The sequence below is a fragment of the Mus musculus genome, chromosome 16 (assembly GCF_000001635.26).
Source record: "Mus musculus strain C57BL/6J chromosome 16, GRCm38.p6 C57BL/6J".
In the NCBI taxonomy this organism is placed as follows: domain Eukaryota; kingdom Metazoa; phylum Chordata; class Mammalia; order Rodentia; family Muridae; genus Mus; species Mus musculus.
Genome location: NC_000082.6, coordinates 22,364,784 through 22,508,526, shown reverse-complemented (window position 1 = coordinate 22,508,526; position 143,743 = coordinate 22,364,784). Strand labels below are relative to the sequence as shown.

The 143,743-nt window shown below is 45.9% G+C and overlaps 2 protein-coding genes across 9 annotated transcripts in view; both read left to right on the top strand.

The window, feature by feature from the left end:
- Dgkg (diacylglycerol kinase, gamma) overlaps positions 1-41,959 on the top strand; it is a 190,735-nt gene extending 148,776 nt beyond the window's left edge. For 6 of the 7 annotated variants that reach the window (XM_017316851.2, XM_017316850.2, XM_030248917.1 and 3 more), the window contains 4 exons: positions 8,126-8,303; positions 26,506-26,626; positions 29,101-29,161; positions 39,180-41,959. In XM_017316851.2, the coding sequence (XP_017172340.1) occupies positions 8,126-8,303; positions 26,506-26,626; positions 29,101-29,161; positions 39,180-39,278 (459 nt within the window). In that variant the 3' untranslated portion in view covers positions 39,279-41,959. Of the gene's footprint in view, positions 1-8,125; positions 8,304-11,209; positions 22,332-26,505; positions 26,627-29,100; positions 29,162-39,179 lie in introns of those variants that run through there. The other variant, XM_017316852.2, reaches the window with a different exon arrangement.
- A 26,997-nt stretch (positions 41,960-68,956) lies between these two features.
- Etv5 (ets variant 5) lies at positions 68,957-127,214 on the top strand. 2 transcript variants are annotated; one of them, NM_023794.2, is made up of 13 exons: positions 68,957-69,010; positions 71,967-72,089; positions 72,239-72,326; positions 72,460-72,507; positions 72,600-72,650; positions 95,553-95,682; positions 96,607-96,894; positions 106,596-106,855; positions 109,148-109,207; positions 115,472-115,540; positions 115,703-115,872; positions 121,669-121,770; positions 124,836-127,214. In NM_023794.2, the coding sequence occupies exons 2-13, from the start codon at positions 72,045-72,047 to the stop codon at positions 125,055-125,057; spliced, it is 1,533 nt and encodes a 510-aa protein (NP_076283.2). In that variant the 5' UTR covers positions 68,957-69,010; positions 71,967-72,044; the 3' UTR covers positions 125,058-127,214. The 2 variants fall into 2 exon arrangements, with proteins under 2 accessions (NP_076283.2, NP_001345357.1); NM_001358428.1 differs by lacking the exon at positions 68,957-69,010 and adding an exon at positions 70,159-71,255.
- Positions 127,215-143,743: the final 16,529 nt, after the last annotated feature.

Here is a 143,743-nt window from a genome sequence, read left to right as displayed (position 1 = left end):
GTATATGTGCCATATGTGTGCAGTATTCCTGGAAGCCAGAAGAGGGTGTCAGTTCCCAGGAACTGAAGTTTCAGACAGTTGTGGGTACAGGGAACCCAATCCAGGTCCTCTGTAAGAACAGTGAGTGCTCTTAGGCACAGAGCTCTCTCCCCACCCCTCCTGACTATCTTGTCTCCTAGGTAACTAAGCACAGCACTAACAGACCTCATGGATTGGCTCTTTACATTGGTCTGGCTTCTTGCCTCTCATACAGGAGACCAGGAGGCTGAGGGAAGACAAGCACTAAACAGAAGATTGGACAAGAAAGACCCTCCTTAACTTCACCAAGTCAGTGATCTCTCGTCTGCATAACAAGCATATGCGCACTGACACTGCAGAGCCAAAAGGATTAGATTTTAAATATATGATGAGCCTGTTTCATAAGTCGCTGAAAATGATGCTTCATCTTACTGCCCACTATAGACAACAGCTCCTGTAATCATATGCAATAGCCTCTCTGAACACAGAGCAAGCCATTGCCTGTACCATTTACCTACATGCCAGACCCATCTTTGTATGGAGACAGACTGCCTTCCGAAGACTGCTCTCTTCATATCAGACATTACCTCTGGAAGCAATCGCTCTTGTTCCTCTCCAGGGAAACAAGGATAGTGATTTCCCTGGCTACTTTTCTTACACTCACAGTACACGCTCTAATTCTGCAGATAGAAAAGTCTGAGCTTCCTTTTCGGCCTTGTTGCCTTTAGCCAGCAGTGCAGGGAAGCCAGCCTGCTCGCTGGCCCATCTCTTCCCAGCTCTCCTCTCTGCTGAGGTTGTATCTTGCAATTGGCTGTAAGTTGGGAGTGTTTATGCCTTAGAATACAACAATTGCTCTTTGGTTTTTGTTTTCCTGGAGACCTTGCTGGTAAGCAGTTAGCAGCACCTGCCTTAGCACTGACCTGAGAAAGCATCTGAGGACTGGGTTCTGTCTTATTTCACCTCCATCCCTGCATCTAGCAGAGAGTAAGTTCTGGCTTGTTCTTGTTGGATGAATGAGTGTCTCTGTCTTCTCTGTCTCCTTGAAGGAGCCTCCCATGTCTCATCCTGTTGGGGTGTAGGCTACTTCCTGCAGGCTAGGGTTAACATTCACATCTCTTCCTGCCCTGGACATTTGAGTCTACTTTACCTGGTCATCCATCATGATATTCATGTAGAGAGGTTAGGCAGATTCATCTGGGATGGAGATTTTTGTGGGTGTTCTTCATGGAACAGCTTGTGTTCCCTCTTAGGGATTTCTCCACAAGTGCTTTGGTTTTGATTCATAGGTAGTTACATTGAACACCCAGTATGGCGTAGACATGCCTGGTTCTGTGGAGAACACAGAGCTGTGTGGAACACTGTCCTTACCTTCTACTGAGCTTCATGTCTCCTGGGGGACATGTAGCAGAATATACACCACATCCAAGGGGGAATTGAACCAATGGAGTGCAGAGGAGGGGAGCATTGTTTACCTGCTAGCTGCCTGGAACAGTTTTGAGGAGCTGCTGTATCTCCAGCAGGTGGGGATTTAGCAGGCACCAAAGGGGCAGTTTGGACCACATGCAGCAGAAACAAAAGTCAACAGGCCCCAACTCTTTGCCCACACAGAGCAATTCAGTCTCTCTAACAGGCAGTTACTAGGGCCCAACTAATTATCAACCTTAGCAGCTCTCTTCTTTCCAAACCAAAGAGGTCAGGCCAGACAGGGGCCAGCCTTCCCCAGAGCCCTAATGTACCATCTAGGCTGCCAAGCCACTTTCATCCCTACCTGCCCCTCCCTGTCTTCTCCTGGGTTCTGGGTTCTGTAAGACTTGAAACTACCAAGCGAGGTTTGATGGATCTTCTTTCTTTCTTTCTCTCTCTCTCCCTCCCTCCCTCCTTCCCTCCCTCCCTCCCCCCCCCTCTCTCCCCCCCATCTCTGCCTGATGCTTGCTGGTGTCCCATTTCCTCAAAACAGAGGCAAAGAGGGGCGGGTTACCCAGGCTCCTTCAGTCTCCTACAAGCTTGGTTTGATACTCTGACATGGAGTTCAGGCATCAAAGGCCACCACCTACCCGCAGCCATCAGAGCCAGTCAAAGGTCAGGATGTGGTCCATCTCACTGTACATTATAACCGAAAGACCTTTCCTAGGGATGCAGCCCAGTATTTCTCCCTTAGCAAGAGAGCTACACCCTGCATTTTGTCACTCACTGGGGAAATCATCCTCAGACTGTTTCCAAAAGAGAAAAAGTACAAGAAATTTATAGTTCAAAAGGAACCCTAGAGATGTATCAATAAAACATGGCAGTGCTTTCAGACAACCAGTAATTTTTAAAAAGGGGGGGGGCTGTTAAGAAGGTTAAGGAATTATGATTGCCATTGAAGGGTGGTGATGATGGATTTAATCTGTAAGCCTTTATTGTTTAAAGGTAAACGCCATTTACATGTAAGAGAAAAATCTAGGTTTGCTGCGGGACAGTTCGAAGTGTGTGGGGAGCCTTGAACAAGTTTGGTTGCCAGAAGTAACTGCTATGCTGGGTCTTTATCTCTCCACTTTTCTGTACTTTTAGAAATAACCATTTAAAAAGATTAAAACAATGGAAGAAAGGGGAGGGGCGCATCAGAATAATGCAATGACAGACAGAGTCTGAGGCAGGGAGCTCAGATGGTGACCCAGCCTAGTGATGGGTGGAGCTTCGATACAAAACAATCTTCCTCCAAGCCAGAGAAAATCTGTCTGCAGGTGGTGTGGAGAATCCAGGTTAGGGATAACGCAGTCTAAAAACTGAAACAGGTCGTCAAATAAATAGACTCTTTCCCGGAGGACCTGCAGAAAAGGGCCAGTAGGGCTGCAATCCAGAGTCCTCCCTTCCCCACCTTTTCAGGTTAGAGGGGAGGGCCTGCTGCAAGGTGCCTCCCTCCCCTCTGATGCTGTCGACCCCCTCAGTGAAGACAGAGAGCTGGGAGAGTCTAGGTTCTGCCTAGAAATGCAGAGATCCAAAGTTTCTGGCTAGGGAGGAGGTGAACACAGGGCGCTTAGCATTTGCTTACAAAGGCCTGTGGTCTTTTAACCTAGTCTCTAGTTACCTACACAACAATTCTCCAGCCAAAAACAAAACAACAACAACAACAAAACTATCCTCTCTCTGAATATGGGTGCTGGGGCCCAAATGCTGTGGACTGCAGCCAACAACTGTAGCCTAAATGCGCACAGGGGAGAGAGTGGGGCTGGCTTCGGTGACCCCTGTCACACCTGCACCTGGCAGCAACACCCACGAAGGACAATCTGGAGTGCTTGCGTGCCCATAGGCTCCAGCTCTGAGTCCCATGCCTGGCTGTAAACGCCTAGGTGAGTGCAGCATAACCGCCTTTCACAGCAGGGCCTGCAAGCCCTCCTGCCAGCCCCAGCATAGCTCAGGGCTGCAGGCTCTCCCTGGAGCCATCCTGAAGGGGGGCCAGATGACGTCATGGAACACTTGGAGGATTTATCTCAGGAACAGGCTGTTGCCAGTGTTCCAGTTAGGCCTACAGTGCTCCATTCCTGGATTCCACTTTTCCGAGAGACTCAGTACAGCAAGCCTCAGGTCTTAGGACGTTCCAAAGGAAATAAGAAACAGTGGCTAGGAGGCAGGTGTGTAGAGAGGAACGCTAAAATGCTCTAGCCAAACTGGGCGAGCAGGTTCATGACCTGGAGTGGGGGGGGGGTCTTCCTGGCACAGGAAATGGGGGGGACTCAAATCATGTAGGAGTTAGGAATTGCCTTTGCCTCACACCAAAATTTGCTTACCTCCACCCCCATTTTCTGTCTACTTAAAGCACAGAGAGATTAAGGACCAACCCAGAATCACACATCTGACTCACCAGGAGTATCCTTTTTAAGGGTAGACCTCAGGGTCCTCCCCCCTCGACTATTTGCCCCAGTTTACACTGGAGGGATGGAGAGAAGAGTCTATCAAGGGCAGACAGAGGGCTGTTTACTAGGGAGGAAGCAACAGTTATGCCTACAGAAAGACAGCAGACACTTAAAACTGCAGGCAAGGAAGAAAGGTGACTGAGTGAAATACAGTTTGCCAGGGAGAATGCTGGTGGTACATTTCTTTGGTTTTGTGGGTGGTTGTTTTTAAAACAACTCTGGCCTAGAGACAGGATTTAATTATGTCTAAGCCCTTTATAAGATAGAATGGCAGTGGAAGATTCAATTATTCAAACAACAGCTGCAAGCTGAGTTTTGCTGTAAACCCAGCATCAGCTTCACTGCCTCGTCTCTAGAGTGGAATCTGGCATCCAGGGCCTGCTTTGGCAACCAACATCTGCATCTGTGCAGAGCCATGTTCTGTGACCCTGAGCCAGGGCCGTCCGTCGCCATCCACTGGGGTAGCAATGGTGTCTCCCTCAGCACTAGGCTCCTCAGAGACAAGGTAGACAGCGGCAGTCTGGTGCCCAAGGCAGTCTGGCCAGGGGAAGCTGTGACTATCATTATTTTTCAGAAAGAAAGAGATATTTCAATCAACAATGAATAAATTGCGGTGCTGTGAAAGTTACTCCAACCAGCAAGGAAAGTAGCCATCTGGTCTAGGAAGAGATAAGAGATAAGGAAAGGGGACAATTCCAGGCTCAGAGCAGAGGAAAACTCATTTTGAAAAATGTTTGGCACAGTGACCCAGAGCCTAAATTCCTAATTAGTAGTTGCATAAGAAGGATGGGCCAGTAAAAAGACATTCCAAAATAAAGTCCTAACAGATCATGAAATGTGTTGAGGAGGAAAGGGAGTCTTGTCTCTGTGACAGCAACACGGAGGCCAGGAGCAGCCCGGGTGATAAGGGAACTGTGCATAGACGCAAAGGCAGCATGTAGCCACACCCAGGAGTAACTGCTTAAAGCACACCTCAGACCTCTGAGCCTGGCTCTGGGAAGGCTGCTGCTGAGGGGGATGCTAGATGATGTTTGAAGCAAAACAACAAAAAAGCAGAAAAGGAAACCTGGAAAGTGTAGTTCAGCAGGGCTCTGCCATCTGAGAAACGGTCTTCTTTTCTGTACTTCTAGTGGTTCTCTGCTGGTTAGTCTTATGTACTTGACACAAATTTGAGGCACCTGGGAAGAAGAGCCCTCAACAGAGAGATTGCCTCCAATAGATTGGCCCGTGGGCATGTCTGTGGGGTATTGTCTGGGCTGATGGTCAATGTAGGAGGACCCAGCACTTTGTGGGTGATACCACCCCTGTGCAGATGGTCTGAGCTATATAAGAAGACAGTCTGAACAAGCCATGGGGAGCAAGCCAGTAACCAGCACCTCTCTGTGGCCTCCGATTCAGTTCCTACTTCCAGGTTCCTGACTTGAGTTCCTGCCCTGAATTCCCTCTGAGATGTGTAAGCTAAGTAAACCAAGTCCTCCCTGGCTCAGTTTTGGTCAGTGTTCATCACATGGGGCGAGTCCCAAATTAAAAATGGGGAAACAGATGCTAAAGTGGCCTCCCTGTCTAAGGAGGGACAATGGACAACTTGCAGGCCTTGGAAAATTCACACTTGGTTGAGCCCAAGTTGTTGGAAGATTTTAGGTATCATTCAGAAGTCACTTTGATAAATCTAGAATGCAGGAGATTCTATCAAATGAGAGGCAAAGAGATAAATATCACCGAGTGTCTCAAAAATAAAAGGGCATACCATGAAAACTACATATTGAGGTACTTCTGTCTAATCCCTGGAAACTAGAGTTGATGGTTGGCACCCATGCATGGGTGATATAGTTTACTAAAGATAGAATCTTTTATTACTTTTATTACTTTTGTGGTAAAGGTTGTCAGGGAAAGTCTGACGTGACACTTAGCAGACTCTCTTCTGTTTCAGCAGGAAGAACACAGGATTGAGGTCTGTAGACCTGCTTTTCTATCCTGTTCCACCATTCATAGATCAGATGCTCACAGGGCAGTTGTTTTGCTTCATGGATCTTCCTTTATGATTCCATCTCAATCCATATGCACTGATAGGAACAGGGTCCTGAAGACATACTGCATCAATAAAACACCTCACGCTAAGGTTACTACTGCATGACATGTGGTGTGTTAAAGTGACCAAGGAGAGACTTGATCCCTGGTTTTGCCATTATATGACTTAACCCCCCAAATGATGAGCAAGCTGCAACTAAGGGCACAGAATATCGGTCTGAACAGACTAGAGGAGGTTTGAACCAAGAACTAGATTAAATAAATGTAAAGTCCTGCATCTAAGCTATATTTTTCAATCCTACTACATAAGGTCAAGAGAGATAAACACATAGTAAGATGAAGGTCAAGGTGACTGAGGTGACTTTTTTACCCACTTCAAATAAAAGAGCTAATGAAGATCTTACCACATCAGCGATAAGGACAGTGGCAGGTAACTTGTGACACTTTTATGGGTGCTTTGTACACATCTTGTTTTATGACCATGATGATGTGATAAGAGCTCCAGCCCCAAGAAATACCGGTGTGATTGCCATCTGTCCCACCAAACAGGTCAGCGCTGATGCTTCCGATGTCAGGGACAGTACCAATTAGGTAGGGAATAAATTGTGGTGTGTACAAAACAGAACACTCAATATAGGAAAGGTCTGATAAGGAGGTCCGAGCAGTGACCACACTCAGCCCAGAGGAGTGGGAGAAAGAGAAAGCCCTTACGTCTGAGACTGTTACTGCTTACCTTAAAATCTGTATGCTTCCATCTGTACACTGTGTGAACAGCATACCCACTAAAGAGGACTTTGAAAAGCTCCAGTCTCCCCAGTAGAGAAATGAGTTCCCAGTTATCAGAAACACTCACTGTATTCTTGTTCTGTGGTTGGAAAACAAGGCAGAGGTGCCAACATTGATTAGAACTTCAACGAAATCAGGCGGCGGGTGAGTCACTGTGAACCAACAGAGCCCCAACTCTTTCTCATCCTTCTCTGGGGAAGATTCTCAAAGTTTGATTTCTGGGTACTCTAGGCCATTTTCTGTCGTTCCTGAATACCACAAGCTGGGTGAACAGTAAATAGCAAATGTTTAGTCCTCACAATTCAGGATCAGGGTCAAGGCGGCTGTATGTGATGGATCCTTCTCCTCCTGAGAGTCCTGCAGTCTGCAGGCAACAGGAACACACATGGTTTCCTTCCCCCTCAGACAAGGCTAATGAGATCTGGGGCTCCAGTTCTAGAGACCTCATCTAATCCTAATTAGCCCCCCCCTTCATACTGTGTCAATTGAATTAACTCCCACCAAGAATCTGATGGAGGCATCTAGACCATAGCAGTAGACAACACAGGTGACAAGTAGATTGCTACCATATGCTTTGGACTGTCTTCCTTTTTTAAAAGAAGCAAATTTAAAAAGCAAAAACAAAAAAGCATGGTCTTTATGGTCAAATTCCACAAACGTGGAGTTTCCCTGGGCATCCTTGGACACTAAAGCTCATCTCCATGGGTCCCATTTGTTTTTCTGTACATGAAATAAATCACCAGCAATCCCGAGGGACAAGGATCAAAGCTAGTGCATTTTTTTTTTTAATTTTTTGCTGCATTGGTAAGCCTTGTGCCAAAACGGGATAGCTTTCCAGCTAGGTGAAGCCTTCCAGTCTCTCAGACCTCACGGGGGGTGGGGGTGGAGGGGGTAGAAAGCAGAGAAAGAGTCTCTGCTACCTCAGCAAGCACACGTGCCAGAGCCACACTTAGTGCAGCTATGAGAGACAGGCAGATTGGAAGGCCTCCCAGACCCAAAGTCTTGCACTTCTTACCAGGCAGAGATCAGGAATAAAATAAAGGAATAAGATGAAAATTGTCATTTGTTGAGAATATACCTAATACTGGTTTCTGGACCCAGCAACACCACGAATCTTCACAGTGATTAGCAAGGGTCCACACTGGGGGTATTGGGATGGACTGAAGGACAGTTTGGCAACCACCTTGTCTAAAATACATCCGTAAGTATTTCTAGCCCTTGGAAGTTCGTACTGGATGACTCTGTCTCACCATGGCGGCCAATGCCTTGAGTCTGAGAAGCTGCCAGATGTTTAGTTTCTGACTGACAGTGATTAGGTGACTTAGGACCTGTCACTCTCTTTTAGAGACCCGGTGACCACGCATGGCCCCACCATGATCTGCCTTTTCTCTGCTTTGCAGTGTGACGGAGTTGAGGTGGATCTGAGCAACATCTTCCTGGAAGGCATCGCCATTCTTAATATTCCCAGCATGTACGGAGGCACCAATCTCTGGGGAGAAACCAAGAAGAACCGGGCTGTGATCCGGGAAAGCAGGAAGAGCGTCACAGACCCAAAGGAGCTGAAATGCTGTGTCCAAGGTAAGCAAGCATGAGGATAATTGCTCCAGCCATTGCCTGGGTGACAGAGTGAGTTGGCAAGCCACAACAGAACCTACATCAGGCTTGATAAGGCCCCACAGCTGCCAAGGACTGGTGCTCCGGGAACAGGCTGACTCATTGGTCCTGGTGATACAAAGCTTACAATCTCATTAAGAAGGCAAGATTCACAATGAAGGAACCCTAAACAATAGTCTGTAGTCAACCCAGGCTCTAAGAGGTCAGGTGTCAAGTACTGTTCCTGCCTTGGGTACCAATGTCTTCCAGTGTCTACAACCAATAGTTCTCAACATGTTCTCAGCTCCCAGAGCAATATCAGACACCACCCATCACTCTTGCCCCTGGAAGCCCTTCATCCAAATGGCTTCTAGAACTCTCTTGCTCCCAAGTTTTCTTGGTCATCCTCCTGCTTCTCTTTTCTCTAGCCTCTTGATACTACAGGGTTCCCACACAGGTCGTTGGCCTTCTCTAGTCTGTCTGTACCTCACTGGTGGCCTCCTCCAGTTGCAAGCCTATCTTTCTCTCTGGATTCTAGTGGTGCTATATGTAACGTGTACTCACCAAGTGTGGTAGTGTGTGTCGTAATAGCAGGACTCAAGAGGCAGGACCTGATGGTAGCCTAGACTTTATACCTGGAATGACCCTCCAAAGCAATCTGGTCTTACAACCACAGAAAGACCCCTGAGGAAAAGGTCAGTTTATGACATGGACCAAATCCAGTACTGACTCCAAGTAAAACACCAAATGTTCAATGTGGCCTGGAGCCTCATGGGGTCTATCTAGCCTTCAGCTAGCCTTCAGTAGCTCCCAGACCCCATCTTCTACATGGACTCTCCCCATTATGCACACTACTTCTGTCAATCATGCAGGCTGCTTGTGTAAGTCAACTAGTCCTTTCCAGAATAGCTGGCAGTATGTCTCAGAGGCCCTCAGCTTGAATCACACAAGGATACAGGAGAGCTTTCTGAGATGCCCTTAAATGACGTTCATCCCTTTCTCAACCAAGGACTCCGTCTAAGCTCCTGGCTACTGATACTGATTGGTCACACCCTTCTTGGTATCTCAGTTACCAGGAGAGTAGAGAGGTGAGAAGCTGGGCTGAGGACATTGCCATGGGTACTATACCAGCAGGAGAGGACTAAATTCTGGTACTGGTATTGCTAATAGCCCATTTATTGACACCTCAGTTTTTATTGCTGTAAAACCAGCTTTTTAGGTAAAATCTTGTTAGCTGGATAGATGGGGCCAAACAAGATTGAGTCCTAAACTAGACTTGTTTTGTAAAAAGATTCCTGGACTCTAAGGACTCCCTACCATTGAAGGGAGAGACCCATCTACCATTGAAGGGAAGGGTCTACCTACCATTGAAGGGAGAGACCCATCTACCACTGAAGGAAGGGCCCATCTACCACTGAAGGGAATGGTTACTCTCTTAGTTCATGTGGATCTATATTCTAGAGAAAGATAATCAAGAAACATCATCTTCATACCTTTGTCCTTTTAAAGCTGACTCAGGAATATTTCTCTTTTGCCCTCTTAAGGCCCCTTCATTTCTCACAGTAAACTTTGCAATTTGTATGAATTATTAAAATGAATAATGTATTCCTCTTTCCTCCCTTAGCAGGGGAAGTTGTGGGTGCTAACAGAGTGAGGGAAATAGTGGAGGTTATAGAAAGTTCCTGACACCCCACCCCACCAAGCTCCCACCCTGCCCCACCCACTCTCACCTCCCTGGCATCCAGCTCTATCAGAACAGAGAAGGAACTGGCAAAAATGAGGCCTCCCCCATATTCACCCTGGGGGTTGAGGAAGCTCTTCCTGGGATCACATTCTGCCTTGGGGCTCAATGTCAGCTTGCATCTTTTCCTAAAATGTCTGATCTTACATTTTGTGTTCTTTAAGCAAGAATAAACTGTTGATCACTCTTAGCTCTTTTCTACAAGCCCCTTTTCCTGTCCCCAAAACGCACTGTCAGAGATGAAAGAGGAAGCACTTCCTGTTCTTCAACAGGAAGTGAGAGGACTGAAGCAGAGAGAGGGCCCAGGAGGGGTCCTGGCTTCTGGGCTTTACAGAGCTCTCAACTTGGAGTCTTTCTCCTGAAAGAGCCAACATCCCATAAGAGTGAAGTTGGCAGCAGGAAAGCTAAAGAGACACGTTTGTTCATTTAGTGCCTGGCTCCAGCCCAGACTCTGCCTGTCACTAGATTGCGGCCTGGGGTGTGTCCTCTCAAGTTCTTGGCACTCCGTTTTTCTTACCTATAAAACAAGCAATCAGGAAATCCTATCTTGAGTCTCCCAAAAATGACAGTCCTGATTTGGTCTATGTGACCTCCTTGAGCAGAGTTATCTGTCCATGTTTCCTTCTGTGTGTTCTGTCACAGGATTTCTGGGTCTGTAGCTAAGGGTAGGGGGCTCTCTCTGCAGGCACTTCATCTCTGGAGACCCTTGACTCCTTGGCCTTTCCCTGGGACTGGGCTGGGGGTAGGGAGAAGTCAGGGCAGAGTACAGGGAGAAGGACCCCATCATAGGAAGGACAGGAGAAGGTTTACTGTTCAATCTCTCACCAGACATCAACCTTCCTCCTCAGAAGACGGACCCAAGGATTACCACGGAGTGGGTTCTATCAGAACAAAGGCCACTGAGGGAGCAATGGGGATGGGTGCAGGGGATCTCGCAGGTGGACAGCCCAGACTTACATTTGGGCTTTATATTTCTCAGCTTCATAACAACTTGAAAATGACTCAACCCCTCGGCTTCCTCATATATAAATTCGGCATAATAATACCTAGGGCCCTTACTGCGTCAAGAAGATGGTGGGTGGAAAAGTACCTGGACTCAGTATGAACTCAGACTTAAAAATAACCTCCCTCTGTCCTCTTCTACACCTAGCATGCAAGTAGGGGTCTGGTTTGGACACTTCTGTCTTCAGCATGCACCCACAATGAGAAAGAGCAAAGTGAGCTACTGCAGACGTCAGCCTTGACCCAACACAGAAAGCTGAACAAGCAACTGGACCTACTACCAGCTTCCTCCCTAGGCTTCTCGGATCCCAGAGACAGAGTTAGGGATTATGAGTTCTGAAGCCCTGCTATCTGTCCCCAAGTATCAGAGTCTAAGAAATAAGGGGCTGGACAGGTGGCTCAGAAATTAAGAGTAGATAATGATGCTCTCTCAGAGGACCCGAGTTCAATTCCCAGGACTCATATCAAGTCGGAACCACCTGTAACTCCAGTTCCAGGAGACTTGACGCCTCTAGCCTCTGCAGGCTCCAGTACTCATCCCCACACAGATACAGACACAGACTTTAAAATAATAAGAAAATAAAATTTATAAAAAATGAAAAACATTCGATAAATGAGAAGCACCTAGCATCAGTTTTCATTAATATTGGTAATAAGAATGGTCAGAAGTAACCTCTATTTTTTCTTACATTCTATTGTAGCTTGCAAGTGATTCTATATGAACTAATATAATCCTAACCCAAAACCCACGAAAAAAAGATTATGTACCTAGCCAAATGAGCCTACTTCATAGTTGGGGTGGGGGAACCCAATGAGTTTATGCCCAGAAGTAGCGTCGGAACCAAAACTTGTGTCTATGATTACAAATGAGTCCCTCGAGGATAGTGTCCATCTAGAAAATATACTGGAGAGACTTCTGTGCATGTTGTTCAAGCCAGGCTGTCACAACGTGGGCGACATGTAGGTATAGTCCAAGCAGAGGATCCAATCCACTTGATAACACTCTGCTCATCCATCCCTGCTAATGATACCAGCCTCTAGAGCCCCCAACAGAGAGAGCAGCTTTGAACTCCCTGGGCACTGGGCTCTCCATCTCAGCAGAACACTGGCTGTAGATTGCCCTGAATCGTGGGTTGCTCACCCTTATCATCTCTTTCCCTGTCTCTCCTGGAAAGCAAGGGTGGGGGCATAAGTTCCACAGTGAGCCTTTCTTTACTGCTCTGGTGTCAAGCTGTGTGAGCCTGGAAGAGTGAGGCGTAAAATGTGAGGTGGGCTGAACTCTCCTGAAACAGCCAACCTTAGAGCCTCAGACAGTTCTTACCCTGAGGGTGAAGAAAGGTCACCTGAGTAAAGCCCTCAGGGGTTCAAGCTGTACATAACCACAAGGACAAACTGCAGAAACCTGTTTTCCCATAGAGGAACACAAGTAACAACAGCTGGGGTGAACTCACTCCTGTCCACTGCGCCTGGGAAAGAGCAGGAAAACACATTCCAAGAGCAGTTGTGTTTCGAAGAACCTGTCACCAGACTCTGGTTGTCTTGGAGTGTTCTCCCAAACGATCAGACTTCTCACACAACTCCGATAGTGGACTGTGTTCTGACAACCTTTCTGTCCCTTTCACAGCCCACTACCCAGGAGGGTGTGGAGTGTTCTACAGAAAGGGTTTCTGTAAGGAGAGAAGAGAAATCCTGCCTTCAGTGGACACAGCAGATAATAGATTCTGCGGGACAGGATCAGGCACAAGTAAAATTGATAAGAGAAAAAGTCTTAGAAAGTGTTATATGAGAACATGGGAACTGTTGAACGTTCATTTGAGAAGAGAGACGTGCTGGCCATCTTTAAATAAGTCATCCAGATGCCGCTTAGAGAACTTGTAGCTGAGAGTCTGTGTGGAGTGAAGAGATACCCCAAAGGAGAATTAAAAAACAACTCAGGCAGGCCTTGTCGTCACCACCTATGTGTCCTTAGTAACTGTCTCCAAGCCTCTATTTCAGCACCTCACCAAACAGAAGAGTGATAGGCTCCTTCCCTCAGGACTATTGTGAGAGTTGAACGTCATCCTTGTGGGCACATAGCTGCCTGCACTTAGAGCTTGATAAGGCCTTGATTAATAGTCACCATAATAACTGCTTGGTGTTAAATAATATGAAAGGGACAATTTCGAACCCTTTCTCTTTACTGCTCCTTCAGATTTTTTTGGCCAAGGTTTCCTTTAAATCTCCCATGGCTCTAACAGTCAGAACTTCTTGGGTTATCATTGTGACTATCCTTAAAGTGCATCTGGCTGTTGCTGTGGGCATAGGAGGAGCAGACTGTCATCTAGAGATGCAGGGGGAAGGACAGGGGTCTGGTCACCAAGTGAAGCAGAAACATGGGTGCGTGAGTGAGGCTGGAAAGCAGAGTCCTTGGAGGTCTGCCATTCCGTCTGGCACCAGCCCAAGATATAAGTGAGAGACTTCCTACGCACTCTCTCTAACCCTCAATCCAGTCTTCGGCCTGGAATCAGTTACCCCCACTGGACCCTCTGGTTATCTCACACGTGGTTTCTCTATCAGTCCCCCTTGAACCACAAATAGAGTGTTCTAGAAAGTTCCAACCCCAAATCTCTCTAGACTCTCACCAGATAATAATTTCTGCCATTTTGGGTAAACAGAACAAGGGTCAGACATTTCTGGTAAGAGAGTTTTGAGTTGTTCTTATAGCATTACAGATAGGTTTTGTCAGATCATCTAACATACATGCAAATGTTCCTACCAGGAAAGACTTCCCCAGTCACGAGGGGACTAGCACAGCATGGCCTCAAGAAGATAAACCCACAAAGAGACATAGGAACTGTGATTAGTGCTAAGAAGAGTCCATGGCTCCTGGGTCCAGATGAGGCCAGCCAGCCAGCCAGTGTGACTAACACAGGTACACCCAAGGCCTCGATAGCCAGGTGCTCGAGCCTGGTGACAGAAGCACTCCCCGTGCCCAAGCGCATCATCCTGCTCTCCCAGATTCCAAGGCTCTCTAGGAAAGGGAAGCAAACCACAGTGCAAACCCCCTGGCATGCAAGATCCTGGGGCCCTCGGCTCCTGACTCTGCTGCTCTGCAAGCACAGATGGATCGCTCATCTGATTGCTCATGGTGCCTTGTGGGTTTTCACCAATCATAGGAACTGTGTGTGCCCTGAATTCTAAAACCAGGACACAGATACTCTCCAGCCATCTCAAAGTTTCATACTCCCAACTGGAAAACCACAGCTCAGTTGAGACTCAAAAATGATGGTGAGCATAGATTTATAGTTTCTTGTGGCTTTCTTTCCAGTTTTGTATAAAGTCATAGCAGGTAGGGCCTGATAGCTTCAATTTTGGCCAAGGCTTTTCTTAATTATCCTAAAGATTGTACATTTAGTAGGGGTATGGTACGTACTTTATGTTTCTGTGATAAAATGCTAACCAAAAACCAACTTAGGGAGGAAAGGAGTCACCTGACTGACAGGTCAGTCCCAAATGAAGCCACAGCAGGAACCTAGAGGCAGGAACTGTGGAGGAGAGCTGCTTGCTGGCTTGCTCTCCATGTCTTGTTCAGTTTGCTTTATCATAAAACCCAGCACCACCTGCCACGGCTGTGGGGTAGGGGGGACATCATCATAACGGTCTCTCCACATTAATCCTTAATCAAGAAAATGCCCGGCAGGTGTGCCAACGGCCTGGTCTAATGAAGGAGGTTCCTCAGCTGAGATTATCTCTCCCCAGGTGTCTCTAGTTTGTGTCTAGTTGACAAAAACTAACTAGCATAAAGGTCTCTCCTGTGGGTTGTTGGCACAGAAGGAGGCATGTGAACTCTGAAGGGCCTCAGGAGTTCTAGGTGTGTGCAGAGGGACTCTTCTCGGCACTGGAAAGTTACCATGGCAACATGTGTCATCTTGGTAAATGTTTGCAGGCCTACTGAAAGCCTTTCCTTTGCTGTGCACAGGAAATCACAGCTCTGCCATTCAGTCTTTCAACAGCCCACGCTGGCATCAACAAGCCCCAAACTAGTCATTATCTCTCCCTTCTACCCATCTCCTGTTCCTCTCCCAGAGCCCACTGCCTCTCCACACGCACATGTTCCCTGCCTGGTTAGTGTCTTACCTGCTTTCCAAGCCAGGTACCAGAGTCCTGCATTTCCCCCTTCAAGCTACCTAGGAGAACTCTCCTGTGAGTCCCTCACCAGACTGGGAGCTCCCTAGGGAGCTCCAGATGCCATTGTCTCTGTGCCTGGCAGAGTCTCTGAGGCCTCAGATGGGCTTCTGAGTACTGGTTGGTCACATGAGCGGGGACACATGGAGTCATGGTGTGCTAGGGGGCTGTTTTTAAGTTGGACTATCAGGAAAATGGAGTTCTTGTGAAGAATGATGGCAGCACTCAGGATCCCAGGACCTCTCTGACAGTGACAGCCTGTGTTGCAGCTTGGGAAAGCCTGCCTCTGGCCTCCCCCTCTAAGCTCCTCTCTATTCCCAATTGACTCTGTCAGAAAGGAACTGTGGTCTATGAAGTGACCAGCAGGATTCTGCAGGTAAGGCCAATCCTCCCGCCCCACCCCCATTTTTTGTAGTGTCCAGATGAAGGCTGCACAATGTGGGTTTTAGATGCCTGCTTCAGTAGAAACACACTTTTCTACGTAGTTCTGAAACCGGAACCATAGGTCTCTTAAATTTTTAGTGATAATTTTATCCTCTAGATGAGGAGAAAGAGACAGCAAGGTAGAGCGGCTTGCCCTTGGTCAAACTTGGATTGAAATATAGGTCTTCTAGTCCACAGAGAACAATCTTCACTCCTCTTCAGTCTCCTAGGGGGCAGAAAATATTTTCTATATTAAGATATGTAACTAGGCTTTGTGTGCCAGAGTCTCCAATGCAACTTCCCAACTCAGTTGACTTAGCCGTAAAAGTAGCCCTGGAGAATAATTGAATGAGTGTATGGGTCTGAGTTTCAATAAAGCTTTATTAACAAAAACAAATAGCGGGCTGTATTTGGCCTTCATGCCATGGCCAGCTAGTCTGTGCTCTAGAACTTCAAATGGTCCATGACCCAAGAGGATGGGCATCACTTGAGTGCAGTGCAGACTGTCAAGGCCCACACAGACATGCTGGATCAGAATCTGCATTCCCAGCACCCTCTCCAGTCATGGGGAGGACTTTGCTGGTTGGCCTGGCTCCTCCCTCAACCCCCCAAAAATGTCATGATAAAGTTTTATATACTAGAAAAATGACGTGTGGAGAAGTTACACAGCTCAATTGCTGGGTCTGGATCTAGAGTCTAAGTTCTAGCTTTCCAAACATGGAATTCTTTCTACACCCATCAAAGAACCTACCCTAGCTCCAGCCTCATGGCTTTGGGTTGGCCCATGATCCAGTCAAATTCGCTGGAAATCCGAAGGGAAGCAACCAGTCTTGCTGCCTTGGCTGACTTTGGAGCAGAGGACGCCAGCTGGGTCTCCTCCTCCCCACCCCCTACCTCCTGAAACCCAGGAGAGGCTGGTGAGATGGAAATGTGCCAGGGAGACGCCTTACCATCTGCAGAGGGAAACCTGCTCTCATGGCAGCAAGCTGGAGCTAAACTCTAGCTTCATTCCTACCTCCAGAGGTCTGCTGCTCCAAATAGAAGAGAAGCCAGGCAAACTTCATTTTCTACATGCAAAAGGAACAGCTAGTCCAGGCTAGAACTAAACACTTTGTTTTGTGTCAACTGTTGTTGTTCTACGGCTTGCACCATTTTGGTTCTCAAACCTGTCCCTGTTGTCCGCTGCAGCTTTTAAGGCATTCAATACCGGACGGGCGCTTCCTAAGATCCATCCCCACAGCAAAGCACCCTACTGGCCATATGCCCAGACACTGTTGTTCAGAAATCTTGGCCAGTTTCTGTTTTGTGCAAGGATAGTATGTCTTAGTCAGTTGGGGCTGCTGTAATAGAAGACCACAGGCTGAGTGGATTAGACAGCAAAAATTTCATTCTCATACTTCTGGATGCTGGGAAGTTCAGCATCAGGATGCCAGGCAGTTTGGTTCCTGGCAAGGGCCACATCCTGGCCTGCAGAACTTCTTGCTACATTGTCATTTGTGGGCAAAGTTCCTCTGTTATGCCTCTTTAAGGAAAAAAAAAAGGTTACCCTCATGATGTCCCCAGTGCCTGCTATCAAACTGAGTGTTGGGGCTTCAACATATGAATGGGGGGTGGAGGGTAGACACAAACATTTAATCCATAGCAGTATTTGAGCTTTATTGGGGTTTTGCTTGTTTGTCTCACTGTATAGCCCAGGCTGGCCCAGGATTCTCTAAATGCTAGGATTACTGTCATGAGCTCTCAGCCCTCGGTGTTAAATCATAATCAATTAATAAATGACATGTTAGTCTGCCATTTAGTGACTACTTATTGAGGAGACGAAAGGTTGTATATTTTACTACTTAATTTTATGTCTGAGGAGGCTGAGACCTGGTGGGGTTAAAACAGTAGGCTGAAATCATGTCAACAGTGAATAATCAAGCTGGACTCACACCTGGTTTCAAGTACTTAAGGAGGTCCAGTCACTGCAGAGACTGCAATAAAAAGACAGCGTGGTCCAGCCCTTAATCCACAATGTCACCAGCATGACATTTTGCCATAGGATGGGTCAAGAGGTAACCTAGCAACCATGTCAACATTAGCATAACAGGCAAGCATCATGGAGTCCCAGAGTCGTGGGGGACCACAAGAGTGTGAGACACAAGAGAGAGAAGGTTTCCTCTTCAGAATTTGATCCTTGGCTCTTCAGCACTATGCCACGTGCCTAGCAGGTGATCGATCTAATGAATAAATAAACAAACAAGATAGAACATATGTGTGCGGGTCCTAGACTCTAGCAAGGAGACTGAGAGAAAGAGAACTTGAGCTAAGACAGAATGTGGGGTTGCAACTATAAAGCCTTAATTTGGGAGACAGTTGATGCAGAGAAGTAATGGGCGGAGCCAGGAGTAGCGGTGAACACACAAAGAATGCTACCATGCAGGTGAGTCCTCCCCACAGAAGACCCCAGTTCCTGTACTTCCATGCACAAGCTCAGCCTTCCCCTGCCTTCTCTCCTCCCCATCCCAGCCTCTTCCTGAGCAAACACTTCTGTTGGCAAACTGGGCACTTTAAGCAGAGACCTGCAACTTCTTCCAGCACACTGCCAGCTCAGCCTTCTTCCCATGTTCAGGTCAATTCACCCACCATTTGTTAAGCACCTAGTTATATTTAGCACCATATGCTAAAAATATTTTCCACTCGTCATCTCATGTTAGCTCCCTATAGCGTTCCTGCCTTGGTCCATTTTCTTCAACTATGACACATTGCCACAGCTCACGATATCCAAGATGGAAGGATAAGTTCTTCCTGCCCAGCTTCTCCTTAGCGGCCTGGTGATGCCAGATCTTGAAATCTTTTCCAGGACTTTCTTGCTTCCTGAGAAATCTCCCCAGCTCTGTTCTTCCCAACTCCTGCTGATACATGGCTCCTCTCCGGCTAAAGCGCACACTTTCTAAAACACAGAGGTTTACAGCCCTCCCTCTCCCATGCAGCACCATCGAAGCCCGGCTAACCCCCAAGGCACAGTCACAGAATGAAGGGAGCCATTTTCTCACCCTGCTCCTTACACAGGCAGGCCTGCAGGCCCTAGAAGCAGACATGGCGTCCCTGTTTCTATGATTCTTTTGCATTGACAATGCTCATACTGAATGTTCTGTCTTCTGCATGGTGGTGACAGGCCAAGGCCTCTCTGCTTTTGACCAGTCAAGAAACTGTTCTTCATCTTAGCTGGAGAGCTCAAACAGGATTAGGGATAGGGTGCATCGCCCTAATTGAGGGAAACTGGGGCCCTGGCATGGGATGTGATTTGCCTATGGTCATGTTACATGGCAGAGCCCAAACCAAACAACAGTCCATCTGGCACCTGTCAGACCAGTATCTTCCCTCCCTGACAGCTTACCATTCCTTTCTTCTCAGAGCCTAGCTTCTTCCTACCCCTCTCTTGGCTCAGCCAGCCTCAAAACTAACTTGCTGCCTTTGTGCCTTGATGAAGCTTGACAGGTGTAAGACTTGAAATCTGGGAACCAATGTGACAGGCACACAGCACAAAAGAAGGGGTTCCCTGCAGGGATGGATGTCAGGTCTATGTCTCTATGCTTGTAGAGCTCCAGGAACAATAGAAAACAAGGTAGATTGCCCTCTTGTTTGCTCTGTCTGTCTCTCTGTCTCTCTTTCTCACGTGCATGTGCACACACAAGACACTGCAGTTGTAGCTTGGATACCTGAGGGTCCATTGGCCCATTTTAGTCTCTTTTTTTAGCATAAAGAAAACAAACATGGGGACACATCTCTTGCCAAGAGCAAATCCTTTCTAAGGAAACATAACAACACTGACGGCTCTGCTTCCTGAGGGCTTCCTTCCAGTGAGATGGGAATTGTACAGAGCACTCGCTACCCCACCAGGAGGATATCATGTCTGCCTTCCAGAGGGTTGTACTCAAAGTCCCCAAGAGAAGTGCGAAACAGGATTCAGACCCAAGAATGTGGCACTCGTGCTCTGCATAGGGCTGAGAGGAAGAGAGACAGACTGTGAAGGCTTTCTGTAGGCAGCAGTGTCTCCATGGCTTTCTCCAGGTTGTACCCCACCTTTCAGGCTGGGGTACTTGTACACTTGCTTTGAAATGCCTTTGCCAGGAGCTTTGTTGCATCTGTACTCAATCCAGCTGGGGCTCAGGTGAGCTCAGTGCCCAGCTTTAGCACTGAGCTACCAAGAGCACGCAGACCATCTCTATGGAGATGTGGAAGCAAGAGAGGAAGGAGCACAAGGTAATGCCTGTCTCAGCCTCAGTGATCGAGTCTGTAGGAAAGCCTACTGGCTTCCACTGAGCTGGTCCCACTGCCAAGCAGAGCTAGGGTGTGTCTTTCCTTTTGGAAGAGGTAAGAAGGGCCCATGTTCCTATCAGCACACATTAGCTTTTGTGGAGCACAGGGACAATGGGTGTTACTATTTATAGAATACCTTTGTATTCACTCAGTACATCAAGGTGTGGTTTATTATTTCCCCACTCATGGGTACGACTGATCATCTAAATTTGTAAGTTGAAACTCTAAACTGTGATACCTAAGAATATAATTAAAATTTGATGCAGGCTCTTTTTTTATATTCTTAAAAATTTTTTTTGAAAGTTAGTATATAAGTTAATAGGTCTTGTTTGTTTCATCTCCTATCAGCCTGCCCCTTTTTTACTGGCCTTAAATTGTCCCTTTCCTCCTTCCATGTCACATGTAATCATTACTCTTTTCCTTCCCTTCCCTCCTTAACTTCCCTTCCCCTCCTTTCTACTTTTATGACCTGTGTATAAATACATGCACACACACACACACACACACATACATACACACACACTCAGACACACACACGCACACACAAACCTGGAGTCCATGTGGATGGACAAGAAGCATGTGTGATTTGTCTTCCCACATCTGGCTTATTTCCCTTAGCAAAATGGCCTCCAGTTTCATCCATTCTCCTGCAAATGGCATAAATTCATTCATATGTAAAGCTAAATAAATTGCATTGTGTGTATGGACTATGTAGACATCTATAGTAAAGAGCTTCTATATCATGGGTGTGCCTTATATCTCTGTAGCATGTTGACATAGCATCCTTTGGGTATACATACCTACGAGTACTATCGTTGGGTCATGGGTAGTTTTAGATTTTATTTTTCAAGGCACCTCAAACATGCATGGGTTTACATTCTAGATACATTAAGTGTTAAGTAAACACGAGGCTGTTAAGATGAGCCATGATCTAATCTCATTGCTGTCCTTATATGATATAAATTTTGGAGCCATGGAGCTAACAGGGACGTGTGTACACAGAAGTTTATCTGTGTGGTCAAGACGGCAGTGGCCTGTAAGCCAAGGAAAGGCCTCAAAGAAAGCCAACCTTGCTGGCACCTTGGCTTTAGACATGGGTGTGGTCCCTCTGGCTTCCAGAGCTACTGGCAGGTCTAAAGTTGTGTCCCCTAGGATACCAGGGTTCTGTCATTGTTGTGTTCTGGCCCCTCCTCCTGATAGTTGTTAGGACTAAGTAAAGAAAAGCAAAATGGTGTTGAGATAAAATGTGGGGAGAGAGTAGAGGCACAAAAGACGGAGTGGGATGCTCTCTTTGTCCAAAGCGTACCTTGGTTTCTGGCCTCTGCATGGAGGTAAGAGACAGTGGGGAACACAGTCTGATATGCTATTCTGAGGTCTCATGTTGTGGTTTGTGGGCTATGTGAACAGCACTAAGAAGCCAGACAGGTAACCGCTTAGGAGTAGTGGGGAGGAGAGAACACCGTAGCACCGGTGCTCAGCCTGGCACTTTCACACACTTCAGGGGGAGCATTACAATCCCTAATTTTCACTTGAGAAAGTTGTAGATCAAAGCAGTCAGGAAGAAACTTGCTTCTGTTCTTTCCCTGAACTCCCGTGGGCACTTTTATTACCTCAGGCTCAACTTCTCAAACTTGAATGTGTCTAGGAATCTTCCAAAGGGCTTGTTAGAACACAGTCTGCTAGGCGCAACCTCCGGGATGTCTGATTCCACAGCTCTGAGGTGGGGCCCGAGGATTTGCATTTCTCACAAGTTCCCAAGTAGTGAAAAGACTGCTGGTCCAAAGACTACACTCTGGGAAGCACTGGCCAATGGCAACAAAAGCTTAGCTAACTGGCTAGCAAACTGTAGTGCACTTTGGAATCATTGAGGACCGTTCTAGAATAAATGTGATGCCTGGCTTGCATGTCTGTGCATTTTAACTGATAGAAGCCACAACCTGGCCCCCCAGGTAAGGCTAGCATAGAGCAAAGTTTGGCAACCACCGGCATTGCCACACTCTTAATTTTTTCTTACCGTTGTTCCTCAGTTGCCTATTCCTGGGGCCACAGGTCATCGGCCACTGATCAGTTCCGCTCACAGTATCTACCTGCCCACATTTTACTCTAGTGTCTCAGAACACCTCTGCTCTAACGTCCCACATCTCTTGTTTGCCTCCTTCCTGTCATCCCTTTATCTCTTTCTACATCCATCCCAGACATAGCAGTACAGCAGTCACAGTTACAGTCTGCCAACAGTAGACACCACCCCATCCTTTCTCTGGTTGACTGTGTGCCGAAGACCTTGAGGACCCTATAAATCAAACTGAAGGCAGAACACCCCAGAGAACCTTCTGGAGCTATTGTTTGGTATTTGTTACCATGAGCAGCATCTAATGGATTTTTAAAATATTACCTTTTGGTTTTAGTACAACTATATATTTAAAGAAACACTTAGAAAAGCATAAAGAAGAAAGAGAATTAATGTCAACATAATTATCCAGGGTTCACCATTGTTAAGATTTTACTAAGATTTTTCCTTTTCTTATATGCATTGTCTTACCTCATTGAGAGCATGCTACCTAAGTAAACTCATCTATTGACATCATAATTAATCATCATATAAATATATTTATGATGATTAAATATGCATGTTGCCATTTTAAAACAAGGTCTCACATAGTAGCTCAGGCTTTCCTGGATCCCACTTTGTAGTCCAGGCTGGTCTTCCCTTCCTCCCCCAGCCTCTTAGGTGCTGGGATTATGAGCATGAACTACCATACCTGGCTTGTAAATATTTTAATGGAATCAGAATTTTCCATCATTGCAGATACCATAACTGATTGTTTGACTGTTCCTGTGCAGGAAGAAATGTGGTAGTGGGGTTATTTTTTATAAGTGATACTACAGTACGTGTCTTTTCAGGGACTTGGGTTCTGTCCATGATTTCTCATCCAATCCCAAAAGAGTAGCAAAAGAAGCAATGTAAAACTTTCAGACTTATTACACTAGGCAAATTATTTTCAAAACCTATTCTCCTTGTAACATCTTGATTGTGAAGACCATATACTGCATCTTCTTTTACCAAGCCCTTGGTGGTTTGCTTGATTCCACAGAGGACTGAATGTCTGTCGATGACATGATCATGACAAATAGGCATTTATAAAACCAAATGCCAGAGGCTGAACAGGTTGGAACTGATGTTGTCATGGCTACCCTATCCAATGCTCCCACATTCTCCCCTCTTCATTTTCCAACACCATGTCTTTTCCTCCATTCCTAGAATGCAAGCAAATGTTGTGCACAAGCCTTGTTACCAAGGAATAGTAAGGACAGTGTTGGAGGCCTGACTTGAGGGCTATACAATCTCATGCATCGTTTTAGACACTAGTCTCTAATTAATAAGTCTCTTTAGGGAAAAAGACTTCTGTCCTGGGTCTTCCCCTTCCTTCTTTCCCTCTGTCCTGGGTCTGTCAACCCCATATATGACCATCTCTGTCCCTGGTATATTCTCCTCCCAAACCAGAAAAACAGCTTGACATTCAGCTATCTTTGAAACGTTCTCGATACCAATCTCCTTCAACTTAACCACTCAGCACTAGCTTCCCACACACCCCTGACCTCACAGTTCAATCTCAGCATTTTCTTCACCCCATTTTGTTTCTCCTTCTTAGACAAGACTCCTTCAGCAATAGAATACTTTGTATTGCCGGTTCCTAACACAGTGCCTAGAACTTTGCTGCTAACTCAATTTTGTGAATGGGTGAATGAATCCTGCTTAACTAAGGTGCATAGACATTCTATCTTAAACATTAATGGGTGGAGGAGTATAAAAGAAAATATGAACATGACACAATTGCCAAACGTTCTCTGAATCATTGGTACCCAAGGTAAAACAGACACCTGGTATACCAGATGTCCCAATTCTGGATTCTGTGTTCTAAACACAGAACCTAAATATTCACTGTTGTTTGTGCCTAGACACTGCCTTACATTCTGTTCTCTTTCATCTTAGTACCAGACTCAATGTATACATAAGTATCTCTGTGGTGGAAAAAGAAAAGAGGAGTTGGGTGATGACAGATTTTTTTTTAAGTATGACACAAAGAAAACTAAAACCTTGGGCTATTTATAGTTATCACACAAGAGAAGGGCCTTTATGCTTAGTTACTTTAGGAAAGAATGTAGAGTAGATATCTTTAAGACTTTCTCAGTAGGTATTCTAGAAAGTTGACAGAAAGATAATTAGGCAATGGTAGAAAGGACCAAGAGTAGCTAAATCCTGCAGCCAGGGTCAGGCTTAGGGCTAGGGTGACAGACAGGAGCCACCTTTGTTACACCTGAGACGGTAGAGTACATATGCAAAAGTAAGATGACAATAATATAATAAGCCCCTTCCCCAACATGTGTGCCAGCCCCTCCCCCACCTGCCCACTCCTGCTGGTGAGATCAGCCTTCATTACAGCTCTTCCAGAGCCAGGAAGCAAGGTACTGTGTGGGAAGTGATGGCTGTGAGGTGCTGTGTGGGAAGTGATAACAACTTTAAAGCCATTCAACAGGAAAATTTGTTAAAAGACCAAGACATTGTAAAGCTGAAACACTTGAGTCTATTAAGTCCCCTGTTCCTTGGAACATTTTGTTACCAGGGCATGTTTCAAGGAGGGAAAACACTGAGCCATTGAGCTCTGTCAGATACCAAAGCCTGGTATAAAGTGCAACATTTTCTAAGGCATCTGCTTCTGCCACTGTGCTGAATAACTTCTAAAAAGTTTTGCCTCCTCTTCTCGTCTTGTCTTGTCTCATCTCGTCTTGTCTTGTCTCATCTCGTCTTGTCTCTCCTCTGCTCTGCTCTCCTCCCTTCCCTTTCCCTCCGCTCCCCTCTCTCCCCCTCCTCCACTCCCTTTCCTCCCGTCCTCTTTCCTCCCTTTCATCCCCTCCTTTCCTCTCCTATCACAGCACAATGCCCTTGGCCTCCCTACCCCTAGAAGCAGTCTATTACATTTCTCTTCCTCCTCCTCCCTCATTATCTGCATCTTCTTCTCTTGCTTTCTCCCACCTTGCCTCCCGCCCCTCCCATAGCCTATGCCATTTTCATAGACATTATTAGACCAGCACTAGAAGCTGAGGCTTTGCGGTGATTATTCAACCCTCTATAGTAAGGGAGCTAATTAAGTGCCTAGAGATTTAGACATTCATTGTCGATTAGCTCCAAACTCCTTCAGAGAGTCTCCAGCATTGTCCTAAAGAAGCCTTACCCTTTTATGTCTTCTTGTCCCAAGTCCAAGCGAAATGGAGAGCTTGGGGAGGCAGGGTGCCTTCAGGAGTGTGGAGAGAGGTGAACTTGAGGAGAATGGAGTGTGAATGGGTGTGGAGGGGAAAGCTGTGGGCTTTTCACAGATGACCCAGCTTGTATGTCCCTTGGCAGCAAATGACTCTCAGTGCTCATCAGTTTAGACTCCAGGGTTGACATGTTCACAGTCAGTCCAGTGCTTTGGTTTATTGTCTTCATTAGGTATAAAGACATCAATGGAGTGTTTTTTAAACAGTCGTCTTCTGAACAAAGAATTTCCTCACTACTCTTAAACAGCATATCTTTAGGGGACAAGAAGCTATTTGATAAAGAAAAAGTCTTGACGGAGTTTTTTCACTGGTGTCTATGAATGGAATCTGAGAAAATGCACTCTTCCATTGGCAAAGGGACTAGACTTTTTTTGGTTGTGAGCCTAGCCTTTAACGGCTGAGCCATCTCTCCAGCCCCTAGACTTTTTTTTTAAACTCTGCATCTTAATTTTGCTTCTGCTCTAATTACACAAACAGTGACATTTTAAGGTGAGTATTGGACCCAGCACCCAACATTACTCCTGCCATCATTCTCACAATGGAAAATGGAGGCAGAAACCCAAGCAAGATGGATCACTCCTCCCAGGCTGGAGATCAAAAGCTCTGGCCACCACTGTAGGCAATTGATCCTGTAGCATGGAGCCTGGGATTTGGGTTTCCTACCTGCTTTTCTACTGTGATCCGCAATGGCTTGAGGGAGGTGATATATGCTTCTCCTTTGCTTGGCTTATGATGGGGTATCCTGAAAGAGGCCCTTAAACCTCCTGAGGAGGTCCATGGAGGGTGGCTCACAAGCAGCTAAGCACGGGCCAAATTTGAGGTTACTTATCAGTCATCATTGGCAGAGTTAAAATGTTGCTCTGACGTTAAGGATTACAGACTCTTCAACATTCATTCCTATCCTATTCTCAACTCCATATGTCTCTAACTGCTCTGTTGGTAGATTTCAGGAATAGCTGATTTGCCATTTATAATAGTCTAGATTTGAAGGGGCTTCTTGATGTCAGCCTATTCATTAGATACATATTAATCTTCTAAATCAAAGCTTTTATATATTAAAAAAAACCTATAACTTGGGGTCTGCTTACAAGAAGATCCACCTTTTTTTTTTTTTTTTTTTTTGATGAAAGTGTCTGACTTAGTAGATGAGAGGGTTGGCCATCCAGGGACCAGACCTTCTAGACAGACTATCCTGAGTAAGAGAGATGACTGTCATGGTCTTTGTTGTTCACTCTGCAGACCTCAGCGATCAGCTCCTTGAAGTGGTGGGTCTAGAGGGAGCCATGGAGATGGGACAGATCTACACTGGCCTGAAGAGTGCGGGCAGGAGACTGGCCCAGTGCTCCTCTGTCACCATTAGGTAAGTCTCCTTGTGACACAGCATCTTCTGGGGCTTCCTTACCTCCATAAACATTCAGGCAGATAACAAAATAACTAGAAAGCTACCTTTGGATTTCAGGCTAAGGAAAATTGGGAAAAGAAGCTTGGTGGTAGTTACAAAGAGTGCTTTGATGATATTTTTTCACTGTTGTTGTATATGTATTTCCCCCAAATATCTGCTCAGCCCATGTGTTTATTTGAGTGTCTATGATTTCAGGGATAAACATTTGGTGTTGGATAAGCAATTGGTGTGCTCTTCCCCAGGGGAGTCTATTTCTCCTGCTCTCAGGATTCCTTAGTTGCCTGTAGCTCTTAGTAGGGTTGATGCCCCAGGAATTTCCCTCTACCCCCACCCCACCCCCATCCACATCAGCATGCCCATTGGTGTCCTCCTTGTTGAAGGAGTGGCTCTCCTGTCATTTCCAAGAGATATGATATCCACAGCAGATGCCTGTTCCTCTGGCTCTTGCGATCATTGTACCCCCTCTTCTGCCATGACCCCTGAGCCTCAGGTGGAGGAGTTGGGTTGGCATTATTTAAACAGGACACAATACTAGCATCAACAAGAGGGTCCAGCATAGCCTCTCCTCTAAACATTACCTGGTGAGATAACCAGTGCATACTGTAAAGTTCAGGGCCCCAGAAGTCCACTTCTTTGTCCTTTTCTCTTTATAGTTTTAAAATATTCGATGTATTCCAGGGGTCACAGCTGCTCTTCTGTGTGTGGATGATAGACCCTGCATGCCTTCATATGCTAAACCATTAACATCAACAAACTTCTTGTACTGACCAAGAGGGTTACAGGCTTTTGGGACATGGATGACCTGGCCAGCCAAGGCAGTTCTGGACTCTGTGGGGTCTGGTGGGGGTTTTTCTAACTTTAGTTCCCTCTAGTTACCTGTTTTGGTTTTTCTCCACTTCTTACCTAACCTGGCTGTTTGAGAAGTCTTTATTCCTTTGCTTCTCTCCCTTGTTACAGATCATATCTGTTGGGTTGCCTGGGGGATCTCCTAGAGGGGATGCTGGGGTAAAGGGATTCCCAGAGGCACTTGACTAAAGAATCTTTTCTCCCAGAAACTCTGAGCAGGAGTCAGCAGGAGCACAGTTGAGGAACCTGTTCTTGGTCCATCCATCATCATTAGGCCAGATCTCTCCTGAGGTCCCCGAGGGTCTGTCCCACAGTCCCCTTGTCAGAGATCCTATCTCTCTGGATTATCTGTCTCTTGTATTCCCAACACCGTATTCCCCTTTCTTTCAGAGCCGTTGCTGTGGTAGGACCCTTGTTTTCCAGATTGACCCCAGCAGCCCTTGTCCAGAATTCTAAAAATGACAAGGCCAGTTTGTCTGTAGAATATCACAGCCCTAGCTTTTATAGATTACAGAGAACACAGTGTCCTAGCTGCCAAGGAATTTAAAAAGTTAGGTATCCAGGGGGGTTTTCCAAGCAGCCAACAGATCTATTGCCAGATGGAAACAGGGGGATGAGCTAAAAGCCCCATCCTGCTAGCATACTTCAGATACTTCTCTATTCATAAGTATGCAAAGGCCTCCTTTTGCTCATTTTTTGTTTTATTATTAAATGTCTTGCTTTTATTATGAAATATAGTCAAAGTTCACCAGAGAATTATTGTATTGAAATAGTGTCTTCCCCTCTCGTTTTGTAATTTTCAAAATAGGGAAGCTATCTAACTCAGGTAAGGGCTTCCTGTCCAGTAGCTGGTGACTATTCACATGCCCTTGACCAGAGGCCTCTAAAGGACTGACCTCCTTACAAGGCATCGAAAGACAAGTTCTACAGAGTTCTACAGAGCCCACATGCCAGAGGAGCCTTTCCCAAGCAAGAGAGCAATATTTTCTCCTCAACCTCTCCCTTTACACTTGGAGTCACTATTCCTATGTCACTTTCCAAGCAAAGCACAGTGCATACAAACCCGGAGTAGCCTGCTTCTGGGAGTTGAGTGCCTATGATGATATCTTCTACAGCTTAGAGACGTTAACACTTAGATATGTTTCGACCACTCATTCAATGGGGGAGGGCAGGCCTTTTCCTACTCCAGAGTGGAGCTCAGCATGAGGGCTTTCCCTCTGGCTGGTCTCTGGGCTGAGGAGGACTGCTCAGCAGTGGGGCTGCCATGTTTACTGGCCAGTTTTCCAGGTGGTTTTGGCTCTCAGTATGTCCACAGCATTTCTCAAAGTGAGGTCTGAAGACGGAAGCCAGAGAAATAAATGCCTATGGTAACTATGAATGCACAGGTCCCTAGGCCTGGCCCCAGACCAGCCACGTCCAGTTCCTGAGATGGGTTAAAGATTATATTTTTAGAAGTTCCCGTAGTCTCTGTGAACCCCTCTAAGTGAGCAAGTGATGTCTGCCCACTTCTTCTTCTGTGGTGGGAGTGATGATGGTTCTCCGGCGCTGAGGATCTCACTGTGGTTTCTTTGGTTTGGGGGTTCTAGGACTAACAAGCTTCTGCCGATGCAAGTAGACGGAGAGCCCTGGATGCAGCCACAATGCACGGTAAGTGAGCCAGTCTTGGGGGAGAGAGTGAGAAGAATGGTAATGTTTTACCCCTTGAACACACTGACTTGATATAAAAATCGCTGCGTCTCAACGTCAAAAACCAATAACCGCTGTAATCAGGCAGGATGGAGGGAATCTCTACTGCTTATGACTCTGATGAACCTGGGCTGAGAAAAACACATCCAGTCTTGTCCTGTGTCTGAAATCAGATGGCCAGAACATGACAGCAATGGCTCAGCATCCACAAGCACCACTGCTCTTGCAGAGTACTCTTGAGTTAGGTTCCCACCCACCCTCATCGTGTGGCTCAGGACTGTCTACAATTGCAACTTCCAGGAAATTCAACAACTTCCTTGGACACGTGCACGCATGTGCACACACTCACACATACCTTTAAATAATTAAAGCAAGTCATTTTTTTAAATGGAAGAGATCACATAGCTTTCCCATGTGGCTCGGTGATATCCGAAGACAGGGCCTTCCATATTCATTTAAATGCAAACACTGATTTTTGACTATACAAATCCTTCCCACATCCTCAGCACACCCACCCTCAAGGTTACTCTTCAAAAACTACTGCTCACTCTGAAAAATACTGTGAACTCCAAAAACTGGTAAGTAAGGAGGTATTAGCCTGTGTGGGTGTAGCAGGCATCACAGGTCTGCCAGCTAGGAGGGGATGGTTTGCCTTGGCTTGGTTTCCCTCTGAGGACTGAGCTCTGGGTGCAGGGCACCCTACCACTGAATGACGCTCAGCCTTTGAGGTTTTTTTGAAACAAGGTCTTGCCATGTAGCTTAGGTTGACCATGAGCTCATAGTTTGCCTCTGCCTCTGCCTCTGCCTCTGCCTCTGCCTCTGCCTCTGCCTCTCTGCCTCTCTGCCTCTCTGCCTCTCTGCCTCTCTGCCTCTCTGCCTCTCTGCCTCTCTGCCTCTCTGCCTCTCTGCCTCTCTGCCTCTCTGCCTCTCTGCCTCTCTGCCTCTCTGCCTCTCTGCCTCTCTGCCTCTCTGCCTCTCTGCCTCTCTGCCTCTCTGCCTCTCTGCCTCTCTGCCTCTCTGCCTCTCTGCCTCTCTGCCTCTCTGCCTCTCTGCCTCTCTGCCTCTCTGCCTCTCTGCCTCTCTGCCTCTCTGCCTCTCTGCCTCTCTGCCTCTCTGCCTCTCCTCTGCCTCTGCCTCTCTGCCTCTGCCTCTGCCTCTGCCTCTCTGCCTCTCTGCCTCTGCCTCTCTGCCTCTGTCTCTCTGCCTCTGTCTCTCTGCCTGTGCCTCTCTGCCTCTGTCTCTCTGCCTCTGTCTCTCTGCCTCTGTCTCTCTGCCTCTGCCTCTCTGCCTCTCTGCCTCTGCCTCTCTGCCTCTCTGCCTCTCTGCCTCTCTGCCTCTCTGCCTCTGCCTCTCTGCCTCTCTGCCTCTCTGCCTCTCTGCCTCTCTGCCTCTCTGCCTCTCTGCCTCTCTGCCTCTCTGCCTCTCTGCCTCTCTGCCTCTGTCTCTCTGCCTCTGCCTCTGCCTCTCTGCCTCTGCCTCTGCCTCTGCCTCTCTGCCTCTCTGCCTCTCTGCCTCTGCCTCTCTGCCTCTGCCTCTCTGCCTCTGCCTCTCTGCCTCTGCCTCTCTGCCTCTCTGCCTCTCTGCCTCTCTGCCTCTCTGCCTCTGTCTCTCTGCCTCTGTCTCTCTGCCTCTCTCTGCCTCTCTCTGCCTCTCTGCCTCTCTCTCTGCCTCTCTCTGCCTCTCTGCCTCTCTGCCTCTCTGCCTCTCTGCCTCTCTGCCTCTCTCTGCCTCTCTCTGCCTCTGCCTCTCTCTGCCTCTGCCTCTGCCTCTGCCTCTGCCTCTCTGCCTCTCTGCCTCTGCCTCTCTGCCTCTGTCTCTCTGCCTCTCTCTGCCTCTCTCTGCCTCTCTGCCTCTCTGCCACTCTGCCTCTCTGCCTCTCTGCCTCTCTGCCTCTCTGCCTCTCTGCCTCTCTGCCTCTCTGCCTCTCTGCCTCCAGCCTGCTGGGGCTCTAGGCATGAGCCGCCAATGCCACCACACCATGAGTCCACACTGGTGATTTAAACGTCTGAAGTATATCTTTTAGCCCTTCTGGAGGCTAAAATCCCAAATCAACGTCTTAGCGAGGCTGGTTTCTGGTGTGGTCTGAATCCACCGAAACTAGTGTCCTTAGACATAGAGCAGGAGCCACAGAGCACACATATACAGAGGGACAATCTTGTGAAAGTACAATGGGAAGATATCAGGTTGGCTGCAAGTTAGAAGATGATTCTTAAAACACACACCTAAACCGGGCAGTGGTGGTGCATGTCTTTAATCCCAGCACTCGGGAGACAGAGGCAGGCAGATATCTGAGTTTGAGGCCAGCCTGGTCTACAGAGTAAGTTCCAGGACAGCCAGGGCTATACAGAGAAACCCTGTCTCGAAAACCCCAAAAAACCAAAAACAAACAAACAAAAACCCCAAAACCCACACACCTAACATATATTAAGTATGTTATATGTTATACACATATATATGTTATAGTTTATATGTTATAATGCTATGTATTATATTCATATATATGTTGTGTGTTATATATGCATTGTATATAATTTTATTATACATTGGTGATAAATACTATCCTTTACCAAGCATAAGAAATTGAATAAATAATAATAATGCTAATAATAATAATAATGCTAAACACAGTAAAATCTTGGACTGGTTCTTTCAACCAGGCAAATCTCATTTTAGAAGGAAAAAGCTGGTATAAGGAATATTAAGGTGTAAAAAATTCTAACTAGTATAATATAAAACTTTAAGGTATATGGGTAATGGTATTATTTAATTATAAAATAATGTGTGATTTTTATTCTAATCACTGGACAAAAATTGAAAAAAAATCCAACCATTAATGAAATAGAAAATGCTTACAAAGACTTATATACAAAATGATCTCAAAACAAATGAACTTATCAGGAAACGGGGCTCAGGAGACTCTACCCCTCCCTGAGGATCAATATACAGGTAGTGGTTTCTGGTGGAAGGCAAAACATTGTGCATAGTCAATGGAAAGTTGCCTGTGCACTGTAGATAACTCCTCACTATGCCCTGTAAGAAGTCCTCATTAGACTTGGCGGTCCACACAAACAAAAGGCACGGAAGGAGAAGGGAAACTAGCTGGAAGAAGATCTGTGGAACTGAGAGAGGACAAGAGAGCATTGTGGGGTGAATATAATTAAAGTATATTACACACATGTATGGACATATCATAATGAGGGCTGCAGACAGCATTCAGTAAAGTGCATGCCACACAGCATCGCAACCCGAGTTTGGATCCCGGGCACCTATAACAGCCTGCTATTAAAACGCATGTCTGTAACCTGACTGCTGGGGAATCAGAGACAAGAATCCCTGGAACTCTCCAGCCAGCCCAGCCAGCCAAACGGTAAGCCGTGGACTCAGTGACAGACTCTGTCTCAAAAAGATAGGATAGAGAGTGACAGAAAATACTGATAGCAACCCTGGACCTCCACAGGCATGAGTACACACACACACACACATTACAAGCATATGTCCACATATGTATACTTTATCTCTTGCATACCCCACGAACACAAAAGAGCGAAAGTGACTGAAAAATTATACCTAAAAATAGAACACTATGAAGTAATATGACTGGAAAAGAATATGTTGTAAAAAGTCAAGCCAAAATATAGGTAGGTCAGTAAAATATATCAAAAGGATCATTCAACCCTGAGGACACATTATGGGAATGAAAAAGGAAACCTGCTTTCATTGATTTAGAGATAGAATTTACATGGTAATGTAAATAATGTAAATAGATGACTAAAATCATTCAATCACATTTCTTTTTTTGTTTGTTTGTTTTTTGTTTTTTGTTTTGTTTTGTTTTTCGAGACAGGGCTTCTCTGTGTAGCCCTGGCTGTTCTGGAACTCACTCTGTAGACCAGACTGGCCTCGAACTCAGAAATCCACCTGCCTCTGCCTCCCAAGTGCTGGGATTAAAGGTGTGTGCCACCACGCCCGGCTTCACATTTCTTTTCTTTTTTGAAAGATTAATTTTAACTTTAAATATGTTTGTGTGTGTATGGTATGTACAGGTGTGTGTGTGTGTGTGTGTGTGTGTGTGTGTGTGTGTGTGCATGTGAGTGCAGGTGTCCACACAGGCCAGAAGAGGGCAGTGGATCCCCTTGAGGCTGGAGTTACAGGTGGTTGTGAGCTGTGTATGGATGCTGGGCACTGAACTAGGGTCCTTTGTAGGAACAATAAGGCATCTCTTCAGCCCAGCATTTCTTTTATTTGTTAGTTAGTTAGTTAGTTAGTTAGTTAGTTAGTTAGTTTAGTTAGTTTTGTCTTAAAGCAAGGTCTCCCTGTGTAGCCATAGATGGCCCAGAACTGCTATGTATACCAGGCTGGCCTCAAACTCACTGAAATCTACCTGCCTCCTAAATACAGGGATTAAAGGAGTGAGTTGCCATATTTGGCAACATTTTTTTTTTAAATAGAGATTCATAGAATACTAGGACTAGCTAAATGGTGGTGGCCATTTAATCCTAGCACTCCAGAGGCAGAGGCCAGAGGATCTCTGAGTTTGGGGCCAGCTTGGTCTATAGAACGAGTTCCACGACAAACAGGGCTATACAGGCAAACTCTGTCTCAAAATACTTACATACACACATTCATACATACACACATGCTAGAACTAGAAAGAAACCCCTTCAAAATAATAAAAACTTTCTGTCAAACCAATAATAAATATTTTTCTAAATACAAAAACTTCAGAAAAATTCCCATTAAACCCATTAGACAAGAAAAAAATGTAATCTATACAAAATATAACATAAATGTACATATTTGGGAAACAATCAAAACTGTCATTATTGCTAGGGATTGGGACCACAGAAAGCTCAAGAAACCAGTGGGAAACCTCATAACATAAATTATTTCAGCAAAGTCTTCCAGGAAAGTAGACAAAAGTGAAAGCTTTCCTATATCCCAGCAGCAACCAATCCAATGAATCTACTAGAAAAAAATATTATAGCAACAAGTTATAAGATAGACAGCTGAACTGTGGGCAATGAATGAAGAGACATATAAGATTTAAACAGTTTTAGAAATTGAATATGTAAACCTTCCTAGTTTCTTTTCCTGTTTTGGTGATAAAACACCCTGACAAGAGCAACTTAGGGAGAAAGTTAATTCAGTTCGCAGTTCCAGGTTACAGTCTATCCTAGTGGGGAAGTCACCGAGGCAGGAGCAGATGGCATGCAGACTAGTGCTCAGATGACCAAGACCCGGCCTGAGAAATGGTACCACCAGAATGGCCAGAGTGGGCAGGGCTTCCAAGCTCTGTTTATCAAGACAACCCTCCACATGTCAACCCGATCCAGACAACCTGTCAGCTTTTCTGGAATGCATCTTGAACCACGTATTAGGAAGAACTGAGGCTGGCTCAGCAGTTAAGAGTGCTTGCTGTTATGCAGTGGACTCAGGTTTGGTTCCCAGCACCCACATGGTGGCTTCCAACCATCTATAACTCCAGTTCCTAGAGATGCAGTGCCTTCTATGTGGTTTTGTGGGTACTACATGCACATAGTGTGCAGACACAGAGGCAAAACACTCATAAACATACAATTAAATCAATCTTAAAAATAGAGACACAAATGTCTAAGAGTAGCAATTTCTACTTCATGCAGCATAACAAAAAGTAGATTTTTCATGAAAGTCCAACCTTTAATGAGGAGGTTGAAAACTGACTTCATGAGTTTCAGTGTTTCACCTGCATGTACGCATGTGCACTGTGTGCATGCCTGGTGTCTTCAGAGGGCAGGAAATGATACCTGATCACCTGGAACTGGAGTTACAGGGAGTGGTAACCCCATGTGGGTGTAGAAAACAGAACCCATGTCCTCTGCAAGAGCAGCAACTGTTCATACCACTGGACCATGTCTTGAAAAGTTTTAAATATGCTACATGACATTCACCAAATGGAATAATTTTTAGATATTGGAAATATAATTTCATAAAATGTTATGGGCTGGGAGTGTAGTACAGTGGGCAGATGTTGTTCTAACATATGCAAGGCCCAGGCTCACGCTCCAGCACTAAGATAAATTAATTAATTAAAAAGGCAAATTTTAATTCTAAATTAAATATTGACATTAAAGCACTGACAAAATAATATCAAAACACAGTAGATTTAGTGGCTGATTTTAATTTTAGTCAAAACATGCAAGTGTAAAAATAAACTAAAGAAGTGCACCAAGAAAATAAGTTATCTGTGTGATTTTTAAACTTTTGTTTTATAAATTCTTAAAAATGAACAGGTATCTGTTTATATATAGAAACATTGTCTTAGAATTCTGTTGTTGTGAAGAGACACCATGACCAAGGCAACTCTTACAAGGATATCATTTAATTGGGTTGGCTTACAGTTTCAGAGGTTCAGTCCATCATCAACATGGCAGCATCCGGGCAGACATCATGCTGGTGAAGGAGCTGAGTTCTTCATCTTGATCCCAAGGCAGCAGCAAGAGAGTCTCCTTTGCAGGCAGCCAGGAGGAGGGTTGCATCCACACTGGGTGGAACCTGAGCATACGAGGAGATCTCAAAGTCTATCTACACAGTGACACACTTCCTCCAGCAAGGCCACATCTCCTAATACTGCTACTTCCCATGGGCCAAGCATATTCAAAACACCACAATCATATACCCATACATAAAATATGTATTTATTAAGAATGTTAGCCTTACTCTGTGCTGTAAAATAGCATCTTGTGCTTCACTACCAGTTAGGTGGTTTCATTGCTCACACTATAATCCCAGCATTGAGGATGTGGAGGCAGGAGGATCACAAGTTCAAGGTAATTGTCAGCTACATAATGGGTTTGAGGCTAGCCTGGGATGCATGGGACTCCCTCTCAAAAAGCAAAATTTTAAAAGATTCTCCTTTTAAAGCTGAATAAGAGCTAAATCATTAAGTTAAAATGATCACACTTCTTCAACCCAGTAGCTTCCAAACTTGAGTGCATGTGTGAATTACTGAGATGGGGGCTAAAATTCATGTGACTGGAACATCTCTCAGAGTTCTAACCGAGTAGGTTTTCCTGACAAATTCCAGGGAGATGGTGTTTACTGCAGGATCAGGGACCAAAGCTTGAGAACTACGATGAAATTCAACTTCCCACACATCAGTAAGCCTCACTTGGAGTAGCATGGCTTGCCCTTACTACATCTGAAGCCTATCTTAGCTCCTTTTTTGTTACTATGAAATGTTTTAAGGAAATCATCTTCAGGGAGAGTGGGTTTATTCTGGTTCAAAGTTTAAGAGTACAGTCAGGGCAACAGGAACTTGAAACGACTGTTCACCTGGCATCTACAGTCAGGAGAAAAAGATGAACCACACTGCCCTGCTTAGCTTCCTTCTCCATTTACACAGTCTAGGATCCCAGCCAGGCTATGGTGCCCTGCCCCCCACACATGATGTGCAGGGCTTGCCTCCTTAATTAACATAATCAGGAAACTTGATTCTAGATTCTGCCAAGTTGATCATTGACTGTCCCTATTTCAAAGGCCTCTCATGCTAGGAAACTCTTCTGAAAGAGGATTTCAAGATCTTGGAGAACTGAGAAAAATCCAAAGTTTTAAAAATGATCGTACAAACTCTGACAGCCCAGCCCCCTTCTATGATTACTTTAAGAAGGAAAATTATCTTAACTTTTCGAATATCGCAGAAACCATTTCAGATCTTTCAGGTCCATGCCCTTCTGCCCTCCAGCTGACCAGGACAGGCCTGGAGTGCCTCCCTTGTGATTTACAGTGGATTCACACTCCATTTGCTCTTAGATGGAAATATCCAGAATGGATTCCCAAGGCTCTTTGTTTCTTTTGAAGTCATAAAATGTGATGATTTTTCAGGAACTGGGTCTGTAAAGCCAATCTCTTACACAAGTGAGACTTAGAATTTTGCTCCATTAAAGGAGAAATCACAAGTTGTGGTAGTCTTGTGAACTTCGAACTATGACACAGGAATACTGGATCAACAGAACACTTCACAGTGGAGCCCATCTCTGTCTGTCTTGTTGTGAATCTCAGAGACTGAATTTCCAGGCCAGTTACTAAGTGAGTTTAGTCTGAGCTTTAGCTACAGAAATGTAGTTAAAGTCAGGGTTGAAAAGGTGGGTGTAACTACATCAAACTCTCTCCTCATCAGACTCTTGACTGCTTTAACCATATACCCTCCTAACTTAAGGATAAAAGTCTGATACCATTTTTACTCAAAATGAGGATATGATTTCATATGTCTCTTAGTTACCTGTAGTAATAAAATCCTCAAACATGACCAAATTATCACGTAAAAGAGGCATTCCAGCCGGGCGTGGTGGCGCACGCCTTTAATCCCAGCACTTGGGAGGCAGAGGCAGGTGGATTTCTGAGTTCGAGGCCAGCCTGGTCTACAGAGTGAGTTCCAGGACAGCCAGGGCTACACAGAGAAACCCTGTCTTGAAAAACCAAAAAAAAAAAAAAAAAAGAAAAAGAAAAAGAAAAAGAAAAAGAAAAAAGTTAGCCTCATCCCTTTTCTTCTCTTGTTCGTCAGCCGTGTTCTGAGCTTCTGACTACCTCCCAGGAGCCCAGTCTCATCATTCCCTTTGAAAGCCCTGTGTCAGCCAGCCGTCCAGTCTCCCTCATCCCACGTCCTGTGCTCTCAGCTCAGCCTGCTCCTACAAGGTTCTTCTGCCCCATGCGTTCTTTCTCTCCTTTACCTCACCTACAGATCGTAAGGGCCTCCCTGTTCCCCTCAGGCCTTCCTTGCTTCGTACTTATATGTTTTAGACACCATGGCTAATCCTACATTCATTTATAATAGATGATGGGTTTTCTCTTCAGTGATTCTTCTTCTTCCTCTATGGTCACGCAGTCACTTTCAATCGTATGGCAAAAACTACAGAAATTAGGTTCTTAGAGAGACAGACTTCCGGATTCTGTTTCCTTTGGCATCTGCTCTCTTTCTCTCCGGTATAAACCTAGTCGTTTCCTTCTGTGTTACTGTTTACAGTGGGGTTTCATTGACAGTCATCTGTCACGTGATCTCTGTGTAAAGAAATTGTATCAATGTTACCCTCACTTTGAAGTCTGACAAGCACTGTTCTCTCAATGATGAATTATTTGTCCACAGTTCTGAACCAAAGAAACAGAAGTACCCGGCCTCACTCACACCCAAGTCTTTGAATCCTAAGTACTTCCTGTTCTCCTACAGACCGCCCACTCTGAAATCTATCATACTTGATAAATGTCGGCGGAATGATCATGCAGGTCATTGGTGTGGGTGCATCACCAGGCTGCATTCAAGTAGGAATTAAGCATTTTGAAACCATGTATATAATTAACAGAATGTTTACAGGATAAAGTCAAAATCATATATATATATATATGTATAATAAAAGCTTATCTAAGAAAATAGGGTTGACCTAGAGTCTAAGACGAGGGAATACATCTAAGGGCCTCATTTGGGAACTGTCTAATGAGGGTTCTTGGCCAGAGGTTAAACTGAAGCCTCCAGGTCAGCTGGTTGACATACGTCTGCTGCCTGGACTGAAATCGGGCCTGGGAGCATGGCGAGCTATGTCCCCACCCCACCATGTGACCTTCGACTAAGATAAGTCTCTGCCGGAGTTCTGGGCTCCTCTTCCTTATCCATCCTACAGAGTGGTGAACGAGAAGGTTCCTGAGGTCTCCTCTGACTGTGACATTCTGACAGTCTATGAATAGCAAGGACACAGGACAGGTGCGAGCTGATTGCCACGTGGGAAGCTCACACCTGTCTCTCCCCGGTGTTTCCGCCCCTCACTTCCAGCCGTGCCAAACTCCAGGCTCTGTCAGGGTCAAGTTGCCAATTTTGAAACTGTTCAAGGACAGTTGTCCTTCTGCGTGAGGCTCCTTTGAGCCCAAACTGGCCTTCTCTCTACTCTGCAACTCACTCTGCCCGAAGTTACTAGACTGTACGTTACCACTAATTGATCTCTGTTTCCTCTTTCAGATTAAAATCACTCACAAAAACCAGGCACCTATGATGATGGGGCCTCCCCAGAAGAGCAGCTTTTTTTCTCTGAGGAGGAAAAGCCGTTCAAAAGACTAAACAATATGCCAAACACCAGCTCTACTGAGAAAGGAAAGAAGAATCTACACACACACACACACACACACACACACACACACACACACACACCTGTAACCAGAGGAAGCCAAGCCACCTTCCAGAGGAAAGTGCAATCCTGCCATGCAGTCTACCTGTTTTGAAAATGGATCCACTCTTAACAGAGCCAATACCCATGAAATATTCCAAATGGACTCAGGGCCCACGAAGATGGGTTGGCTCATGCAGCAACTTTCACATTCCCACAGGCTTTGGGTAGACTTTGAGCCTGCAGGAGAAATCTCCCTTTTTCTGTGCCACACTCCTGTAAGGCTCCAGGTTGTAGGTTTCCTGCCTACAGCAAGATCGGATGTGGTCAAGGGAAAGAGCTCCAACCCAGAAACCTTGCACAAAAGTCCTTCTGTATAAAAACAAAACAGCCCACAGCTCTGCAAGCAGAAGCCTTGGCAGGGCTCGGCGAGCACAGGATGGTTGCTTTGCTGTCCTTCAAGTAACAGCTCCCCCCTTAACTTGCAGGGGAAAGCCAAGAAGCTGTGGAAAGCCGTTTCCATTCTTGGTTCCCTCTGCTGTCCATGGGTACTTGTTCGCTTCCTGAAGCATCTCTTGGTGGCTGTTTTGCTTAGAGAGCAAACAAGGCTGCCCGGGCAGCGTGCTTTAGATGTGGTATTTATTTTCATAGTTCCTATGAACACTTGGGAGGAAGAGCTGAGAAAGTGGACTTTATTTTTCAAATTTGATGTCATAATATTGTGTAAAAAGGAAAGAAACAGAAAAAAAAAAAAAAAAACACTCCCAGTATTCCCCACTCCTCACTACCATACAAGCCAAAGTGTGTCACTTTGAATCCCAAGCCCTGGTGGCAGAGACGATGGGGGTATGGGTTTGGGGGGACTTTGCTGGGAAAACCAGGAGACTGTTACGGGACTCCCTGTTTGCACATCTCACTCTCACAGTGTGGCAGAGGGGCCTTCTGATGGTCTTCTCTACATACCTATGTAGCGTATTTGTTTATATATAATATATAAATATTTATTTACTGCTGGACTTTTCCTGATTAGAAATAAACATAGTGTGGGAACAGGACATGGGAAAGAAAAAAGAAGAAGGCCCTTACTCTTCCACTGTCGTTTGCTTGTAGAGACACATTTCTCTGGCTGGTTTCAAGGTTTATGAGAATTATCTACATCCGGGGAGCAACTATGAACACGTGCTGTTCAAGCCTCATTCCCCCCCCCCCATTGGTTGATAAGGAAACTGAGTTGTGGAAAAGTTAAAGACTTCTCCATTTTATTGTGGATAAGGAGGTTTGACTGTAAATGTTACTAAGAAGGTCACTAACAAACAGAAGAACCTGCATCTGGGGAAAGGGTTATTTCTTGTCACTGAGGATTGGTCGATGTTGGATCTAGGTTCCCAGCAAGGAACCATCTTATAGCCTGTGTGTGGATGGAGCAAGCCCACACAAGAAAATGGGAGGTGGAGAATTGAGCTAACTTCCAAGTGCTTTATGGCTTGTCCTACATGGAGAGAAGTTGGCCTGATGTTAAAGGCACCAGACAGATCAATTGATTGAACTACTATGTCATCTCATCATGTCACCGATCTTCTTGCTTTGGATACCTTCCTGGGTACATCTGTGACTTCTGTAAGATGTTGCCAACCAGAACAGAAGAGTTTTGGCCCTGCTCAGTGGGCTTCAGTCAGCTGGTGCCAGCATCTTCCTCCTCTCTGGAGGGCAACTCTATACAGCATCACTGGTAGAAAGCAACAGTTGCCTCAGGCCCCTGGCTCCCCTGGACCTTCATTTCTGTCTCAAATTTCTTAAGAGGAAATCCAGGCCCAGTTTGACATCACTCCACTGAGCTGCCTCCAGTCTTGCCATAGCCAAGGAAGGGAATATGAAGAATCTGTACAAGTTGAGCCCACCTCGGAAGGAAGCACTCTCAACTAGAATCCAGGGCTGAGACTTGGAACCCTCCTGCTCAGCAAACATGCTTCTACTGAGCAAGGGAGACACCAGGCCACATAAAGAGCATACTGGTGGGATGCCTAGAGATGTGACCAGCCAGCTCCGGAGTAATAGCAAGCACTACTTTGGAAGACAATTGATTCAGAAACTGAGGCAGATTCAACTTCAAGGTCACGGATTCTAAAAATTTCACAGAAGTGTTTGTATATGTTTCAGCTCTGACCCCCACGAGGTCACAGATGTTGAGACAATACTATCAGTAGGTAAAACGGACTCACGAGTCTCTCGATGGGGCCCTGCAGAGGTTAAATGTTTCTTGAGAAACACAGCCCAGTTCTTTTCAAAGGCACAGAGTATAAAATGTGGCATTGCACTTCTAATTTGTTGTTGTTTAATCTTACCTTACAAATCATCTTTTAAACACCATGGCTGTGGTTTCTTATTGTGTAGTGCATCATCCAAGTGACTCCCACACCAAGCTCTACGGCTAGCCAGCAAAGTATTATTATTTCCACCTTGCAGAGGAGAGGGGGGGGGGCTTACTGGTGTTTAGTAGCTTCTTCAAGCTCCGTGGTCAAGGGAGAGCCTAGTCTCTCCTCTCTTCTCCTGCTCATATTCTTCTCACGCTGCAGACTTGTTCTCACCTGCCTTCCTGCTTCCGCCCCACTAGCAATAAAAACAATGAAACCGGAAACGTTTGGTGCACCTTGTCGCTGGGCTGGTGGGTTAGGAGCCGTGGTTCAGTGTGGTGTGGTTTTCATGGGGTTTCCCCGGTGAGTTGGGAACGGAGAGAGAATTTGTAGAAAGATTATATTCAGGTCACAGACCAACTCCTCTCAAGAGAGTTCATTCTACAGATGGAAAAAATACGTTAAATTCCCAAATAAATTAGGAAATACTTGGCAGAACCTTACAGAGCCTCCAGACTGGCATTATATAACATGCATATATATATATATATATATATATATATACACACATATGCACATTATATAAGGTGACATAGTACTTAATGTGCTGTATATATTATGTAAATTACATATTTGTGAGTAATCATGGTAAATATAGAGACCTACTAATCACTTTTTTACACATATTCAGTGACAGATTAGAAAGTTGCTTTGCCAGAGAGTCTTAAAACTTACTCTCTCCTGCTGCTTTGGTTCCAACTCCTGCCAAAAATAATTACATCAACCTTCCCCATCTCTAGCCCCCTCTTCTCTTAGCCAAAACCCTCAGTTACTTTCTGTCCCAGCTAGGCTGTGCCTTCCTTAATACTACCACAATCAGAAGACATAAAAATACAGAGTCCTGTGGATAAGCAGGATCTAGACTGATTCCCTGTGTCAAAGGCTTATACCTCAGCATTCCAAAGCAGGTGGGTGTCTGATGTCAACATTAAAGGAAGGGAGAGGGAACAGGAAGGGAAGGAGGAAGGCGCCTGCCAGCCCTCTGAGGAGGGAAACCATACAGTCAACGCTCAGTTACTAGTTCTAGGCTCCAACAGGAATCAGTGAGAACATAGCTCCAAGTGTTTAGTTAAAATTAAAATGATCTCACATATCTAGTCTAAGACGTTACACCCTATCTAAAGCTATAACTTTCTAGAATATTACTCACAAAACACTAGTATTCCTAAAATGTTGCATGAAAGGGCTGAGGAGATTGCTCAGTGGGAATGAAACCATTTGCTGTGTAAGCCTGGGCCCCAGTTAGATCCCTGGAACCCACCTAAGGTAAGAGAAGAGGGTTGACTCTGCAGGGTTGACCTCTGAACAACCCCCCCCCCCCGCCAGTGAACATTATAGCATGCATACACACACACATCACACAAATATACATAATAGTAATAATTATTTTAATGTTCCATGAAAAAATAAAAGAGTTCTTTGTTCAAACACTAGATGCCTTCTAAGAACATGAAGAGGCTTAGAGAAATTACACGGAGGTTGCGGGGAGGATGTGGAGGGCTGGAGAGATGACTCCGCAGTTAAAAATACTTGCCACTCCTACAGAGGACCCAGGTTCAGTTCCCAGCAGCTAAGCAAGTATCCATACCCCAGGTTCTAAGGGGTCCTGCTCCCTCTGCTGCCCCTGAGGACACTAATGGCAAATGTGGCACTCATGCAGGCAGAACACTGGTCTTGGTTACTTTTCTAGTCCTGTGAAGAGACACCATGATGAAGGCAAGTTACAGAGCATTTCACTGGGGGCTTGCTTACAGTTTCAGAGGGAAAGTCTGTAAGCTAATGGCAGGAACATGACGAGAGACAGATGTGGTATTGGAGCAATAGCTGAGAGCGTACAAGAGATCTGCAAGTTGGAGGCAGAGTGACTGACTGAGACAGACACATAGATTGGGGTTGGTGTGGGCTTTTGAAACCTCAAAGCCCACCCCAAGTAACACACTTCCTCTAACAAGACCGCACCTCCTAATTATTTTCAAACAATTCTATCAACTGGGGACTGAGCATCCAAACATGTGAGCCTAGGGAAGGCCATTCTCATTCAATCCACCACATATAATTATATATAATTAATATATGTAATATTTTTATGTTATATATTTTATATATTATGTTCATATATTAATACATATTTATAGTATATCCATATGTTATAAACATATTTATGTTATATAATACATATATATAAATAAACAAGCAAACAATAAACCATGGAGTTTTCTGTCCCCCTAAGAAACCAGTTTTTAATTGTTCTCAAGTGAACATGGAAGTAACCACTCTCTGAAATAACAGCCCTAAAAATGCTTTTCTAGGAAAAGAAGCTCTGTCTTTAAAACGGTTCTTCATATGTGTGTTTGCTTATAATCATTTTTTGCTTTCCTACATGGGAACATGCATAGGACGATTCTTTCCATATTGCCCAGACTGGCCTTGAACCTGGCTCAAGTGAACCTCCTGACTCAGTCTCCTGAGGAACTAGGAAGACAGAACACCGAGTAGGAATCCCTTGTTTCTTTTATGATAGTATTCATCTTTCCTGTTGTTATCTACACATCTTTGAGCAAGAATCAAGAATCCACACTCTGCCTCTCGAGTGTAGAAGGGACTAGGAAAGAGATTTAAAGAGGGGACAAGTCAAAAGGAGACTCCACAATTGCTGGCACCTGTGTGCCCTGGAGAACAAAAGCATCTCTAAGGACTAGCTCTAGAAAGAGAAACCTACACCAGAAAGGGCTGCCTGGGGGGCAGGGGTAGCATACGAGAAAGAACCCTGGCCCTGGTTGAGTGAGAAGCAAACTATAATCCCTTTACCTCCCCCTCCACAAGGCTGCTGGAGCTATGTGATAGGCAGCAATGCTAAATCAGCTCTAGGCAGGGTGGAGGAGAGAGTAGGAGGGCAAAGAAAAGGGGGGAGGGGGAAGGCAGTAGATCTATTAAGCCCTTCTGAGAAAAAGTTCTTGGAATCTCTTATTTTCTAAAATAATAAAAAATGATCCCAAGAGATATTTCTAGATCCATGGGCACTAACCAGTCAGACCAGACTTATATGTGACAAACTGATCTAATCCATGTCCCAACTCGAGGACAGCTGGCGATGACTGTGAATATTCCCTAGCAACTCTGATAGTCCATTAGGAGTGGACTGGATCATGAAGGCCAAAGGAGACTGCCAAGTGTGGTAGGGACACACAGACGCAACACATCTCTGTGAGTTCAAGGCCAGCCAAGGCTATGCAATGAGACCCTGTTTCAAAAAAAAAAAAAAAAAAAAAAAAACCAGAGAAAGACAGACAGACGGACGGACGAACAGATGGACAGACAGATAGACAGGACTAATGAAGAATCCCTGTCACATTCTCATTGGACCCAATTCAGTAGTTTGAAAGTATCCTGGTAAGACCCATGTCAGACTGTAATAACAGGAAAAGCTGCTATTCTGTTCTTTGTATGGTAGGGGCAAATCACATGAAGCTTTCAGAAGTCCATTCTCTGCCTCCATCTTGGGATCGAGGGATTGAACTCATATTGCAGGGCTTACATGGCAAAGACCTTTACCCACTGAACCATCTTACTGGGTGTTTGTTTGTTTGTTTGCTTTACTTTGCTTTTGCTTGATGTCCCACCATACTGGAGTACATATTTCCGTACTCTGTACAGAGGGGGAAGAGAGAGTGATTTTATAGAAAAGGAAATTCATATTTGTGTCCTACTTACTTGCTGCCCATAACACCATCAAGGTTTTCTTTGATGCTCCTTTTAATCCTCAAAGTAGTCTAAAATGTAGACATTGGACTTATTTCACAGACTAGACAGCTAGTGTGTAGGAAGGAAAAATTCGTCCCACACACAAAGAGTTGACATATATCTGTCTCCATCAAAACCTCTGCTTCCCCACAGATTTCTGTGCGCCATCATTCTTCCTGAAGTGTTTTCACTAGTGTTCTGAGTCAAGTAATATGATGTTGAAAAACTGACATCCTAGCTAGTCAACCTTTGTATAGCCATGTAATCACACGTGACTGACTCATTTCACCTATAAACCTAACAGCCTCCGTGGACAGCTAGATCCTCCAAACCTCATCCTTGCTATCTAACTGGAAGTCATCCCTTAATCCTCAATGTCTTCAGGTTCTCCAGAGTGGGACCCTTTTGTTCTGCTCTGTGAGTGGAGAACATCAGAGTCTTTTTTAGACTCCAAGTGTCACTGTCAACAGTGACCAGCCAGCATGGGAAATAATTCTTGGGTTGTTAAGGGAGCTTTAAAAAATAAAGAGGCTCTGCATGTGCTCCTCACTAGTGGTAGGTGTGTGCTGTGCCATCTGTGTTCCATGGAAATGGGATGGCAGGCTGCCTTTCAGATGCCAAGAGATCTGACGGAAGATCCAAAGTGATAAGAGAGCAGAGAAAACTCTTTCCTCATGGGCATCTCTAAAGGAAGAAAGGATCCAGAAAGCCAAGGGGGTTGGGGAAATGTCCTATTTAACTTACTGGGCATTTTACTATTGCTACCACCTCCTTCTTCATATGTTGTACAGGACGACAGAGCCTCGTCTGCCAGCCTGAGTCACTTAGACAGAGCTGTGGTGAACCTGTTTTTCTCTGAACTGCTTGCCAGTACGACTCCAAGTCTCAAGGGGGGTCCAAGAAGAGTGTAGCTAGGAGCTCTGGAGGCAATGAGAGTTGTAATTCTAGCGGAGTCATCAGAATGTAGAGTATGTGAGTGTGTCAAGGGATGAAATCTGGAAGCAAAGAGAAACTCATTCAGCATCAAGCTTGCAGTCGGTAACAAGTGGATAGTTTTCAATGTCTAAGTGACCAGCTAACGTGGGTATTTGTCCTTTGGTTCTGGAGTGGATGGGGAGGGGGGCAGGAGGATGAAAGCTTTCTAACCAACAGCTCAGGAACTTGAAACCACAGGATGTAGAGCGAGCTCATGGGGCTTTTACCCAGACATCTGTTGAGTGATGGATACAGCTAAATATGGATCATCAAAGGGCTTTCTGGGTCACACGGAGGGCAGCTTTGTGATTCAGAAAATATGAAATTCAGCGTGTGCAGAAGGGCATAAATACTTGTGATCTACTTCTTGGAGATCGAATTGGAAATGATAGAGGGCAAAAGACAACGGAGAGGTAAATTCACAATGCAGGGAGAGATCAGTAGACTAAAATACAGATTCGACGTGAAGAGGGAAAGATAACGCAGAGGTAAACTTACAAAGCGGGAAGAGATCAGTAGACTAAAATACAGATTCATGATACAAAGAGAGAAAGAACTAGACTTTTCAGACAATCGGCCTGGGTAATGTCTCCAAAACTGGAGGGACGGACTGAAGTCCTGAAGCTAGGGAGGGAGGGATGGAGAGAGGGTCGGTTGATAGAAGTGTCTAGGTATTCATGAAATTGTTACTAGACAACCTTTTCTATTTAGTCCAAAGTCTATTCCTTGTGAACTTCCTGAGGCCCTTACAAGGTGAGTCTATCTCTTGACAATGAGGAAACTAGGAGCAGCAAATGTCACAGTAGTAAGTCCAGGACTCCAATTTCTCAGAAACTACCCTCAAAACCTGCTGACTGCACCACTGAGAGCTCCTTAGGGCTTCTCTGTGATGGTGACTCACTACCCCACATCAGCTCTGTGTGTTGCATCCTTCCTTTCTGACGTGAACACATGACCCTCTCTCCTTCCTCTTCTGTAGATCTAGAGTATGTGGGCACAGGACAGTCTGGGCAGGAGAGCCCACACTCACCTTCTCCTCCTCCCTCTTAGGCCCATCCTCCTAGGCACCTGTGGACTTTGTGCTAAGAATCTAATCCAGGAAAGGAAACAGCCAAGAATGGTAAGGAACTCAACCAGATCAGAGTGCTCATGCCACACTGAAGGTCAGTATAAAAGATGCAGAGACCGAGGTAAAGACAAAGACAGGAGAAACAAGGAGATCAATAGTTCTGGAGATCAATAATTAAAAGAACAGAGAATCAAAGTGTCATTTTAAAAACCTATTGGGGGTGCTGGAGAGATGCCTCCGTGGTTAAGAGCACTGACTGCTCTTCCAGAGGTCCTGAGTTCAAATCCCAGCAACCACATGGTGGCTCATAACCATCTGTAAAGGGATCTGGTGTTTCTGAAGACAGCTACAGTGTACTAATACAAATAAAATAAAATAATTAAAAAAAAAACCTATTGGGTAAATCATAATTTAGATGATGGACGAGACGGAGCATTTTCCTTTCTGTAACATAAAATTATTTTTAAAATGGAATTTTAGGAAGAATTACAAGGTGAAAGATAACTAAAGATGGAACTTCTTTTTACCTTTGACAGCAGAAGAGAAAGGAATTTTACAACTCTGCCATGTAAGTGGGGATCAATAAAGGTCCATGAAGCCCACGCTTTCTGTTGTAGAAGCACACAGAAGCACTGTTAATAAGAACTGAACTTGCTTTGCTTTCCTCTTTTTTGTTTCCTTTTTGAAAGAAAATAATAGATGATAGATATGATAGATAAATTGATAGATGATAGATGGATGATAGAGAGATGATAGATAAATTATAGAAGATAGAGATAGATAGATACATAGATACATAGCTAGATACATAGATGCATACATAGATACATAGATAGATACATAGATACACAGATGCATACATAGATACATAGATAGATACATAGATACATAGATGCATAGATACATACATAGATACATAGATAGATACATAGATGCATACATAGATACATACATAGATACATAGATAGATATAGCAGTTAGAAGCCACAAAACTTCAGGATCTTTAGGAACGGAATAGTAGCTTGGCTTCCTGGCACATGCCCATAGTCCTGCCTTACCAGGCTAAGCAGGGGGAACACAAGTTCAAAGCCATCCTGGGTAGCAAGGTGAGGTTTTTGTCTCAAGAAAACAAAATAAAGACAGTTTCCCCAGTATTTCCTCTCTCCTCAGCATCCCTGAGGTTAAGGAGATGGGACATTAGATCTCAATTGAGGAAGTGTTAACACAGATAATGGTGAGCCATGGACCTGTGGATCAGCGCATCCTCTTGGCACCTGGTATGAGGTAAAGAGGATGGTAAATGGCATTTTTGTTTGTTTTTGGCTTTGGGGGAGGGGGGTAGGCAAAAGCCAGGCAATGGTGGCACACGCCTTTAATCCCAGCACTCAGAGGCAGAGGCAGAGGAACTCTGAGTTCGAGGCCAGCCTGCTCTACAGAGCAAGTTCCAGGACAGCCAGGGCCACACAGAGAAAGCCTGTTCCTAAAAAAACCAAATCAAAAAGGAGACTTAGGCAAGTCCTCTCCACCTGCCCTCTCTGCCTCCTAAAGGCCTCACAAGTTGATCACACTTCTTAGAACTAGACCATCAGAGAATCATTTCACGCTCTATGAAAATGTTCAAATACACTGTAGCCACAAGTGCAGCATGCAAGCGTGGGCCTATCATCTAGGCTTAATAATGTTAATATTTTGCCATAGCCATATGCAGGGTCTGAAATCTCTTAAGGTTGTAGGTGTTGCAACATCATAAAGCCAAACACGTAAGCACATATCATTGGGGGAGGGGTCTTTCCTCAGAACAGATTGTGGGTGTCATCCTTTGGGCCAGAAGATTCGGGACACCCCACATACAAATGAATGGCATTGTTTTTCAGATGAATAAATCCAGTTACTCTCCAGATAAAAATTAATGAGACTTCACTGCTATCACCCACAAAGAGAAATTTTTTACTGAAACCAAAGGCCTTTGCTATATTCAAAACATTTTTGGTCAACCTGGAAAGAGGGATGCAAAACAGTATTCTCAGATGACATTAAATTGGGGGTGTTACATGCACCAGTGATACAAAGAAAAAAAAAAAGCAAAATCCTGGGAAGAATTAGAAATCTGTCTCAAAAAAAAAAGTCATGTTCTTATTTTCTAAACTAACAAAAAATGTTTAAAGAACTAGTTATAGAGAAACTGAGAATATTATTATTATTATTTTGAAGAGGTAAAAATAATAGAGCACTGTGTTTGAAGAATTACACATTCACATAAAAACAGTTATTGCCCCATCTCATGAAGAATATGAAAGCAGACTTGGGGAGGGGACAGGCTACTGAGATACACAGACAGCGCCTCCCCCTCCACCCAGACACAGCTAACCTGGAAGTGTGTCAGCCCCTGAGAGAACGTCTGGGAGGCCAACTGAGGAGTGGTAGCTCACTTCTGTGCGGTAAGAGATTGGTTTTCAAAGATTAAAATAGGAGCGGGGCTGGGGGTGTGGCAGGGGCTGACCACCGGCGCTGGCACAGGGGCTGACCTCAGGGGCTGACCGCAGGTGCGGTATATGACCGGTACAATGGTTTACTTGCGAATCTACTAGTCTACTGGTGTGAGTCGCACAAAGAGCAAACAGATGAAGTGAATGAGAGAAGGATCCGGGAGATCTCACGTGCCACAGTCGATAAGCATGAGGAGTCTCCCATTTGGCTCAACTTACTTCGTGATAACTCGAAATCAAGTCCGGCTTCCTGGCCTGCACCTAGTGGACCTAACTCAGCACCTGTGTAGCTGCTCAGACATCATGAGGAAAGATTCCCAGTCCACACTCTGAGTGCACAAAAGCATCGCTTTGATTCATTAAACACCAGTCACCCCTCCTCCACACCACAGGGTTCCCCAGACAAAGCATCACCTTTTCCTTACTGGCTCCTGAGGGATGCGGGTCTTTGATGACTACCATACGAAAGAAATTTGCTTTCAGCATTCTTAATTTAGGTGCATATCTTCCTCCAGGATCGCCCTTTCTGGAAGAAAACATCTCTTCTAAGTACCCTCCTCCAGCCTCACCAGGTCCCTGAAAACGGAGCACACTGGATCTTATGCAAGTGACCTTGGCAGTTCTTGCGGGCTCTGATGGTAGTCTGGGTCTCTGCATGCTTGCATCTGCCTTGTCTTGGTCATGCGATTCTTTCCTCTTTCCCTCCAGCAAGAGGGTAGAATGCTGGGAACTTGTTCTATAATGGACTCTGTGTGTGTTTGTGTGTGTGTGTGTGTGTGTGTGTGTGTGTCCTGACTCTGTAGTTTATTGCAAATAAAAATGGCAGCAGGTGACTAAAGCATGACTTTCTGGTAGTTTCTTTATATGTCACTACTGAAGAGTTTGGGTGGTCTGTAGCCATGTAGCACTGGGGACTGTGTAGTCTCCATTAGAATCTTCTGGAACCTTTTTGAAGTTACCTACTGCTGGGTAGGTACCTGATACAAGGGGCTGGGAGGAATTGAAATTCTGTTTTTCCAGTTGCCTGATATTGAAAGAGAGGAATGGAAATCGAAAAACCCTATTTATTACGCCCAGCCAAACATATTATACACATTATTTACTTGATTCTGAAAGCAGTAAGCATTTTATAGACAATTAAACAGATGGCTCAAAAATAGTGATTAATCAAAAAGTAACACAGGAAGTAAGCCAGTCCTATCTCTCATTCTTCCAATTCTTTTCTTTAAACTAATATTTTTTTCCAAGCATGATCCATGTGCTGTTTATGTCCAAAATACCTAGACTCCATATCCTGGCCCCCACAGAGACCTCCTGGTTCACGGTCTTCAAGAGCCCAACTCTGAAATCTGATAGTTTACAAACTGCAGCTGCAGATGGACTACCATGCTCCTGGAAGCGGGGAGACCTACTACACTGCCCAAGCCTGGAGGGCAGGGCCCTGGGGCAGACCAGAGCCCAGGAGGGCTTCAGAGTGGCTCCACCCAGAGCCTGTAGATGAGCTCGCTGAGGTAAAGAGCTGGGATGGAAGCAGAGAGAGGAGGGGCAAAGCTGTGGGCTTCTCTTCAGAGTTGGTTGGTCCCTCGCCCCAGAATCCAGACCTGGGAATAAATCTATTCAATCTCTAGGTGGAGGCTGGCCTGAGCAAAAGGTTCAGATTCATACATGCATGGGGTCATACAGGAGGTGTAAATATAGGAACAGTCCATCGGTGGAGCAACAGTTTGATGGGTGTTGCGGGGGCGGGGCATGGATGCTCCGTAGCTGCCGCCCCACCTCCCTGGCCTAACTAACCAGTCCTGTAGGATCTGCTGAGCCACAGTAGTTGTCTCTCCAAGCTCTGGATGCTGCAACTGAGCAGCAAAGGTCCGTAGCCCAGAAGTCATGTCTACATTCTCAGGCTACTCCATGTCCCCTCTGTCATCCTCAGACAGAGCGAGGACACTGACCAAGATAGGATTCTGTGACACCCATTCCTGTCCTCTTCCTCCTGAAGCAGCCCATTTCTATTTTGTGCCTCGAAGTCTAGGTGTCTAAGGTGGCTCACCGTGAGACAGGTACACAATTACTACTCAACGGCGGAAACCGGAGGCTAGAATTAACTAGGCAGCCCACTCCAATAGAGGCTTAGCTACCGTCTTCTCTAGGGACAACACTACCTATGCGTGAAAAATATTCTCCTGCAGAAAATGGCTTTTTGAAGTCAAATCCCTGGACAGAATTTAACATAAACTCACCAAATTGCTTCAATTAGGGTTCTGAAAACTTGCTCTCAAAATAAAAAAGTTAAAGTGGGAATTTTCTTCACTCCTTGTAGCTACCCAAAACCTGTGCAAACATGGGAAACAATGGTCCGTTGAAGAACAAAGGCTTGTTAGCTATTGTGCTTGCGTTTTCAACTAGAGCCAAGAACAAATGGTGCCTGTCCACCGGCTAAGCCTTTAAGGGTCTAACACAGACAACCACATTCCCGTCCCTCCCCCCTCTGAACAGGTTACTGTGTGCCCTTCTAAGCAACAAAATAGCCTTTGTTTTCAAACTCCCCTCCCTCCTACTTTCCATTAAGTCAAACTATCAATTATTACGGAAATAATTCTGCATCTAAAAACCCTACAGCCATTTGTAGAAGGAAGGGAAAGTCAACAAAGGAGCCAAAGAGAGAGGCAGATCAGAGGGAGCTCATTGTAGCCACGGAAATGAAGTACTGACCCAACCTCTCACCCAAAGGGAGGCTTCCTTAAACAGCCACCCATGGGTGGCTGCCCCTGCTTGGTTATACCTGCTGATGGACAGCTCACCACCTTCTCAGGCAATCCCCCTGAAAACATTCCTCTAAACCTTAGATAGGACCCAGTAGCACCCAAAACCTCCCAGGAACTCTCACCATTGGAACATAGACTAAATCTCCCTTCCCTTATGCAGGGCAGCTTTCAGATGTTTGGAAAGTACTATTCTTCATAGCTAACTACGTATGTGTACATGTATGTATGCATGCATGCATGCATGTATTTTGCCTCTGTGAAACATCCCCCAGATTCTTAAATCCGGCCTCATATGTTATGAATCTCAATCTCTATTGTTCTTGCAACGTCTTCTGAAACAGCAATAGTTGGTCAAAGTCCTTCTTGCAGTAACCTCAGAACTAAGGACCATATGGTACCCTAGAAACATGTGAGCAAGCACAGAGTCGCACCCTTTGCCTGGATTACTGCGTTAGCTTTTTGGAGCAATCACATGACCTGATTCGTCTTGATCCCACGATGACAAAATCTCTTAGCCTCTTATGAACAGCAACAACTGTCACTGATGTCCTAATCCATTTTCCATGGCTGTGATAAAATTCAAACTGACTACTTAAAAGAAAATACATGGTCTTTGATGTCGAACAGTTCTGGATAGCCAACAGTGTGCCACCGGCTTCTCTTTGGATCTCACAGACAATGGCATTGCAATGGTAGGACATCACCTAGTGACACAGATTTCAGAGAAAAATTCCAGGTTCAAGGTCCCTCTAGTATAAACAACCCTCTCAGGAACAAACCAGCCCCAGATTTTTCTTAATTTCTTCTTGGGAGTCACAGTGTATGATTTCTTTTACATTGAAGCTCTCCTTCCTAGAGGGAAGAGAGAAGCAACCAAAACTCCAAGAGCTCATGTCATTGAGGAGGTTAGGGAAACTCACAAAACGTACAAGGCTCTGCGGTTCCCCCTTTTCAATAATCAGGAAGGAGAAGACTCCTCTGTAGAGGATCCTGCAAATGTGATCGATTGATTGATTGGCAGCAAGTCCAGCACTCTAACCACCCTCCACTGGGCCCTACCTCTGAAACCACAGCCTTATCACTACTACACTAAGGACAAAATCTCCTAATGTAAGCTGGGGCAAGACAGTAAGGACCTTTCAGTAGGCCTGAGCATAGGGCTCTACAGATACCATTGGGCTCTAGTGATACCATCTCTACTGTATCAAAGCTGGAGCTCACTCAGTCTTCTCAACGGTAACCATTTAAATGATGTGTGTAGTGAAAGGAACGCGCAGCCTTTCTTTCTTTTTCTTTTCTTTCTTTCTTTTTGAAAACGGAAACAAGTTTTTTTTTTTAAGGACATTAAGTATTTCTTGTGTATTTTCCTGTGGAGGTCATAGAATCAACGGTCTTTGGTCTGTGCACCACAGAACATCGCACCATGTTTACATTGTTCAGGATCAGCACTGTCTAATGGAAACATAATATGATCCACTGTGTAAATCTAAAAATGTCTGATAATCATGTACAAAGAGTAAACTGGAACAGATAAAATCAATGTTTATAAGGAATGTTGAGGCAACATATCTTAAATATTGTCATTTCAATATGTAACCAATATAAAATGTTAGTGAGATGTGGCATTATTGGGTTTGTAGTAGGTCTTTTAAACCTAGCATGAATTGATGCTTGCATTGCTAGCCCATGGTTGGAATGAGGTCACCTAGAGGGGATGCCCTGGCATCAGGGGGGTTCCTCATCGAAGCACTTTGCAGCACCCTGTGATCCCCATCTGCATGATCCATCACACTGTCCCTGAAGGACAGGAACTATGTACTGGACTGTTAGAGGCTCTAGGTTCTCAAGGCAAGAGGCTGTGTCCCATGACACCCTTAGCCAGCACAGAGCAGAGTTTGGTTTGAGCCTCAGCCTGACTGATGATAAAAATCCATTCTTTTCCTGTACTGAATTACCCACAGCCTTATGGAAAGAAAGGGCAAGATCTTTAGGACAAACAGAGTTGGGTTCATATTTCAGTCAGTGACCAGTGATAGAGAATTTGCTGGAAGGGTTATTAAAGAGGTTTGACTACATTATCTCTCTTAGCCTGAATACCTGTATTTATAAAGTTAAGATAATATGTTTCCTAAAGGAAACTACAAAGCTGGACATGAAATGGAGGAACCATGTCAGTGCCTTGCAAACATACCAGCTATAAATGTAGTTTCCTATCTCTGTCTAATAAACCAAATAAATAATTCTTATATGCCCAAGGTTTGATTGTGAGACAGTTTTGGGCCGATCTAGTCATATAAAGCAAACCAAAATGGGAGACAGAGAGCTATCCTGACAGCTGCTTTCATATTCCATGGCATGCCGATGGACCCAGGGCAGCCATGCCTAGCACCTAAGCCAGGTAGAGAGAGGCATACTGGAGCTGCTTCTGACCTCTGCCTCTACGATTTTGCCACGTGAATGTCTCTGCCCCATGTCTAATGGAGTCTGTGATGTTCTGAGAGCTTTATAGGCTGGAAGCTCTCCACACTAAGCCAGGTGGAGAAGCCTGGGTTGAGAAAGGTCTAGTAAATGTACAAACATTCAGTCCATTCCACACTGGGCTTTGATCTCGAGAGAAAGAGACGAATCCGGTTAACCGAGGTCCTCTCACGAGCCTGAGAAACAGGAGGGTGGAGCATTGTCCTCCTCAGAAAGGACCTGCCAAAATAAAATCCCTTCTCTGCCTCACTGCCTCCCTTGGACATTCCCACTAGAGTTTTCCTTTGCCCATGGGCCTTAGCTGCCATAGCTCCTCTGCCTGCTGGGTCCTCCTCCCATCCTGCCAGCACTATACCTACCTGTCACCAACAGCAAGGTTTTCATACCTCGTTCCCACACCACCGTGTTAGTGTGTGTGCAGATGCACATGTGCGCACGTGCACATACACACATACACACACACACAAATACACATGCACACACCACAATCATCACTACACGCTCTCACCATCAAGACTTACTGTTTTTAGGAACATATTACCACACCCCCCTACATAGAGTCAAACTCACCCCATATTACATCTCATACTATGCCCACAAACACCAACTGAATTATTACCCATCTCAGAACACCTTTTTCTCCTGAGTTTTGTAGACTCTGCTGCCTTGGTTAGAGTCATTAACACCAAACATGCTTATCCCTACTTGCCCTGCACAGTGTTCTGTATCTACATACCGAACAGTATCTATTTCTATGAATGAATGGCTGTTTATCAATCCATCCGTGTCTACAAGACTCAATGAAGTGATCCAGGAGAATGGCTCCATGAGGCCTTGGGGGCCGTGAGGCCATCCTGGAAGTCTGGCCTTGTCTGGTCCTGTTCTGCTACCTCGGCCTCATTCCAAGGGAAATATTTGCTCTGTGAGCAAACAAAATGTGAATATGTTCTAATCTGTTGCAAAGATACACAGCACTGCTTTCAGGCCGCCGCTTAGATCTCGAGGGCACTTCAAAGAACTGTGGAAATAGAAAGTCCGCAGTGGGGAAGGCAAATGTGCCTCTCTCCTTCTCAGAGAGAAGGGCAAACGAAGACTGGATGATAAGCATCCCGTTGGCCAATTGTAACTAATGCCTGCCGTAAGCCTGTTGGGACCTGGGCCACCACAGGCTCCCCCTCTCCTATCATTCTACATACTCAGAAATGTCAAAGCTGCAATTTGATCACACACACACACACACACACACACACACACACACACACACACACACACACACAGAGCTATGCGTACTGAACCCTTTCTTGTTGCAGGCTGACCAGAAACTACCTGTTCCCACAGGGCATCTGTCTATCTTGTACCCTCATCCTGTGTCTGCTCATTAGCAAACATGAACAAAGCCTGCAGAAATCAGGAAGAAGAAACGATTCCCAGGCACAGTCAGCTAGGAAAATCTTTGGTTTTTGCTTGTTCCCTAGCAGAGAATTCTACAGTGCTACTAATCTGGGCAATTCAACAAGCTTTTGAGGGCTCGTGAGGTGGTTCATCAGGAAGGGACACTTGATGCCAAACCTGCTGACCTGAGTTCCATCCCCACAGCCTCCAGAAAACTGGAAGGAAAGCATCCACTCCTGAACATTGCCCTTTGACCTCCACATTTGCACTGGTATATCTCTCTCTCTCTCTCTCCCATTATAAATACATAGATAAACAATAAATAAGTGGTCTGGAAAGCATATTTCTCTGAAGACAGAGGGTCTCCTAGATTCTGTCATTACAACATAGGATTGTAAGACTCCTCTAATGGATCCCAGTATTCCTATTCCCTGTGCTATCCCCACTCCCAAAGCCACAGGGAAAGTTCCTAGTGCAGTCTTCTCTTTGGCAGCGTCTATTCACAATGGGTGAGAAGGCAAGCCAAGCTCGCCTTCATTGAAAATGGGCAACAAGGTCTGGCCAGATCTGCCCCGGCCGTGTTTAGACTAATATACGTGAACATGTGCAGAGAGAGGAGGGAGAGGGAGGTCCGTGGAAGCAAAGCTAACCCTCCACACTGAAGAACAGTTAAGAAAAATATAACCAGCTGGACGGTGGTGAAGCACTCCTTTAATCCCAGCACATGAAGCAGAGGCAGGGGCAGGGGCAGGGGCAGAGAGGCAGGGGCAGAGAGGCAGAGGCAGAGAGGCAGAGGCAGGGGCAGGGGCAGAGGCAGAGGCAGAGGCAGAGGCAGAGGCAGAGAGGCAGGGGCAGGGGCAGGGGCAGGGGCAGGGGCAGGGGCAGGGGCAGGGGCAGGGGCAGGGGCAGGGGCAGGGGCAGAGGCAGAGGCAGAGAGGCAGAGGCAGGGGCAGAGAGGCAGAGGCAGAGGCAGAGGCAGAGGCAGAGGCAGAGGCAGAGGCAGAGGCAGAGGCAGAGGCAGAGGCAGAGGCAGAGGCAGAGGCAGAGGCAGAGGCAGAGGCAGAGGCAGAGGCAGAGAGGCAGAGGCAGAGGCAGAGAGGCAGAGGCAGAGGCAGAGGCAGAGAGGCAGAGGCAGGGGCAGAGAGGCAGGGGCAGGGGCAGGGGCAGGGGCAGGGGCAGGGGCAGGGGCAGGGGCAGGGGCAGAGGCAGGCAGATCTCTGTGAGTTCAAGTCCAGCCTGGTCTACAAAGTGAGTTCCAGGACAGCCAGGGCTACACAGAGAAACCCTGTCTGAAAACAAACAAAGAAACAAACAAAAAAACAAAAGGAGGTGGATGAGGAAGAAAAGGAGGAGGAGGACAAATAATCAATAGAAGACATATTAGGTAAATCTCTAAAATGAAGTTTATAAATAATGTTTAACATCCTGGAGATGTGCCTGATAAAATGTGAGGCAAAATGCAAAGATATACATTAAAAAATGTCTCCATTATGTAAAGCTGCATTGAAAAAAAGGGAGGAAATATGTTCAAATGTTAACTGTATTCATTTCTAAGATGATGGATGCTTGCTGATTTATTTTTAATCTTTTTAAGAAGTCTTCCTAATTGTATACAATACATACGTATTTTGTAATTACCATTGTATTATAATTTGTATTTATATTGCAAATCGTGTTTTGTACTATGAACTTTTAAAGCTTTTCAAAGACAGATGCCCTGACTGGGTTAAGAAGATTGGGTAAATAAAATAACACGGTCTGGGCTTGCCTACCACACCCATGGCCCTTCGTCCAAGATCCAGCACTGCAAAGTAAATATATAAATCTGACAAGAACAAATAGTCTTGGAATTATCTCCCCATCTTAAAAAGTGAGATTTGGGATTAAGCCATGAATTAACACAAATTATAGTGTCCTCATCGATAAGTAGGACGCCAGCTGAAGGAATATTCTTTGCTTCAGCTCTCACACCCGTGCAAGATACACATCAGAGCTTGTTAAATAGCCAACAGCCTGCAGGACTCAGTTACTAGTCTGTGTGGACTTGGATTCAGGCTTGGGCTCAGAATGACTTGAATGGGTGTCTGCCATTCACAACTAGTCCTAATAAAGGACTCTTCAAGAATCCCTACTGGGGACCATGGGAGGAGCAACTCTGGGCTCTGCCCACCCCCACCCCACCCCTCTGGAACTGCCCCTAGGTTCACCAGGCATTTGAAAGTCCTATTGTCTCTGTCCTAGAGAACTAGCAAAGAGGCATGGATGGAATCTGCTGGACCAGTTTCACTCCCTACCAGGCCTAGACAGGCCCCTCTGTTCCTCTTTTGGGCCCAGTCCTGGCCTAGGTCTAGGAGGCCACTTAAGAGTGGTTCCTCTGTTGTTGACACCCTGGCTGTAACAATGTCTTTAATCTCATCGCTCAGGAGGCAGAGGCAGGCAGATCTCTGAGTTTGAAACCAGCCTGGTTTACAGAATGAGTTCTGGGACAGAGTGGTTTCTCTGTCTGCCCACGTCGCCGTCCAAGTCAAATTCTGTGCTCCTGGCTCCTCACTCTGCTCTGAGGTACTGAACGCCCTTCACAGTCAGTGGACCTGTCTTCTCCAGTGTGGCAGAATCTCCTCTCACTTGTCACTGCTCCAGAACTTCCTGAGACTCTTTGCTCAGAGGGATCTCAGTCTTGCAGCTCTTCAGCACACGGTTCCTGTCCAGCACCCCTTCCTGCCCGGCACCCCTTCCCCTGCCTGTCCTACTATCCCAGCCTACCTCTGTTACCCAGCAGCAGCCAATCCAGCTCTCCGGTCCAGCAGATAGTTCTTGAGTGGCCCTTACAAGTCCCCTAGGCTGGAAAGAAAAGTTCCTTCCCTAAAATAGAATAACGATGGAATCTAGTCCAATCTGTGCACAAAAATACAATTTTCTCAATGTTAAAGTCTTTTCCCCAATAATTTTTGTTAAATTTTTGTTACCAGCAGCTTTGCCTATCTCCTGGGCGAACTCACAGGTGAGACGTGAACGAGTCCTGAGTGGCTAATCTCGGAAAGCCTTAGGGACAGCCCAGCACATGCCCCTCCACAGCTCATGCATTTCATAAACATGTGTGCGTGGTTGCGGCCTTTTAGGCCCATACACCTTCCCATTTTCTACTAATTCAGTTGTCTTGGTTCATGTAATACATGCCACATACTTTCAGGATAGTCTTTTATTTCTTTTTAGAATATCTAACTTTACTTGCATGTATGTGTGTGTGAGAGAGAGTACAGCATGTGTGCTTAGCTGCCTGCCTGCAGAGGCCAGAGGAGGTTATCAGATCCCTGCCTGGAGCTGGAAGTATAGGCAGTGAAGCTGACTGATGTGGATGCTGGGAACTGAACTCCTCTGGAAGAACAGCAAATGCTCTTAAGTCATCTCTCCAGCCCTCAGTGATACTCTTAAAAAACAAACAAACAAACAAACAAACAAACAAGCAAACACCATGGTGCTCTGCTCAGAAAAGCACGATTGCTGTGAGCCAAAGCCGTGACAACAATTGTGTCAGACCCTTTCCCCACATCATGTCACACACACTAACGCACAGTTGTGCCCTTTATCACACATTCTGCCCCTGTCACCATGCTCCCTCCTGCCAAGAACACTCCAGCATCCAGCAGGATTCCATCGCCCTGAGAGTCTTTTGCTTCTGTGTGGATCCTACGGGACTCTTTGCATTTCTTTGGCAGTCTGTGAGGATGAAGAAGGCACAAAGCATTAGGAGGGAAAGACACTGAGATAACACTTTCTACAGGAAGTGTCTCATCGCACTGAGAAGGACAGCACGCAACGCAGGCACCTTCCTCCCGTCTGGAGCTATCACCACACTGCCATATGGATTACCTAGTTACCATTCACATTTACAAGGTGTACACATGGGTGTTAGCGAACGCTACCCACGTTCTAGTCAGGAATGCGTGGGCCAGAACAGGTAAAACATGGATCTTGTAATGAAAAACTACATCTCATCATTAAAAGCAGTGTAAGATGTACGGAGGAAGGGGAAGCCATATTTAGCATTTATATCCTATCATGACACAGGCAGGCTCTGTCAGAGCAGGCCCTGAGGTCAGCCTCCGCATTCAAGGTAAACATACCTAAGAGGAAAAGTCAAGATAAAACTCAGATAAATATACAGAACAATTAGGTTATGGAAGGAACATGGAGGAAGAGCCAGAGGGAGCTCCAGGCAGAGTGTGTGTAGAATTCTCCCAACCAAGATGTAACTTGATGGATGGGTGAGATGGAATATCTTGGGATGCTCATCTGAAGGAAACCAGAGACATGGGTGAAGACCAGGCAAGCCAGGGGCCCCACAGCCTCCTACTCTCTCCAGGTTAGAACACTGGAGAGTGGTTGTCCTACATTTTCACTTTTGCCAGGCCCTGGATGGGGAGCAGCTCTGTAGGAGGAGCTGGGTGACACAGGTTGGGTGAGTCCACCAGGAAACTGCACCAGTCCTTTGGAACAGCACTCAGGTGTGATGCGGATTCTCCTATGTGACTAAAGGCTGAGGGGAGGCCTTATAGTCTTACCAAGCTCCATGTCACCTAAGTTGTGACCAAAATGAATTACACTTTCTCAGGACCCAGATCTTGCTGCTAGGAAGTAAAGTGGTTCCCTGGGTACAAATATTGAGCTTTTGAAAGGCCCCGTTACCAGTATCTTGATCCTTCCTTTTCCACTATGTGGGCAGGACAGAAAGGCACATGCCAAACGCAGGTCCTCCAAGGGCGGCCGCTGTCTCCTTTCTTGGGGACAGTGCTTTGTTGTAGTAGAAATCACTTGGCCATTCATAAAGTCAGTCTTTTGTGACCACCCGCCAAGTACTGCATGATGGAGTTGCGAGGTTCAGACAAAATTTTAAGAGGGTCCCTATTGGAGGAATGTGTGCCACAAGCACCATGGCTGTGTGGATGCTGTGATCGATAGTTTAATCAGAAGCATGACAGAGGATGTATTTAGAGCCATTTCTGGGTTTTGGTGACTGTTTTTACCTATGAGATGTAACCCATTATTTAAAAATGTGAACGATTGTCCTGCCAATGACCATCCAAGACATCTGATGACTGTCATCCTCTCCCATCTAGCCCTGTCTCAGCTGTGGCTCCTTCTAGTCCTACTATCTTACTAGTTAGACATGTAAGAGCAATCAGTTGGCAGTCTGGGACATAGCGACTATTGGCAAGCCTACGTGTGCTCAGCCCGTCCCTCTTTCCTGTCCCCTGGCTGTGTCTCATGGCAGGAACCATGTGCTTGCTGCCTCCTGAGGATCCGTAGCTATCCCAGCCCCCACAGCTGCGAGGCTAAATGGTTGGCATCTGACTCCCAGCTGGGATTTTCAGATCAGGTTTGGACATTTCAGAGGTGGCCTGTTTGACCTATATACTTTTTTTATTATGTAGAGCATGTACAGGAAAGTGCATGGATTGTTAAGTGTGGACGGCGTACGTTTTCACAAAGTAGGGACCTCTGTGTCTGCATTCTCCACACGTCTTAGTTAGGTTGGTTTCTATTACTGAGATAAAACTCCATGGCCCCAGTCAACACAGGGAGGGAAACACTTGTTTGACTTACAAATCCTGAGTCATATTGCACTGAGGGAAGCCAGGGTAGGAACTCAAGGCAGGAACAGAAGCAGGGGCCACAAAAGAACCGTCCTTACTGACTTGCTCAGCCAACTTTCTTAGACCACCTAGGACCTCCTTCCGAGGGGCGGTACCACCCAGTGAACCTTCTCACATCAATGGTTAATCAAGAACACGTCCTACAGACCTGCCTACAGGCCAGTCTGATGGAGGCATTTTCTCAGTTGAGGTTCCTCTTCCCAGATGACTTAGATTGCATCATGTTAACCAACAAAACAAAACAAAACAAAACAAAACAAAACAAAACAAAACAAAATCTAACTGAGACAGCAGACTATGAAACAAAACTTTACTGACTTACCTCTCCGCCCTAGCAGGGCTGGCCCAGGTGGATTTTTCTAATGTTTTGAGTCTTTAGGCCTGGGCTGGCCTCAGACTCACAGAGATCTGCCTGTCCTTGCTTGCCAAATGCAGGGTCTAGAGGTGTGAGCCACACCAGGCCTGGTGTAACTTCTTGATGGGAATGGATGCCTAGGAGGGGCAGGAGCAAAAAGAAAGGAGACCTTGGGATGGTCCCCGTCTTAATCAATGCTACCTTCTCCCCAGAGCCAAAGCACACCAGACAGGAAGTTAGCAAGAGACAGTGGGGGAAGATGTTCATTTGTTTCTAATATTTACTATGGTGGTTTGCTCTCACGTGGCAATAGATAGGGAGCCTGGCTCAGGCTAAAATGTCAGGCTGGATGTGCCATGTCAGGTCAAGTAGTCAAATCCACTGATGGAGTATCTCACCCACTACCAGTCACCATTGTTTATTTCTCCATTGTTCAACTCAAAATACACACACCCCACTCAGTAGATCCCGTAGAACCTCAGTGTAGGTGAGTGCCTACAGACCAAGCCAAAAGCCCAAGGACAGCCAGTCTTGCCATCTGTGCTTCAGCTGCAACAATGAAGCAGGCCAGCTCCTTTATCCCTTAGCTCCAGTCTTCCAGTAGTGCTGTTGGGAGATGCTAAAGCAAGACCGTTCATAGCGCCAGGCAGACAAAAAACCAACCAACCAACCAACCAACCAACAAGCATGAGATTCCCTGCTCTTGAGTTGGGAATGAATGAAGTCTGAAAAGGTCACAGCAAGGCCCAACTTCTGCTCATATGAAACTCACCACCAAGGGCATAAAAGGAAGCAAAAAGCAGACTCTAGTCAGTCAAAATAGAATCTGCCGAGTCCACACATCAAGTTCCTCTACAGAATCACTGGGGCAGGCACATCAGGCCTTGCTCTGAACCCACGGAGCCCTTCTCCACGCCCACTTCAAACTCGTTTGTTTTGAAGGTTTCCAAAAGGCTGGCAAAGGGCCGGGGGTTGCAAGCATGAGCTACCATGCCTGGCTTGGTTTGGGGTTTCTAGGCTGCCAGATCAGAGGAAAAAGACTAAGATGAACATAAGGCACCAAGGGACTGCAGACTTCCCGCTTTTAACTACAAGTTCTGGTTGTCAGAGGAGGTGGAGAAGAAGCAGCGAAACAGAGCAGACACAGGTTCCCTTCAAAGCCCCGTAGCCCGAGGGTCTCTCATGTGGGGCAGGCAATTCTACTGGGGGGAGAGGGGGAGGAAGGAGGGAAAAGGAGCTAGCGTGAGAGAAAGGGGGGAGGAAGGAGGGAGAAGGAGCAAGCTTGAGAGAGGGGGGGGTGGGGAGGGAGCTTGGCATGTGACTGGTTCCACAAGCAGTCATGTCTGTAGCTAGAGGTGGGGGATGGGCTCAAAAGAAACTCATGGAATTACTGATCTGCCAGAGCTGTTTCAGAGTGGGACCTGGTTATGAAAGGCAATGTGAAGCCATTTATGTTTTTATGTATGTATGTGTGTGGGTATGTATGTATGTATGTATTGGTAGAGGGGTGGGGCTTAAGGAAGACATCCTCCCCCTATCAGAAGTCTTAATTTCTCATGTTCCTTCAGATTTCCCTGAGAGCGATTGTTTGGTAACATCTAGACTGGAGTTTTAGCAGAGGACAGGAGGGAGACTATGTCAGGAAATAAAGCCAGGAGAGGGATATGGGCTCCTCCCAGCCTTCCAGTCATAGCATAGCATCAGGAACAGTGCATTCCAGCTGGCATGCTGCTTCACATGAGACATCACAGACATGCATGTGTGCGTGTTCCAGTGTGGGTACAATTGTGTGTGCATGTGTGTGTACACGTGTGTGTGCATGTGTAGAGACTAGAAGACATCACTGAATCTTAGTTTTCCAGCAGCAAATTGTGTTTTAGTGCTGCTTGTGAGAGGGGTTGGGGACACTGAGTGAGGCACTGCATGTGGAGTGTCTAAGACATGGAAGATGCTCAGGAAATACAATTTCTTTTTCTGATGTGGGTTTCATGAAGGTGTATCCTTGCTGGCCCAGGATAATGCCAACGAAGCCTAGGTGGGATTTCTGGAGCAAGTTTCCTGGGAACTACTCTTGTGAGAGCGGCACACGAAGAGTTGGAACCTCAGATGGGAACTAATGCAGGAGAGTGCCAGAGAGCAAGGCCTTGTTTAAGATCTACATTCCTACATTCAGCTCACGAGTCTCTCTCTTACTAGTTACATGCCCTTGAAAAAAAATTTCCCAACCTTTGTGCCTTACTTACCACATCTAGCAAACAGGAGCCTGATGGGATACAGATCATAGGGTTGATAGAAGGATCAAGCGAGTTAATTTAGGCAAAGTCTCCAAATAGAGTCTGGCTCTTCCAAAGCAGGCTTTTTGTGTTCAATCGTACAGCTTCTAACGGACTGGGCTGCCCAGCCTTGTGATTAAATAGCAGGCTCTGGGGAAACCCTGTGTGATACACTCTCTGTATTAGTTAATTTTGGAGTCACTGTGACCAGATTACCTCAACTGAAACAATTGAACGCAGGGAAGATTTATTTTGGCCTTTGGCTTAGTGAGTTCTGGTCTGGCTGAGCAGGAAGGGCAGCTCTGACCATGGCTGAGGAGGAACTTCTTACCGAGAAGTGGCAAGGATGCTCTGAAGCCAGGGTCTGCTCTGCAACCTTTAAAAGTCTGTCCCCCAGGACCCAATTCTACCACCTCCTAAACATTTTGCTGCCCTCAAAATAGAACCACTAGCTGAGACCCTTGTTAAGACACATGGCACTTGGACCATAACCCTCTCCCGCTCTGTGATATCTCCGTGCCTCAGTTTCTTCACCTATAGAGGTGATCGTTATGGTGCATGCGCAGAGGGTTACAGGCTGAAATAATGCTGTTTATGTGGAACTGAACAGAGGAAGTTTCTAGTAACGGTGGGACCTCACTATCCCCTGGCTGGAAGGAGCAACAGGACACCGATTTGTTTAAAGAGACACAGACGGTGGAATATTTTCTTTTTTTCTTTCAGGCCTCAGGGCACTTCTTCCTAAATCTTAGAAAATAAGACTGAATTCTTGACCTTTCCCTTGAAGAAAACATCTCTGTCCCATTTAGTGTTTGTCTTCACATCCTTGGTTATGTCCCCGCACCCCAGGGCCACACTTGCCATAGTGAAACAGGAGGCACAAGGCGATATAGGGACAACCGGAGCACGTCCATCAGTTTGGATACCAGCTTAAAGGTGGGTTGTGGGCCTTACACTCTAGCTTGCTTTGGCATTTTGTAGGGGCCATGTAGAAAGCAGACCTGTAAAAGGAGGCAAGCAGCCAGGCTTGGGGCCTCCTTTCCTCCCTTCCCCTCGCCCTCATTGCCTCCTCTAACTGACGCTGCAAACTGAACTTGGTGAAGAACAGGCGTCTAGTTTCTCATTGTGACCGAGTTTTGCTACTGCCCAAGGACAAAGGCTAGATTGACACAAGAAGAATGTCCCAGGGGGTGGGCCTCTTTTTGTTTCCTTTTCCAAAACTGTTTCTCTCCTGGAGGGGAAGGAATGATAATTAGAGCACTTGTTCTACAAATCCCCTATGTAAATATGTTCTTAGGAGCGGAGATCCAGCGCATTAGACTAGAAACTTCTCGTATTACCCTTAACTCTCCTATCTGGCAGAGATAACAAGAGAAAGACAGTGGGATGTGAATGGGGATAGAGAAGCAAGAGAGGAGTGGAAGCCATTTTGGCCTCTGGACTCTGTTCGGATGTCCTTGCTGGGTGGGACTCCTGTCGCACCTCAGTTTCTCATTTGTAGAATGGAGATATTAATAGTGATGAATGTCTTCTCACTGCCTCACTGTGGGGACATAGCTAGACTGTGGAGGGCTGTGTGACTACGGGCTGCCCAAGGCAACCCCTGGAGATCATTCATCTCTATGTTATTTATTTATTATTTATTTATTTATAGCCCAGCACAGGATCTGGCTGAATATCTGGTACATCCTAAATGTTTGCTGGATGACTAAGTTATTAGTTACCAATAGCTTTAATGAAGCATAATTCCCCACATATGATACTGTGGCTATCAACTTCTCTCTTTTCTGTGGTGCTGGGTCTATAACCCAGGACTTTGTGCCTTCTAGGCAAGTTCTCAATGATCTTCCCAAACTACCATAACTACCCAGGACTCCTGGGCACATGACTGCCTTCTCAACACCTAGGAGGAGGGGAAGAATAGACAACTAGCTGGAGGTGAGTTTGGGTTACATAGTGAGTTCCAGGCCAAACCGGCTGCGTATCAAGGTCCTGTCTCAAAGAGTAACAAATACATAAATCAAGTATGACACACAATACTTTCCCTCATTCCAGTTAGCCCCTGTTTATTGCTACACACTTTCAAATTTCTCTTCTCAAGGAGGAATGGAGAGCTTCGGTCTGAGGCAAAGGTCACAACAGCCACACTCCAGGCGTGGAGTGTAAGGAATGTGAAGGAACCACTGTGAAGAGGCCTGCACTGGAGCTGATACAGCAAGCCACAGAACTTTTAGAGGACTGGGATCTGAGACAATTAAGCAAAGGGGAGTAGGAAATTCTTGAAGAAATTTCAACCAGGCAGGAGGTTGGCCTGGGATGAGAACAGGGAGGGATGGCGGTGATGGGACCAAGCCGGTGAGAGAGGATCTGGAACTAGTGTGGGCCTTGCTGAATTGAAAGCCTTCAGGACGTCAGAAACAAGCTGGGAACACGGGTACAAGAGGACAAACTCTATAGCCACCAACTAGAATAGGAGCTAAGGGAAGCACTGTGCTCAGGCAGGAAATTAAATATCAAGGAACTGCTCGTTAAAAGTTCAAAGCACCTGCCCACACTTCAACTGGTGCCCTTCCCAGTCTCCGGCAAAACCGATAACTCAGCCCACTGAACCTGGGTGCAGGTCTCATCCCAGCATTCAAACTGGTCAAGGACTGTAATCAACACACCAAGTACCAGCTCTGATCCACAAGCTTAGGGGGGAAAGGCCGCGGACTAGAAATCCACACCACGTGTTTCACTGTGGGGCACTGGGCACCCTTAGGGTAACAACTTGGGACCCGCTTTGCTGAGGCTCAACTCTCCAAACGCTGACACCTTGCTGCCCGGTTAGTAGAGAACAGAACTCGTTCACAAGCACCCTAGCGTCCTTGGGAAAAGAAGAGAACGGCCATTGTCGGTGGCAGGAGCAGGACGAGGAGTTGGAAGGGGCAGAGGATTGTTTTATTTGTTTCCTGGAACACCCTGTTAAGAATCTCAACAACTGCAGTCAATGCCCGATCCTTTGGCAAGCAACACTGCTTCTCCCGGTTCCCAGCTGCACGGGATCTAATTCGCAAACACACCATCTTGCATTCAACACTTAAATGGAAAACAAGCAGCCCGGGAGAGAAGCAAGCGGTCTAACTGCACGCACGTTTCAAAGGGATTTGTGCTTCCAAGGCCCTCTACCGGCCCGGTGCGATCCACGAACCGGGTTTCTGGCTGTAGCCTCTTGCCTGTAGAGCTCAGAGGCAATTATTAGCCCGAGAAGACGCGATCGGGTCGGGCCTTAGGCTTTGGCAACATGGGTACATCACTAAGATCTGGAAAAGCTCAGGTTTTTAAAGGAAGGTAACTACTTTTTTTTCCCACTGGAAACCTGGTTTAAAAAAAAAATTAAGGCTTCTCTTCAAGGTAGCTAAGATTAGAGGGCTCGGTTTCCGTTTTTTGTGTTTCTATGGGCCGAACGCCCAGGCAGGGTCAGCGAGTTTCTGTGTGTGGAATGACGAATTCCTCTCGCCTGAGTTCTAAAATGATAACTTAGCTCGCTGCTGCAGCTGCGAACGCCTGGCGCCAAGCGGCCCCGCGCGGGGGTGGCGGGAGGAGCGGTGCAGGCCGAGGCCAGGGGGAACTTCGCGAGTGGCCCCTTTAAGAGCTTCACTGACTCAGCTAAGCTTCCCCCTCAGGTCGCGTTTTTTATGAATGAAAAACGTCCTTACATTCATTATATAAACAAGCCGGTGCTGATTGGTCAATGGCGCCCAGCGCATAAATTATGTAAAACAGACCTCTGAGGGCGTTGAGGGAGGCCGACCGTTAGCCAATGGGCGCCGCAGATGATGGGGCGGCCCAGCTGGATTTGCCTGAAGACAGGGTAAACAAGAGGTGATGGGCAGCCGCGGGGATGGCCGCCGACCAATGGGGACGTGTGTGCTCTGGGCTGCGGGCCAATGGCGGCGGGCGGAGCCGGCGGGGGCCGGGCCAGTGCTGCAGCGGGTTGCAGGGCGGCGCAGAGTCCGGAGGCCGGCGCGCAGAGCGGTCTTCATCCCCGATCGCTGCGGCCCAGCCCGCCACGGAGGCGCGCAGGCGGGCGCGCGGAGTGGCCGCTCAGGTGCGGACTGGTTCTGGGTCCTCAGTTGGGCGTGCTTGGGGTGACTCCCGGAGCTAGCCGCCCCCTCCCCCCGAGGCCCGGTTCGGTTCGGTTCCTGGGAGGCTTCGGGCGGGGGCGGCTAGCGGTTCCGGAGCGAGCGGAGAACGGGTTTCCGCACGCCGCGGAGGAGGCACCCGGGGTGCTGGAGCGGGTGCAGGGAGCGGGGTGCCCGGCTCAGGCTACAGAAGCGGGGTGCAAGAACGGGGTGCGGGGCGCGAAGTTGTGGGCCCCCGAGGGCCCTGGGAGGCTCGCGAGAAGAAACGCTCCGCGACTCTTAATATGGGGGGTGGGGGGAGGCGAGCAGCAGTTTCAGGGGTTCTGCTTCAGAACCCCGAGAGTTAAATGACACCGACATGTGCAGCCTGAGGGTGCAGGATCTGCCCGAACTTCTGCAGGCCTGGCAAGTTGGAGACTGGGCAGCGGGCCCGCAGCCCCCCACTCCCTCCTCTTAGGGCTGAGGGTATTGGGGCCGCCTGAGCCACGGCCTGGGGGAAGAGAGAACCGGTTCCGAGGCTGCCGAGAGTGTGCTGGAACCTCGTGAATGATTCGGGGTCTCCCCCGCAAAGGGGGTACTGATTAAGTAGGGGGTGATGAGGGGAGGCGGCATGTGTGATCAGGAGCAAATGAGGCTGCTGGTATCGGCCAGCGCTGCACCTCGTTTTCTGAATGTGGGTGACTTTATGAATGAAGCAGGTTTCTTTCTTGGGCTCTGAGCTCTGAGGCTTTTTTTTTTTTCTCCCTTTTTTTTTTTTTTTTTTGTGAATGAAGCATTGAGCTTTCTTCCTAAAACGCTGGGGTGAGGGGCCTGCGTCGGAGGCTAAGCGTGCGTTGGGAGTGGGGGCGGGGGCGCAGCTGAAGGAGTTTTCATGAATGGGAAGGCTGGGAATTGGGTGGAAGTGTGTCTTGTTTTGTGAATGGGGCCGGGCGCGAGGGATCCAGTTACAGCCTCTACCTGCGGTGGCGGCCGCGGCTCCATCTCCCATTCATAAAACCAGGCTCGCTGCGCGCCACGGGGAGGGGCCTCGATCCGGTCGCTGCGCCCAGTTAAAGTTTTCCTGGGGGCACCCTGGATTTGGGGGCTGGGGGGGGGGAGCGACTACGACGACACAAAGGAAGTGGTTTAAACTCCAGGATGAACCGAAGCCTTCCCTGCAGGCTTTTAAAAGATACTTTGAACACGACGTTTCCAGCTCTTGAACTCGAAGGGCTGCTTAGAAGATCCTTGCTGCTGCTTTTGGAATCTCTTAGGGAAGTTTCTTTTTACCGATTTTTTTCAAAGGATATTTTTTTGCGCATCATGAGCTTCTAAAAATATTTTATCCTCTGGTTTTCCTACACGTTGTTCTCTTAACCCACAACAGACATTTAAGAATTTCTGAGGCCACAACTTAGTCAAAATTTTTAAAAATACAGCACAGAATTCTTTCTTCTCCACAGTCTACTAAAGATTCTCAGATTTGGGTCCTGGTTGGTGACATTCAAGAGAGGCCTCATTCTGAACGATGTTTGCACTGTGTGGAAGGAAGGCAAGCTGGCAGAAGTGTTTTTCTAGGAAGTTGCGAACTCTCTTTCCTTTGACTTTGAAAATATCTGATTACTTGGGCCAAGTGCTGGCTGTGAAGGGTTTTCTTGTATCCTGCTCACTTATGAAAATTTGATATGGTGCTCACAGCGTGAAAAACAAGTCAGATGGAAATGGTTACTGTGAAAAGTGTTCCCTAGTTTGTGTACAACTTAAAAGAAAATGCTAGTTAGGCCTGTCTGTTATTCAGACCTGAGGTGAATAAATACTTGTTATGCCCCCATTATTTTGACCTGAGTTTTTATTTGGAAAATTAAGTGTTTAGGAAGGTAACACCTAAACTTGCTAGCTAATTCCTCCCACGCTAGAAAAGTGTCTCCCCTCTTGATTTAGTTCCAAGCCCAGCTCTTACCAGTGGTTGACTGATTTTGTTGAAGATTTGAGGTCATTGTAGAACAGGGAGTTTTCTTTTCATGGATATTTTTGCATTGAAAGATTTCAATGACGGTGTTTTGTTTTTCTGTTTCTTTTCCTTTTTTTTTGGCCTTTTGGTAGAAATGTTTAAATATGTGCAGTGGAACTGAATTTCCTTTATCTCTCATTTTTATAGATGTTTTATTTTAGAAATTGAGTAGATGGCAGCTAATCTTTGTAGGTTGCCATGGAGATGCTGTGTCATTTCAGGTATACACACCTGTTTGGACAGACGGTTTGGGTTTAAATAAAGAATTGTGTGTGTGTGTGTGAAGAAAGTATACTTTTGATCAGTTTGTTCCTGGAACTGTACTTAGTATTTTTACCATATACCTACAAAATGCATTTGAGACACACCATGCATTTGGAACATGGAACACCCAATTTCTCTAGTTCCTATCATAAAGTGGCAAATCTTAATTAAAAACTTATCTTAAAAAATAAAACAAAGCCGGGCGTGGTGCTGCACGCCTTTTATCCCAGCACTCGGGAGGCAGAGGCAGGCGATTTCTGAGTTCGAGGCCAGCCTGGTCTACAGAGTGAGTTCCAGGACAGCCAGAGCTACACAGAGAAACCCTGTCTCAAACAAAAGAAAACAAAAACAAAACAAAAACTCTGCAACAAATGTCCTAGAAGGTCATTTTTCAGTGCAAGTAAGGGAGGGTTTGATTTTTTTTTTGGTTGGTTTTGGCTTTTGTGGTAGACAGGCAGGCAATACTAAAGTGTGTGTGTGTGTGTGTGTGTGTGTGTGTGTGTGTGTGTGTGTGTGTGTGAGAGAGAGAGAGAGAGAGAGAGAGAGAGAGAGAGAGAGAGGGAGGGAGGGGGGGGTAAGGTGGCTACACAGGCAAGAGGGAAAGACTTGTATAAACTTAAGCCACCCCACCTCCGCCAGAGTTTAAATCTTCCCAATCCATGTTACAGGAGTATCTCTTTACCACCCCCAAGAAACTACTCAATGCTGAAGCCCTTCAAAGTGATAGCGGAGACTTTGGAAGCACCATGGATGGGTTTTGTGATCAGCAAGTCCCTTTTATGGTCCCAGGGGTGAGTTGGTTCTGTTCTGTTTTGTCCTTGACCTCTGTGGTGTGTCTTCTCCCTGGAGGCGTGGGTGGACTCTCTCTGCACCTCTTTCCTGCATTTGAATCTTCCTCTTTTTTTTTTTTTTTTTTTTTTTTTTTCTTGGCCTCTTTCAGAAATCTCGATCAGAGGACTGTCGAGGGCGACCTTTGATTGACAGAAAGAGGAAGTTTGTGGACACAGATCTGGCTCACGATTCTGAAGGTAGTGCAGCTGTCCCTGTGTGCTGTGGCTTCCTCAGGTCACACAGACACTGGTGTGCAGACTCCTGGATGCTCCTTAGCACAAGAAATAGCCCCATTTTGAGTCTTTTGTTTGTTTGTTTGTTTGTTTCCAGAGTTGTTTCAGGATCTTAGCCAGCTGCAGGAGGCTTGGTTAGCTGAAGGCAAGTTTCTTGACTGTCCTGTTTTCTGTGTAAAACATTTCACTGTGCCTTTTAGTAAAATGCAAAGATCTAAAACACAACTCTCTTTCCAGCACAAGTTCCTGATGATGAGCAGTTTGTCCCAGATTTTCAGTCTGATAACTGTAAGTACCTTTGTGTTGGTGACACATTTGTTCTGAAATTGTTTGGCCTTGGATGATTTCCATCTAGAATATGTTCATTCTACAGCGATAGCCAGAACATTTGGACAGTGGTATACCTGCATTTTAATAATTCAGGGTTAGTCCAGAAGACTTGTCTCATTTTTTTATTGATATAATTTCTTGCTCTCATGAATGCATGACTTATTCAATATAATTTCAGTGAAATTTCTTTTTACCTTAACAGCTTGACCTCCGGAATTTTAAATTAGGATACTAGATAAGATTTCTGTGTCAAACATCTGCTTGTTTTTAGATATGTCTGAGTTGAGGGGACACACACACACACACACACACACACACAAAACCAGTACTGGTGGGGGTTCTTGCAGAGCTCAGAAGAGGCTGTTCGGTCCCCAGGAACAACTAGAGTGACAGGAGATGTTGAGCAGCCTTTTATGGGTGCTGGAAACTGAACTCGGATCCTCTAGAACCAGAGCAGCAAGTATTCTCAACTGCTGAGCCATCTTCAGCCCCCAGTGCTTATAAACCAACATTTTCTTCAAATCCTTTTCTCGTTTTTGTTTTCTAAATTTAAGTCTTTGGGCTGAGGTTATAGCTCCGTGGTATAGAACCGCCTAGCATGCCCCGCTAGCACTCCAGGCCCAGCCCACTAGCACTGCAAATGGAGAGTTAGACATTAGGCAGAGCCAGTGATGAATCTGTGTTTTTGGTCTCCTTTGAACGGTACAGCACGTACTTCCTGGAGGATTTGTGTTAATTGTGGTTCTACCTAACGTGTCGTATTGTGTCTTCTATGCTAATAACGGGTGGGCACTGAGTGCCTTGATTTGCTCTCATTTTCCATGTGGTTGTTGGGACCTTCCTGTTGAGTAAAGCCTTTTTATTATTCGCCTTTGGGTGCTCATTCCTTAAGACAGGTAATGTGTGCATCGAGGAGTCCCACGAATGGCTTGTGAGGCTGGCAGGGCATAGTTAGCTCTGCTCTGCTCTTTCTGGGCTCTCCTCAACACATTCAGGAGCTTTATGGTCCAGGCACAGCTACCAAGGACAAAGCTGGCTGATGAAATTGGAGCAGCACAGAGCTGCTCTAGAGAGCATTAGTCACTGGCGAATGAACAGGTTTAAGAGCGGCCTGGAGAACGCTGCCTCTCTTGAGAGTTGCATCATAGAGAAATTCATGTCTCTTAGTCATAGTTTATAATAGCAAGCACCTGAGCCAGGCTAAGATTTGATTTCTCATTTTGCACCAACAGATTCTTGTCATCTTTGTTTTATCTCTGGGGTGGATATGTGCATGTGTGGAGAGGGGAGTATCTGGGTCTGTTTAAAAGCAGGGTAATCTAAATCTATTAGCTAAAAGAACAGAGGTACCAGCCTAGCGTTCTGTAATGACAGCCCTCCTGTTCGAGTAGGAATGCCATGAAACTTGAAAAATGGAATGAGCTGAAACCTTGGCTTGCTGTAGAGATTGTCTGGACAAAAGGAAATTCTTATTGTTGCCCTCTGATTGCTTTGAAGGGATTGGCTTGCCATTGAAAGGCAAAATAGTGATAACCCGCGTGGCCGAGGCCGGTGAGGGTGGCCGAGGGTGGCCGGGGGTTTGGATGATGACCGAATCTGGACTCCAGCTTGTTTTTGTCTTGGCAGTTCTGCCTTTCTCCAGAGCCTCAGTAAGCTGCAGCCTGCTGGGGAGGTGGCTTTTGTGGCAGAACTTCTTTGAAAGGCTTTTATTGCACTGTTTGTTTCTCTGTGGCCCGCAAGGGTTAAAGGGGGAGGTGAGACAGCTGGGCTGAGATTGATTGCACACTTGCCTGTTCTTCGAGGGGGGGGGGTGGGGGGGTGGGGGGTGGGATGTCAGCGGGCAGAGTTTCTATCTGCAGAGATTCTTATCTGTGAGAATAGGCGAGAGCGAAGAAATCAATAAATGTGTCTTGGTGCTCTAGAAATAATTCCTGCTCAGCGCATAGAATGTGCTAGGCTCTTTAATTAAAATGCTGTACCTTAAACGCAGGCGCTCTGGGAGCGTTCCCTGCCTACCAAACCTGGTGGGGTTGCTTGGCTTGTTTTGTTTGTTTTGTTGTTTGTTTTATTTGCTTGCCTTTTTTTTTTTTTTTTTTTTTTGGCGTAACAGCTTAAGGTTGAGCTGTCTCTATTTAAAGGATAAAGTGGGTGGTTGAGTAGCCTTAAAATGCCTCTTAGTAATTCCCTCCCCTGGCTGTTCTTGAGGTAGACCTTGGGGAGGGTGGGGTCACATAGACTGGAGATTTGAGGCAGGAGGCCCCCACCCCCCTGGATGGCCCTGGTGGCCTGGAGCCCTTCGTTCAGGCTGCTGAGTTTGATTATAGTTGAGGTTCAGACTGATGCAGGACCCCTGGATGAACTGGTAGAGCCCACAGGTGTCAAACTACATACCTTGCCTCCCTGTGAACACACTCCATGTTCCTGTTGGGGTAGGCTACATGTCTAAGAAGTGATATTAACGCTTCCAGATTTGGGTCACATGCCTGTAGACTTGTACCTGTAAATGTGATTTAAAGAAATAAATCCGAGCCTGGCGGTGGTGGCGCACGACTTTAATCCCAGCACTCGGGAGGCAGAGGCAGCCGGATTTCTGAGTTCGAGGCCAGCCTGGTCTACAGAGTGAGTTCTGGGACAGCCAGGACTATACTGAGAAACCCTGTCTGGAAAAAAACCAAAAAAGAAAAAGAAAAAAGAGAAATATATCCATTGTAAGTTTACAGAAAAGCTCAGCTTACCTCTAGCTATGCCGAATTTACCTCTGTCTCATGAGTACACACTCAGTAAAGGAAGCCTTACCTAGAAAGGCATCCCAATATTTTATTTATTGGTTTGCTGAATGTGTGAGCATGTGGCGTGTTCACGTGGTAAGCTTTCTTATGGTGGTTAGAGGATAATTTGTAGGGCTTGGTTCTCTCTTTCCATCCTCTGTGTTGGGGTGGGGGTATTTGGTCATCAGGCTTGATGCAAGAACTTTTATCCTCTGAGCCATCTTGCCAGCTCCTTGTTGGAAAATTTAAAAATTAAATCAAGAGGACAAAAAGCACATTTTGTAGCAGTTTCTCCCTCATGTTATGGTGAACATCCCCCCCCCCCATCATTTTGTTGCTACTTCGTAACTGTAATTTTACTACTGTCTTGAACTGTGATGTAATATCTGATATGGAGGCTATGTGGTATGTGACCTCCCCCTAAAAGGGGTTGTGACCCACAGGTTGAGAACGGCTGCTCTAGAGCCTGGGAGTTCTGGCAGTGCCACCACCCCATAATAATCCATTGTTCCTAAGGTGTTACTTGAAGATCCGAGATTGAGCTGAAAATCCCTTGAAGGGATTATTTGAAAATACCAACATGTAGTTTGGGTGAAAATGGAAGAATTCGGTGACGCAAACAGTAAAGGTTTTTATAATAATAATCTAGTCTTCAAGGCAAGCTAGGAGTCGTGTTTAGTTTCAGGTCTAGGAGGTGGGTTTCCGGGAAGCACTGGGGAGACCACTGGCCATCCTGCTCTCACTCCAGAGAAAGGCTGTTGCCCAGATGACAGCGGCTTTTTTCTATTCAGGGCTTGGAAGAGATACAAAACAGAAACATTGTTACAACTGACACAGTTCCTTAAAGGTGCCTTAGTATATGGAAAGGTAGGTGTGTGTGTGTGTGTGTGTGTGTGTGTGTGTGTGTGTGTGTGTGCGCGGGCGCGCGCGCGCGGCTCGTGCAGTATGTGACAGACCACATGTTACACCACCCCATGAGCTCTGGAGTCTCTGTAGATCTCTCCACCCGTTCCCTACATACTTTCACAGGATCCAGTCAAAGCTGCAGATAGATAGGCTTGACACCCGGAGTCCTTTGGTTTTCTACTGTGGAGATCAGGAAGCTGATAACGGTTACTTCTCTGAGCTGACTTCCTGGGTACTAATGAGTGCTTTTTTTTTTTTCAATGCAGGTTTCAAGTCTGATTTTTTTTTTTCTTTAAACCATCTCATTTGTTTCAGTAGCATTTGTAATAACAACCAGCATCTTGAGTAACTGAAATAGTTTATGCTAAGGAGAGGGAGTGTTAAATCTCATTGTAGAGTCATAGCTCTGTACCAAATTCACAAACTTTGTATTAAAATTCAGATGACCCCATTTTCCCCTTGGATTAAAAAAGGGGGGCAGGGATATGACTTCGGAAGTACAAGTAATTTCCTAAGGACCAGCTAATTAACTGTTAAACATCAGCTTTCCAGAAGTACAGTGCTGTGGGTGGCTGGAAAGTAGAGTTAACCCTTATGCTAGCCCTAGGGCCTCAACAGCAGATAGGGAAGTCACACTGGAGCTCTTACCACAGTCATGGCCTGTGGGGATGGGTGCTGGTGGCAGCTCTTGCTGTGTGGAATAAGGCCGTTTGGAGCTAAAAGGAATCTTTTTTTTTTTTTTTTTTGTTTTGTTTTTTTTTGTTTTTTGAGACAGGGTTTCTCTGTGTAGCCCTGGCTGTCTGGGAACTCACTTTGTAGACCAGGCTGGCCTCGAACTCAGAAATCCGCCTGCCTCTGCCTCCCGAGTGCTGGGATTAAAGGCATGCGCCACCACGCCCGGCTTAAAAGGAATCTTATATGTGTTGTTAGAAGGTTTAAGAAAGGAAACTGGGTGCCCTAGGCAGAGGCCGCTTGGCAGAGTCAAGACTGGTGTGTTTTTCAGGAGGCAGTGGTACTGAAGCGGGTGGGGGTGGGGGGTAGGAGGGGTGGGAGGGAAGAGGAAACTGATGGGACAAGAATAAGGGAAAGCATAAAACATGGAGGAGAGATGACTGACCCCCAGGCTTCGCACAGAGGCTTCGCCAGCTAGACCTTGCTGCCAGCAGGACCCTAAAATGATGAGTGGTCATTGCTAGTTTCCTAGCCTTTAGCATTGGGAGAACTGTTAAGTGACCTAAGACCACCGATCTAAAGGAGGGCCAGATGGTATTTAAGACCATGCTTTTTTTCTTACTCTTGTCCAGTAGCACCCGGAAGCCTTTGCAATCCTTTGTATCTGGTGAAAAAGCCCTGAGAGGGGGGGAAATGAATCTGCCCGACAGGCAGATCAGCCCTGTAGGTGCCAGGAGTAACAAAATCCTGGCATCCATCAAGAAATGGCCATTTAGCCCCTGTTCTCCAGCATCCTCCCGCTTTACAAGATGAAGAGGCAGGGACTATAAAGCCGAGAGAGACCTCATGCTATCTATCTGCTACTGCTTCTGGCTCATACTATCGTTATTATGATGTTACCGGCCCCAGTAAAGAATATCCCTCCCGGTGAGGTAGGTTTGGGTGTGTGAGAGATTGTTCCTCATGCATTTCTCGAGTTTTAATGGTAGTGAAGGAGCAAGACTGATATCCCCCCTCTTGGGCATACGCTGCCCTTGAGCAGCTTGGGCCCCATCTGTGCCCTGGCACTCATTGCTTCTCCATTTGGAATCCGGGGAGCTCAGAGTCTCGTCATGTTGCGGCTCCCAGCTCTTGGATGGACGCCAGGCCTGCTGATGCCATTACCGGATTAGGTTGCTTTTTAAAAAATTCATTCTGTGAACCTCATCAAGCTCACTTAACAGAGGCTTTGGTCGTCAGTTCCTATATTGTCCTTTCTCCAGGCTTCTTTGGAAAGAATGGCAAACACTACACAGCCCTTGGTGTAGGCACATCCTAACTTCAAGTCCATTTCGGGGCCAGGCACCTAGGGTGGATTGGGGGTCAGGCTTTACCCCCCCACACACACCCCAAAGGCCCTGCCCACCAAATAACGATTGCTCTTTCTGCTTAAAAGGAGGATTGATTGCTACACAGGGAAAAGGCTCTCCAGCTAGGCTAAGAACGAGACCAGGAGTTCCAGCCTCCTCCCAAAACGGGCCAGGGGTGGTTTGTGAATTTGATACCCAGAAAGATCTCAAAAGAAGTTAGGACAGGGAGTGAAAAGCAGTAAACATGAGATGTATACATTTGCTTTGAAGAAAAACAGTCTACAAGCTCAAAATTATCTTACTCAAATTTCCTGAAATATACTTTTCCTTGAAATCAAGTTTGGTTGTCAGACAGGTTCCGTTCACTCACCCTCAGGGTAATTACTGAGTGTTTGGGGGGAAAAAGCCAAAGACACCAAACCAGTTTTTAGCCTTGTACCCTGTGAAGTCTGGAGAGATTTTATCCTCTAGGTCAGAGCTGCACGTTCTTCCCTTGGGCTGCCTGAATGTCCAGGAGGGTATGCTAAGCGCTTCGGGGCTGCTCAGAAGTCAAGAAATTGTTGACATTCCTAGTGTCTCCTAAGTCCCTCTGCCCTGCGGAAGAAACCACTGGGCTCTCCTCGTGTTGGTTACCAGGAATAAATGGCGGGGTAGAAGTCTTGGCAGGGCCAGCTCTCAGACAGAGAGAGCTGCCCCTTAATCCAAACCAGTTTACCAGGGCAGCAGAAATAGGAGTTATCCCCTGGAAGCTACCGCGATTCAGCTCAGTAGTCCATTTATTCCTTTACTCTTTTGCCTGATGGCACTTCCCTGCGCCTCTTCTCTCACAGATTCGCCCAACCTTGCATGTTGCAGCAATAATCCTAGCTGTTTGGGTTCCAGGAAGGGTGCAGACCCAGCCAGCGCCCCCTACTGCGTCTGAATTTTTTTACATAAATACAACATACTGGGCGAGCCAGCTTCTCCGTGGCCCCAGCTGAGCCCTGGGCACCAGTAGTAGGTCTGTCCCAGTTAGCTGGGCTGCAGACTGACTCCCCCTCTTGCCTGAATGGTGCATTCCAAATTGGTTGTGAATGGAGGGCGGGGCCCACTGGCAGACTTTTTCAATGAATAACCAGACCCCATTGTGCAGCCTGTGGAAAAACAACCAACTCCAACAAGGCTGTGACTGTTAGAAATCTGCGTGTGATTGGCAGCTTGGAGAGCCTCCAGAATTAGTTTCCTTTGGCTTCCTAACTGCTCCGTGCTCTCCAAGCCTGAGCCTAATGGGGTATGAGTTTTCTTTTAAGGGCTGGATTTTAACTCTCTCCCTACCAGGCTGATAACCTGGGCTGAGAGTACTGAGGTTACAGTGGGTCCTCTCCCTCCTTGCTTTGCCTGCCATTTTCTGGTTTAGCTGTGGTGGTAGAGTCAAGGGCAGGCTAGCATCTCCAGAGAGACTCGATTTGAGGATTTCATCTTTTTATTTCCTCTGGTGCTGTTACTTTAGCTGTGTAGTCAGTGTCGCCATCCCGTGCCTCCCCCCTATCCACCCTGCCTCCACTCCATTCCAAAATGGCTGCCAGCTAGTTCTTCCAGACTCAATTCTTTATTCCAGGTGTGAAGGGTAGGTGTTGGTGAGCCACAAGCAGGTATATCTTGCTAAGTCTTTTCCCAGGAGCCAATAAAAATGTACTTCTTTCTACCCTTTGGCCTCTCTCATCCTTGTCTATGCTTTAAAATGTTGTCTCCCACACTTCAGCACCCTACAGGCTACCCTCACTGTGGCCTCCCCGCTTCCCAAACACCACCACAGAGAGGAATGGCTTCCCCAGATGAGTACCCAGGAAGTACCAGGAAGAACTCAGTCGTGGAAAAACTGAAGCCAGAGGAGCCTCCTCGTGTAGGAAGTACTCAGGGCTTTAGGTCAATACTGTGCACCCTTAAATATCGTCCAGCATCTTGGCTAACAGCCGGCTCCTAGGACACCGCCAAAGCGTAAGCTTAGCATTGTAGAACACACAGTTAAAGGGCAACACCTCACTAGTGATGATCAAGGTAGTCTCCTCAGGATTTTAAAATGCTCAGCTAAGCATTTGACTTTTTGTCCTCAAAACCAAAATAAAGTCCTTTGTGTTTTGTTAGGGCTCTTTACCCCAGGTGTTTCCCTGGCAGTGGCCCTGGAGGGTATCTCCTTTCTCCCAGAAGAATACACTTGGGTAGATTGTTGTTGCTAGATGGATAGAGTTGAAACCTTTCAGAAGGTGACTGACTCCCTGCAGGCTGAGCAGGCTGCTGTGGACATCAACAATTCAGCTGCAGGCCTGGGAATACATCCTGATGATCCCAAAGGATGGAGATATATATATGTGTGTGTGTATGTATGTATATGTATGTGTATATGTGTGTATATATGTATAAATGTATATATATCCACAAACATATATACACATTTATATATTAATTATATATTATATATAACAGTGATAAATATAAGTACACACATATAGTCATATATAAGTACAAATATATACTATATGCAGTATATGTATGTGTGTGTGTGTATGTATATAACACATATAGCAAAGAGAGGATGGGTGTCTCTGGTACTAAGTCCCCCTGTATTGAAGACCAGATTCTGGAGCCTGCCCAGCTTTCCTGATCTGAATCTTAATGGAAGGCAGTTGAGTGGCAATAATGACCCCTGTGTTACCTGGATATCCTGACATTTTCCCATTGTCCTCAGGCCCTTTGTCATCCCTTTCCTCCCTCACCAGCCGTAGAATTTTAATTTTAGTTCTTTAGAGATGTTGGGAAAACAGTGTGTGGGTAGGGGGTTAACTTGTCCTTTAATTTTATGAATATTAATCTCAGTCCCTGCTTCCCATTTTCCATTCCTGTTTGAACTGGAATTCCCTCTAGTCTTCGTGCCTCCCACAGCAGAGACGTACTGTAGTGTTTCTTGATTTGTTCTGCGGCCACAGACTGCAGACCCGTACTCTGCATGGTCAGTGGTACCTGGTCAAGCACTTGGCACTCAAGCAAGAATCTTCACTCCATTCCCTCCTGGCCCCTCCTTCCAGTGTGGCCTCCTCACAGAGGAAGTAACTAGACACTCCCAAAATCTGCATTCCGGGGATGACCTTAGGAAGATAGGAATGAAGTCTCTTTCTTACTTTGTCTCCTCTTTTGGATTCAGGCCGTGAGATGTAGCTTGAGGGGCTGATTTCTGTGCCTCGCAGAAAATCTGCATCTGTTGGTGAGGCAGGTCTTGCATGGTGCCTAGATGCCCTCCCTGCCTGGGGGAGAAAGTGCCAGTTGACACAAAGGAGCGGCTCTGGGGAGAGACCACTTTCCTAATGGTGAATTTAAATACAAAGTCAAAGACTTTACACAGGTCTTAGTTAATGCATTTCAAATACTTTTAGGTTTTTTTTTTTTTTTTTTGTTTTTTTTTGGTTTATCGAGACAAGGTTTCTCCACATAGCCTAATTTTAATATTTCTGACACTTCACTTTATGTCAATTTAGGTAAGAACTATATAAATTGAGAGAAAATGATTGAGACAGTTAAGCTTAAGTTTCAAGCTAAAGGTCCCCTTTGAGCCTCCGACTCGATGCCTTGACCCTGCTGGGGCGAAAGTGAGGCAGGCTTGCTGTGGTCAGTGCAGCCACACTCTCTGCACAGACTCTGACGCAGCCACATCAGGGCCTGAAGAACAGGCTGCTCCTTAGGCCTCTTTTTCTGTCGTCTCTCATACTGGTAGAGGTTGAGTATGAAAATGCAGAGCATAGTTGCTGAGGGAAAGTAGTCTGAAGGCCACTCAGCTCCACCTTAGATGATGAAACCCAGGTCACATTGATGCACTACGAATGCTCTAAGTGGGTGCCAGGGCCGTGCCCTAGACCCAGTCGCTTTACGACAAAACCTTTGCTTGCCTTTCCTTCACTGTCCGAGTGCTTTGGGGTTGTTTGTTTGTTTGTTTTTTGGCCAATACATTCTAATAGATAATATTTAGCTGCACAAAATATTTCCTAAAGTATTTTTTAGTTTGTGTGGGGGGTGTGGTTGTGCGCGTCCTGACTTAGGTGAACAGCTAAGCTTTCTTAACCACTGAGCCATCTCTCCAGCCTACAGAGTAAGAACTGGGTATCTCCCTCATGTGTGGTCCCTGCCTCAATCCAAGTCTCTGGCCTGCTCCCTTCCCTTCCTTCAAGTGTGGCTTTCAGATTTGAGGTCCTGGGGTTCCCACTTTTAGACCACGAGAGCTCGAGTTCTACATCATTGGCGTCAACACATCCTTTGAAGAAGAGGAACCTCACAGGTCCATGCTATCCTGAGAGTGATGCTGAACCCTGCTGATAGAGGACAGAATCCACAACTAGTTCATCTGGGTCCAGCTATCCCTGGCTTGGACAATTGTAGCCGTTGTCATTCAGTTCCTTCCTTATTTGATCACAGGTTCTCTTGGAGTTATAAATGATGCAATTTGATAACCAAGATCCAGAGGCAGCCGTTTGGTGTTGACCGCTCTGGCCTATGAGTCAAGAGGTTCGTGATTTGGTGCCTGTACCCAAGGTGGGCTCCTCTCACTTCTGAGACCAACTGAGAGGAAGAGAAGAGAGGAAACATTAATACGATGGGCTTTCTTGGAAAATCTGTGTTGTTGTTAGCTCTGATCAAGTCAAAGAGAGGACAGAGCCAGTGTTCCCTGATCCACAGCAACTACTAGACGGCCAGGTTCTCTACCACGGCTGCTGCACTACTGAACCAGCATCTCACACATGCTAAGTCCTGTATCCCTGAGCTATAGCTTAGTCCCTAATTCAAGACCCCCCTCACCCCCATCAGATGGAGTCTCCAGGCTGATCTGGAGCTAGTAAACTCATGCGATCCTCCTGTCTCAATCTCCTTTGTTGTGGGACCATAGGTGCATGCCATCAAACCCTTCCCTTTGAAGACTTTTGCTTTGAACGAAGGTCTAAGATAGGCCAGTCTGTGCTTCCCTATAACATGGCACATTTACTCCAATTCTTCTCTGAGCCATCCTCACCCCTTGGAGGGATCGTCTCATGCAGTAGATGAGGCAGATAGCTCTGAGGACCATTGTCATCATTCCTAACTGCCCTTTTCCTTGTGTGTTCTTCAGAACATGGGAGTTGCTGTCCTTGGCCACATTTCCTTTTTTAAAAAAAATATTTTTATTTAATGTATGAGAGCTCTGCTGCATAGACATTAGCCTGCCTGAAGAGGACATCAGTTCCGCCAGTGCTCTTAACTGCTGAGCCATCTCTCCAGCCTGGCCACGTTTCTCCTCATGCACGCTCCCTCCCCCTCCTTCCCTCCCCTCCCCCCCACCTCTCTCTCTCTCTGAATAAAGGGGTTGGGGAAAGCCTGGAGCCACCACGTTTTCCCTGGTCAGCCTGCACACTACTGTCCCTTCTAATGGGTTACACATCATTACAGTGGCCTCCCAAGTTTACTTTCATGGACAGCATTTTGTTTCTACCTTCTGAGTTGATTTAGTTACAGTAAGTTAAGTGCCACCATGGCTGGAGATGAGGGAGAGGTGGGAGAATTTCCTGCTAGATATTAAATTGTTGAGCTGAGCCTACCAGAAACAAACCTCTAAGCTGTTCCTCCCCCCCCCCATTTATATGTAGTCATGAGCTAAAATTAAAGGTCCTGGAAGGTACCAGTACCCATCTAATGCCCTTGTCTGCCAGTGACTGAAAAGCCCCCATTTGTATCTCTCCTGCCTTCATCATAGCCAGAAAGTTGTTCTGGGAGCCAGATGCCAGCCCCAACTCAGAGCACCTTGGCTTCCGTGCGCTTCTGCATCTTCACACTGGACATCTCTGTTGAGTCTGTCTGTGCCTGTGTAATTGTCCATACTTCAGGAGGCAGTAAGACCACAGAATAGTATATAACATGAGGTCCTTAAAAACCAAAATTAGAAAAGCTGTCCCAGGGCTGGAGAGATGGTGTCTCATGACTGATCTGATGCCCTCTTCTTGTGTGTCTGAGGAGAACAATGGTGTACTCATAGACATAAAATAAATCTTTTTTTAAAAAAGAAAGAGAGAAAGAAAGAAAAGCGAAGCTATCCCTGGCCCATGCACATGCTACAGCCTTTTGTCACTGAAGTTTAACTCCATACCCATCCAGTGCGTCCCCAGAGAAAGCATGTCCGGTGAGCCTAACACATCAATGCATGTTACAGCTTAGGACCACTGGGCTGTTTCCTGGAGTCCATGGCCTAAATCAAAGGTTGTCAGAGATAAGCAGACAATGAGAGGAAGGTTTATGCAGCCTAATGTCTTGCTCTTAACCTACCTATGGTATTGGTTGACTTATCAGCCAGGGGGAGGAAGGTCTATTAGCTGTCAATTCCTGTATCTTGGAAGAGAGCCCCCAGGCAGCTTCATGGGACTGTTTGAGACTCTTCTGCTGACTCAATGGGGCTGGCTCAGCTCTTTTATCAGCTCAGTTTTTTTCTTCATCAGAGTTCAAACTCATGTATCAGGAGACATCAGGTGTCCATTTCAGAATGCTAAAGCAGTCTCGCACTGTCCAAACACTTGGTGTGTTTCTGGCATCCCACTTATAATCAGAGTAACTTCTCTATGCCACTCCCACATCTCCCCAGAATCTTTGAAGGTGCCCAGTAATTTTAGGTAGTGCACCAAGATTCCTAGGGTTTTATCCCCAAAATGCTGCCCCAAAAGGCCCTGGTTCTTAAATTTCCAAAAATGTGGTCTAGCCCCACATGCTCTTATGGACAGAGACTGTGTTCTCATTCCATTCCTCCTGTAGCAGGATCTGGCTCTAGAGGCTCTGGGTATTTCCCTCTGGCTGACCTCCTCAGTCTTAGCTGGGTCCTGTTCCTGTACCATGCATGTAGCCTAGGCTCTATTTGTTGCCTTTTTATGCTTTTACATTCAAAGCCTTTCTTTAGCTGATTTTTATTACCTGGTTTCCAGGTCTGAATCCTGACATTTTTTTGGTCTTCCACTGTTTTATCTTGTTCCAGGATAGGGTTTCTCTGTGTAGCCCTGGCTGTCCTGGAACTTGCTCTGTAGACCAGGCTACCCTTGAACTCAGAGATCTGCCTGCCTCTGCCCCCAACCCCATCCTCAGTGCTGGGATAAAGACACGTGCCACCAACCACCCCGCAGCATCATTTGTTTTCTCTCCGTACACTAATTCCTGAAGCTGCTTCTGCTGACTTCAGTGTGTTCTCTGCAGCAGAGAAATCTGACTTGCAAAGTCCATCAAACGCTCCAGGTTCTTGATTTGGCTATTAGGTTATTTATTGGACAGAGGGTCCATATTACAGGCTCTTCTGCAGCTATTCATTGATGAACTGTGCTTCCTTGTGATTAATCCTATATCATGAGATCCTGAACCATAGCAGGAGGTGGTAGTGAGTCCTGTGGTCCTTGCTGAAATGACAGACAGGACAAATAACCCATTAGTAATGCTCTTGACTAGAGCCTCCTCCCTGCTCTTCTCCTGGTCCTGGCCCTGTTTAGCCTTTATGAGCAGAAAGGGCCAAACCAGCTATTTGGAAAGCGTTGAGGAGAACTTCAAGGAAGAGAGTCTGAGTTTTTGAAGTCTTTTTAATTATCACAGGCTGGCTGGTGGTGGCTGCTTTGCGCTCTCTTGGACTGTGGGCATGAAATCTAATGAGCTGTCCAGCTGGTCTGGCGGTGGTGGGAATCTGTTGTCTGTATATCTTCACAAGGAGAGGCGGGGATGCTTGTGAATGCTTGTGCTTCTGAGTTGGACATATGCTTTAGTTCTTGCTCTCTGTGGTTCCATATGTGTATGAAATTACCGATAGGTTTATTTCAGTCATTCTATACTTTGCACCAGGGCAGCAGAGAGTAGTGGTGACAGTGGCAGTTTTCATCTTGTCCTCCCTAGGATATCTTACTCTTTTTCTAAGTAGGTCGAAGCCGACAAAATAATTGAGAACCACAGTCTTAAGCATTAGACAACGATCAACATTTGTTCTTGTATGATTTTTAGATTCCTAAGGTTTACCCTATGCTTCTAATTTGGTAACACACCAAGGTTCGTCTTCTTCACGTGTAAATGCGTGGGCTTCAAGGTTTTTGTTTGTTTGTTTGTTTCCTCTCTGTGTGGACGTGGTTGTGGATCTGTGTTGTGCATGCAGATGTGGACGTCCAAACATAACATCAGTGGAAAAACAGACTTCCGCACGGGCTGGGCTGTCATGCTCTATTGCTTGGCACCGTATATATTTATTTTTCTTGAGACAGGCTCTCTGTCTGACGAAGCTGGACCTCACCGGTTGGCTAGAGCCGGGACTGCAGGTGCGTACTGCCACGCCTGGCTTTTGACGTGGGTGCTGGGGAATCTCAACTCAGGTCCTCACAGTGGCACAGCAAGCATCTTTACCTAGTGAGTTTCTCCCTGGCTCCAGCTTTGAAGTTCTTAACTCTTAGCCGGTTAGTCAACCGCAGATAAGGTTGGCTCTGTCCCTTTCTTTGGGGGAAAAGAAAGATAACTTGTTTTCTTGGTTTATTTTTAAAGGCAGATCACTCCATTTTTACAGTTGTCTAATTGCATGCGTTTGCTCTCTCCCTTTCTCTCCCCCCTCATTTTGAATTGTTTAGAAGCAGTTTGTAAAAACTGACATTTCCCCTCCAACTACTTTAGTCATTTCCAAAAGTTAGGGAAATTCTTCCCTATAATCCAAGGAAAGCAATGACCTGTTCCAAACTCCCCAGTTGTCCCCAAGGTTGACACTGCTTCTGATGTAGGATTCGGAGATTAAGCCCCACCCACCGTGGTTTAAGTTGCGTTAGAATTGCTGACCCGGTTACGGGTATATTTAAAAAGAGTGTATAGAACTGAAAGCAGCCTGTGGAAATGCTCATCTTGGGTCCGGAAATCTCCTATGCTGTTGATCCGTTCCCTCGCACTCTGGTTACCGTGGTGAACTTCGAAGAATAGCATTAGATGTTGGTAGTCCCATGAGAAAGAGCTTGTGCATGCTTGAGGAGAGGGCTTTTGGGAAACTCATGACAGATTTCAGCACAAGACTGAGGACATTGCCCAGCTTGCTGTGGGAGGAGCATGAGGACCTGAAGTCAAATCTCCAGCTCCCATGTAAAAAGCCAGGTGTGACCACGCGTGCCTGTAACCCCAGCGTTGAGAACGAGGACGGCTGGGCTTGTTGGCTGGGTTCCAGACAGTGAGAGTCTGTCTCAAAGGAATAAGGTGAAGAGTAACAGAGCAGGACCCCTGTGTCCATCTCTAGCTTCCCTGTTACTGATTCTGTATATTCACGTGCATAGATATCACACATAAATAAGAAATCAACAAAATCAGGACTGGAGAGATGGCTCAGTGGTTAAGAGCACTGACTGCTCTTACAGAGGTCCTGAATTCAAATCCCAGCAACCACTTGGTGGTTCACAACCATTCGTAATGAGATCTGATGCCCTGTTCTGGGATGTCTGAAGACAGCTACAGTATACTTACATATAATAAATAAATAAATCTTTAAAAAGAAAAAGCAAAAGCAATTTTTAAAAGTTTAAGTTTAGCATAGCTCACCCAGTAACTGACTTCACTATGTTAAAGTTGAGGGTTTGTGCTTACAGAACTTAGCTAGATTAGATATGGAAATGATATACTCCCCTATATGTCCTCCAGTTCTACTCTTGGGACTTTGTGCTCCCTAACTGTAATTGATAATGCCCCTGGCTTTTATTTTTTTCAGACAGTTGCCAGATAAAATGGGTATCAGCCACTCTGCTCATCTGAAAATCCCTTTTACTGGATTTGAGACTCTTAGGTGCCTCCTTTTCCAAATATCCTCTTCAAGTAACAGAACCTGTCTCCTTAGCTCATCTTCCAATGCAAGGTGTGGTCCACTGTCTCTACCACCCACTGGTGCTGCTGTAGCCAACACAAAGTGTGTAAAAGTGATGCTAGTGTGTGTTACGGATAGCCATTGTACTCTGGACCTCACAACAGCTTTGGATGTGTACCTAAGCCAGGCAGTAAGTAGTTCTGGCCTGGATAAGGGAGGGAGAGGCTCATGAGGCCTCTGCTACCCGGGGATCTTTGGCAGGGGGAGAGATTTCCCTTGGAGGTGGAGCTGCTGATAGGGTACAGACCCTCCCACAGGAAGCAGTAACAGGATTTCATGGGTCATTAGAAAGCAAAACATGAAGATGTGAGAGGCATACGTTGAGAGGGGGCTGGGATGGTGGCAGGGGAGTTAGAGGTGTGCTTACAATGCCTGTAAACATGGAGGCTACATGGGTTAGCATTGTCTTCTAACATTATTTGTATGTAGATTGACAGTGTGTCTGCCTTTATGCCAGGGTTATTTTGTTAGCGTATTTGCGAGATTCATCTCTGTCAATAAATGTAATTGTTATTTATTCATTCTAATCTCTGTACATAGCTAAGGTTTTGCCTAGGGTTACATTGAATGCATAGATAAATTTGAGAATTGATGTCTTTATAATATTAAGCTTTTCAGTCCATGATACATCCTTTCATTTATTCTTTAATTTTTGCTAGCGGCTTATGAAAATCTTTCATTAGACTGTATTTAAGTAATTGATATTTCTGTTGCTATTGAAATTTTCACTGCATCTTAATTGTCTGTGGGGAGGGCACATGTGCTATAACACACATGTGACAATTTGGGGAGTCAGGTCTCTCCTATCATATGGCTTTTAGGGATCAAATTTCAGACTAGTTGGCTGGCAACTTTGCCCAGTGAGCTTTTTCTTTTTCTTTCTTTTTTTTTTTTATTATATGTAAGTACACTGTAGCTGTCTTCAGACACTCCAGAAGAGGGAGTCAGATCTTGTTATGGATGGTTGTGAGCCACCATGTGGTTGCTGGGATTTGAACTCTGGACCTTTGGAAGAGCAGTCGGGTGCTCTTACCCACTGAGCCATCTCACCAGCGCCCCCCCCCCTTTTTTTTTTTTTTTTTTTTTGGTTTTTTGAGACAGGGTTTCTCTGTATAGCCCTAGCTGTCCTGGAACTCACTCTATAGACCAGGCTGGTCTCGAACTCAGAAATCCACCTGCCTCTGCCTTCCAAGTGCTGGGATTAAAGGTGTGCGCCACCACTGTCCGGCCCAGTGAGCTTTTTCATTGGCCCAAAATATATTTTCTTTACTTTTTAAATTAATTTTATTCCTTTTTGTGTACATTTTACTTGCCTGTATATATGCATACCACATGTGTGCTTGGTGCCCTCGAAGGGCAGAAGAGGGTCTGAGATCCAGTGAAGCTGAAGTTACAGAGGATTGTGAACCACCATGTGGGTGCTGGGAATCAAACCCAGGTCCTCTGCAGGAGGAAGGGACAAGTGTTCCTAACAGCAGAGCTGTCTCTCCCCAGCCCCCTAAGTATATTTTCTTATTTCATATTCCATATTACTTTTGGATGCTGGATGCAGAAACGGTTCTTTCTGTATATTCAGCTCGTAACAAATGACCCTGCCTGGTGAGCCCCTCACACTTTGTTCTTTGTGTGTTTATATTGTCTGTGTGCTCATCTACTTATCTGTGAAGTATGACAGTTTAATTCTTCTCTGATCCCTCTGCGTGTGTGGCTTTTGTTTTCCTTTCCTCTGTTGTTGGGGACCAGCTGGTTTGTGAACCCTGTGTCCCTTGCAAGGAATTTCCGAGTCTGGTAGGACAAAAAGCTATGAGGTTAAGTTGGTTGATAGGTAAACGCGGTATTTAAATTTAAAATGGGGTCTGATGGGCTCGAGGATGCTGAGCTGTAATGTATGCCCAGGTGTGGGCTTAATTAAATGTCACCATCTCATTTTTATCTGTGCTTGGGTATAGTGAGTTCATATAGTGAAGCAGAAAGCTGGAGCCTGGACTCTGTTCTCGCCTCAGAGGTGGCTTTAAGAGAGGGGTGTTGAGATACACATCTTCCAGTGTGTTGGCAGGTATCTAAATGAGCAGAAGGCTTTGGCCAACTGGACTGTAGGAGGGAGAATGAGACCCTGTAGGAGGAACACTAGAACAGAAGGCATGGATTGCAAAGAACGAAGACCGTGGGAGTGAGGAAGCTTAGCTGCCAATAGGCGCGAAGGAGGATCCTGGACGTTTTGTGTGGCAGTGGCAGAGGAAGGTGTCTGTCCCCTAGTGGGTTGGGTGTCAGGTGTGCCCTACCTGGAAACTGCACGGTAAACATGAGGCTGCAGCCTTGAGATTTGGCAAATAACTTTTTTCATGTTTTCTGGTGTGGCTTCCTTTTCCATCTCTACTTCCATCTGCCTCTTGGGAAATTGCATCTTGCTTTTCAGCCCATGATGACCTTGAACCCTATCCGGCTGACCTGAGTGCTGTGATGACAGGCACATCACCACCATGGCTGACTACATGATGGACTTTCATCACTAGCAATTGTCTCTGTCTCTCTTCATACAGCCCAAGCTGGTCTCAAACTTGCTATGTGCCTGGGGCTGGCCTTGAACTCTTGAAGTCTTCCTGCTTCTATCTCACAACTGTTGGTATTACACATGGGAGCCACTATGCCCAGCTCCAGAGTCTGTTTTCTCTCTGATCACCTCTGAGACTCTAATAGGATGCTTAAGAACTGCTTGGTTAGAAGTCCTGGAAACTTACTAGCTGAGAGACTGTAGCAGGCTCCACGAGCTTTTTTCCTATCTAAATGGAACGAGTGCAAATAACATTTTCCATTGGAAAGACTGAAGGAAATGAAATGAGTGCAGGCATCTATTTACCACAGAGGAGGACGAAGAGCCTGCCTGGTTGTCTCTTTCTTGATCTGTCTCCTTTATTCTTTTCCAGAATTACTGTTTCCTCCTGTCTCTTTTCCTTTGTTCAAGAGTACATTTGAGGGAGGGGGAGATGACTCAGCACTTTCTGAGCAAGCATGAGGACCCAAATGCAAACTTCCAGCACCCAAGAAAAAGCCGATTGTGACTGTGTGCCTGCAACCCCAGGGGTGACTGAGCAGGAAGCCTAATGTCCTTTCCCCTGCTCTCCACGTGTGCCCACACACTCACGAGCACACGGAACACATGCGTGAGCGCGCACACAAGTCCTTTCAGCCAGGTATAATGTGATATTTTTATTGTTTTTAGGTTGAAAAAAAAAGTATGCCCTCTATTTCTAATGGGCAAAGTAGATACTTGGGATGTCTCCCAGTTCTGACCCTGTGGTAGGAGCCCAACAGTGACTTGGAGAGACTCCAAGTCTCTCCCTTTCCCAGAGACTCTTAAGACTCCGAGCCCAACTCCTTAGGGTCTCAGGGTTCTATGCATAGAGCATTGAACAAAGTGGGCCAAGGCCCCAACACCAACCTCTCTACTGCTTCTCTGAGAAAAACATGATGAAAGTCAAATCTAACTACTGTGATCTTCCTGTCAGCCTAACTTGTTAGCGCTGAGAGAATATGGTCTCACAAGGTCCAAGCAGGGAAGGCAGGAATGAGGTATTGGTGATGGTGAAGGCGGGAGTTGTTGTCAAGGTGACTGACTTTGTGAGCCCCTCTTTATCCTCTGAACACAAGAGTTTTCTAAGGGTAGGTGCTTATCAGCTCAAATAGGCAGCCCTTTGACCATTTCAGACTTCTGGAGTTGAGAGCCTTCCTGAGTCAAATCCACTTCTAACCTTTACAGCCAGCCACATACGTCTGCCATTGTTTATTTACGTAGTCCACTGTGGGAAGTCAAGCATTCTGTTAAAATTATGCAGCGTCTTCCTTCCCTCCATGGGGGTTCTGCTCTTGGGGCAGCTCAGTGTGCTTCATTTTACATATGAGGAAACACAAAAGCAAGGTGCATTCCTTGGCTTGATTGATACCCAGCAGAACTGGGCAATGGGCTGCTTCTCCTGGCTCTCAGGCCTCACCGCTCTTCTGTCAGCCCAGATCTGTGATCTCTCCAGATGCCTGATGGGGGATGGGCATTTACAGCTAAACTGTACCTAGAATTAAAGAGTGAATGTGGACCATGCCTTTGTGTTAAAAGCTGGTTTGTAATATAATCAATTTATACTTTATTATAGTGGGGGTGGTATGGTTTTTGATTTGGGGTGGGGGGGGTGTTTTGTTTTTGAGAGGTTTTGTCATGTAGCCCAATCTGGGCACAAACTTCTGATCCTCCTACCTGAACCTGAGTGTGCCACTGTGCCTAGCGCCACCATGCCTGGCTATTCGTCAAGTTTCTTGAAATTTCTAGATAAAGTTTGATTCCATTACAAGACAGCCAGGTGTAGAAGCCACTGACTGAGGTAGAGACAGCAAGTGGCATAGATTAGTTCGCCTTGTCAGGAAAACTGATAATTTTAATAATAAGATTGTAAAGAGGGAGAAACCTGAAGTGAGAAATTGAATATCACCCTTATCGTTTGCTTTTCCAAATTTAGGTAAAGCAATGATTATAAATGACAACTTTTAGACAAAGAAAAGCTAGGCTTTAAAGGCTATACATAATTTTTATTTAAAGTGGAGTTTGGATATTGTTCTGATTTGGTAGAAAGTTTTGACAGCAGGAAAGTAATAAAAGGAGAGGTCGTGACCAAGGGGCCATCCTGGAATTTCTCACTAACAAAATGCAAATGCAGAGGCTTAGCTTCTTTTTGTATCTGAAAACATTTGATAACAATTGACTCCCGGCTGCCATGATGTCACCATCAAAAACTCATGACAGAGACTCTAATATTAGACTTCTAAATATAATCTGCTAGTTCTCAACTTATTTCATGGATTCAGGAAAACACAGTTGGTGTTATGTAAGAAAGGAATTATGAAAACCAGTCTTCTCCAGTCTGTTGGCAAGACAGCCTTTTCTTTATATATATGGGGTGGAGGTAGACTGCACACATGTGTGGGGTGCATACAAATGGTGGGGGCTTGGGGTACACACACAGGGTGTGAATACATGTGTGTGCCTGTGTATAATGGCATTTGTGTGTGTGTTGGGGGCGGGGGAGCTTTCAGAAGTCAGTTCTCATTTACCATGGGATTTGGGGGTCAGATTCAGTTCATCAGATTTGAAGCTATAAGAGAAACCAGTTGTCTGGAAGATTGTTCAGTCTTCCTAGATAGAAAAGGATGCCTATGGAAATAAGTCTGACTAGTAAAATCAGATCTAAGCCAGAATCTTACAAGTGAGTAGTAGGAATAAACATTAAATCAGAGAAGATCTGAGGGGGTTTAGCAGAACACTGTCTCCTCTGCTTATGCCCTGAGTCTTGTGATAAGGGGGTTAAGTAGTGCTCAGAGAAGTTACCCTACACCCTGCAGGTAGATAGGCAGAAAGTAGCCATTTTAATATTCTTGCCAGAAGGGACAGCCCTCGTGCTACAGTGTCTGTGTTAGGGTTTGTTCTACTTTGGGGAAAGGGCCTCTTTGAAGCAATTTAGTATCCAGGTAAGGGCAAACTTAGCTTTCTGTATTCTGGAGTGTGGACGCACGGTAAATCCTTCATTTTGAGAAGTCTTGTTTTTCTGCCCTCTCAGGCTAATCCTATGCAGAATCTGTAGTGGGTGTCTAAGCACATGGCCCAGCCACGTGGACTTACCTCATGAATTCAGGAGAAGCCATTAGCATTGTCTTAGTCCATTTTCTGTTGCTGTAACAGGATAACCCAGCCTGGGTAATTTATGAAGAGTACATAAATATACGTGTGTGACTATAAGTCTGTCCATGTGTAGTTTGTAAAGTTTATTTTGGTTCTGGTTCTGGACACCGAGGAGCATCTGCTGAAGTCTTTATGCAAAGCAGAGGGAACGGGGAGTGCATGGGAAGAGACGAGACAGTGAAGCACACTCATGGAAGTGAAGAACGGGCTGGAGAGATAGCTTAGCGGTTAAGAGCACTGGCTGCTCCTCTAGAGGTCCCAAGTTCAATTCCCAGCACCCAGGTGGCAGCTTAAGATGTCTGCAATTCCAGTTTCATGGGGGTCTGACACCCTCATACAGACAATCGGTCAGAACACCAGTGAACATGAAATTAAAAAACAAAAGTGGAGACCCTGCTTCGTCTCTTCATGACCCAGACACCTCCCTTCAGTGTGGTTACATTGGGAAACAGTTTCAAGGGGAACAAACCATCACTGGGTACCACGACTTCTTATGGAAGCCTGCCCTTCCTGATAGGCTGCTGGGAATGGCTGGGAGCAGATACTGTGGACACAAAGTTCCCCACAGACTTCCTAGGTGGTCAGCCTTGGCCCAGAGGGCCACCAAGTTGGTTTTGTCTTTCGCTCTCAAGTGTTTTGTAATTCCCCTAAGCCTGCGTGGTCCTTACTCAGAACTACTATTTAGTGACACTTGAGAAAAGACTTTGAAAATCATATTTAACTTGGAAAGATGCTTCTGTATAAGGCACATATTGCAGCTAGGTGGTGTGGTATGGTGCTGGCGCACGTCTTAGTACAGCACTTGGGAGGCAGAGGCAGGCGGATCTCTGAGTGTGAGGCCAGCCTGGTCTACAAAGTGAGTTCCAGGACAGCCAGGGCTATACAGAGAAACCCTGTCTCGAAAAACCAAAACCAACCAACCAAAACAAAACAAAAATCCCAAAGGTGTTGATGAAATAAAAGACAACAGAGCCCTAAGAAGTGTGAACACCCAGAATCCTGTCTCCAAAAGGAGAAAACAACCCAAACTGTGGTGGCAGGCTTCAAATGGCTGTGGCAACACTTTTCTCTTTGCCCCACACCCAACCCAAAGACAGGGTTTCTCCTCATAGCCCTGGCTGTTCTAGAACTCACTCTATAAACCAGGCTAGTCTCACACTCAGAGAAATCCACCTGCCTCTGCCTCCCAAGTGCTGGGATTAAAGGCACGTGCCACCACTGCCCAGCACCTTTGGGGTTTTTCAAGTCTTCAGAAACTGGGAAACAAGACTCATGATTAAAGAAATTGGGCTGGGAGGGCCCTCATTTAAAATGTCCTGGGGTGATTTTTAAGGAGTTCACTATGTATCTCAGGCTAGCCACAAGCTCACCCTAAGCGCTTAGGTTGCAAGCATTCCGCTGAGGGACCTTAATCGGTTTTTAACAAAAGGTTGCATATTTAGGTGGGGCGGGTTTTCTTGACCTTGAGCTGTAAGAGCTACCTGCTGGGGAAGTTTGTGGGAAGAAGAGTGATTTAGTGAATAAATGCTGTCCCCCCCCCCCTTCTGATTTCAGTGGTGCTTCATGCTCCACCTCCCACCAAGATCAAACGGGAGCTGCACAGCCCCTCCTCCGAGTTGTCGTCCTGTAGCCACGAGCAGGCTCTTGGTGCTAAGTATGGAGAAAAGTGCCTCTACAACTATTGGTAAGGATTGGAGTGGAGACCTAGGGTGGCGGGGGTGGGTGGATGGCATGGAGAGCCTTGCAGAAAAAGGCTCTGGGCACAGCATCAGAAGTATCTATCAGGCCCTAGGGCAGAGCGTCGCCGCCCTGTGGTGTAAGCTTCTAGGTCTAGCTCATTCCACTGAGCCCATTTTATGCTATGCATGAAAGGCAAAACTTTCATTAAAATGCCATGGCTCCACAGGGAGCCATAGACATCCCCGCTAAGGCAAGAGCCTGGAACGCTGGGCCATCAGATCTGTGGCTTTGAGGCAGGTGATATACAGTCTTCCCGTCTATCATATATGTTAATGTGAACTTTTAGGCGGCAAGGAAATAATCTTAAAATCAGAATAAACAAAAAAGGCCCCCATGCTTGTGCCCTTTACTTAAGAATATCCAGGCCTCAGGAATGAGGCTTGAATTTTAATCATTCTTTGCACTTAAAGGTAAACGCAGATCTTCCTGGAACCAGTGAAGGCTTGTTTAATTTAAGCACTGTTACCTTCCACAAAGATTTTTGACCAATTTATAGGAACCCTGGAATATTTTGGAGAGGGGACCAGAGAAGGCCCATAAATTCCCAGCCTCACCCATACACCCCTGCACACACACACACACACACACACACACACAGATCTTTTAGAAGGAGGGAAAAAGGAAACCGGAAGCAGAAGCTAAAATTATCTTGGAGAAAAATCACAAGAAGTGTTAAACAAGTCCTTTGACGCCCCGCGTTTGTCACATTACCGAGGTACAAATATTCCCCTGGGCTGTAGCGATTTCACCGTGTTAATGACGTCATTTCCTGGCAACAATGGGCTGCAAACTGGTTTTCTGCTGGGCCTGGTTACTATGCAAATGCCTCCCTGGAGTTTAATGGATCCTTCTGTCTGTCTCTTTACAGTGCCTACGATAGGAAGCCTCCCTCTGGGTTCAAGCCATTAACCCCGCCCGCCACTCCTCTGTCACCCACCCATCAGAATTCCCTATTTCCCCCACCTCAGGCAACTCTGCCCACCTCAGGTCTCACCCCTGGAGCTGGCCCAGTTCAAGGGGTGGGTCCTGCCCCGACTCCTCACTCACTTCCAGAACCTGGATCACAGCAACAAACATTTGCGGTCCCCCGGCCACCACATCAGCCCCTGCAAATGCCAAAGATGATGCCTGAAAGCCAGTATCCATCAGAACAGAGGTGGGTACCACTCTGAACTAACTTACTCTCTCATGTCCTTTTCTCATCGGGAGAGAGAAGCAGTTAGTCATGTTGGCCAGGTACCTAGAAAGTTCCTACTCCACTAACGCCACTGACACATCAGTGAAGTGAGACTGCAGATGTACTGTGGGTATGGGCTAGTTATATAGCACCCTGTTCAGGAGGTTCTCAGAATGGTTTCTAGGATTGTAACCTCCTTAGGAAGCCTGGGTGGAGGGATGGCTTGCCCAGATGCACAGTCAACCCACCAATTTCTGGGCTCCTCATGAGATACAGCCTGTAAAACTGAGCTTTAGTTTACGCTGCTCCTAATCATGGTATTATTATTATTATTCTACTTGCATTCTGGGAAGAGTCTGAGTTATGGGAGCCATTATTATTCACATTTTAGCATAGTGAACTAAGAATGTTAGTAATAACATCTGCTTTTTTGAGGTAGAAACTTCCCGGTTTCCCTGTAGGTTGGTTTATATTTCTAACAGTTGAAACATCATGGTTATCTGGAGTCCTCCTTCATCAAAAGTAAAGGTAGAGAGGGATTCGGTTTTCTATGTTCATTGTGATAGTCTGGAAATGCGGCCAGGTGTGGACTTACTCATTGCGTGTCAGCTGTTCCTCATCTGTGTTGATAGTGAGATATGGTGACTGATCATGGTGTTAGTAGGATGGGAACCACCTCTCTGTAGGTGAGAGTGGGGGCCTGGAGAAGAGAAGGGCCAGATGGTTCTACCCAGGGTCTGTCTGGAGGTTATTTTGCTTGGTTATGGTCCTGTCCCCACTTTGTCTAACCTGCATGATATAGCTGGCTCATGGTCTTTTCCACGGTCAAGCCAAGAACCACAGAACAGCAATTGTGCTATATAGGGCCCCAGAGGTGATCACCATTTTGGGGGGTATCTGAGATTTGTAACGTGGCAGGGACATTGGTTCATGAGTTTCTCTTGCCACCGAGGGCGCATCTAAAAAAAACAAAAAAACAAAAAAAAATCAAACAGCTGCCACTAGGCTTTGGCAGTATCATATATATTCATAACCTTGTTCTTTTTCAAGAGAATTGATATTTTTATGGAAAAAAAAAACTACCAAGATTTTGGGTTCAAAAGTTGGTGGGCTTTTGCCATTTTCCTTTTACTAGTTTATTTTAAAGGGCGTCACTGATTTCCTGTAGGGGTTCTTGATGGGGGGTGGGAGGATGCTGTAGCGAATTTTCAGTTCAGGTATTTGAAATGCCTGGCAAATGTAGGCATAGGGAAGTTGCTTTGTTAAATCTGTTTGATTAGCACTTCTTTCCTCCCAGCCCTTGGTTCTTATCCTGAGCAGTGTGGCAGCTTATATGAATTGGTCGGGGGTTGAGGGAGAACTAACTATCTTGCTGGCCTCCTTGTCTTGCAACACTGTAACGCTGGCAGATAGAGGAGACCGGCTATCAGTTGTAGAACAGACAAGCCTCCTGGCTGCCTACCCTGGAGAAAGGAGATTCAGGTCCCCAGGAGTTATGACTGTCTGCCCTCAGGTCCAGAGGGAAAGCACATCGGTATCTTTTCCAGATGAGTCTTTTGTGAAGTGGCCTATCCGTCTTCAACTTCCTGTTTCTTTTCCCTTGGCCTGTAGTATGATGGTTCAAGACCTTTTGAGGTGACAGAAACTCTAGAAACCTGGGGTGAAAGGTGAGGTAGCGTGTGGGCTTCTAAAATGACAGACTAGGAGCAGAAATGGGGTACTTGGGGCTCCCCTAGAGCACTGTGCACGTGCACACACACACAAACACACACACATCGCAGGACGTGGAGGTAGAAACGCAGACTCCAGTGGGGAGGGATTGCTCCGTCTGAAGTACCTGCTGTGAAAGTTGGATTCTCAGATCCCCCTGTGAAAAGGCTAGGGATGGAGCTTCCTGCCTTTCTTCATCATGCTGAGGAGGCAGTGACCAGCAGATCCCTGGTGTTTGCTCGGCAGGCAGCCTAGCCTGCTTCATGAGGTCCAGGTCCAGTCTCAAAAACCAAAGTGGACAGAGCCTGAAGGACGACACCTGAAGTTGACCTTCTGTGTCCGCTCACACGGTGTCCGAGTGCATGCGTGTGTGTGTGTGTGTGTGCGTGTGTGTGTGTGCGCGTGTGCGTGTGCGCGCGTGCAAGCGCACGTGTTCGTAGGCCCTTAGTTCCACTGGAGTCTGCGTTGGTGGAGCTTGGGTGGGACTATCATTTGTCACTTAGATACACTGTGAGGAAGGCTCTTTACCTCACCTTGTTAATGCCCTTGTTAATGTAGGTTATTTTGTAGGATAAAGGGAATACCTGCTCTCCAGCCAAAGCAGAAGTTTGTTGTCCTTGTATTTTAATTTTACAGTGAGAGAGCAAAGCCTGAAATACCTTTTGATTGTCTCTGAATTGCAAATGTCCACGAGGATCCTTGAAAAGCTGAGTGCCCTTGGTCCTTGAACTTTGCTCCCCTCTGAAATGGCAATGTCTGTGGAGCTCAGCATTATTTCCTCTAAGCCCATGGGACAAGAGGTCTTTTGTTTTGTTCAGGGTAGGCCTGACCTGTTCAGAGTCTTCATCTTTTTCCTTAGACGGGATTAATCGCCTTCACTGTGTTTGTTGATAGTGGTGGCCATTTGCTGTGGCCCTGCTTTAAACAGCTAAAATAACCATAGTCAGAGTATATTCTTGGTGTTCCATGTAATCTGCCTATATAACTCTTAACAACTCAGTTTATTTTTGGAAGATAAATACTGCATTTGAAAGCAGTGATTTATATTGGTGGTTCCTCCCACGTGGTGTGGGAGGGGATCATGTATTTGGCGTGCTACAGCGTGTTCCATTTATACTCCATGAGAGCTCTGTTTTTCCTTTGGCCAGACCAATCTTGATGGTTATACGTGTTTTGTTTTTGTTTTTGTCCCTATAGTAGAAAACCAAAACAAAACTGCTTTTGGGTAGTACGCAAGAGCATCCATATTATGATGTTCAGTCACTGGTGGAACGAAATACCCAGGCATAGGTCAACCACATGATGAACTGCCAGCATGGCCATGTTAGTCAGGACTTGAGGAAAGGACCAACTAACTCACTGAGAGCTGTCTCCTGCCGTGTGGTCTGGGCCTCTAAAGCCTGGTTTGAGCTGTTTTCTGGAACTTCGATAGCACAGAAACTATGATATTTGATAGGTTACAAGACCGACTTCCTCTTGGAGTCCATCCCGGACAAACTGTCATATATTCACCATTGCCCTCCAGGTCTTGTGTTGTTACAGGAAAGGGTTGACTGAGTCACAGTCTAACTCAGCTTGGAAGACAGACTGTGTGCATCCTCATCGTGGGTCTGGCTAATAACGTGCTTTGTGTGGGTTCATTTTGGGGTCTAAAGCCAAATTTGCTTGGATTCTTAATGAAACTTTCTTTGACAGACTGGGTAACTTTCTCCTGATAGTTGACTCTGAAAGCTAGTTTCTAGCATTTCACTGTCTGTCTATCTGCCTGTCTGTCTGTATTTCCTCTGTCAAACTAATGGAGATCTCCTCTGCCCTTCATGAAAAGTTATCAGTGTTGAAAATTATCAGACAATGCTTTTACCTATTGAAAAGAAATGATCAAATTATTTTTCCTTTAATAATGTGTATTACGCTAATTTAAACGATATTGTCCATGTATTCTTCTGACATTGTTTGTTGCTTAGTATCTTATTTTTTGTTTATTTTTAATGTATGGGGTTTTGTGCTTGTGTGACACAGAATGTATATGGAGGTCAGAGGCCAACTTGAAAAAGTCAGTGGGCTCCTTCCACCCTGGGGGGGAGGGGTTGATTCAAATTGTCAGGCTTGGTGGGTGCTCTTTGCCCCCTGCGCCCTGCCCTGGCTCTATGGCCGGTCATCGGCATTGTTGAACTTACTTTCTCTGACTTACTTAGGACCTCTGCATCAAATTTGCAATTGAGAATGAGGTGGTTTTCCTTGGGTCCGCACTGAGGTTGTGTTCATCAGATGAGTAGAGGATGTCTTTATACTGGGACTGTTTAGCACACTGAAGCCTTGGCAGACACTGCGGAAGCCCTAGCAAGTAACGTCTACTCTCCAGAACCAGCTCTGTCTTAGCTTCGCTCCTTCTCGCCTGCATGGTTCTGTTTTCTGTAAATGTCCACCCATTTAGACAGCCAGCCACCTCAGTCCCAATTACTTACACAACCCTCCTGGAGATGTCTTGCCTGAGTTATGGTTTGTGACGTTTTTGTTATTTTAAGTGTTTGCTATCAGAGCTTTCAAGCTTTTTTTTTTTTTAACAATTTTTTCTTAGTTTCTAAAACCAGGATTTTTTTGGTACGTGGACTAACTAGTATAATTTGTACTTAGGTGTCATCAGTAGAGTCTTGAAAGGTGCTGGTTGTAGGAACGGTTTAGGGAGGCAGGAGAAATGGCTTTGTGGTTGCTGTTCTCCAGAGGACCAGAGTTCTCATCCCAGGACTCAAGACAGGCAGCTCATAATTGCTCCAGGGGCATCTGGTGCCCTCTTGCAGCCTACAGTGGCACCTACACACAAGTAAAAATACTAACTATGTATGTATGTGTGTATATATATTAAACTCTAGGCTTGTGACTCATATACAGACTGAAGAAGCCCTGAAGTTGAACCCCAATTCTGCTATTTAGGGGTGAGGAGTGCTAGACACCAGGTGGGTACTTCCCGTGTGTCACAGTTCCACAGGCCGCATCACCATGCCTAGCTGTATTTTACTTAGCATTTCTTTCCTTCACACTTTAAATTTTATTTTGGGGAGTTTGGGGGTGGGGTGCCTCTGTATGTCAGACGCCAACAGAGTTAGGCATCTCCTACCGGGTGGGTTCTGGAGAACAAATTCTGCTGGTCACACTCAGATGCCTGTGTGCACTGCTGGACCATTTCACTGACTGCAGTTTAACTTTGAAATATCAAGTGTGTTCTAGCTACCCAAGCCTCAGAACCTGAGCTTCTGTCCTTGGAAGCCATGAGAAAGGCTGAAGTAGGTCCTAAAATTTGTCCTCTGAGCTCTGCTCCTGCGATCCCACCCCATTGTAATATACCCACATAATAAAGAGTGATTTTTTAAAAACACAACTTAGAAACTTCAGTTGTGGGCTGGAGAGCCATGAAATTCCAGTTGCTTCATTTTTACAGGGTTTACAGTAAAGGCCTTCCTGTCCCTTTACTGTTGGTCTGACTTAGGCTTGTTTGTGAATGCTGTCCTTGCCTCCTGCTGAGGGCTGCAGCACCTTCCAGGCAGGCATGGCTGAGTCACTCAAGAATAAAACCCAACAATCTGTCTCTTGGCTCAGGGATCTTACTTTGATTAGTGCATATGGTAATCTCCTGACCCAGGGGGTCTTTACCATTGTGCAGCTTGGGACTTTGGCTGGGAGACTGAAAGTCCTTGTGTATTGAGAACTTGACTTGCTGTAACAGACCTTTGGGGCAGGTGTCCTGGTCTTCCGCATTCTGCCAAGGAGGAAAATGGAGGCTCCGAGCCATTATGTAAAAGTCACGCGGGAAGTCAGTAGTTAAGAAGGCCAGCTTTTGGCTTGGCTTGTTCTGATCTCAGAGCCAGGCTCTGGATTTGCCTCTGCTGTTTCTCTGGTTTGCTTCAGGTTCTCTCAACAGTGAGATTTAAGTGTGTGGTGTGGTTCTCGTTGAATCTGAGGGATCGTCTCGAAGGCCTCCTCTGAACTATCACTGTTTGACCTGCCAGGCATACACACCGCATGCCCTGCCTTGAATCTCTCCCTTCCCCCCCTTTTATTTCTGTTACCATTGTGTTTACGCTGTGTGTTGGCAGCTGAGGCCAGAAAGGAAATGCAGAAAAAGAATCTTAACAGTTTTCATAACGTAAACCAAATGTTGGTGGCGTGGGTGTGCTCTTGAGAGGAAAGGCGCTAGCTATATAAATCTGACAGATAAATAAATAATTTTTCCTTTAAATAAGCTGGCTCTTGGAAGCCTTGCTCCGTCGTCTGTCTCCCCTTGCTCGCCAAATGTGAGTTCGTTACTAATGAGCTGCACTGGGGTTGCGGGTGGGGTGGAGGAAGAGAGACTGGTCAACTTAAGCTGCTGCTCTTTTGGGAATGGTCCCAGCAGCATCTTGGTGATGGTTGTTTATCTGGACAACACATTCGTTGATACTTCGAAAAGATTGCTGAGAGGGGAACGGGGGTTCAGTAGAAGGCCTATGAGTAAAGTTCACAGGATGTATTTTGAGGACAAGGGCTGAATTACTTCATTAATCTCTGCAAATAGCAAGCAAAAAAAAATAGCGGGCTCTGAGCCATTCTTTTTCCCAGGTAGGTTGGTCTTGTGACCTGCCCGGGATCTCCTTTGCCACTCTCCAGTGCAGTGCAGAGCAATGCCAGTTAAAGATTCTGTCCTGGTCTTTGAGACGCATCCAGGCTTTGGCTTCATGAATCCTGGGGCTCACTGTGCAGTAGAGAGGACACTGGGGAGTTGGGGGCAAAGGGGGTGAGATGGGGAGGTTCTTTGCTGGCTAGGGCTCCTGTAGAAGTATCCTTTCCTAAAGAGGCCATCCCAGGCCGACATTCTGGAAGATGAGACGGCAAACACGAACCAGAAGCAGGAGACCATTGGTCGATCCAGTTGCCAAGGCTCTTGTTACAGTACTGAGTGGTACGGGTCACCTTTGAAGGTGCTAACATGATGGCACAGGGGTATGGGCAGCTGATAAGAATAAAGCCTCTGCGGTATCTTTGTGCTTTTCTGGAAGGTTCTCTTTCAGGTTGTGAGCCTGTGGCTGATGCCTGTATTCAGAATGTCAAGCCCAAGCCTAAGTTGCAAATGTATACTTGTCGAGAGACCCTTGAAAGTTGGTCACTTGAAATGGCAGCGACTTTAAACTCAGGTCTCTGCTGAAGTGAGAGGTCTGCACTAGCTAAGACATTCACTGTGGTGGAATGTGTTCAGAATGTTGGGCTGGCAAGTGGAATGCTTTTGTATCTTGGACAAAAGGACACCCATGTATAAAATTGCTCGGGGATCATGTTGTGTTTTTGATTTTTATGATCATGTTTTGTTTTGATTTTTTTTTTTAAAGATTTATTTATTTATTATATGTAAGTACACTGTAGCTGTCTTCAGACACTCCAGAAGAGGGAGTCAGATCTTGTTACGGATGGTTGTGAGCCACCATGTGGTTGCTGGGATTTGAACTCTGGACCTTCGGAAGAGCAGTCGGGTGCTCTAACCCACTGAGCCATCTCACCAGCCCTTGTTTTGATTTTTATGGTGTATCTTGCAGGAGGATAGTAAAACTTACCCAGGAGCAGTTCATGCTCCATGCTGATCTCGGGCAGTTTTATCTGTGCCCAGATCTCTGGCTTAAGTCTTGATGTTCTAGAAATCTGTTAGCACCTGATGACACAGATTGATTCAAATCTAAGTCCAACTACTTGGTTAAATCTATTAAAAAGAAGCGTGTCTTTTGTTTTTTTAATCTTAGCAATTCTGATGGGTGAGGTAGAATCTTACAGTAATGTAGTTTGCCTTTGTAGCTAAGGAGAGGACGCTTTGAAGCGCTCTTGGCTGCATGTAGTTCTTCTAGTCCACATTTAATGGGATCATTTGTTTTCTTGGTGTTTCGTTTAGTTTTTGCTCTTAGTATATTGTATATACTAATCCTCTGGCAGGTACCACCTAACAGGTGGCCTTTTCAGTCAACAATAGCTTCCTGCAGGGCAGAAACTTGAATTTCCTGGAGTCCCACTTTCATTGATGGCCTGATTTCCTGGATCATTCAGAGTCCTATTCAGAAAATCCTTACCTAAGCCTGAATCCAGACCTGTACTCCCTACTTTTTCTTCTAGAGTTTGGGGTCTGACATTGAGATCTCGGATCCATTTGATTTGGGTACAGGGTGAGAGGGAAGGGAAACGTTCTATATGGAGCTGTCTGGTTTGACCAGCGCTGTTTATTTCTTAAAGATGTTGTCTTTTCTTCTCTGTGTGTGTGTGTTTTGTTTTTGTTTTTTCTTTCGAGACAGGGTTTCTCGGTATAGCCCTGGCTGTCCTGGAACTAACTTTGTAGACCAGGCTGGCCTCACACTCAGAGATCCGCCTGCCTCTGCCTCCTGAGTGCTGGGATCAAAGGAGTGAGCCACCACGCCTGACTTTTTTTTTTTTTTTTTTTTTAATATTTGTCAAATTTCAGGTATTATAGGAACAGGGACTTAATCTAGGGTCCTCCATTCTATTCCATTGATAAATGTGTCTGTTTTTATTCTGTTAACATGCTGGTTTTTAGTTCTTACAGCTATGTCTAACTTGAAAGCAAACATTTTACGTTTACTAGTGCATATGTTAGTATTTCTTCACTCATTTTCCTGTTTGTCTTAGTCATTGTTCTATATGTGAAGAGATACCATAACCAAGGAAACTCTTACGAAGCAAAGCATTTAATTGGAGCTTGCTTTTCGTTTCAGAGGTCCATTGTCCTTGTGGCAGGGAGCGTGGTGGCAAGCACGCAGTGCTGGAGAAGTAGCTGAGAGCTACATCCTGACCCATAGGCCTGGAGAGCCTGGGTTTAGCCTGGGCTTGTGAAACCTCAGAGCCCACCTCCCCAATGACATACTTCCTCCAACAAGGCTTTTGCTTTTCTTTGTTTGCTTGTTTGTCTGTTTTTGTTTTTCCAGACAGGGTTTCTCTGTCCTAGAACTCACTCTGTAGACCAGGCTGGCCTTATAGAGGCCACCTGTTTCTGGCTCCCCAGTGCTGGGATTAAAGGCATCCACCACCCAGACCCAGCTGAGGCCACACCTCTTAATCCTTTTAATCTTCCAAACAGAGCCATTGCCACTCCCTGGTGACTAAGCATTCAAATCTGGGATTCTGTGAGGGCCATTCTTATTCAAACTGCCACACTAAAATGCTGACCTTCAGTTACTCTTTAAAGGCTTAGATATACTCACCTTCAATGCTAGCACTTAAAAGGAGGATCTGCTGTCATCCTGAGCCTCACTCAAGTAAAAATAAAAGGCAGGTCAGTGGCTGCCGCATCTTCATTTTTGCTGGATTCTGCTTCCGGCATTTTCTGGTTATTACAGATTCTGGTTTCCCTCCACTTTGCTTCTGCCCTCGTATATCTTGATGGTTTCTACTCTTAGTAAGGTAATTTATAAACGGCTTCTCCCACCCCTGAAATTGTACATATGTTCTCATATACATTTGCTTCATAATGTGAAGTCTTTCATCCATAACATTTATGTTAGAATGCAGTGTAAAATGGAACCTAGCCTTCCCTACACATTTGAAATGATTTAACAGGTAATAAAAGGATTAAGGGTTCTTGATTAATTCAGTTTCTTTGATCTACCAATCAACTTTTCATTTCTTATAATTACGGTCATTTTATGATAATGTATCAATACCAAGTAAGTCCTTGGTTCTTCTCAAAAGTAGTTTGTGGGCCAGTGAGATGGAAGTGAATCCACAGCGTTATTCTCAGACTGTCACACGTGAGCCATGGCGCACACACATTGATAATAAACATGGCGCACACACATTGATAGTAAACAACATTTTACATTAGTGAGAACTTTTTTCATTTAGAAATTAATTTATCTTTTAAAAACCAGATGTGGTGGCTAATCCCAAATGTTGAATCATAGTGAGTGTTCATATGGTATTAAACAATATGCTTTTTTTCCTTCCAGATTTCAGCGACAGCTGTCTGAGCCCAGCCATCCCTTCCCTCCTCAGTCAGGAGTTCCTGGAGATAGTCGCCCCAGCTACCACCGGCAGATGTCAGAGCCCATTGTCCCCGCAGCTCCGCCACCCCTTCAGGGATTCAAGCAGGAATACCATGACCCACTGTATGAACATGGGGTCCCTGGGATGCCTGGTCCTCCAGCACATGGGTTCCAGTCACCCATGGGGATCAAGCAGGAGCCCCGAGATTACTGTGCTGACTCAGGTTAGCGCAAACTCACTGCATCGGCGTCTATGTTCTCACCTGGCTGTCTGATGAGCATTGGGCTGCTCTCTTCGAGGGTCTAAGAATTGCCTTTCGGGACTGAAGATTGTAGCAACGCAATATCCTGGGGTTCATGCCCAGCACTTCTAAAACCAAATCAACAACCCTCAAAGAGCTTAATGAATTAGTTCATTGTATTCAGAAGTGTGTAAAATACACCTAAGGCGAATTTGAAGCCTGCTGAGCCCACATTTGGGTGGTGCCCTACCCTTAAGGGTACCGGGCATAAGGAACACAATTTGGGTGTTTTAGCTTTGAGGCTTTGTTTTCAATACAGCAGACACAGTATAATCATAAGAAAAGAGGTCGCCTCTCAGACACAGTTCTGTGATTGAAATAAACCTTCCAAGAAGCACCTGCTGCTGTCCCGCAGATGTGCTGAGTGCTCCCAGATTCTCTGAGGCGCTGTTTTCCATTGCTATGTCCTGCAGAGGCTACTGGTCTGCACAGGAAGATGTGTAACCTGTGATGGTCCCTGCTGTTTGCCTAGGAGCTTCAGCATGTTAAGTTGAGGCTGTTTGACCTCTGTGTCTTGTGAACCAGACTCTGGAGGAAAGCCGACCAGGGAGAGTAAGCATTCCCACTCTTTCCTTACAGTCAGGACTGAAATGACCTGGGAGTAGTTGGTGGGTTTTCTGCCGTTCGCTGTGGGCTTTTCTCGCTGTGGGCTTTTCTTAAGCCCCTTTGGAAGGTTGGAGCAGTCAGCTGAATGGCTCTTGTGGGTGAAGTGGGATATAGAGTCTGCTCTTGGTCTCTGAGATAACACCATGATTTAGATAGAAACTAGTTTGGGGCAATCTGAGAACGTAGGCCAGTGGAGACTGCTGATAGGTTATACAAATAAATTGTCACTGAATTCTTTTTGAAGACTTTGAAACATATTTCTTGGAAGTCATGATATGATGGCCATATTTTTTCTTTAGGACTGGAATTGACTCTAGTATGTATAATATATATTATATACTATTAGCTTAGTTATGTGTGTGTGTCAGTGTATGTATATGTGAGTGCCCCAGTCCCCGTCGTTGTCGTCCCCCAACCCCCCAACTGGAGCTACAGATGGTTGTGAGCTGTTGTTGTGGGTGTTAGGAATTGAAGCTTAGGTCCTCTTGAAGAGCAGTATGTTCGTTCTTTTAACCACTGAGCCCTCTCCAGCCTGCTGGCATTGACATTTTAATTTGGCCAGCCATTTTTAATCTCCTCCCATTCACTTGAGGAAAAGCATTCCGTGGAGGTTCACCTCAGAAGCATTCCCAGTGTGCACCCAGATCACTCTCTCCTCTCATGGGACCTGAAGAAGAGACCGCTTGAGTGTTAGTTTCAGCATCACAGATCCAGTGGGGTGAAAACATGCTCACCAAACTACAGTACCCACCCTGCCAGTTGTCATCCTGGCTGCAGAGCTTTAGTGCCACTAATCCCTCTGGCCTTAAATACCCTCACTCCAGGCAACAGAATTGGATGTGGCCTTCAGTGACCAGAGGAGCAGATTGAGAAAGAGCTAAGGCTCTTCCCCTCCCCATCTGGAAGCCCCTTGGACAGGCAGTTTCTTGTGTTCCTGTCAGCTTGCCCACCAAGTGCAGTGATAACGGGTTCTAAGATGAGACAGAGCTTTATCTCTTTGTCCTGTGCCTCTTGATGAGAAGGGTCTTGGTGGTTTGTAGTGTTTACCATATTGTTTATTAGCTTGGTCCATTTCCACAGACCAAGGCCTTAAATTAAACACTTGACCTTTCTCTTAGGTTGATTCTTAGTTGCTGTAATAAAACACTCATCAAAAGCAACTTGGTGATGTAGGGAGTGGGACTGGAGTATTTGGCGTAGGGATGACGCACCATCATCATCGAGGGATGCCAAGGCAAGAGCTGTTGCAGAGACCACGGAGGAGTGCCACGTACTGGCTTTTCCTCTGGCTTACCCAGCCTACGGTCACACACACTCCAGGACCACCTGCATTAGGCAGACACTTCCCACAGTAGGCCAGGACCCAGCCCTTACAGTGATTAGTCAGTAAAATGCCCCACACATGTGCCACCAGCCTGTCTTGCTTGGTGGAAGGTCCCTCTCTTCCCAAGTAACTCAGACTTCTGTCAGGTTGACGAGAACTTAGTGCGCATCCTTAGCTGTGAGGTTTCGGGCCTTGGCTGCCAGCGTGCGTGCTCTCTGCTGTTTCCAGCATCGTCTCTGCTGTTATGTAGGGATTGTTGCTAAGAGTGCTGTGTTTCCTTTCAGAAGTGCCTAACTGCCAGTCATCCTACATGAGAGGCGGGTATTTCTCCAGCAGCCATGAAGGTAAGGAGCTTGCTTTGTCCTTTAAAAATGAATTTATCTGGGGAGCAGGGCCGAAATGAAAGTGCAGCACACATGTGGAAGGACTTCCTCCTTCCTCTTTTTATTTTCATTTTTTTTTGATAATACACACGTTTAATTGAGGATTACCATTTCTAAGCTGAGCTGTAAGGTCAGTGGTTAGACTTTCCATAGTGCATGCTATGAGAGCTAAGAGAGTTACTTTGTATGTGGGCTTTGAGTCAAGACTTTTAAGCACTGAGAAATCCACTCATCATTTTCAATGGCAGTGACCCTGACTTAGCAGAGTTCACAGGACAACGTGAAGAAAAGGGGAACTTGCTGTTACACTTCCTGCTACGTCAGCCTAAACTGGTCCTTAGGGCTTACGTCAGGAAACTTTACGTGGGTCCAGGGACATTTTAGGAAAGAAATTATGGCCGAGGATTGTTTTTTTGTTTTGTTTTGTTTTTTTAAGATTTATTTATTTATTTATTATAAATATGCAAGTGCACTGTAGCCGTCTTCAGACACACCAGAAGAGGGCATCAGATCCTGTGACAGATGGTTGTGAGCCACATGTGGTTGCTGGGATTTGAACTTGGGACCTCTGGAAGAGCAGTCGGTGCTCTTAACTGCTGAGCCAGTTCTCTAGCCATATGGCCGAGTGTTTGAATTTCACTTAATCTGGGCGGGTACCGCTTCATTGTAATGATTATGTAATGGGTGGTTGTCAGGTTAAAGCGAGAGGAAAGGCTCTCTGGAGTTCTTCCTTGGCCTTGAGAGTGCTAGAAGAGGGGGGCGGCTAGTGAAAGGCTGGTAGGCCTAGGAAGGTCGGTAAAGCAATGCAGAGGTGAGCCGCTCACAAAACAGTACAGGGTGTGACAGTGACAGACAGCGTTTTCTAATCGGAGAAACTAAGAACAGCTATGAGGAAAAATACAAGGTGATCTGCCCACGAGCATTAATTAATGTCTTGATGTTTAATGAATGTATACAAAAGGCAGAGGTTCTTAATATGTGGGTCGTGACCCCAAAGGGTGCCCCATAGCAGATATCCTGCACGGCGGATATATTTACACCAGGACTTGTAACGGTAGCAAGATTGCAGTTATGAAGTAGCAGTGAAATAATGTTATGGTTAGGGTTCAATACGACATGAGGGTCATAGCATTAGAAAGGCTGGGAACCACAAAAAAAGCTTTAGGGATAGACGAGAAGGCTCAGTATTATAAAGTGTTATAATTTTTTATATTAAAGTATTTATATATCAGTATTATACTGATGGGCTTCTGACTTCAGATTCCTACACTAAGGGGAAAAGTTAGTCATGGCCGCGCTTGCCTGTAATCACAGCACTGGAAGAAAGGCAGGAAGATCCTAACACTAACCTAATTGGACTAAGAGTAATTTAAAACAGCCACAGTGCTGGGCTAGGGGTGGAACTTGCCTGCCAATCAGGAAACCCTGGGATAGCGTCTCAGTACAGCACATAACCAGGCACTGAGGCCAAGTGCCTATAACCTTAGCGCTCAGGAGGTGGAGTCCGGGTGAGCAGGAAGTCAAGGCCATCTTTTGCTACATTGTGACTTTAAACCTTGCCTGGGATACTTCACACCCTATCAAAAACAGAGTAACAGTTCGCAGGATGGTTTAGAAGTTAAAGGTTCTGCCAGACCTGCCCACGGGAGTTATGATCATGAGGATTCACATGGTGTGGGAAGAGGAGAGTTGAGACGTCAGAGCTGCAGAGAGCATTTGCAGAACACATAGATAGCCCCTACGTGAATGGATGGTATTGGCGAAGCAGTCAGTCTATTTGATGGGCAGGAGCCGTTTGGGATCTCAGAAGATGTTTGTGATCTGAAAAGCCTTGAGAGGTAGGCTCTCTGCCAGGTAGTGTAGTAGGGTCAGGATGGCCTTTCCCGACACTGAGACTGGGAAGTGTGCCTTTCCTTAGAGTGGATCCCAGAAATAGGTTTTGCTTTCTGAACCTATCTGTCCACATCAGTGTCTTACCATCAGTCCGACTCCCCCAAACCAGTGGCACAGACTTCTGGGAACTTGGATCAACAGATTCTCAAGAGCTACTGAATTAGCTCCAACGTGGAGTCCAGAGGTCTCAGTTTTCAAGTTTGAAAATCACCCTCAATCTCAGGTGTACTTCCTAGACTCCCTGAGGGAGCTTTCTAAAGTGATGCTGCTGAGACTTCACCCTAAGACCGAGGTTCCCAACCTTCCTAATGCTTTCAATACACTTCCTCATGTTACGGTGACCCACCCCCACCCCCCATAAAATTATTTTTGTTACTTCTTTGTAACAGTGATTTTGCTACTGTTACGATTTGTAATGTAAAGATCTTTTTCCTGATGAGCTCAGGTGACCCCTGTGAACAACCCCGGAAAGGTCAGGCCTCACGGGATGAGAGCCACTGACAGAAGTGGCTAGAGTCCCAAATTCCTGTGTACCTGGGGCTGAAAGCACCTGACTGCAGTGTTTTAGGCATTAGTGCTCAAGCATCGGGTGTTCCTTATGAGTGACGAGTTGTCCAGAGGGCTTTCTTGAGTAGGCAGCTGCCCCCAGATGCATGAAACCAGGGCTGCTTACCCCGCCACCATGTGCCCTGTGATATTCTCAGAGTGTCCAGACGTGAGCAGGCGGGCTGTCTACTGGACTGCTGGCTGTGTAGACACAGCTGTGCAGGGCTGCGTCCAGATTCCACGCTGTCTCTGGAAAGGCAGTTGATGGTGTCTGTGTGCAGCAGGCACATGAGGAGGGAGCAGAGCAGAGAGGGAGGCAAACATTCCGTATAATTACAACATTTAGCAAAGAGCATGCTCTTAAGGGAAATATTTTTAGTAAGATTTTGGGTTGCTTACTACACAGAGACCATCTTGTGAAGCCACCTCCGCCCTCCAACCTATTCCTTTGCCCAGTTGACCGCACACACTGAAAAAGTAAATTTCAAAGAAGCCAGCGTTTTAAAAACTGCTCTAAATTATCTTGGCCTGGTTTTTCTCTCCTTCCTTTACAGTCTTGAACCACAGATGCCTAGGAAACAGTTATCAAAACAAGTGTTTCTGATTGGCATCTCTGATTGCTCAGATAGCCGTCCTGCCTCGGGTCCTCACCTGGAATCCTTGTGTGATATTTTGAGTCTTTGCGTTTCACTTCGCCCTTCCTTCCTACACCTTTATTTGAGCAATCAGATGGTGTGTGGCCACAACAGAAATAACTGTTGATGCCAACTCATCTGACTGATTACCAGAAGCGTCTGCCAGGTGTTGTAGAGGGCGACAACAACTAGAAACCACAAAATGTCCCCAAATGTTCCTTATGATCCTTTGAAAACCAAAGCAAGAATTTAATCTAGTCTTGTATGGTTGTGGATGAATTATCTTTACCTTAGTGGGGCTAGGAGGGGGGCGATGAAAGTTAACACGACACAGTTGACAGGTGTGTAAACTTTAAATCGTGGCCGATGTTCACTTACAATGACTTTATAACAAGACCGTTTAAAACAGTACTGGAATATCAAAACCCATATGGAAGGTGGGAAATAGATCACCTCCTGGCAGCTAAGGCTACAGAGCGTGACGCAGAGGGAATTATGTCTTGCTGATAATGTGAAGTGCACCAGGTTGTCATAAAAGTCAGTTTGCCAGGTGTCGTGCACACACCTATATGGTCCTAACACTTGGGAGGCGGGGGGGTGGGGGTGGGGGGGGGCAGGAAGGTGGGGAGTTTAAGGTCCTCCTTAAGTATATGGGGAGTTCAGGATAGCCTATGCTACATGACACCCTGTCTTAAAGGGGGAAAAAATGTCAACATTCTTTGCCTCAGTTGTCAGGTGCTAATTGAATGCTTATTGTATGTAAGGTGTTGAGAGAACACTAAGATGCTTAGGGTGTGACCCTTCTTGTCCTTGAGAAGTCCTGCTCTGTGGCAGGCACGTGTCAAGATTACAGTTCTCAGACTCATTGGGCTTGGTTGGTTGGTTTTGAGGCGTGGTCTCACTATTACTGCTCCTGTGTGGACGAGGCCGCCTGGAGCTCAGCTCTGTCTGCCTCTGCCTGCGGAGTGCTGGCCGGGACTGGTCTGCCTCTGCCTGCCTGCGGAGTGCTGGCCGGGACTGGTCTGCCTCTGCCTGCGGAGTGCTGGGCTGGATGGGTGGCTCATTCAGCTGCTTTAACACTGCTTGCTCTCAATCTGTGATTGTTTGTTTTTTTCTCTAAGTGTTACTTATTACACACTTGTTCCAAAAGCCATTCTTACACTCTGTCGTGAAGAGGGAGCTGCGGATCAATAGAGCAGACTGCACAGTAACTCATTAAATCCTTACAACAGTATCAATGAGGAGAGCCGAACACTGGGTTTCAGTTGTTCCAAATCACGCAACTAATTGGGGTCAACCTGCCTGGCTCTAGAGCCCACACTCCTTAATTCCAGTGCTAAACTGTCATTAGTTTTTATTATTAATTATTATCTGCTTCCTTCTTTAAGTTGAGATGTACTCATAAAAACAAGGTCCTATCTACACACACTGGCACAAAATATTTACTGGACTCGATAAGAAAAAAAGTGTCAATTAAATAGACTTATCAAATTGTGTGTATGTGTGTCTGGGTGCTTTGCCTGTATACATGGCTGTGTGCACACAATGCACGCAGAAGCCAGAAGAGGACTGTGGATTCCCCAGGAATTAGAGTTCCAGACAGTTGCTGAGCCACCATGTGGGGGCTGGGAATTACACCCGGGTCCTCTGGTACAGTAGCCAGTGCTCTTCACAATTGAGCCATTTCTCCAGTCTATATATGATGTAGTTAATTTAACCAGGAAAACCATGCGTGGGACTAGAGACAGACAGACGAATGCCATCAAAAGAATCTACCTCCCCCATTGCACCAAGTTTTCCAGGCCCCAACATATTCAGAAGGTGGCAGGCCTGCAGAGTCGATTTTGAAGAATAGCAAGAGAGGGATCACATCTGGGCATGTTGACTCGTGAGGTTTTCATGTCACTGAGAGTCCCCTATCCCCTCTGCATATCCAGCCAGGTGACTCAACCAGGGACTAAGCCAGAGAAGAGAGCCCAGGGATGAAGGACTGTATACCAAGTGTGATAGCTCTGAGGCAGGGAATTCCCATCAGGGAGCTGTTGGCTGCCTTGGGCGTGAACCACTAATCTGTTGAGTAGTGGATGGCTAACCAGCTGATAGCCCACAGTCACAGCTGCTGGCAGCTCATATGTGGCGGGTGTGTGGCCATCTTTTCTCCTGGCCTGTTAACCTTGTTCTTTAGCCATTTAGTTTTATGTGTCTTGGACCATTTGGTTCCCACTTTTTTTTCTCTTTCCCTCTCTCACTCACTCTGGTTTTATAAGACAGTGTTTCTCTGTGTATTCCTGGCTGTCCTCAAACTCAGAGATCCACCTGCCTGGTTCCCCAGTACTGGGAGTAAAGGCGTACACACCACTGCCCAGCCTCAGTTCCCACTTTTTGACCCCTTCACTGTCCCATGAGTAAGGCTTTGATTCTTTCCGCTGTGTTTGGGGACAGTGCTCCAACTTGTTTGGTGTGTGCTGCTCTTAATCTTCTGTGGACCTGTGCCTTTGCCCGTTTTCTTCTCCTTCTGTGCTTCTGCTGTAGCCCGTGGAGTGTGTAGAGAGCTGAACACTGGGGCAAGTCTGTGAGGAAGGTTGGGTTAATATTAGCGAAGAGAAAAAGGCCAGCACTCTACACGAATGGAACAAAGCTAGCAAGCTAGGCTGACCAGAGCAGACACTGGCCCCTGCAAACTGTGTAAGATGTGAGGGGGCCTACAGTGATTCCGTGGTTCCTTCTGCCAGAGCCCTTTTAGTAGGAACTGATTCTGCCCTCGCAGAGGACAAGGTAGTGACATTAGAGTGACATTAGAACTCAAATACGTGAGTCCTTTGGAAGCCTCTGAAAATTCAGCCTGGCGTAGGTACAACAGTAAGACTATGGAATCAAAAATTAAACAGTCTGGGCCAGTGAGAGAGGTTCACAGGAAAAGCACCTTACATCCTGAGTTCTCTGAGCCCCTGTGAAAGGGAAAAGAGAAATGACCCCGAGAGCTATCCTCTGACCTCCACATATATGTGCCCTTGAACATGTCGTGCACACAGGATAAAAATAAAACATTGTTGATTTTCTTTAAGTAAAAGAATGCTCCTACAGTCCTTAGTTTTTCGTACAAGCACAGCCTCTGTTGAGCAGTATGGCCTTTGTCTTTAAACTCTTTCAGGATTCCCGTATGAGAAGGACCCCAGGCTGTACTTTGATGATACTTGCGTGGTACCCGAGAGACTGGAAGGTAAGACGCCCCCGCCCATCTGAGGGTCCATGCTAAGTGAGAGGGTTGGCGATGTCAGAGCGCCTCAGTCCCGATGAGTTCGATGACTCAGTCACCAGTAGCCACTGCTTCCCTGCAAATCCTCAGCCGAAATGATTGCATGCACACCCCTGTCCCACACAGGCAAAGTCAAGCAGGAGCCCACCATGTATCGAGAGGGGCCTCCTTATCAGAGACGAGGCTCTCTGCAGCTGTGGCAGTTCCTTGTCACCCTCCTGGATGACCCAGCCAATGCCCACTTCATCGCCTGGACTGGCCGAGGCATGGAATTTAAGCTCATAGAACCGGAAGAGGTGAGTCCGGGCGTCTCCGTTACTTTCCTGTTGATGCTGTATTATGGCTTACAGTTTCAGTTTTAGATTTTAAAGTATTTATTTTGTGTGTGCTGATGTGCGTATACCTGGCCGTATGTAGGTGTGTCGTGTGTGTACAGTGCCCATGGAAGCCGGGAAGCGGCATTGGGTCCCCTGGAGTTTGGTGGTGGCTCTACTCTGTGGGTGCTGGGAACCTAACATGGGTCCTGTGCAAGAGCAGAGAGCTTTTATTTAACTGCTGAGCCATCTTTCTAGCCATCTCTCCAGAATAGAGATGCTTTTTCAAAAACTCTTGTTTTGTACGATGCTGGTTGTTGGAGTGAGGGTTGCTATTCTGCGCTGCTGTGGTAAAGCACCATGATGAGAGGATAGTGGGGCTGTTTGTTTCTGGTTTGGTTTTGGTTTATACTTCACATCATTGTTCATCAACCAAGCTCAGGGCAGGAGCCTGGAAGCAGGAGCTGACACAGAAGCCACGAAGAAGTGTTGCTTACTGGCCTGCTCCCCCTAACTTGCTCAGCCTACTTATAAAAGCCAAGGGGGTCCCCACCCACCACTGAATGGGTTCTCCCACGCCAATTAAGAAAATGCTATACAGCAGTGGTCCTCAACCTTCTAAATGCTGCAACCTCCCCCCCCCCCCAATGCAATATACCTCCTGTTGTGGTGACCCCGGCCATAAAATTATTTTTTGTTGTTACTTCATAACTATAATTTTGCTACTCTTATGAATCGTAATGTCACTATCCAATATGTCGATGGTCTTAGGGGGCCCCAATGAAAGGGTCGTCCACAAGGTTGAGAGTCACTGTTCAGCAAGCTTGCCTGCAGCCTGGCTTTGATGGAGGCATTTTCTCCATCTCTCCTCCTCCATGACTAACTGGTGTAAAGTTGACATAAAACGAGACAGCAACACCAGTAGTTACTTCCATTATTATTTAACGGAAAAAGAAACTTTGTTGTCATCTTTTTTGCCCAGCGCTATTAACAGAAAGCCCTAAGACAGAACTACCTTCTTGTCAGTGAAGAAGGTGCTACTGTAGGCCCTCTTCCTGAACACATTCAGCGTAGAGCATTTAAGCAGGTTGTTAGTGTAACCCATTTCAAAGGGAGCAGTTTTCGTTTCTATTTGGCTTAGAGTTTAAAAAGTTAAAGATGGAGAAGATGCACACACATCCCCACTCTCACTGGCAGACCTATCCTTTTAATAGTGTGTGGTCAGACAACCGCTGTCCCAGAGTTCGGTATTGTAGAAATGGGAACTGCACTCCTGGGAAGTACTCCATTAAGGTCTGCAGAGTTAACAGCAGGAGGTGACACCCCGACACTCTGTTCAGAAGGACATGGTCTGAAAGCTGATCGGGAGAAAGAGAAAAAAGTGGATTAGAAACGAGGTGGGGGTGGGGAGGATGACCTTGCACTGGCTCAAAATGGCCGGCCTCATTTAAAGTGGTACAAAACATACAGAGAGTGGGGACTGGGGGAAAGCTCAGTAAAAATGCCAGCCACAACAAGAGTGAAGGCTGCAGCGTGTATCTCCAACACCCATATCCGTGATGCCAACAGTCAGGGATTCAGAACAGGCAGATCCCTGGAGCTCATTGGTTGTCCAGCCTAATCAAATGGATGAGGTCCAGGTCTAGAGAGAGGACTGATCTCAAAGGATAAAGTAGGGGACAGCTGAGGAAGATACCCAGTTTGTCTCTCTGGCCTCCGAATGAACATAACAGCGCATACATACTTGTGTGCACATATAAACATGATATTCCCTGTGGCCTGTTTACTTACAAAAATGCTGTCAGCGTGGAATGCTGCAGACAGCCTCTGATTGTGCTCAGTTGTGTGGAGATAGAGAGGCTCAGCCTCCTGTCATGGGGAAGGCTCCCACGTAGGCCCATTCCTCCCTCACTGGCTTCCTAGTAACATGGCTTGGTTTACCACGTGAGGCTCAGCGATAGAATAGTACCTTGCTTGACTCATCGAGGCCTTTTGAAAGGAAAGTAAGCCTGTTTTGTGGGCAGCCCTTATTGATTGATCTCATTCCACAAACAGGAGCTTTTATGACTTTATTGCCACCGCCTGGGGCCTGAGCGCAGGCTGTCCAGCTGCAGGTAAACCTGGTTATGAGCCTCTGTAAGGCTGTTACTGAATCTTCCACTCTCCTGCCAGCGGTAAGGGAAAGGGTGAACATATGGCAGAGGGCTCCTGCTTTCTTACTTAATGAAGGAGCTACTATTAACGCAGAATGCTCCTAAATACCAAGTGGCTTCAAGTCACATGTGAAGCCTATGATGGCCCTGAGCCTCTCTCTCTGTTGATTGAGTAGCGTTATTATGGCTGTTATCATCATCGTCATCATCACTATTGCATTTTCATTGTGGGGATGGCTCAGTAAGTCTGCATGTGTTGCAGCCCACAGGAGTGAATTCTCCCCATCAAGATCCAGGAGATGCCTCCTGGTGCCTCTGCCCACTGAACCATCCTCCCTCCCACCAGCCTTGTTTCTTTAGCGGCTGCTCTCCCCCCCCCCCCTTTTGGACACTGAGATTCATTTTTGAGCTTCATACGGGGCACTTTACAGTCTTTGGAGCCCTTAGCCTTGGCCTGTACGATGTGTGCATTTTCTCCTGCTGCTCTTTGTATAGTGGTGAGGACCCTGTCCTTGTTCATGTCAGAAAGATACCACCAACTCCTGGGGAAAAGCTGTTAAGAAGTTGTCGTGGGGGAACTTAAAGGGTGAAGCAGAGGAGGAAGCTGTTGGGGATGTAATTGTAGGCAGCTGTGTGGCTGAGTAGTGCACTCTGGGTAATTATCCATAATATCCATTACACTGTGCATGGAAATTGTGGTTTTAGAACTGCGTTTTGGCAGGCCCCCTAATCAAATGTCTTTTGATAGTCATCCAGCTTCGCACCCTCTCAATTATGACTGACTCGGCTTTAATCTGGAGCCATTTTAACTGTGAATCAATGTGAATATTGGGGGGAGAGGGGGACAGGGTTGTATGTTGAACGTGTGGCAGATCAGTGATGCCATGGGAGGTTTTAAAAGCTGGTGTTGCTAGAAAGAGCCTCTCCTTGTTCTGTGACTGCGTGCTTGCTCTTTGAAGAGGAATAGGTGAGTCCCCTGTTGTCCCTCCCTCATCCCCTCCCCCTCTAGCCTCAGCTCCCAAAATGTACATTCTCTAACTTAGGAAGCGGAAAGGAGTGAGCTGGCAGTGTGCTCTCTCGCCTGCTCCTCCTACCACCAAATAGGGACTGCCTGAGTCTCCAGCTCATCACACGTTGCTATAGAGGGAGCGCAATGGTGAGGCCACTGAATCATAGGGCACCGGCCTGGTGGATGAGTCAGTAACCATAGCTACCAGAGCAGCTTTGAGATCTGCACATACACAAAACCTCTCCAGTAAGCGCTGACAGCGGAGAGGTCACCACTCAAGCCGAAGACTAGGCAAAATTGTTTTCTACCACAGAGTGGAGTAAAGAGACTGGCAGCTGCCGTGATGTTCCTGTCACTCCGGGGGCAGACTAGTTGGCAGTGAGTTTCAGATTGTGGTTGCTGTCCACCCTGTCTGCAGGTTTTTCTTATTAGCAATATATTTCCATTGATTTAAAATATTTACCTTTGGGGCTGGAGAGATGTCTTAGTGGTTAAGAGCACTGACTGCTCTTGCAGAGGTCCTGAGTTCAAATCCCAGCAACCACATGGTGGCTCACAACCTCCCTCTTTTGGTGTGTCTGAAGACAGCTACAGTAGTGTACTTAGATAAAATAATAAGTAAATCTATTTTAAAAAGAAAAAGAAAACATCAAAAAGATCACCCACTACTATGAAGAACCATTCCAGAAATGGTTCAACACAAATAAATCAATAAATATAACTTATCACATGAATAGACTCAAAGACAGAAACCACATGATCATTTAATTAGCTATAGGAAGGGCCTGTGACAAAATCTAATATCCCTTTATGATAAAGGTCCTCTTTTAAAAAAAAAATTTACCTTCAAGGGGCACGTTGGCACACACCTTTAATCCCAGCACCCCAGAGGCTAAGACTGGGCTACCTGAAACCAGCCTGGGCTACATAGGACATTCCAGGCCAGCTACCAATACAACTACACAATAAGACCCTGTTTCAAATAAAAATGACCTCTAACCAGGATTTCGGTTTTGCTAGGTTTTGCCTTTTGGGCTTTTCTTGAAGATAGACTTGAATGATGAAGGATGGAACTCTGGGAGACCAAGATTTGTGGTTACCCGAGACACACTTTAAAAAAAAAAAGTGGAAATTAAAGTTGCATAAGATTTCTCGGAGGGCAGAGTAGTAGAAGCCTGGCTAGTGGGTTGCTCTGGTATAATGAGGCCAGATGAGTTCTTCCATCTCAGGTCGTCTCTGGTATTTGGAAGAGGTCCTTCAAGAGTCCTGAAATCAGGAGGCATTTCTGTCACTGCATCGAAATAGTTGATGTGGACTGCTGTTGTCTTTCCACATACCTCCACGTTTAACCTTTGGCTTTTGTCTTTGGCAGTGTGCATGTGTGTGCATGTGTGTGCATGCGTGCGTCTCAAAAGAGCGAGTTGGGCTTGATGGTGCATATGATCAAACACCTGGAAGCAGAGGAGGGAAGATTGCGAGTATGAAGCAAGCCTGGGCTAGAGAGATCCTGTCTCTAAATAACACAAAATGTAGACGAACAGCAAAAGGATGTGGTTAGGTTGGCTGTTTTGAAGTGTGGTGGGTTTTTGTTACTGGTGTTTTGTTTGGGCGGGGTTGTTTGTTTGTTTTGGTTTGGTTTTTGAGACAGGGTTTACTCTGTGTAGTCATGGCTGTTCATAGATGAAGACCAGGCTGGCCTTAGACTCAGGAGGTCCATCTGCCTCTGCCTCTTGAGTGCTTGAATTAAAGGTGTGTGTGACTGTGTCCAGCCAAAGTTTCTAAAGTTGACTAGAATGAAGACCTCAGACAGCTTACATTTCCACAGTGGATCCACCCTGACAGTCACTCGCTCTCAAGCAGGAACACGAATGTTTACCTGCTGGGAACAGAACTTGATCGGCTGTCCTGATAATCTGACTCTCTAGTAGGAGATCTCCCAACTACAATGCCTTTTTGCCCAAAGCTCCAATTACATCTCCTCATCCCTGCCCCTCAAGTGGACCAGGTTACTATAATGCACTTTAGAACTGTGGGAGGAGCCCTGTTAATTTTTCATTAAATGGATAATGGTGCTGTGTGCTTTACTGTCCATTCTGTGGGTCTGCTGGGAGCCAAGAGCTGATGGCAGTAGCTATAATGATATGAACCCCCCTCAGTCCGAGAGCTGCAATAAGTAAACATCTCCCAGCCCCTCTCCAATCTTATTAGAATTGAACTTCTGCTCTGAAGGCCCATTAGCAGCTCACTAGCATGTTCCTAATGTTTCAGGAATGACCATTCTAATTATTCCTTATTGACTGCTACAGAAACCATAGCACTTAATGGCAATATGTTAATGGTCCGTGAGTATTGGTCAATAATTCATAAATGGAGAAACCGTAGAGAGCTTGTTCCTCTGGGATGCCAACAAGTCCGCTAGTCTTACAGTGTTACACGGCTACCCCAGGTCTCACCTCCTAGGCACTGTAGCCCAATCATCACCTTTATTTAATATTTGGTCTTGAGAGAGTTAAACGCTTTCCTTTCCAAGTTAGAGAGACTGATTGTTAGCCAGAGCCATTGAGTGCCAGAATATCCTAGGGACGTGTTTAGATCTGGGCTGTCTTGTCCTTCCAGGTTGCTCGCCGTTGGGGTATCCAGAAGAATCGGCCAGCCATGAACTATGACAAGCTGAGCCGCTCTCTCCGCTATTACTATGAAAAGGGCATCATGCAGAAGGTAAGCACCTACAGATGCTCAGAACGCTCTGCTGCCTTCAAGGAGCGAGTCCCTAACCTCAGTGATAAGGTCATTTACAATCGCTAGGAGAAGACTTGAGCCTCATCAGTGAGTCTGCGGTACCGGGAACCATAACAATGAGAAGCATTAGGAGATAGTGGCACACCTGTAGCGCTAGCCCTGGCAAGGTAGAAACCGAGGGCTGGGAAGCCAAGGCCTGTTTCACCTGTATATCACAGTCTAGGTCAGTCATGCTACATAAGCTCCTGTCTCCTAAAACTTGAAGTAAAAAGGAGGCACATGGATATTTAAAGTACCTTTAGGACTGAAGAAGTGGCTGGCTCAACGTTTGAGAGCACTGGCCTCTCTCCCAAGACCTGACTTCAGGTCTCAACACCCACGTCAGGCAGCTCACAGCCTTCTGTAACTTCAGCTCCTGAGGTCTGATGCTATCCTTGCCTCCACAGACACAGTACACACATGATACACAAAACTACACTCGGGCTCATACATGTACATATTACAAAAAAGGCTTTTTTTTAAAAAAAGTGCTTTTAATGTTGTACATGCGGACAGAAGTTGCTGTGGAAAACAAGAAGAAACTGGCTTCTGCTTTTCGAAAGCTGCCTCCAGTGACAAAAAGACCCAAAGGCTTTAGGTTCGCTTCTATTGTGTAAAGCAAGACATGAAGAAATCGACATACAATTTTCCATTCCATACAGCTTGAAACCTTTAGTTGTGAAAACATTTAGGGCACAGCATCTGCTCTTGTCATTCAGTGGGGTACCATCTCAACGAGTTAGAAGAATAAGGAAAACCTGTTTCTCTTTTAAACCTATACAGCCTAGAACTTAAGAGACCCTCAGTTTAACAAATAGTAGCCATCTCATTCAGTTAAGAGGCTATTCTCTTTGCAGAATAGAAGATAAAATATTTTTTAAAAAGCCACTATAGAGTCCTTATTAGAGTAAGGTGTTAAGGGACTTCAACCTTAAAAATCCCATTGATACGTGGAAGATGGGACTGAACGCAGCTTTCTTAAATATCACATATGTTATGCATCTCCCCAGACTCTAACATTTACACAGTGGGGGAGCCTACGTGCACAGGTTGTATTTCCCTAGAGTGCTTGGGACAAGAAGCATTTAATATTTTGAAAATTATCTCATTTTTTGGAGGATTTACATAGACTTTAGTTAATTTTATGGTATTTTGCCAACTACCACCACTTCTCCCCGCAAAAATAAAACAAAACCAAAAACAAAACCCAACCTATATCCATTAGCATTCATTCCCATTTTCCCTCTAACCCACTTGATAGCCTCAGACCAAATCTCCAACGCAGGAAGAAGTGTTTTGTCATTTGCGATTCTGTTCACTGATTAAAGCACCATGACCAAAGCAGCGCATAGAGTGAAAGGTTCATGTGGGTGGGTAGGCCTACGTTCTGGGGGGTTAAGTGTTCTGGCAGGAAGTGGCAGGCATGGCAGCAGGAATGGATGCTGAGAACTCACATCCCGAACCATACTCAGGAAACTGAGACATTTAAACTGGGGCTGGCATGCGCCCGCTGCGGGCCCCCCCCCCCCCCGCCCCCAACAAGGCCACACCCCTAAGCCTCCACAAACATTGCCACTAACTGCAGACTTAAGTGTTCAAATGCCCTGAGATTATTGGGGCGTTTCTCATCCAAACCTCTATAAGTGTCATCGTCCCTGTGTTACTCCCAGACCCAGGTCAAACGTGAAAGAATGCAGTTCAAGGCACAGAGGCTCGGGACTAAGGAGAAAGGGGTGTCCTTCTTACTGACTCAATTGCTGAGCATAGACTGAGAACTGTGACTGGAGTGGGTTCAGATCTTAACATTCTCATTTGGTAGCCTGCTGGTCAGTCATGTGACCTCTTCTATCCCTTACAGAGCAAATGCAGTCCTCTGTTGTAGTCTCGGCGATACATCTGAAAATGTCCAAGTAATACTAATGTGGTACCCGTTGCTTTATTGTGACCGTGGCTGAAAGAGATGGTTGTAAGGGAAGATAGCTTGTCATGTCAAAAGTGGTTCATGCCCTGAGTCCCTAAATGGAACAGAGACCTAGTGATGATGTCAATACTGGAAGCCATGCTGCCCTTGGATTGGTGCCAAGCCAAAGCCACTAAATGCTTCCCTCCACTAAATGCCTTCACACAGGAGGCTTTGACTTGCACAATTCTTTGGGAAGAAACCTCACACCCATAGGACAGTCCATAGGCTGGGTTGGGCGGTTCAGACCATTGAGGCTTGTGGATTTTAAGTTCAGGGCTAACCTGAGCTACATAGTGAGTTCCAATTCAACAGACCCATGCACTAAAGTGACAGGTGTGGCCAAGGTGGAGTCTGGGGCCTGCAACAGACTGAAGTTCCACAGAAGCTGGCTGATCATATTCTTAATTGGCGAGCTTGGGAGATTGCTCAGTAGTTAAAGCTCCTTCCATGCAAGAGGGCTGGAGTTCAGATCCCCAGAACCCAGGTAATTCTAGCCTGGGAAGTCAGGTGATTCAATCCCTAGAACTATTTCAGCCAATTCTAGGCTTGACAGAAGGGTTCCTGCCTCAAAGGTGAAAGAAACAGTGATGGAAGATTCTTGACTTGAGTCATGTGCCTTCGAAGAAAACAGGGCTCTGAGCCCTTCGAAATAGCACGTCCATCCTGGGAAAACCATAAGCTCTGGAGGTCACTGGAAATGTGGTCTGGCATCTGCATTGTGACTTAAGTACCACACCAGCCCCTGTCAGTACAGGTAGAATACGGCTTCCTTACTGCTCAAGGAGCCTGCCCCTGCATGCATTTGAAATCCAAAAATTTAAATGCTGTCTTTTAAAATACTGAGCTGAGGTGTCAACAAAACCCTTGGTGGGGAATAGGTCCCTAAGATGCGATTGGAATAATCAGCTGCTACTTAGCCCCTTTGGCGCTTGACTCCCTGAGAGGTTGGCATCTTAGAAGTTCTCATTTTCTTCACTGGAGTCCCCTCACCCCCGAGTGTCGTGCTCCAGCTGAGTCTCGTGTGATCTGTCTTCTCACGCAGGTGGCTGGGGAACGCTACGTCTACAAATTTGTGTGTGACCCGGATGCACTCTTCTCTATGGCCTTCCCGGACAATCAGCGCCCGTTCCTGAAGGCAGAATCCGAATGCCCCCTCAATGAGGAGGACACGCTGCCTCTGACTCACTTTGAAGACAACCCTGCTTACCTCCTGGACATGGATCGCTGCAGCAGCCTCCCCTACACCGAAGGCTTCGCTTACTAAGTTTCTGAATGGCCGAGTAGCCACACCCTAGAGCTAGCAGTCCTCATCCAGGCAACCGAGGGCAGTGGTTTTGTTTGTGTTCTTGGCTGTTCCTAAAGCTTGCCCTTTGAGTATTATCAGGAGAACCCAAGCTGTCTCTGGATTCGACACCCTTTAAGACAAATACCTTGGCTCGGGAGGAGTGGGAACAGGGAGAGACAAAAACCACCACTTCCTGGGGAGACGTGGATACCGTCCTCCTTGCCACCATGGCCAGTATGTGCAGAGCAGTACTGCAGTGTGTTCAGGGTTAGCGCCCATGAAAGGGGACCGAGTGTATGACAATCTGCGTTGATCATGGACTACTAAAATGCCTTCACACAGGAGGCTTTGACTTGCACAATTCTTTGGGAAGAAACTGCACACCCATAGGACAGTCGATAAGGCTGAGTCGGGGAGGCTCAGACCATTGAGGCTTGAAATTGCAAAACTCTTGTAGCTCATTCTGAAATCTTTCCCCTGTAGTCCAGAACTGGGGAGGCCAGGAGAGCCGTTACTCACTCCATGGCTCTCAGACCGCGTTCCTCTTTGGCCTTCCTTCCAGCCGAGCCGTCACCATAAGTAAATCAAGTCCCTTCCTCCCAGTCACACGGCTGAGCGCAGACGGCTTGTTTTAAAAAGATGATGAACATGACAGTATTTTGTTTTGCTTTGATTTGGGGGGGAAGGGTTCATCTTGCTTTTGGAGGTTGTTTTGGGGAAAAAACAGTTTATATAAACTGATTTTTGTAGTTTTGGTATTTAAAGCAAAAACAAACAAAAAACAAACCCCTTTTTGGTACCTGCACTGCATCCCTCGGGTGGGGCAGTGCCTACTTTGGAAGATGCTGCAGCCTGCGAGGGGATCTGCTGGGGCTTCCCCTTCGCCACACAGAAGCCTGCTTAGTGCTTTCTGCACCAGACAACCTGTTGAGGCGTATAACCTGATCTGTACATTTTTTTAAGTGTGCAGGGCAGCCTGGACACAGCTTAGCGTTCTACGTGTATAGTTCTCCATGCTCACTAACTCTCCTTCTCTGGGAAGCAGATGTACATACTACATACATGTCACATACTACATACATGTCATGTACTACACACATGTCATATAGTACATACATGTCATGTCCATTTAACGACTGGTCACCTGCTGGGGACCCAGGCATCTGCCTTGTTTTCCTTTTTCTTTCAGTTTTGGACTTTGGACCCTGCACAGCCGTTCCCCAGGGTCTGAAACTTACCTGTCACGCACAGGTAGAGCAGTGCTAGCTAGCATTACTGGCTTCCTGCTACTTTTTCGTTTTTTTAAATTTTTTATTCTGATTGCTGTATTATATTGGGGATGTTCTAAACAACCAAACTAAAGCTGTGTACAGATTGGGTTTGGAGCGGTGGGGACGTCAGCAGGAAACGCCAGTGCTTTGCTGCCTGATTGACAGGAATTTGCTGTCCTTGACACTCCACACATTGTGTTCCTCACGTGTGGGACAGGACACAGAGCTGACTGAGCGTGGGACACTCCACAGCCTTCTCATGACTTGTGAAGGAGGTTCACAGGAACGAGGGGTATGTTTTAGAGCTATGAGAACCTAGTCAGCCCACAGAGGCGTCAAACCTGAAGCTTGGGCCTTAATTAGCATTGTACTCTGATGAAAGGACTCTTTCATAAGCATATTTATAGCTTTCTAATCTATACACAGTCTATCCATAGATGCATATTTTACCCCAACTGGCTAGAGATTTATTTGTTGTAAATGCTGTATAGATTTTGGGTTTTTTTTTTTTGTTCTTCCTCTCTTCACTTATACTGGTGTGGGGTTTGTTTTAGTTTTCTTTAGTGAATTTATGCTGTTTTGGGGGGCGGATTGAGAAGAATCTTCCGTAGCCTGAGCTGTCCCTCCTGTTTTGACGGCACATGTGCCAGTCAAGGGACATGGGACAGTCGCGCCACTTTGCATTCCCACGGGACTCATGTACCTCCCGCAGAGCCGTCCCCGTCAAGGTGTGGGGCTCCTTTCATGCATTTGCTTCTTTTCCAGAGTGTGGATTTGAACTACTTCCCCCTGCAAAGGGCCGCGTGCACCCTGCCGAGCTGCGTATATTCTGTACTGTGTACAATAAAGAAGATTGCTTTCCTTACGCATTCCTGCAACCTGCCTCTTTCTTGCACTCGGTGTTTTCATTTTCAAGTAAGCAAGAAGCAACTGGGCTTTCCCCCAACTCCTGCCCCCACCTTCAGCTATTGAACTTTATTGGATGACGGAGTTAAGTTAGGGCTGAACATCTGACCCACTGCTAGCCACTCCACCCCAAGCCCACCCTGCCTCCCTTAAGGCATGATTTTGTTTGAACCTTGGATTCTGTGAAAAGATTAACTAGGCAAGACCTTTTTTTTGATTCCTTTTCTTCTAACTCAGCCCCTTTGGTTGATAATTTTAAAACTGCTAAACACAAAGATCATTTCCGAGTTTTTCTCCTAATAGGTTTTGTTTTGGACAAGTGAAAATATTTTTTTGATGGTTCCTCAAAAGAAGAGCAAGTTTCTCTTTTTTTTCTCTCTCTTTCTTTCTTTCTGTCTGTCTGTCTCTCTCTGTCTCTCTCTCTCTCTCTGTCTCTCTCTCTCTCTCTCTCTCTCTTTTCCTTTCTTCTCCTTTTGTGAGACAGGGTTTCTCTGTGTAGCCTTAGCTGTCCTGGAACTCACTCTAGACCAGGCTGACCTCGAACTCAGAAATCTGCCTGCCTCTGGCTCCCAAATGCTGGGATTAAAGGTGTGTGCCACTACTGCCTGGCTCTCTTTTTCTTTCTTTGTTTCTTTCTTTTTTTTTTTTTTAATTATTCCTGTGCCTGTAGCAGTAGATAATCTTCCCTCCATGTCCACCGCTCTTGGGGGAAATATATCCCATGTAACACATACATGGATACATGGAAGTCATTGGCAGAGTTGCACAGCATCCTGTGTGCTGGGCTCCTGTTTCATCCTTGTTATACAGTTTTTAACTTGGGGCTTTCGAGACTCCTATTGCAGAAGAGAAACAAAGTGGAGCCTTGTAGGGCCTGGAACAGAAGGCTTTCTGTAAGGTATCTGCTCTCTCTCACTGTTCTACAAGTCCCGAAGTGTAGAAACATCCAAGACTGAATTGGTACACAGCCGCTCGAATGGAGACATGTGGGAGATGAATGAATGCCACATAAAACTCCATTAGCTTTGACAGATGAAGAAAAGCTGCTCAGGGAAAGGAGGCAGGGTGTGTGGGACAAAGGGGCTCTCCTCGGGTGCCTGACTACGATAAAACTATTCTCCTCGGGCTCATTATCTAGCCTAGGCTCAGACCCAGATCATTAGCCTCGTGCCAGAGGTCCCCTGATAGTGTGGCCTGGCTAGTGCTGGATGCTGGGGTAAGGAAGCCAGAGAATGTCAAGTGTCTTCATGGTGTCCTCTTTCACGAGCCAGGTTAGGGGAACAATGTCCATTCAGCTGTTAGATGACAAAGAAAATGTATGAGGACAAAAGACGGGGTTTGAAAGCCAGAGCTCACAGTCTAAATTGTAATGCATCTGGGACTTGGATAGTGTGGAAGAAAAACACTCAAGACAGTCGAGCTTTGGCAAAGGTAGTTTGCCAAGCAGTCAGGTAGGTAGAGCACAATGTGTCTCAAAAAATGCAAGCCAAATCGGGGGGGGGGGGGGCGAGAGTCCTGAAAATCCAATATAGTGCTAAAAATCAACACTGGTTCTCTCTGGTAAATATATTGTGCTTCATATAGAGGGATCCATGGTGGGACTTGGACAAGCAGCTGTGTCCTGGTTCTGACAACCACATAGACCCTATTTAGAGAGGGATCCTTGAGTGTCTAGCCTTCCGGTAGTCCTTCCAGTTGAAGAGCTGGCTCTGACAGCCAGCCTTCAGTCTGTTGACCTTGGCAGTGGTCCTCAGCTAACCATTTGATAGCACTTTACAGTTTGCAGAGCACAGCTTTCTGAAATGGGAACACTTGGTCGAAATCAAATACGAAAATAGGACTCTCAGCCTCCAAAATTACTCTTCAGAATGTTCATAGTGGCCACCATACAAAATCAAGCTGGACTCTGGGAGGTTGGCCGTGTGGGTTGTGACCCCAGCTATGGGATCTTGAAGAGCATCCTAGGTCAATGAGGTAAGGTGCCACTTCCTAGAAGGCCTAGAAGGCAGGGGATAGTTCCCAGGGGATGGAAGGTGTGTGCGCTGCTCTCTGACAAGTTCACTGGCCCCAAGGACAGAGGCCAGGGAAGTTGCCATGGAGAGAGAAAGGGGAAGAGAAAAAGCTTGTGCAAAGAAAGAAGGAGAGAGAGGGCACGCACCTAGGCTTAACCTTGAAATTATATATGTTGATTATTAAATATACTATATTTTTAATTTTTCTTTTAGCATGAATGCATGGAGGTGTGGTTTTGATACCTCATTAAATAAATCTAGTGGTTAGAAAGCCCAAAGGTAAATTCTGAGTCTAGGCAGCTGGTGGCAGGAGAACAAAACAGCATTTTTATTTCTCACGCACTTAAGATAGAAACAAGCATGGAGTGACCACTAAACATTCATAATTTGAAACAGACAGACAAAATTTAGAAGGATAAAGTTGAAGTTGTGTTGAAGGTACAACTTTCCCGTAACAAAGATGGCTGCCAGTCATGTGGCACCAAGAGTTTCAAGTCTTTGCTTAACTGGCTCAACTGTGAGACCTTCTTTAACCTCAAGATTTAAAGCTGCACCCCTAACCACCCCCTTCTTCCACAGTAGCTAGCATCTTCTGACAAATGTCACCCTTTTGTTCTCTTGGTCCCTTCTGCCACATAAGGTCCACAGCATAAAGATTTGTATTTGCTTTCTTTCCCTCAGCCACACATCCCAGAGCAGCACCTGCCATGGAATGCCGTTTCTTGCCAGATGGCGACAGTTAGTGTGTTATGTGTCTAGTCTAGAGAAATGTTTTGTCAGTAGCCTGAGAGCTGCCTAGGGACTGGGTGGGTTCCATAGTGATTCTCCCCACAGCCAAATTGTCTTTCGAATAAGTGACAACTGACACCTGACTGAATGATGGAACCGAGATGTATCCCCCTTCAGAATGGAATCAGAACTACCCAGAAGAGGTCTGCTCAGTGTTAGTGGCCAACACAGAAGACGCCATGCCCTGAGTGAGCTCCCTCTCCCCCTCCCCCTCCCCCTTCCTCTCCCCCTCCCCCTCCCAACTTCCTTGGCCTTTGGACCAGTGAAATTCTCAGAGAGCAGCTTCCCGATAAACCTACACGCACATGCACACACACACAAACCTGACTTGAATTGGCTTATTTCACTAGTGGAGAAATAACTTATCAGAAACTAGAGTCTGAAACCGGCTTAACTGAAGCTGGCTGGGCATCTGTGGAAGGGCTAGGACAACAGAGAGATCAAGGACAATGCCACCTTAGGCAGAACAGGCTCTCAGGACACCAGGGTCTGCTTTGTTCTGGTTTTCTGAGCTGAGAGGTGACCTCATCTGACGTGCACTGCAAACAGTGTTCTTTTGACTTCTAAAATTGAAAGGAACAGGAGAGGGTAAGGAAGGAAGCAAGAAAACCAAACCTAGGCTGCTGCAAAAGCCCAGGCGGCAGGGCTAAGTCAGACCTAATAAACTTTGGGCAGTTGTTGGGGCAAAGAGGGTTTAATTACAGCTGCAAGGTTTGGGGCCAAGGAAAGTTGACATTGCTGTGAATTGAAACAAAGAAACATGAAGAGAAATGATTTGTGATGGGAAAACCAGGCCTTCACCCAAGGCATATTTTACTTATGCAACCGTTAGAAATCAGGTGGGGAACTGCAGAGTTGGCTCCTTGGTGAAGAGCACTTGTTGCTCCTGCAGAGCACCTGAGTTCAATTCCCAGCACTCGCCTGGTGCCTAGCAACTGTCTCCACCTCCAGTTGCAAGGGGCTGGCACCAGGCATGCACATAGTTTACACACACACATACACACACACAGAGAGAGAGAGAGAGAGAGAAGCAAAATAGTCATACACATAAAATAATTAAATTAGAAAAAAATATCAGCTGGGATGCTGGGTCTGGAGTTTAGGGGAACTCCAAGCTGGGGATAGAAATTTGAAGTCTAAGCCAGACGTGGTGGTACACAGCTTTAATCCCAGCACTAGGGAGGCAGAGGCAGGTCTCTGTGAGTTCAAAGCCAGCCTGGTCTACAGAATGAGTTCCAGGACAGCCAGGGCTAGCTACACAGAGAAACTGTCTTGAAAAACCAGAAGAAGAAGAAGAGGGGAAGAGAAGAGGGGGGGGGGGAGGAAGTGTGTGTGTGTGTATGGGAGTGTTAATCGCTGAGACTGGCATGTACTGAGGCTGGAGACCATATGAATGTCTGTGATCCATGCTTTTCCCAGAAACCATGTAGAAGTCCATGATCTATGCTTTCACTGCCTGTAGAAGCCAAGAAAGAAAAAGAGCTGAGGCGGAATAAAATCACAGGGGAAGGAGCATGGGCAGAGATCTGGACCTTTAACTGCTCCATGACTCCAAGACACTGGAGAAACAAGAATCCGAAAAGGAGACTGGAGAAGTGTGGGAGGCGGAGGAAGGTGGAGGAAGGCGGGGTCTGTTCTCCACAGGCTTCTGGTGTGACCCTGGACTGGAGTATCAAGAATAGTCTGGGTTAACTTGCATGGGATGGCAGACCTAACCGCTCAGGACTGCTGGGATTCGAAGTTGGACTTAAGACCAGAGGAAGCCCCATGGATTTCAAAATCTTGGCTTGAAAGGAACTCAGCCTCTTGCAAACCCTGCCCTTCAGGCATAACATATGAATGAGCGGTCAGATTCTCACAAATTCAGAGTAAAAAAACTGCCAAGGAAGAAGGGGCGGGTGCTGTCACTAGCCCCTTCCCACTGCTTTGGGGTTCTGTTTATTCTTGTTTTATTTTCTTAAGGTGCATTCTTATTTTGGGAACTGTCTCAGTTAGGGTTTTACTGCTGTGAACAGACACCATGACCAAGGCAAGTCTTATAAAAACAACATTTACTTAGGGCTGGCTTACAGGCTCAGTCAGAAGTTCCGTCCATTATTATCAAGGTGAGAGCATGGCAGTATCCCGGCAGGCATGGTGCAGGCAAAGCTGAGAGTTCTACATCTCCCTCCAAAGGCTGCTAGTGGAAGACTGACTTCCAGGCAACTAGGGTGAGGATCTTATGCCCACACCCACAGTGACACACCCATTCCAGCCAGGTCACACATATTCCAACAAGGCCACACCTCCAGATGATGCCACTCCCTGGTCCAAGGATATACCAACCATCACAGGAACATTAAATGTTTTTTAATTACCTTCGTATTTTAGAATTATCGTATGTCCTTTGTGGAAATTTTGAAAAATCTAGAACTGAAATTGAAAACTACTTTGAATATTTAAATTAGAGGTTGCATTTAACACCAGTGTGCTTCTTTCTAGGTGTCATTTTTAAAATACACAAATTTGGGCTGGCAAGATGGCTCAGGGGAGGAAAGGTGCTTGCTGCCAAACCTGATGACCTGAGTTAATTCCCAAAACCCACCTGGATTAGAAGCTCTCACTGTCTCCTCCACTGTGCGCTGAGGGATGTGATCACCCCCACATTGGCACATTGGTTAACTGACTGGTTAACTTCTTAAAACATAAAAATTGGCCATTACTACATTGTACATAGTTTCGTAGCTCATTCATTTCTTTTTTTTCTTTTTTTTTTTTTTTTTTCGAGACAGGGTTTCTCTGTGTAGCTCTGGCTGTCCTGGAACTCACTTTGTAGACCAGGCTGGCCTTGAACTCAGAAATCCACCTGCCTCTGCCTCCCGAGTGCTAGGATTAAAGGCGTGCGCCACCACGCCCGGCTAGCTCATTCATTTCTTAAATAAAATATTTTAAAATCCTTCTATATCAAAAATATAGATGGGGCGACGGCTCAGTGGGTAAATCTGTCATACAATCTTGAGACCTGAGTTCAAATTCCCAGAAATCATGAAAAGTTGGGTATGGAATCACGTGCTTCTGTAATCTCAGCAGAGACGAGGAAATTTCTGGAAGCTCATGGCCCAGCAAAGCTGACATAAAAGCCAGGGGACAGGGTGGGCAGGATAAGATAGTCACAGCAAGGTAGAGGTTTGAACCAACACTCAAGGTTATCCTTTGATTTCCACAGATGTGCTTCAACACATGTGCCCTCGTGCACACACCTATAGATACATATATACATACATGTAAAGACTTAAAGTATGGAGCTGGAGCGATGGTTCAGTGGTTAAGAGCACTGGCTGTTCTTCCAGTGGTCCTTAGTTCAATTCCTAGCAACCATAAGCTCACAACCATGTTATCTGATGCCCTCTTCTGGCATGCAGATGTACATGCAGATAGAGCACTCATATACATAGAGTAAATAAATAAATTTTTAAAAATTAGATTTAAAGTATATTGCTATACAATACCATTTTTAATGACTGCATGCTATTCCACAGAACATGTTTAAGGGGTTGCCACACTTCCTGGGGAATAAATGTACCACAAAATGAAGCCAGGTAAGACATCTGCCAAGACAAAGCAATAGGAACCAACATCTGTTAATTTTACCTCCTGAGAATCTCTCAGATCTGTCTCCATAGTCAGTCTGGTTATTCAGCCCCCTGGACTATTAGGGCCATCACTTAGGTCTCATCTCCTCCTCTCTTGCCCCACCCCAACCTCCTTTCCAAAATGTACTAAGTGATTTTTTTTTTTCAAGCTCATGGCATCCCCATGGACAGAGAAGTTGTGGTTGCCCAGCCAAATGATGCTCAGTCTACAGAGTGTGGGTAGAGACCACACTGAGGTCAATCTTAAACATAGAGTTGAGGTAAAAACATATATGGCAACAATATTGTGTAATTCTATTTATGTGAAATCTCAAATAGATGCAACTAAGGCATAATGATAGAAATCAGAAAGACACAATGGTGCTGTAGGATAATGGTCCATATTCTAATTTGGGTAATTGTTACACGCTCACTGAACTAAGCCCCAAAGTCTGTCTTAACTGTCCTGCCCCAGCTTGGACACTCCCTGGCCCTTCAGTGTTATGATACCTCCATCCCTGACCCTCAACTGTCATAACCTCCATGTGACCACACCTCACCCACAGAAGGTACTCCAGGACTCTTTCGAACACTCATTAATCAACCCCATGTTTGCCGCTTTCCATAGTTGCTGCTTTTTAAAGTAGAGGGCCTCACTGTTTAATTATTCACCCATTTGCAAGATTAGCTGATTGTTTTTCCCAACAGAGAATAAACTCCAAGAAAGCAGAACTTATCTGTCTGGCTAACTGTGTTATCTCTAAAAGAGAAATTCCTAACTGAGGGGCTGAAGAGATGACTTCACAGGTAAGAGCACTTGCTGCTCTTCCAGAGGGCTTGGTTGGGTTCAACTCCCAGCACCCACAACTGTCTGCAGCTCCAGTCCCAGGGGTTTGACCCTCTATTCTGCACATACATCACACACTTATACACACACACACACACACACACACAGATGCAGGCAAATTCCCCATATACTCATTAAATAAATAAAACGTTCAAAGATATTTTTCAAAATATCTGACTTGGTGAACCTGGAAAATGTGTATCATTGCTCACAGAGATGTTGAGGAGTTCAGGGGCTTGGCCTCTTCTGGTTTCACCGAGCACCTGAACACATGTCCCATATATACACTTACACACACGAATAACAGTTTTTAAAGTAAATCTTTTTAAAATTAAATATATTTATTTGGTAGCAAGGCTTTATATTTTAAAAATCCTGTTGTATTGAGTGATTGTGACCATATATTTATACTTACCAAAAAACAAACAAACCCAAATAAATAACCAACTCTGACAATTTCATAAATGAATCTTTCAGTGAGATTAATTTGAGAGTTAATTCTTCATTCGTCTGTTGCAAGGGTGAAGCTGGGCTCAGTGTCAGCTCTACTCCTATTAGGAATTTTGAGTGAGTCATGAAAATATCCAAAGGGAGATAGCCTCTACCATGATTAATTTTCTTATGTTCTTGTAGTAGTAGGACTGTGGCCAGATACATGGCTGCAGTATACTTCCCAGCATCCTTTACAATGCAGCTGTGCCTATTAGTAATATATGACTTCTCAACTCAAATTCACCATCTTTTTTTTTTCTTTTTTCTTTCCATCTCTGAAACTGTTCTGAGTCCTCCAAACATTTTCCTTTAGTGACTGGCTCTGTCAGCATAAGATGCCAGAGTGATATTAGAGAAAAGGGATTTACTTCCGGTGTGCATGAGCCTGCAGTAAGTAGCCCAGCTTCTCCAAGGCCTGGCGGCTGCAGAGCCCAGAAGGCAACAGATTTTGAGCAGCGTAGTACTTCTGACTCCTGCAGAGCTCACAGCCTCTCAAGTGCCTGCCTCCTGCCATGCGCAGTGTCCGGAAGCCCCCAAGTCTTTCCTCCCTGGCAGTTACAGAACAAGAGTTCATTGATCAGCTTCCCCCAACGCGGTGGATTGCTAGCAAATTCCACTAGCAAAGCACTTTTAGCCTTCAGTCATGCCCTCTCGGCAGTAAAGGATTAACTCGTTCTGCATTGTCTAAACATGGCACATTCCACAAAGGTTCGGCCCCTACCTGGCTCCTGGAAAATAACCTTTAAGCCCCTGGGATATCCTGTGTGATAAGACAGGCTTTAGTCACGGGAGACCTTGGGCTGCACCAAAGAATCTCTGCTGACAGTATGATTCCTGGGGTGGCGAGAATCAGTCTCTGGAGGAGCTAGAGACCAATAGCTAAGGCCAGTTATGTGGACAACCAGTCATGTCTATGTGATTACCTCCAATCTCTGCCAGAACATTGTGTCTCCCTAGATTTCTGTGGTGGGCAGCCCTTCATTAGCATTTCTACACATCATTGCTGAAAAAGTTAAATGCTGTTTGACCCCACAGGGAGAGGACAAATGGAACCTTGTACTTGGTCCCCAAGACATTGATTGTGCTATCTGCCTGTCCCCTTTGCTAACTTTAGTCTGTATCTTTTTAGTTCAATAAGCCCAACCCTGCCTGGTACAGCACTTCTGGGGTTTTTGGTGGTGGTGGTGGTGGTTTTTTTTTTGTTTTGTTTTGTTTTGTTTTGTTTTTGAGTCGTTCTCATAAATCACAAAACCTAGTGGTGACCTTTAACCCTCAAATATATGTCTCCAATAAAGTCTGGGTCTTGAAAGACAATATGGAGACTCTTCTCAAGCATGCTGCTGCAGCAACTCTTCTGAGCCCTGCTTTCCCTGGCCTTGGGGACTGCCACTTCTGCTTCTCAGGTCTCTGGGAGCTTAGGAAGTCTTCATATGAAACTTTATCCATAGCCAGACAGTGGTGGTGCATGCCTTTAATCCCAGCACTTGGGAGGCAGAGGCAGGCAGACTTCTGAGTTCCAGGCCAGCCTGGTCTACAGAGTGAGTTCCAGGACAGCAAGGGCTACACAGAGAAACCCTGTCTCGGAAAACAAAACAAAACAAAACAAAACAAAACAAAACAAAACAAAACAAACAGAAACTTTATCCATGAAAGTTACTTTGTGGTTTCTCCAGTTTGGACCCAGATGGATACAGTGGTCATATTATCCACTTCTTTCTAATTAAAGAGAAGCAAAACCAAGATGTGTTATCTATGGTAGAGGGCTATTAAGATTCAAGAGTGCTTCCTCCATATGTCTTTCCATTTGGCCATAGATGATGGCTGGACCCCAAGTGTGGTGGAGCTCCGAGATGGAAGAAGTCTGGGCCTCTCATTCACCACATGCTCAAGAGCTAATTAAGAAATAACAGCAGTTCAGCTCACCCTATCTAACACATTTGTTCAGTTAAATAACTACTAAGGAACATAAAGCTCTCTTGCTCTCTCTCTCTCTCTCTCTCTCCCTCTCTCTCTCTCAGTTAGGGTTTCCATTATCATCAAGGCAGGAGCACGGAAGCATCCAGGTAGGCATGTTAAGGGAGGAACTGAGTGTTCCACATCTTGATCCAAAGACAGCTAGGAGCAGGCTGGCACTTCTTCCCTCGGTAGAGCTTAAGCATTGGCCCTTAAAGCCATATTGATACATATGGCTTTACCACCATAGTGATACATTTCTTCCAACAAGGCTATACCTATTCTAACAAGGCCATACCCCCTAATAGTGTCATTCCTTGTGTGTGTGTGTGTGTGTGTGTGTGTGTGTGTGTGTGTGTGTGTGTGTGTGTGTGGTGTGCGTGTGGTATGTTGCCTTCACGTATGTCTGTGAACCTGGTGCCTAGAGAGGTCAGAAGAGAACATCAGATCCCCTTTAACTAGGATTTCAGTTGCGAGGCAACATTTGGGTACTGAGAACTGCAGCCAGATCCTCTGGGACAGCAACCAGTGCTCTTAGCTACTAAGCCAACCATCTCTTCGGCCCCACTGTGTATATGTTTAGCAGTAATGCTACTCCAGAATTGGATGTCTCCTCAAGTTATATACCAACATCCACATACACGTTTTTTATTGTTTACTTAGTCGTAGGGATGGCACCAAACTTCGCACATATTGGACAAGTGCTCTGTTCCTGACCTGTATCTCTAGCCTCAGAGACTGTGTTTAGTGCTTTATCATTTCTTAACTCTTTTAGATCCTCCATCATTTCTTTTTTAAAAAAAATTTTTAAAAGATTTATTTATTTATTATATGTAAGTACACTGTAGCTGTCTTCAGACATCCCAGAAGAGGGCTTCAGATCTCATTACAGATGGTTGTGAGCCACCATGTGGTTACTGGGATTTGAACTCAGGACCTTCAGAAAAGCAGTCAGTGCTCTTAACCTCTGAGCCATCTCTCCAGCCCCCATCATTTCTGTTGAAACAAAAAACTGTAATTCTGGGGCCAGGCAGTGGTGGCGCATGCCTTTAATCCCAGCATGCGCTTGGGAGGCAGAGGCAGGCGGATTTCTGAGTTCGAGGCCAGCCTGGTCTACAGAGTGAGTTCCAGGACAGCCAGGGCTACACAGAGAAACCCTGTCTCAAAAAAACACAAAAGAGAGAGAGAGAGAGTATTAGATTTTAGGTTTATAACCTCCAGCTGAATTTGACCTTGGGGATTTTAGTCACCTTTACTCATGCCCAAGCTTTACCTTTGCAACCCTGTGATATGCTGAGACTTCCGGTTTGTCACCATCTTTACTTTCCCACTGGGAGGTGGGAGGGGGCAGGGGAGCCAAAAAAATCAGTCACTTAAAGATAGAAATCAATTTTACTGCATAGTTGTCCTTCCTTCCTTCCTTCCTTCCTTCCTTCCTTCCTTCCTTCCTTCCTTCCTTCCTTCCTCCCTTTTTCCTTCCCTCCTTCTTTTCCTTTCTTTCTTTATTGTTTATTCTTTTGCAGGCTCTCACCACAGCTTTGTCTGACTTGTAATCGCATCTGAATCCATTGCTTCTGCCTCATGAGGGCTAGGACTAAAGGCGTAGTACCACGAAATCCTTTCCTTCTAAGCTTTCTTTTTTTTTTTCTTTTTAAATATTTTTATTAGGTATTTTCCTCATTTACATTTCCAATGCTATCCCAAAAGTCCTCCATACCCTCCCCCCAACTTCCCTACCCACCCACTCCCACTTTTTGGCCCTGGCGTTCCCCTGTACTGAGGCATATAAAGTTTGCATGACCAATGGGCCTCTCTTTCCAGTGATGGCCGACTAGGCCATCTTTTGATACATATGCAGCTAGAGACACGAGCTCTGGGGGGTACTGGTTAGTTCATATTGTTGTTCCACCTATAGGGTTCCAGATCCCTTTAGCTCCTTGGGCACTTTCTCTAGCTCCTCCATTGGGGCCCTGTGATCCATCCAATAGCTGACTGTGAGCATCCACTTCTTTGTTTGCTAGGCCCCGGCATAGTCCTTCTAAGATTTCTTACTGAAAATATATCCTCACATCCTTCCAATCTCTCTTTTCTTCCTCCTGCTTTTTAACTTTATCTCCTTCCTTAAGGAGACAGATAGATAGTAAGACAGACACAGCAAATTTATCATCTTCTTTTAAAAGTTGCATCTAAATTATACTTACGAGAACTTAAGATGGCTTGCTCACATCATCAAACTGTTAATGTTCCTGTCTTTGTGTCTTAGGCAGATTCATGACCCTTGAATTTTTGTTTGTTTGTTTGTTTGTTTTTGTTTTTTGAGACAGGGTTTCTCTGTATAGCTTTGGCTGTCCTGGAACTCACTCTGTAGACCAAGCTGGCCTCAAACTCAGAAATCCGCCTGCCTCTGCCTCCCGAGTGCTGGGATTAAAGGCATGCGCCACCCGGCACCTCTTGGATTTTTTTTTAAAAGGTTCTTTTAGTGTGTGTGTGTGTGTGTGTGTGTGTGTGTGTGTGTGTGTGTGTGAGACAAGAGTCTGAGAGTTCCACTGTTAAATTTCCACAAGAGTTTCTGGTAATGAGTGGCCTTGGACTGTGTATTGTTTTACAAAAGGAAAGGAAAGGCATAGAGATGAAACTCTTTATATGTTAGCTCGGGGTTGGCTCTAGCCAATGGCTGCTTTTCCTGAGACTCAAAGGGAAATGAGTGTCCAGTGGAACGAGCTGGATAGGAGACTGGATGGTCTATTGGTGGCAGGCTGGGCCCACAGCATTTGTGTTTTAGAGTAGGTCAGACATGGTGAAGGGGATGGTTACCATGGGGTGGGCAGGTTACCTCTGGCCCCCTCAAAAACTCGAAGAATGTTCTCTGAGGGAAAGAGGGGGTAACTTGGCTCCCTAGTTTCCTGAACTCTTGAAGTGCCTGAAAAAGTGTGTGTGAGAGGAGGTGCTTCTGGGTAAGCAGGAAGACCAGTTAGAGAGAGCCCTACAAGCAGAGGAAAGCATGCAACAAGGAGATGGAGAGAGAGGGAGCTGAGGGTAGAGTTGTCAGGTGGGATGGTGTACTTTGTATTATCTGTCACAGGAAATATTATAAAAGAGTGGGGCACTGTCATGCACTGACGTTACACCAGCATTCAGGATGCAGAGGAGGCAGAAGGATCACAAATGAGCTCAGAGAACACACAGTTAGACATTAGAAATAAATAAAACTACTGAAGCAGGCAAACCCCATTCAGATGGAATATAATTGATCTATCAAGTTACCAACACAAGATAACAATGCGGGGGCGGGGGCAGGGGCGGGGGCTGGGGCGGCGGGCACTCATTACAATTATCCAAACTGCAAAATCGTCTCAAGCGATGGGATTTTGTTGTTGTTGTTGTTGTTGTTGTTGTTGTTGTTGTTATTGTTTTTGTATTTTTGTTTTTGTTTTTTGAGACAGGGTTTCTCTGTATAGTGCTGGCTATCCTGGAACTCACTCTGTAGACCAGGCTGGCCTCGAACTCAGAAACCCACCTGCCTCTGCCTCCCAAGTGCTGGGATTAAGGGTTATTATTTTTTTATATTTTTTAAAATTTATTTTATGTGTATGGATGTTTTGACTTCAATGGTCAGCAAAATATAGTAGATCCTTTAGAATTAGAGCTGCATACAGTTGTGAGCTATCTATAACGGCTGGGATTTGAACCCTAGTCTTCTGGAAGAACAATCAGTGAACTTAGCCTGATCTGTATCTCCAGTCTTTTGGACTATGGGTAATTATTAATGTGGCTGGTGAGGCCAAAGGGAAGGTATCTCTCTGACTGATGGGTGTTCCCATGGCTTGTGAATTTTGGTGATCAGCTTTTGGGAATAATGCAATTAAGTTATTCATTTAAAAAGCCAAAATAGCCTTTTAATATCATCAGACATTGTAATTAAATTTCCATGCATTTAATGAAAAAGAAAGGTATATACTGTTGAAATTAACTAGCCAAGCAGCTAGCATATAATCTTATTTTTTGTTAATAGGAGGTGCAGAATCTTATTATAGTCTGAAATGACTCTCAACTGTAATTATAACGAATATTTCCTAATATGAACTGATAGAAAGGGTTATAACTGCGTGTGTGATCACGCGATATGTCATCTAGCATGGACTTTGAGTGCAGGAATAAAGGGTATTTCATTTTGCTTACAGGCTTCTTGTTGTAACAACTTCAAACCCCTGAGAAGCAGAAGAAGTAGCAGGATGAGCACTCATAAACACTCTGCTGAGGCTCGCCTCCCACGTGTGAAGACGCTCCAAGGCTTACTGTTGATAAGACTCCCAGCCTTATGCTGGGCTTGTCTGATACACTCTCATGCTTAGATTCAGGGTCAGCATTCTTTGTTGGGGATACTACAGAACTGTTGGGGCGTGCTTCCCATCACCCCACTCCAACAGATACAGATGGCATCACTATTGTGAATGCTGGCCTTCTTTTTGTTTTTTTTTGGGGGGGGGTTGTTTGTTTGTTTTTTTGAGACAGGGTTTCTCTGTATAGCCCTGGCTATCCTGGAACTCACTTTGTAGACCAAGATGACCTCGAACTCAGAAATCCTCCTGCCTCTGCCTCCCAAGTGCTAGGATTAAAGGCGTGCACCACCATGCCCGGATTCTTTTTGGTTTTATAAGTACCTGCTCCTATCAATTCAACTGAGGTGTCCAGAGGCAGATGAACAAGTTTTTTAAGTGTGATATAAATACATAATATAACACCATCTAACCAAGTTTTCAAGTATTTCTTGTGTGTGTGTTTGTTTGTACATGTGTATGGGTGTGTGTATGTGTGTGTGTGTGTGTGTGTGTGTGTGTGTGTAGAGGTCAGACAACTTGTAGGAGCTGGTTATCTCTATCACATGGGTCCCAGCCATCAAACCCTGGCCATCAAGCTTGGTAGCAAGCACCTTTACCCTCTGGGTCACCTGACCAGCTCCAGCCATTTTTAAAAAAAATGAAATTTTGTATTTTTTTTCTAACTGGTAGGACCTGGAAATCACAATGTTACCTAAATTAGCCCAAGACAGAAAGTCAAATGATACAGGATTTTCACTAATAATGTGAACTCTGAGAAACTGAACTCATAGATACAGAGGGTGAAATGATATCTACCAGAGGCCAGTGAGGGCAGGTTAAGTGTTAAACACATGCAAAATTGTAGCCAGATAAGGGGAACATTCTGGTGTTCTATCCCACAGAACAGCGACTCTAGTCACAAGCACTACAGCTATTTAAAATAGCTAGAAGAAGATTTTTGAACATTCAAATCGCAAAGACATGTTAAATGTTGGAGCCAACCGTCAGCCTCCGCAGCCTGAGTCACACACAGGATATTAACATGCTGAGACAGCGCACCATACCCATGCAGACGAACTGGTTTTTTTCTGGCCACTTCTAAAAACAGCAAAAATAAATGAATAAAATAACTTTCCTCCCATGGGCTTAATAAAAAGCCCATTCCCCAACTAAATATCACCCAATCGTTTTTTTATCAGCCCCTGATACATTCTGCCTGAAGAACATTTCATTACAGCCCTGGACAGCAGTGTTGTCAGCTGGTACTGCAAAGACAAGCTCACATCAGAATGTTACCTATAACAAAAGCATTACTTCAAATAATTAGCTTAGGGCTTGTGGGGGCGTGGCTTGTCTTCCGGATCTTCTGGGAGAAGGACATATTGCTTGAGGTGAGAGACAGTCTCAGCAGCAGAGGCTTAGATAACTACCAGAACTTAGTGTCTCCACCACAAAAGTCTCTGCTTCTCACTGTACCGGTGTCTGCCTGAGTTATAGATAGCAATGGGTCCAGAAAACTTGGGCTCACACTTTCACAGCTCCAAATCCCACAGAAAAAGACTACCTCTTCTGAAATATGGCAGCAAAGGTGTTAGAGCTGAGGCTCCTTGACCTGATTGGCTTAACTTGACTTACAGCCCACCCCTAAACCAATCGCTGTGGTTACATGCCCAGACTGAAACAGAACTGGGGTCAGTTCCAAACTGACCCTATAGGCTGAGTAGTGGTCCCCAAGGCAATAGAAGAGGTGCTGTTAATGAAAGACTTGAGCAGGGTGTGGTGGCACACACCTATAATTCCAGTTTTGGGAGAGAGTGTAAGAAGATCTGCACAAGGACACTTTGGACTAAAATGCAGAACGGGATGGGAGGTAAGAGGCAAACCCAACAGATGTCTGCTACAATGGATTAGTCCATTAAGATGTTTAAACATCTCTTAAGTCATTTAAAGGGCTAAGATTGTGGGCTAGGGAGTGAAGGCAGAGTCTGCATCACATTCATTCCATATCCTAATTTACATGTTGATAATAAAGAAGGAAGAAAAACCAGTTATGTAGCCCTAAAGAAAAATGAAACCATGACATATACAGGAAAATGGATAGAACTCACAATCATTATCTTCAGTAGAATAAGCCAGTCTCAGAAAGACAAATACCAAACTTTTTTTTTCTCCTATAGAATACCTGAACCCCAGGTTATATAAAAACACCTAACCATAGGTGCCTGTAGCTCACAAAACTAGAAAACCAGAAAGGCGATTGTGGAAGGAAAGGAGAGGAGAAACAAGGCAATAAAATACATATCATAGGAAAGCAGAGGGGGTGGGAGCTAAATTGGAAAAGAAAGGGATTCAAAGGAGTGGGTAGAGGGCTGGGGAGGGGTGGCATGTGTATGGGAGTTGAATCTATTACTTTATATGCCAGCCTAAAGTGAATACGTAAATCAATGGGAGCATAATATCATGCT

Excerpts from the sequence above, each read along its gene's own strand:
- Etv5 (NM_023794.2), top strand. The coding sequence starts at position 72,045 with ATGGATGGGTTTTGTGATCAGCAAGTCCCTTTTATGGTCCCAGGG. Across the intron at positions 109,208-115,471 it reads TTTCTCCAGCAGCCATGAAG|GATTCCCGTATGAGAAGGAC; the intron begins GTAAGGAGCTTG and ends AAACTCTTTCAG. Across the intron at positions 115,541-115,702 it reads GGTACCCGAGAGACTGGAAG|GCAAAGTCAAGCAGGAGCCC; the intron begins GTAAGACGCCCC and ends TGTCCCACACAG.